Source organism: Mytilus trossulus, chromosome 1, assembly GCF_036588685.1.
Source record: "Mytilus trossulus isolate FHL-02 chromosome 1, PNRI_Mtr1.1.1.hap1, whole genome shotgun sequence".
Lineage (NCBI taxonomy): Eukaryota > Metazoa > Mollusca > Bivalvia > Mytilida > Mytilidae > Mytilus > Mytilus trossulus.
In genome coordinates this window covers 57,477,685-57,621,863 of record NC_086373.1, presented here as the reverse complement: position 1 = coordinate 57,621,863, position 144,179 = coordinate 57,477,685, and the positions used below count along the sequence as shown (strand labels likewise).

At 31.7% G+C, this 144,179-nt stretch overlaps 3 protein-coding genes across 3 annotated transcripts; 1 reads left to right on the top strand and 2 right to left on the bottom strand.

Moving 5' to 3' along the window:
• The first annotated feature begins 75,508 nt into the window (after window positions 1–75,508).
• Window positions 75,509–110,102, top strand: LOC134728051 (importin-9-like). Its single transcript, XM_063592453.1, has 25 exons — window positions 75,509–75,664; window positions 83,757–83,905; window positions 87,872–88,073; window positions 88,760–88,848; window positions 89,565–89,651; window positions 90,064–90,183; window positions 90,874–90,974; window positions 91,125–91,183; window positions 91,810–91,961; window positions 92,445–92,543; window positions 93,800–93,906; window positions 94,714–94,853; window positions 95,040–95,118; window positions 95,970–96,198; window positions 96,791–96,869; window positions 97,621–97,766; window positions 98,461–98,589; window positions 99,436–99,508; window positions 101,637–101,839; window positions 102,331–102,497; window positions 105,835–105,968; window positions 106,702–106,829; window positions 107,196–107,304; window positions 109,228–109,298; window positions 109,861–110,102. Exons 1-25 carry the CDS (start codon window positions 75,535–75,537, stop codon window positions 109,975–109,977), a joined length of 3,099 nt encoding a protein of 1,032 aa, XP_063448523.1. The 5' UTR covers window positions 75,509–75,534; the 3' UTR covers window positions 109,978–110,102.
• A 2,937-nt stretch (window positions 110,103–113,039) lies between these two features.
• On the bottom strand, window positions 113,040–130,442 carry LOC134728041 (doublesex- and mab-3-related transcription factor dmd-10-like). The gene is made up of 7 exons (XM_063592443.1): window positions 130,346–130,442; window positions 125,938–126,188; window positions 120,888–121,067; window positions 120,151–120,239; window positions 116,890–116,926; window positions 116,418–116,467; window positions 113,040–114,935 (listed from the first exon to the last, which is right to left on the bottom strand). The coding sequence occupies exons 2-7, from the start codon at window positions 126,185–126,187 to the stop codon at window positions 114,792–114,794; spliced, it is 750 nt and encodes a 249-aa protein (XP_063448513.1). The 5' UTR covers window position 126,188; window positions 130,346–130,442; the 3' UTR covers window positions 113,040–114,791.
• Window positions 130,443–134,723: 4,281 nt separating this feature from the next.
• On the bottom strand, window positions 134,724–139,044 carry LOC134681044 (CD209 antigen-like protein C). Its single transcript, XM_063540471.1, has 5 exons — window positions 139,020–139,044; window positions 138,212–138,349; window positions 136,863–136,948; window positions 136,307–136,388; window positions 134,724–135,008 (listed from the first exon to the last, which is right to left on the bottom strand). The coding sequence occupies exons 1-5, from the start codon at window positions 139,042–139,044 to the stop codon at window positions 134,794–134,796; spliced, it is 546 nt and encodes a 181-aa protein (XP_063396541.1). The 3' UTR covers window positions 134,724–134,793.
• Window positions 139,045–144,179: the final 5,135 nt, after the last annotated feature.

The following is a 144,179-nucleotide window of genomic DNA, read 5'->3' as shown; positions in this document are numbered from 1 at the left end:
GAACAACACGAATGTACGGATCACATAAAGTTTAACTTAGGGCGAAGAAATGAGTATGCGAGTTAAGTTGCACCATGTATCTATCTTTTATTCTTTTATAAAAATCATATGGTCGCTAATAATCGATTCTCTACAAATAAAGAATAATTTTACATAAGTAAAAATACATAAATTATAAAAAGATGTACATGTTTAAGTATTCACATTAAACTAAACAAACAATAAAAACCATTTCATTCATGTATCATAATTTCTCTCGTAAGTTAAATTACGTTTAAGATAATAATTAAAAGTTACGCATATTTCTAATAAATAGTATACAATGTTTTCTCTCTTTAAATAAGTTTTAATATAATAAAAAGATAGTATACATAAAAAGTTTCTTACCAACTTTAATCTGTCTAATAAAACAATGTGCATCCGTATGTTATCAAAATAAAGTCTAGACGACAAAGCGCACGTCAAAGGCGTAACGTCATAAAACAGAAACGGGAAAATGTGTTGTTCAAAAGAGCGCAACGTTACATTAGCGCTTTCATAAATAAATAGTAAAACCTGTGTTTCTTATTCTTCCAAGAATAAATGAATATGTTAGTTGAACATTTAATAAATAATAAACTTATATTCAAAATTTGAATATTTCAAATCTTACACTCCCCACAATGAAATTACCAAATAATTTCTTAAAACAGTTAGAAAATATAATACAATTTTGTCACCAATAAAAAATAGTTCTATTTAGAACACTCGAGTTAGCATAGTTTATTTGTGTCTCAAATCTGTGACTGACTAGTTTTGACCACACAGCTACGGATATGACCATGACGGCTCCTTGTGATCTCGACTATTCTACCCGTTATCCTCTCTGTATATCATCAGCAACTAAAACAATATCGTCTCTTTCAACATCTTGTTGTTCCCTCTGCCATTTGCTTCTTTGCTGCGGCTTTCTTTCCCCTGGACCTCCTTTTGTTTCCTCCTTTCTTGCTTTTTTGGATGGAGACCTTGCCCTTTTCTTTCCCCTTCTTGGGTTCTTGGAACGAGCACGTTTTGCTGCCTTTCCCGGGGAGGCAAATGCTGACCTGCTCCTGCTCCTTCTTTTGGACATGGACTTGGATGAACGATGAGTTGGGCTTGGAATCCGTCTTGCTGGGTGATACAAGACTGACTCCTTCATTTTCATAGCCTCTGTATCATCTGTAGACAAGCAATTCTTGTCTTCTCGTGCTCTATCATCATTTATAACATTTGACGCATGCATATCTTCAATAGGACCACGAATAGCCCATCCGAGGCGTGAGCGAATTGCATATGGTTGGTTTTCGTTACCGGACCTTACTTCTAGCGGAATGTGAGCGTTAGGTGAATCTGTACCTATTAACAACATGACCTCGGTTAAATCAGTAGAGGGTATCTGTATATCGGCTAAATACGGCAATTTTCTTATATCTACATTTTCTGCGGCAGATCGAGCTGAAATTGGAAGCTTCTTTACTGACCAGACCTTTTTTAACGACACCTTATCATTTCCGTCAATAGCTTTTACTTAACTTTGAATATAATTGTTTTGCATGTTCCACGTTCTCATATGAAATTAAATTCTTCTCCAATTCTTTGTACAATTTAGTAAGCTGCGCTAAATTCGTACTACGAGTCCGTTTTACATCACTGAAGTCCAGACAGTCTTCTTTCCGTCTATCGGTAGCCATTTTTTAACAAATAGTCAAATTCGGCACAATTTTAGAATTTCCTCCAGAACTTGATAATTGTCTCCAGAGTTGAGAATTGTACGGATCACATAAAGTTTAACTTAGGGCGAAGAAATGAGTATGCGAGTTAAGTTGCACCATGTATCTATCTTTTATTCTTTTATAAAAATCATATGGTCGCTAATAATCGATTCTCTACAAATAAAGAATAATTTTACATAAGTAAAAATACATAAATTATAAAAAGATGTACATGTTTAAGTATTCACATTAAACTAAACAAACAATAAAAACCATTTCATTCATGTATCATAATTTCTCTCGTAAGTTAAATTACGTTTAAAATAATAATTAAAAGTTACGCATATTTCTAATAAATAGTATACAATGTTTTCTCTCTTTAAATAAGTTTTAATATAATAAAAAGATAGTATACATAAAAAGTTTCTTACCAACTTTAATCTGTCTAATAAAACAATGTGCATCCGTATGTTATCAAAATAAAGTCTAGACGACAAAGCGCACGTCAAAGGCGTAACGTCATAAAACAGAAACGGGAAAATGTGTTGTTCAAAAGAGCGCAACGTTACATTAGCGCTTTCATAAATAAATAGTAAAACCTGTGTTTCTTATTCTTCCAAGAATACATGAATATGTTAGTTAAACATTTAATAAATAATAAACTTATATTTAAAATTTGAATATTTCAAATATTACAACGAATTCTTCTCTTGTGCTCACAGAGTAATTAAAGACTACTTCACTAGTGACACTTGTTGTGCTGCTCATGATATATTGCCCTAAATCAAAATGACATTTAAATTGCCGATATTTGTTAAAAATTTTCTATTTATTCTACCAGGTAGGTGGGATCCGTTTTTTCTCAAAACTTCAATTATCTTAAAGTTTAGTTAACAAATGCTCGTCAATAGCATACCCTTTCAAGTCTTACAACACAGGAACTTTCCATTTAAGGGCATATGATACAGTAGAACTTGAAGACAATAATGTTTTCAAAACTGTTCGTGTTGTTTTCTCGACGTTGTTAATCAGAACGTTGTAATTTTGCGATGTTTCGAATGATTACTTTTTGCGATATCGCTTTAGAAGAAGTCACATATTTGGAAAATCCACTGACGTCATTATCCGATTGCACAAATTTGAAAAAACATACCTACTAAGAAAATCGACCATATCACGAATTATGTAATATTTATTCAAGAATTGAATGCTTCTCTTTGTGCATTTTTTGGTTGATAAAGCGTTGACTGAAGTTCATTTTGTATGAAGCATAGGCGCGTTTCATTCTAAAAATGCGTGCACGATCAACACTTTTACAACCCTATATAAGTTACAAAAAGAAGGATTTAATCAAATAAACACGATTACATTTTTTGCTAGGACCATGAAAACACGATATCTATCATTTTTTTCTAAACGAATTAGAATGAAACATTTATGCAATGTAATTATTCATTCAATATTGAAGCCAGCAGTAATCACTTGAAATTTGGAAAAAAATCAAACACACATTCAAAGTTTGGTATGTGTTTTATTTCATTTAGGAAAACGTTCATGCGCTAAGCTTATCCCGTATGTACAACTTAAGAGAGAAAAATTGAAGGAAAGGCACACCGGAATCATAGATATCTGACAGACTAGTGAAGTATTCACAAGTTGTAACCCTGCCGCCGAGCAATAAAAAATCTTTTCGTAAAATATTTGTTGGACCAGCGGACGGACAAATAATGGTGCTTCAACCACTTAAGATTTGAGGTATACTATACAGACAGTCAATAATTATATGTACCGTAATAAATAAAATACATTGGAGACAAGCTAAGGCAACTTATCTATTGATACAGACTCATGCAATGGTATGCTCTAATATCGACTGCTGTACTTCCTATGAAATGTTATACACCTCCGCAATGCTCTATAGATATATTTAGAAGATAAAATTTCTCTAAACAGCTCTAAATATTCACTTTAATTCACTTGTGCAAAGCAGTTTCTAAGCTGACCATAGTTAATTTGGGAATAGTTTCAGGAATATAACGTAAACATAAGACAAATAACAAATACAAATATAAATAGTCTGAATTACAAATATAATGTATTTATTACGTATGAAAGTGCTATTGTGAAATGTCAAGAATTAGACGCAAAGACTCTGTATGAGCACTCAAAAACGAAATCATGAGATTGATGTTGCATTAATCTTAATATGCAATTATATACAGATATGGGCAATTTCTTTAAATTGAGAATTACATCGATACCATTAAACTAGTCTTCTGAAACCTATTTTTAAACTCTGCTTAACTGTTTTAAAAATCAATAATATATGTTAGCGTTGCAATTAAATATCTTAATCATATTTATATTCAATCAATATCGTTATGAATAAATTCCGTGAATTTTTTTTGAACTGTAAACAAACATTTTTGCATAAAGTTCAACAATATATTTTTATTGATAGTTAGTGTCAAAATTATTCGTTACAATTAAAAGAATAACTTGAAGTGCTATATTTTTACCTGCCTGTGTCGTCCTCCTTCCGATATACAACCTCATTGTGTTAATACAATTACATAATTCGTTAGACAACTGAACAGTTCGATATGTTTATGTACCGACATTATTGTAATAAAAGAGGGACGAAAGATACCAGAGGACAGTCAAACTCATAAATCGAAAATAAACTGACAACGACATGGCTAAAATGAAAAGGACAAACAGACAAACAATAGTGCACATGACACAACATAGAAAACTAAAGAATAAACAACACGAACCCCACCAAATTCTAGGGGTGATCGCAGGTGCTCTGGAAGGGTAAGCAGAAAAATTAGTTTAAATTGCATTAAAATAATAAATTTCATTCATAACTCTTACATGAACATTATAGAGCTCAATCCAGAAAATGATTCATTGCACATCGAAGTAATTTGTTGGTCAGCCAATTCTCTGCAAAAAAAAAGGCATAATTATGAACAATGGATTAAATTTCTTTTTTTTTTGGTCAATTTTGAATGGTGATGGGGTTTTTTCTACTCTGCGTCACTACCAACATAAATAGAAATAGAAAAATAAATCAAGAAAGAAATAAGGAAAAAAATATAAATAAAAAAATTTAAAAAATAATAATGATAATCATACTAATTAATTGATTAATAAATTAAAAAAAAATAGAAAATAAAAAATTTTAAGTTCCGTGCGTCAGAAGAGATTTTTTATAGATTAACTTGATCAGGGCTCTCGGTCATAAAACTTTACTCAGTACTCCGAGTACAAAATAAGTGCTCGAAACACAAAATCCAGTATTTAGATTGGTTGATTCTTGAGTCTGAGTACAAAAATCGTGCTCGAAAGTTTTATGACCGCAAGGCCAGGTATCAAAACATAAATATTCAAAATCCAGTACATGTGTATACTTTTATAATTTGAGGAGTAATATCATCAAAAGTGATTAAAAGTAATTAATCAAATTTCTTTAAGTCAACATACATTGTAACTTAGAGAGTTTTAATCAAATGAATTCATCCTCATAAGCAAAGAATTTTGAAATTGTTATAAATCACGCGAAAAACCAATGGTTACTAAATGATAAAACCCCCGGCAAAATGTCCAACTTGCATTGAAAAAAATCTATATACATTGGTCGGAAAATATTCCAAACCAAGTCCCATTGCAATATTTCATTTGTCACAAAAGCATGGTCCAATTGCAAAATTTGACTTTCCTTTGCGTGATACATTTTGTGATAGTACTGACATTTACCTTAAAAGAGCTCAAATCAATTAAGAAGCTGTTGACCATTTTCGTAGATATATAGTAAAAAAAGTAATATAAGTTTTTGCATGGATATGCAAATTTTGAGGATAAGACAGAAAATACTACTTAAAACATACACAAGCAAATCTTTTTTTTCATATACATCGATTTCAAAAACTAAAAAAAAAACTTTTAATTATCTTAAAATAAATACATTTTTACCATTATTTATCTTTAAAAAAGAGAAACATAAGTCAACAATGTTTATAGATATAGGAAGATTTAGTCTGCGTGCCAAAAAGACAACTCTCCATAGATTTCCCTATTTGTCAAAGTAGTTTTTTACATGAAAAACTCTACTGAAAAACCTAGGATAAAAGGGATGATTTTTCTTTCACTATTGTTAATTTTCATTTTTGGACGGTGATGTTATTTTGGGATCATCTGACTGTGTTAATATATCCCATCTTGTTCGTTATATCTGTGTTTTTATTGATGTTTTTGATTTAAAGTACCGCAATCTATATATTACAGGTATGTCAGTAGTTTCGTTTCTTCAAACCTTCACTAAACTCTTCCATAGGTACAAAGATATGATTTGAAAGCGGGACTTTACCTGCAATTTTATTTTTAAGTGGAACAGCAACCTTATTGTTACGGTGATGTTGTTTACCTAGTCCGGATTTTTAGATACGATCCGGGGAAACTTATCAATTCTTTACATAAACTTTTTCTAAATGGTTACCAATTCAACATTGTGATCGATCTTTGAATATTGTTTCTCTTGGTGTAAATATTGATTTTGTTATCAGTAAATTAATACTATAACAGATATCATTGGTATGTTCATATGTACATTCACAGCACTACAATTTGTTGATACCTATATATTGGCATTGACAAGGTCATGTTTTATCTGACGGCGAATTACGCCTATGCGTTAAATCAATTGGGTTTTGGGATGTACTGATTAATATTTTAGTCTTAGATACGTATATTTCATTCTTGGTCATTGGCTTTAAGTTACGTGTCAGTAACTGCGAGTGCTCTCAGATCTGTGATTTGTTTCACGGAATATATAAATAACCTGCCACGTCTGGTCAGGGTTTTTATTAGTTGTTTTTCTTTTTTGTATCGATCTTATAAGTAACGCCTTATTTTAACTAATTTTTATAGTTTATTCTTATGATGGACTTTTACATTACTGTCATAGGTAATACAGAAGGACGTCAGATTCACCTAACATAATAAACATTCTTAATGTGTCTGTCTCAATTTAGTAGTCTTAAGTTCAGTCGTTGTTGTTGGTTGATGTCTGTCATGTTGTTTGTTTCGTAAATTTGGTTTTTTTTAATAAAAAAATGTAGTTAAAATGTCAGATTTCCTAATTAAATCGATACATATTTTTCATGTCGGGACTATATACTGCTTACTATACGATATTCTAATTTTTGATGGCTTTATAAATGCCTATAATTGCTGAAGTCCACTTCATTCGAACTTTGATGGATAGTTTTTTAATTAGAAAGCATACCACCTCCCTTTATTCTATATAGTTCTATCTGAAAAACTTCGTTTTTTAGACAAAACGCGCGTCTGGCCCAAATACAAAATTTCAATCACGGTATATATGATGTGTTTATTTACAACCACTGGGTCGGTGTCACTGCTCAGTTGTCAACTTCTGTGTTATATTCATTAAATTTATAGAATGCACTAGTAAGCTGTCCGAAAGTGGAAATTTTTCATTATTCTGCCATAATGAGACTTTACTGTCAGTTTTATTGCAATAACTCGAGTTGACTGTTAGCGATCATAAATTCTTTGTCGTATGAAATTTAAATATATACTTACAAATACTCTAAATTGCTCATTCCAGTAAAAGTGTTATCATCTATAAAACTAATAGTATTGCCTGATAATGATCTGTAATATAAAAAAAAAGTAAAATCACAAAAATACTGAACTTAGAGGAAAATCAATTCGGAAAGTCCATAATCACATGGCAAATTCAAATAACAAAACGACTCAAAAACGAATGGACAAGAACTGTCATATATTGAATATAAATATAATATATTAAATATATTAAAATGAGAATCTACTGCTGTTTATAGAAAAGAAGATGTGGTATGATTGCCAATGAGACAACACTCCTCAAGAGACCAAATGACACAGAAATAAACTAATCACCGTACGGCCATCAACGATGAGCAAAGCCAATGATGCATAGTCAGTTTGAATTGTTTATTTTAGACCGTACAAAACCTATTAGAAAGATGGTGTATACTCAATTTTATATCTACAATAAGATTGATGCTCGTCTTTTTGGATAGTAAAAAAAAACCTGCACATTAGAAGATTTCTCTGAATATAATGTTCCTATCCTGCTTTAAAATAACAAAAATACTAAATCAAGTCTCTTAAAAGTATAGTTAACATAGGAATCACCAAATAAAGCGAAGGGGTAGTATAACTACCAATTGAAATATGCATTTTGGAAATCCAAATTTTATCAAAAAATTGAAAAAAAGATTTTGTATATTTTTCTTAATGCGAAATGTTGAGTTCATAACGATTCAGATGTCTGAAATCTTCGTTTAACATGTTTAGTACAAAAATAATCTAAATACACCCTGTTTTGTTCTTCATTTGATAGAAAAGATTCAATTTTACATTCTCTTTAATTGAATTTCTTAATATTTTACTCAGTCTATGGAAGAAGCGTATCGATAAAAACTTTTCTTATATCAATGAGCGATATTGTCTAATATCAATTGTAAATATGCAGACATTCCATGCGGAAAATGTTGTTTTCGGCAACGAAAGATTAAGAAAATACTAACTTTAAAACTTATTGTTTAAATATAAACAACAATTGAGTCTAAATATTCATTCAGAAGTTAGTTAGAAGCTAAAGTTTATGTCCGTGTAAAATTTGAAGTGCTGTGTTTTTCTTATATACATAAATAAACAATGCGATACTTTTAAAATATCAATGCGTAACTTTTAAATATCATAGCGGTGTTTTTGTAATATCGATATTAGTAATTATTAGTATTAATATTTGACTGCATATTTTCACAATTTACCTATTATGTCTGTTTTGTTCATGCATCGTTGTAAATATGACAGAATTTGATGATACTATCATACACGTGACAGGTTTAGCGCAATTTAACCAGGTTCAATCCACCATTTTCAAAATTTGAAAATGCCAGTACCGATGGGGTTTAATAAACAATGTCGTAATCAAATAGCTTAGTATCAAAACCATTGTTCACATTATATAACATTTAGCAAATTTATAACGCACCGAAATAATATATATCAGATATGCTCGCAACGCATGCATGGAAGACTTTCTTTATTGAAAACAATGAAACTATCTTTTGACAATGATGAATCATACTGTCCTCGTTCAGATTGATTCGACAAAATTTGGCCTGTACATTTTTGAATCTCCTTTTTTTATACAAATTAGACTGTTGGTTTCCCTGTTTGAGTGGTTTAACACTAGTATTTTTTTGGTTCCTATATAGCGTGGTGTTCGCTGAGAGTCAAGGCTCCGTGTTTAAGGCTCTTTAATGGTTTACTTAAAACAAACTATTACTTTGATGGAAAGTTCTCTCATTCGAACTTATGCACCATCTTCTTAATATATCTATAAATCTTATATCAGATTAACCCCTTATAGATAACTGCTTTCCTGTCCTTCAAAACGTTATTTGGTACTGAATCTTTTGTTAAGTGCAATATGAACAAACACACTTCTAAAGCTTTAAAGGTAACGACAGTTATGGTGGTACAAGAACGATTACGTCAATAAAAATACTAAATAAACAGCACTGAACGATCTAAATGTATAAATATAGAAAAAATATATACACATTTCTAACGTCAACAGACATTTACATATTATTCATTTGTTTTCTAAACATTTTTTTTGGTATCATTGAAGAAATGAATTTATAACAAGCGATACGGATTGTTATTTATACGATCGATTACTAGTCAAAAACGCAAGTCAAATCTATGTGGTAACAAGGCAACGGAATGCCCTCACGGTCATCGCGATGTAAAAGAGCGTCCAGGCGGCGAGTTGATTATGTTCATAGTGATATCGATTTACCAACGAGGAAAGTCTTTGATATAAAAAAAGAACTGTTTTCCTTCTCAATATTTTTTCTATGTTAATAATAAATACATTTTCTGTTTGACAAGACTTTTGATTTTCGTTGTATCTGAATTTGTTCAACTTATAGTGTGAGGCTACTCAGTTGGTATCTTCAAAGTTCGGGACATCAGCATTTGTACATTTTAATTTGTTTGGAATATTTATTTTACCATTTGAATATTATACAATTACTGTCTTTTGGTGAGGTAAATATGCGGTTTTATTGACTTTTGAAAAAATGATATTCACTGAGGCCGACGGCCGAAGTGAATATCAGTTTTTCAAAAGTCAATTAAACCCCATATTTACCGAAACAAAAGACAGTAATTGTTTTATTCCATATTCCGAGAGAAGAAAATGTATTTAATGTCAATTATATAACAAAACAAATTGTACATGAAACATTTTGCCATAACGTTGCATGTAAAAGCGCGTGACGTTTAGCGCGGTGAATAACACTTTCTCAGGTGAATATGCTTTTTTTTTATTCAAAATCCAATCCATATAGAAAAACCTACTAAAATAATACCAATATGGAATAATTATTGTTATTATGCGCCACCTCCGATAGTAGAGGGGCATTATGTTTTCTGGTCAGTGCCTCCGTTCGTCCGTTCGTCCGTTCGTTCGTCCCGCTCCAGGTTAAAGTTTTTGGTCGAGGTAGTTTTTGATGAAGCTGAAGTCAAATCAACTTGAAACTTAGTACACTTGTTGCTTATGATATAATCTTTCTAATTTTACAGCCAAATTAGACTGTTGACCCCAATTTCACGGTCCACTGAACATAGAAAATGAAAGTGGGAGTTTCAGGTTAAAGTTTTTCATGAAGTTGAAGACCTAACAACTTGAAACTTAGTACACATGTTCCATATGGTATGATCTTTCTAATTTAATGCCAAATTAGATTTTCTACCCAATTTCACGGTCCATTGAACATGGAAAATGATAGTGCGAGTGGAGCATCCGTGTACTTAGGACACATTCTTGTTTGGAGCTGTATTGGATTGGACTGTTTGAAAGAATGTTTTTTTTTAAGTAATGATATGTATGGTCCGCAACGAAGTTGTCGGTGCCATATAGCTTTACCCTTGTTCGAAATTCCGTAATTCCGAAAATCCAAAAATCCGTAATTTCGAAATTCCGTCATTGTAAAATTCCGTAATTTCGAAATACCGTCATTCCGTAACAAACCATTATACGGAGGTTTTTTTTAAACGCCTTCATATATTGGGCTGATTTTTGTTGTGTGAGTTACCCATGATGAGTTACAGATCAAGTTTAAGTTTTGTTCTGCTTGGCTAATTTTTGCCGAAATTACGGGCTATGCACTTTGATAAATTGTTGAAAATCTCGGTTATACAGACTTTTTTTCTAAATGCTTTCAGATATTGGACTTGGTTTTTTTTGTATGTGAGCTAACTATGATGATTTGCAGATGAAATTTTAAATTGTTTTGCTTCGCTAATTTTGGCCAAAATTAAGGGTTAACAACTTCGACAATTGTTGAAAATCACAGTTATACTGACTCTTTTTCTATGCGACTCTAGATTTTGAGCTGAATTTTGACATGTGAGACTACCATCATATATGTGTCCACATTTGTTATTGAAATTGCAAATTTTTCAACATTTAAAGACGGGACAATTCGTGTTGCTTTGACATATCTAGTTTTTGTCTGTTTCGATATTACCCATGTGGATAGGCTATAGCAGTGTGACCTCAAGGGCAGATCCAGCCGTTTTCAAAAGGGGTTCCAAACCTATGATAAGGGGTAGGGTCCAACCATATGTTCCAATTCAAATGCATTGATCGGCCACTGGACCTATATTAGAATCTAATACGTTGGTAGTCTATTTACACCCGCATTTAAATTCCACCATTGCATCATCACTTCAAACAGAATTAGTCGGTTAAACCATGTGATTGAAAACAATAGACTGAACAGGTTGTTAACACTTTCAAATATCAATAGGGTCAAGCAACATTTTTAAAATGATAAGATCGTGAAAGCGTTAATTTTTTTACAGATACGAAATTTTAGTGATATTGATTCTCAAACATTAAGCCGGTCATGAACTAAGTTTGTGAATTATGTTTGCGGTTCTTTTGACATGCATTGTGGCGTGCGATCGTATTAAGTTTATATTAGAAAACTATAGTAGTTATATTAGAAAAGTATCGCATTCATAAATTTTTGATATTAAAAAAATATCGCTATGATATAAGACAAACATCGCATTGATATTTTAAAATATAGCAGTATCTTTGACTTATAGGCGATTTAGGCTTATCCAACAATTGAATTCATCTCAATTGCATTCCACATAATTTGCTACATGACATTAATTGAATATGTACATTTACAAATGATAAATCGTGCATTTATGTCTCATTTATTCAACAATTCAATTTTGTCGTTTAAATACACCTTGTTTGGTATAACTTAAAATATTTCATGGAAATTATACAGCAGACGTATGTCTTGTTAAATGTCAGTCTGTTTTAAGAAAAGAATCATTACTTTATACCGAGAAATCTTTGTTTCTTCATAAAAATGTAAACATTCGTCTGAGATCTCCCACAATGCAACTCGTTGATTTAAGTCAGAACATTTGACGTTACAATGAGAAAATTGATTTTAGCTTCAATATTGTTTATATCAATTAAAAACCGCAATCTGATAAAAATAAATTGTTTTTCAAACACGTAATATGAACAATTATTACAGACGATAGAAATATGATGAAGTCAGTAAGAATTAAGATTTCTATTTTCTCACTGTCATTTTTTCATTTGTATTAAGTAGCGCTCTAGCAGGGTCTATATTATAGGTTGTATATTTTCTGGTTTATACAATATTAAAATGACAGGCAAGACACAGGTTTCCGGAAAGTCATTTACGATCTTTTATGTCTTGTTTGTCTTCAATTCATATGTATGTCCGTCAACTTACTATAGTCAATTTAACCATAATAAAGTTTCATTGTTCTTAATGGACAAACGAAGAGTACCAACATAACTATGCAATCTAATCTCGACGAAAGATATTAAAATTATAATCTTGATAAAAAAAGGTGATTTATTTATACTGCTTAATGTGTAGTAGAAAATATTGCATGCATCATAAGAATACAAATATAGGTTGTAAGAAATTAAAATGGCTGACAAAAACTACTTGAACTTACAACTCTAATAAGGATGGTAATCCATCCAGAGGCGCATGTGCTATAGAAGTGATCATGTGTGTATTCATTTCTCTACAAAATAGGTCACATACTAATTAATAAGTTATTTAAAAGAGTAGATCATAATATCTCAATAGTGGCCGCATATGCATATACGCACGAAGAGGATTAAGTAAGTAAGTATAATATCTCATGTGAATTGTATATTTAATAAAAAGTGAGGCCCGATGATTAAAATTTAAATAAATTACAAATACTGTAAACATTTCTTTTGTACTGATCAGTAATGAAGAGGGACCTATATATTGATTGTACATCGGCTAGTAGAGTCGATATTCAACAGCTTGCGATCAAACATTGCCTTGGTACTGAGTAACAGCATGGAAATAATATTCTTTACAATGTATTCTTTAATGTAACGCAACCATGACATAGTAGACTTTTTGAAATATTTGTTTCTTAGAACAAAGAAGATGGATTCACTTGTCTTGATAACAATGTGTCCTCTTATTTGCATTTATGATTATCTATTTTATTAATGGACGAAAACGCAGCAAATGCTTCTAGTGATACAGGAACTTCTTATTCTTTCTTAGCTTTTGTAGAAATATAACTATCAATATATATAGTTTTTTCTTATTCTCGGAAAACTGGTTATTTTTTTTTTTACATTTTAATATAACACTTTTTCACTGAAAAAACCCTATCACAGGCGAAACATAGGTTTCCGCGGAATAATTTACGACTCTTTATAATTTGATGTTTTCTTTAGTTGTTAAGTCGCTTAATATAAAGAGAGCAAATATTACTTGCTTGATAAAAATATGAATAAAGATGTAAAAATGAAATAGGTGAAATAATCTCATAAACATAAGGAACTAAAAATTCTTTGAATAATGTTATGTTCGAAGTAATTAACCTGGTTTTCCCCTCAGATATTTTGGATTTTCAAATGGAGTAATAAGTTATCTTTCTAGATGAACAATAATATCTTATTTGAACTGTATAAAAAACAGAAAGGTAATATAATAATTTAAAATAATATTGCAAATGTTGCATGTTTTATAAGCACATGAATAGAATCAGTCAATTTGTTCGATATATTGGGTACAGTTAGGACGCATTAAGAATCGACAGCTATTTCACCAGGAGAAGATAATTCAAATCGTTATAAAATAAAAAAATTAAAAAAATATCCACGATTATTTTTTGTAATAGTAAAATAAATAGTTCGAATTGGTATAACACAACATCACATACTCGTTCTTCACTAAAATCAATACATATTTTTACAAAGTATAAATTTGTCAGTCCTATAATAAAATTAACGGTACCAATTTTCTTGCACCAGATGCGCATTTCGACAATACATGTCTCTTCAGTGATGCTCGTGACCAAAATAGTAAAATCCAAAGCTTATATAAAAGATGAAGAGCTATAATGGATATCCTGTATAAAACAATTAATAATGGGTGATGTCAAGTCTCTGTAATTTAATATATGATACAATAAGCAATCTACAATAAAGGATGTACTTATGTGAGGTTTTGGAATAAGTGTCAAATTTCCGGACTCCTTGGTGTTTTCCATACGATACAAGGTAAAATAGTTTGCCCCATCACACCTGTTTATCTTTTAACATAAGACTCATAAAAGGTGATTTGACAAAATTTAAGCAGATTCTTGATTTTTTTTCTTTTGATTTGAGACACAAATAATACCAATGCAAATATAAGGTAACAGTGCGAGTCAGTTCCCGCCATATTTTATAAATCAAATATCTAATAATTTTCCAGCTTAAAGTAGCAATTTTGAATTCTTGATTTATTTAATTTTACCTTAGATCACCTAAGTACATTCTTAAGATGTTAGTCTTATTTCTTCTATACCGTACCCAACTTATAAGAGGGAGGGGTCTGTGCATACATTTTTTAATATCTTAAAAAAATTATACCTATCTTTTTAAATAGAGACAACAAATTCTGCCTATCTGCAATAATGAAACTTATCATTTTTTATTCAATATCGCGAAGTGTATATCAAACGAAATAGAATGCTATCTCGTTATGAAATCTGTATTTATACTTACAAAGTTTTTAAATTTGTCCGTCCTATAAAACTGATATCCTGTATAGAACTAATATTATTGTCTGACAAGTCTCTGTAAAATAATATATGATATAATGAGAAGTCCTCATTACGATTAATCTGTTCGGCCAAGTTTTTTAGACCTTACAAAATCTACTAGAAAGATGGACGGATGATTACTTAATTTTGTTTCTTCCCTTAAGTGAACCTCGTGTTTTAGGGGTAGTGAAATAAAGCTGCCAATTTGAAATTGTTTTTCTAAAAAAATGTTTCATTACCTTGCTTTCGATTTAAACAAATATATAAAGTCCTGTCAATAATATAACAAACATAGGAATCACCGAATAAAATGAAATAACATTTAACGTAAAAATGCATCACCAACTCAAACATGCAATTTAGAAATCCCTTTTTTTATTGAAGTGATCCTGTTTCTTTTCATTCCGCTACAAAAATAAAGTTACATACTAAGTGATAGTATATTAATTAAGGAGAAATATATAATGTAAACTGAATATCAAATAAAAATTGCGGCCCGATGATTTAAAATTTGTATTAAATAAATAATGTTTTATCTTTTAATTTGTAATTATCATCATTCTTGTGGGAACTATATATTGATTGTATACCGCTTGAAAGAAAAGATATTTACCAGCTTGCGATTAAACATATGAAGATGCCATTGAAAAATGTTACTGCATAGGAAGAAGCTATTCTGTGATTGATTCTTTTTGGTAAGTTACTGTTATGTTTTCAAAAGTTTTTTTGTCGCAACCATAATCTGGTTGACTATTTCAAATATCTATATTTGTAAAGGGTAAATGCAGCGAATGTTTCTTATAAAACAGATACCTATAACCATTAAGCAGCTCTAAAAGAAATATTAATGAAGTAAAAATATTCAAATCAACATATAATCGTCTCGTATTTCACTTGTAAATTGATTTAGTCTTTTCACATTCAGCATACCATGTTTGCGATGAAAGAATGCACTTACAGGTAAGATCAATTTAGCATATTTTTTTTTATCAAAATATAGAATAAAACTATCAAGAAAATAATAATGATTTCTATTAAAAAAAATAAATTTGTATGTTGCTGCTACTTAAAGGGAAAATTCGCGATTTTTTACTTATGGTTTAAATATGTTCATTATGACATAATATATATATTCACAAAGTTTTATCGCTATATGTGCAGTAATAAAGGAGAAATTCAATATTTAATGAAAAAATATTAACTACTTCCTGTAGGTCGTGACGTTTTCTCCTGGTTTTTGCATGCCGGGATTTAAAATACAATCATTAAAAGTCTTGGTTTTTAATCATATTTTAACGTTATCGTAAGCGCGCCGATGACTTATGCTTTATCTAAATAACCATCCGATAATAAGAAGATAAAACGCAGACGTTCAATTGTACATATCCATGAGATAAATTTTCTATGTTAAACGTATATATTCGAATTATTTTTGTAGACAACACTAAAAGTTATAAATTTATTTTTAATTAATATATTTTCGGACTGATAAGGTGAACAAAGTAAAGAACAATAATCTGTAAAGACAATATGTTGGTGTACTCTTATTGACCTTTTACTATCTCTGCTATGACTTGGTTGATACGATGTGTGTATTCACGGTTCTGTGGCAATACTCGTAGATGGCTTGTTGAAAGGTAAATTGTTATTTGCACTTCGGTATTTAACCACGCCTCTCGGGCACACCTTACAAGGTGTGACTGTCTATTCGGATCAGTGAATTATAAGACAAGGGAGCATTCAATACACATATTTAAAATATATATTCAAGTTGGTGACAAATAAAAATTGATCGCCGTGGAATTATTTAATTATGTTTGGTGTTATTATTTATTTGAATTCAAATAAGTTAATTTACTAAGAAATACACAATTTTCGGTTAAAGACGGGAAACTTAAATCATATGTTCGATTGAAATGATTTACACCTTTTGTCCTTGATTGATGTCTAATAAAAAGGAGAACTTAGAAATTATAAATAGCTTTACCAAAGTATTTTTATTTGTCTTTATTAGGCAAATAAATGAATGAGAACACTTAGATTTAGACTTTTTAAAAGCCACGTATAAATTAATAACTGGAACTCACTGAAGATAACTCTACCGAAGCGGATATAATATGAACGAATAAAGAAAAAATATTTTTCTACTTGGGAAGTTTTAAAAAATTGACAGCAAATTTAAGGTCTTCTTGGAATGGAATCGAAAAATTACGAATAGATATTCTTTATCAAGTGTGAAAAACGTCAACCAAATTTAATCATAATCGGGGACGTCCTTATTAAAATAATATTTGTCTCACAACGTATAATACTTAATAACTATTTGACCAAAGATGTTTAAAAACAAAAGACAACGAATTTAATGTCATCTTTCCCTATTTTTGAATGTAATTATAAGTCTGTTCAACTGGCAAGAATACCCCTAAAGCGGACAAATATCTGACAAGCAGTTTATTCTTTAAATTTGCTGTCATTGAATATCAAGAAAGAAAATAAATCCCGAAAATGATTTGAAACTTTAATACTCAATAGCTTTCCTAGAAAATATTCACATCCCTCGGGGATTATTAGTGTACGTCCAGTTGCATATGTCGGAACAATTGTGGTGATGACGAATTTCTTTCTTTATTCGAGAACAATCTAATTGATATATAAATCTGTGATTTTACTATGTTCATAACTTCGATGAACCAAAGCAAGTTATAGATCGACCTGTATTTAAATCAAATTGGTCCTCTTCTTCTTCTTCTTTTGGTATACAATAGTCTATCGAATTGAATGATTACATACTGTTGGTATACGTGGACTAGTCTATTTACAAAACTTTTACCCCAATTTGCACAAAATGTTTGACAACGAGTAAATATAACATTTTCCCAGAGACATATAATACAATTATGACTTGCCCAAATTAACCCTTGGAAAAAATACGTATATTTGTATATCTTCAATTTTTTTTTTTTTTTTTTTTTTTGTATCATTTTTTCTTTATAAATAATATTCTTTACACCAGAATTTTTTTTTATAAACAAGCGTATGAGTTAAGTAATGACTAGTATAATTATATCACTTTCGGACACGCAAGACAGAGATGTATATTATACATGCATCTGATAGTTCAAAATGGAAAGTTATAAGTTATCGGCCGTGTACACTGATCAATACCTACAGAAGTGAAACGATGCATGAACTTGCAAGCCCGACAGGAAATCGCTTGAATACCTGGACGTGTCACCTTACACCCCTCACAATACCTTTGGGAGTATTACCTTAACCCATGCGGGTGATCAGTGGAGCGAAGATCCTAATTTATTTGAATAAAGTATATTACTTTAAAGAATTATGAACGAATTAGATTTTCAAAAACAATGTTCACGGAACACTTATTTATGATTTGAACTTTGACTTTTTAACTAATTCCAATATTAACAGTTTAAATATAACAGACTATATGGTTATTAAAAAAATAAGAACATTTTCCGTATCAAGTTAGTTAGTCAGATAAAACAACCGTACGATTGACAAGATATCGACACGTAATTAGGACTACATCGGTTACTGTAGTTTTGTTTCTTTGTGGTTTATAGACATATCGTGATTTTTATTTGGACAAGATAACAAAATGGCGGAAGGCAGAGAACTGATACTCAAAATTTAAAATCGATGGTGATCTCTTATCTAGCGGAATAAAACTTTAATATTTATAAATTTGAGCATTTTTATACAGAATGGACATAATATCAATTTTTGATTTTTTTGCGAAGTTTCCCTTTAAGGACATACGATACAGTTACAGGGGAAGTTATGAGGTCGATAACGATAAATGTTATTTTCGACACGACACACTGTGACATGTTTAGTAAAAATTCATATTTCGACAGATTTTTTCATTCAAAATAATTAAACTTAAAAGCGAGTTCATTTACTCCTTTTTTTTTAAATACAATTCGGTTTTATTACGTAACTATGTAGATTATTACCAATTTTCATGAAAAAGTCAATAATGATTTTCTTTTAGATTTGATAAATATAAAGCAAAAAATGACACTTTTTTCTACATTCATGAAAATTTGATAAATTGAAGTTATTTCTTTAAAAAAACATAAATTTTTAGGATACTTATAAAAAAAAAAATTACAAATAATTTAACAAAAAAAGTAGTTTGTGTCTATCTTATAAATCAAAAAGGTTATGCCTTTCTATCGGAAGCAAAAATACGTCCACAACTCCGAATTTGGTGCAAATATCTGAAATATCGACCTCCTTTTAATCAAAAAGTAACACATGAAGGTATATTTATTACATTCTCAATTTGATCAGGTAAAAAAAAACCTGTTTGCAAATCTGCATCAAAACTTCATTATGGGATCGAAACTGTATCGTACTTCCTTTAAGGGGTAAACATAACATGTTTGATCAGAATATAAACATAGATTTTAAGAAATGAATTGACCGCAAAGGTAAAAAAATAAACAATCTATACTCACAATCTTAATAAGGATGATAATCCCTCCAGCGATCCTTTTTCTACAGAAGTGAGCATGTTTCCTTTGAGTTGTCTACAGCATTGTACAACATAAAATTAAAAAAAAACCATAGAATGGGCTGTATATGGCTGCCTATCCAGGTAGATATGATATCCCATAGATTGTGATAAAACGTATTAGAGTTTCTCTAATAGAGAGTAACAGTTTAAGAAGAACCTTTTTTAACAATAAATTCTTTATGGTAAATTAACATCATCATTTCAAATGTGTTTACGGACACAATCTTTTATAGTTGACTTTTTGAGATATTTGTTAATTAGAACACAAGAGATATTTATATGTCTTGAGCATAGTTTTTCCTCTTTTTGCATTTTAAGGGACACTAGCTTTCAAATTTCTGTTTACCGAATTGACTCAAATTCTCACATATACAATGTAAAATATTTAGCCAATATATAAAACTAGAGCCCCTAAAGAGCCTGTGTCGCTCACCTTGGTCTATGTGAATATTAAACATAGGACTAAGATGGATTCATGACAAAACTGTAAATTTGATGATGGTGATGTGTTTGTAGATCTATCTTTACTGAACGTTATTGCTGCTTACAATTATCTCTATCTAAAATGAACTTGGCCGAGTAGTTACAGTGGAAAATGTTAGTAAAAATTGACTAAAAAGGGCATAACTTCTTAGGGGGTCAACTGATCATTTTTGACATCTTGACTTATTTTTAGTCCTTACTTTGCTGTACATTATTGCTGTTTACAGTTTATCTTCATCTATAATAATATTTAAGATAATAACAAACTAGAGGCTCTAAAGAGCCTGTGTCGCTCACCTTGGTCTATGTGAATATTAAACAAAGGAAGCAGATGGATTCATGACAAAATAATGTTTTGGTGATGGTGGTACATCTTACTTTACTGAACATTCTTGCTGCTTAAAATTATCACTATCTATAATGAACTTGGCCCAATAGTTTCTGTTGAAAATGTTACCGGTAGTAAAAATTTACAAATTTTATGAAAAAAGTTAAAAATTGACTATAAAGGACAATTACTCCTTAGGGGGTCAATTGACCATTTTGATTATGTTGACTTATTTGTAAATCTTACTTTGCTGAACATTATTGCTGTTTACAGTTTATCTCTATCTATAATAATATTCAAGATAATAACCGAAAACAGCAAAATTTCCTTAAAATTACCAATCCAGGGGCAGCAACCCAACAACGGGTTCTCTGATTCATCTGAAAATTTCAGGGCAGATAGATCTTGACCTGACAAACAGTTTTACTCCCTATCAGACTTGCTCCAAATGCTTTGGTTTTTGAGTTATAAGCCAAAAACTGTGTTTTACCCCTATGTTCTATTTTTAGCCATGGCGGCCATCTTGGTTGGTTTGGTGGGTCACACCACACATTTTTTAAACTAAATACCCCAGAGATGATTGTGGCCAAGTTTGGTGTTATCTAGCCTAGCAGTTTCAGAGGAGAAGATTTTTGTAAAAGATATATAAAATTAAGGAAAACTGGTTAAAAACTGACTTAAAAGGGCAATAACTCTTAAAGGGGTCGACTGACAATTTTGGCCACGTTAACTTATTTGTAAATCTTACTTTGCTGAACATTATTGTTGTTTACAGTTTATCTCTACCTATAATAATATTCAAGATAATAACTGAAAACAGCAAAATTTCCATAAAATTACCAATTCAGGGGCAGCAACCCAACAACGGGTTCATCTGAAAATGTCAGGGCAGATAGATCTTCACCTGATAAACAGTTTTTACTCCCTGTCAGATTTGCTCTAAATGCTTTGGTTTGAGAGTTATCAGCCAAAAACTGTGTTTTACCATTATGTTCTATTTTTAGCCATGGCGGCCATCTTGGTTGGTTTGGCAGGTCACACCACACATTTTTTAAACAAGATACCCCAGAGATGATTGTGGCCAAGTTTGGTGTAATTTGGCCCAACAGTTTCAGAGGAGAAGATTTTTGTAAAAGATATATAAAATTAAGGAAAAATGGTTAAAAACTTACTTTAAAGGGCAATAACTCTTAAAGGGGTCGACTAACAATTTTGGCCACGTTAACTTATTTGTAAATCTTACTTTGCTGAACATTATTGCTGTTTACAGTTTATCTCTAACTATAATAATATTCAAGATAATAATCAAAAACAGCAAAATTTCCCCTAAAATTACCAATTCAGGGGCAGCAACCTAACAACGGATTGTCCGATTCATCTGAAAATTTAAGGGCAGATAGATCTTGACCTGATAAACAGTTTTACTCCCTGTCAGATTTGCTCTAAATGCTTTGGTTTTTGAGTTATGAGCCAAAAACTGCATTTTATCCCCATGTTCTATTTTTAGCCATGGCGGCCATCTTGGTTGGTTTGGTCGGTCAAGCTACACATTTTTTTAACTAGATACACCAAACATGATTGTGGCCAAGTTTGGATTTATTTGGCCCAGCAGTTTCAGAGGAGAAGATTTTCGTAAAAGATATATAAAATTTACAAAAAATGGTTAAAAATTTACTTTAAAGGGCAATAACTCCTAAAGGGGTCAACTGGCCATTTTGGTCATGTTGACTTATTTGTAAATCTTACTTTGCTGAACATTATTGCAGTTGACCGTTTATCTCTATCTATAATAATATTCAAGATAATAATCAAAAACAGCAAAATTTTCCCTAAAATTACCAATTCAGGGGCAGCAACCTAACAACGGATTGTCCGATTCATCTGAAAATTTCAGGGCAGATAGATCTTGACCTGATAAACAATATTACCCCATGTCAGATTTGCTCTTAATGCTTCGGTTTTTGAGTTATAAGCCAAAAACTGCATTTTACCCCTATGTTCTATTTTTAGCCATGGTGGCCATCTTGGTTGGTTTGATCGGTCAAGCCACACATTTTTTTAACTAGATACACCAAACATGATTGTGGCCAAGTTTGGTTTAATTTGGCCCAGCAGTTTCAGAGGAGAAGATTTTCGTAAAAGATATATAAAATTTACAAAAAATGGTTAAAAATTTACTTTAAAGGGCAATAACTCCTAAAGGGGTCAACTGACCATTTTGGTCATGTTGACTTATTTGTAAATCTTACTTTGCTGAACATTATTGCAGTTGACAGTTTATCTCTATCTATAATAATATTCAAGATAATAATCAAAAACAGCAAAATTTTCCCTAAAATTACCAATTCAGGGGCAGCAACCTAACAACGGATTGTCCGATTCATTTGAAAATTTCAGAGCAGATAGATCTTGACCTGATAAACAATTTTACACCGTCAAATTTGCTCTAAATGCTTCGGTTTTTGAGTTATAAGCCAAAAACTGCATTTTACCCCTATGTTCTATTTTTAGCCATTGCGGCCATCTTGGTTGGTTTGGCAGCTCACGCCACACATTTTTTAAACTAGATACCCCAGAGATGATTGTGGCCAAGTTTGGTGTAATTTGGCCTAGTAGTTTCAGAGGAGAAGATTTTTGTAAAAGTTAACGACGACGGACGACGACGGACGACGGACGACGACGACGGACGCCGGACGCCAAGTGATGAGAAAAGCTCACTTGGCCCTTCGGGCCAGGTGAGCTAAAAATGGCAAAATTTCTAAAAATTACCAATTCAGGGGCCTAACAACAGATTGTCCGATTCATCTGAAAATTTTAGGGCAGATAGATCTTGACCTGATAAACAATTTTACTTGATGTCAGATTTGCTCTTATTGCTTTGGTTTTTTGAGATATAAGCCAAAAACTGCATTTTACCCCATTGTTCTATTTTTAGCCATGGCGGACATCTTGGTTGGTTGGTCGGGTCACCGGACACTTTTTTTTAAATTAGATACCCCAATGATGATTGTGGCCAGGTTTGGTTTAATTTGGCCCAGTAGTTTCAGAGGAGAAGATTTTTGTAAAAGTTAACGACGACGACGACGGACGACGACGACGGACGACGACGACAGACGACGACGGACGACGGACGCCAAGTGATGAGGAAACCTCACTTGGTGCCATCTATTTAACTATCAATTTGACCTTCGAATACCCCCGATGGACATATAAGCGATAAAAACATAAATATAGATATAAATAGATTAGATAGGGAAATCGGGCACATGGATTTTTCTTAGCCTATTTAATTTCATATTACCAATTAAAAATATGTTATAAATAACGCATATTTTAAGGTTTTTCTTGTCGTAGAACACCCAGAAGGGTGTGCATTATCTGACTTATACTGTCACAAAAATATTTTTTTCTATTGAGATTTGAAGACTTATTTTCCTATTTTACCAAACACATTAAAGTGGGATATTCCTTTCTGGGGTGTTCAGATTAAAAACGCCCTACGGCTCATTTAGAATGTGATATAAACGTTAGAAATTATTTCCAGACACAATGAAAATATTACTGTAACTTTAAAACTGCTGGGTGGAGATATATTTCCCCGAGGGTATCACCATCCCAGTAGTCAGCACTTCTGTGTTGACTTCAGTTATTGATATGAAAATAATTATAAATTAACTGTTACCAAAACTTCAGTTTTTGAAATACTAAGGCTTTTATAGCTCAGGAATATATTACCTTAGCTGTATTTGGCAAAACTTCGGAAATTTCAGTCTTCGATGCTCTTCAACTTCGTTCTATGTGGTCTTTTTAACATTGTTTGATTCGAGCGTCACTGATGAGTCTTTTGTAGACGAAACGCGCGTCTGACGTATATATCAAATTTTAATCATGGTATCTTTATTTGACATGTTTCAATAGTAGTGCATAATAAATTTTAATTCTAGGATATACATTTTTCAAAATTCCATAGTTAAAGTGGTACATTTTAAACCATAAAAGGATTTTCTATGGGAAAATGCATTGTCGATATTTACAGATATGCAATTTATAAAGTGTTAAACTTGTATTTCGATAGTATAAATGTTTTTCAGCTTTGCAATTGTCTTTTGTAGCTAAATTTTTAATTGGGGTAATATCATAGAACTTTGTTATTGCTTAAATTGTCGCTAACCTTTTCTTTGGTAATTATATTCATTATTTCATTTGTCAATTAAATAGACAGTTATACTTATAGTGCGGGTCATTCATTTTCCATATAAATGCAATCCTTAAATTTAGGGATGTAACAATGACAAATGGTATATTATTTTTTCATAAGTTGATAATTGCTGTAATGAATTTGATAAGCCATTATGCCAAGAAGAAAAGGGAGGAGTATGCTGCAAACCCGCGCGGCACGTAGACAGGAAAATCCTGTATAACCATCTAAAAACAGAAGGCGTCGCCCAAGAAAATTGAACCTTTTTTACAAAATGAAGCGAACCAAATTCCTCAACAACAGTTATTGCCACCACAATAGGCGTCATTGCGAGCCAGCCGCTATGTCAACACATAAAAACCTTATTGTCACCACAACAACGCGATACCAACAAGTGAATATATGAGCTACTGCTCACTAATGATATCCCTACCCGCTAAAAGTATAAAATAAACAGGAAGATATTAAGTGATTAATCTGAAAACGCATCACATCGTATAACTGACTTTTATAAAACTGCAAAAAATTTCAGAAATTCTTGAAATATTGTTCTTGAGAAAAATGTGACGAAAATTTGCAACTTAGCTATTATGTGTAAAATGATACAAGTGTTTGGTAATCAGGAAGTGGTTGAGAGATGAATCCGAAAACGTCACACATTATAGCTGATATATAAACACTGAAACTAACTGAAACAATTTCAGAAATCTTTATGATGTTATTCCGGAGAATCATGCGATACAAATATTCATTGGATGGACGTGCGGACTAAGGAACTGACGGAGGTTTTTACGGACAGGCAGAGGTAAAATAGTATACTCCCACTTTTTTTAAGTGGGGATTTAAGTGCTCTTTCGTTTTGAAATCTATAAATATTTTTAAAACTTCTTTTTTTTCTGTCTGATAACATGAATATCCACTATTAAACAAGTATTAGTCTCTGTAAAATGATATTATATAACAAAAAAAATAATCAACCTACGATTCCAACATTACTATTTCAAATGAAACAATTTGTAGAGTAAAACTATCCTCTGAACAATATTGTTGCTGGTTTTTGTATACTAACAATTGCATTAAGAGTACCCTGTTTCGTGTTTCGCTTACTCAGTGTTTTGTCAAATTCCCGTATCCCGCTTACACTATGTACGTAAGCAATTCTCATTTTTTTGTAATTTTCCGTGTGCCGCCAGACTTCATTTCCCGTTTTCACGACACAATAATTTGACTTTCATGTGCCACGCTTACAATCCCACGTGACGCTAGACACCAATGAGGCCCACTCTATTGCTCCTGCTGATAATATATATATCGTACATCTATCTACACTTTCGGTCCTTATAAATCCTTGTCGTCAAATATTCGGCTTTGTGCGGTCCTGATGGTAAAACCACAAAAGCGCTTCGGACACATAAAATTTTAAACGTGTTGCGTAATTTTTTTTTTATAGAAGACACAATAAGTTATTTTGTATCTGTAGTGTTGGTTTGTTTTTGTATTTTGAGATGACCCCTTGTTTTTGTCACCTGTAATTGTAAGTCTAAAGTGTAATCCTAGGTATAGACCTAGTTTCCGCAAATGTCTATTATGATTAACTTGTTTCTTTTTGGCCGTACAACATTTAAAAGAGGGATGGGTGGTGATACTTAATTTGATATCTTAAAAATTATTCACGTCTTTAAGGAAATTTGAAATAAATTATGCTTGTCCAAAGTTTTTTTTAGAAAAAGTATTTAACCTGTTCCAAATAGAGGAAATAAACAAAGTAAATAAAGATATTAAGCCTTGTAATCATCAAATAAACTGAAAGTGTTGATTTCTCCAACAAATTTAAGTATGCAACTAAATAATTCAAATTGTATGTACTGTTTTGTAAACTTTTCCTAATAGGGGTTCGTTACATACCGATACATTGTATCTATAGGTGTTCAAGTAAACTTTCTGACCGTGTAAATTATTCTGCAATTATGAAAATTAACTGTCGTTTTTATTTCGATATCGCAAGTGTATATGATGCAATATTAAATTCATTCTCGTTAAGAAATCTGTATAATTCTATACTTACAAAATCCTTAAATTGGTCAGTCCAGTAAAACTTATATCCTCTAAAGTACTTATTCCATTGACTGACAAGTCTCTGGAATATAATATAGGACACAATTAAAAATCTATTACGATTTACCGGTTTGTCTAATTTCTGTAAGAAGGTACAAAAATCTACTAGAAATATAGAACGGTGTATGATTCTGTATGTTTAATTCAATTGATGCTCGTTTTTTTTGAATTTTTGAATAGTGAAATAATTAGTAATCAAGGTTCCAGGATAATAATTTAGTACGTTAGATGCGAGTTTCGTCAACCTAAGACTCATCAGTGACGCTCATATCAAAATAAATATCCCAATCTTAATTTCAAATTTGTCTTACACAAAAACTTGATTACCTTGTTTTCAATTAAAACAAATATATGAAGTCTCTTAAGAGTATATCAAACATAGGAATTACTAAATGAAATAATTTGTAGCATTGTATCACCAATTTAAACATGTTATTAATAAATCCATTATTTTATTCGAAGTTTATAATCATTTTCTACGAAATAATTACGTTTCATACTCAGTGATTACTTATTGAATGAAGAGAACTATTATATCTTATATAATATAAACATCAAATAAGGAGTGAGGCCTCCCGATGAGCAAAAAAAAATAATTTTACAAATAATGTAAAATTTTCATTTGTATTTATCAGAATTCTAGCAGGACCTATATGATTGCATATCGCCTGGTAGAAATGATATTCAACAGCTTGTAAATATATATATAAAATGTCTTTTGAAGATAGAAACTGCATAGGAAGAAGCTATGTTATGATTGATTCTTTATGGTAAGCTTAAGTTATGTTTGCAAAAGTTTTATTGACGAAATCATCATCTGGTTGACTTATTGAGAAGCTTGTGTCATACTCCGCAATGGATAGATCAATTTGACGTGACAAAATTTTTAACATCATTTTGTGATTTATGATATGAGCAATCGCGATTATTTTTCGCTTTTCCTTTGTGTAAAGGATAAACGCCGCAATTTCTTCTAGTAAAACAGGAACCTCTTGCTTTTCCGTAATTCTCAAAGAAATATACGAATGTCTTTCACACAAAGTCGTCTCATATTTCACTTATTAATTGATTAAGTCTTTTTACATTCTGCCAAAAAACGTTGCACTGAAAGAATGCACTCACTGATGAGACAAAGGGTTTTACAGAATCATTCACCATCTTTCATAAAAAAAAACTTGAAACGTTTGTTTGTTTTGTTATATTTCTGGCTGTCAATGAACAGTATTTGATTGACCTATTGAAATCTTTAAATTGTTCTTACCGTTATTCGAAATAAAACAAACAAAATGAGAATAATGATTTCTATTTTTGCATGAGGCACCATAAGGTGCACGTGAAAAAATAGTTTCGTGTGTATAAAACCAATTTTTTTAAGTGAAGCCATAATGATTTCGGTAAAAAAAAAACGAGATTTTTAGGATTTTTGTAAGAAATGCAAATGTCGATATAATCTAATAAATAAAATAGGCAATCTATACTAACAAATTTATTAAGGATGAAAATCCATTCCATGATCCATTTTCCACAGAAGCGATCATGTTTCCACCGAGATCTCTACAACAACATATTTAGCAATATATACTTGGTATAGACATTAACTGTTAATAGGAGAGAGAGAGAGAGAGAGAGAGAGAGAGAGAGAGAGAGAGAGAGAGAGAGGGAAAGAGGGAAAGAGAGAGAGAGAATACATGTGCAATAATACATAATTTTACAATTTCCTTCAGGACATGTCGTATGATGTTGTAATTTTAAGTTAAAACCCAAATTGTGTTATAGTTCCTGATATGCTAGATTATTTTGCATTGCTAATGATCGCATTGTGATGCAGTTTCTTCTCTTGTGGCTCATCCCCGTTAACAATTTCCTGTATTGAGACATATTGTTCGTATCCCACTGAACAGAGGTGGTTGATTACGAGAATGACTTTGTCTTTGATGGCATATTTTGCAATAACTAACGAAATTGATAATTTCCGTTGGCAAACACACTAAATAGCTCGAATTGATATCAAGCAATAAATCTATCAATATAAGAAAAAAGTCTGTAAATGTGTAAGTCCGATAAAAGTTCTTTACTCTTTAGAAGTATTATTTATGCTTTCTAAGTTTCAGCATTAGAATGTATAATGAAATAGGCAATCGACAATTAAGCTGTTCGACTTTTTTATTCAAACCGAATAAAATAGTTAAAATGGTAAGTCACGTACTATGTAATTTAGGTATAAAGAAGTAGACTTTATACAAACTATGTGCGAATGAACGAGGGTTTTAGAACCCTATAATTAAAAATTCTTGATCTGTTGGTTTGAAATGTTTCATTTTAAAATAGTTTTAATACAACCTGGTTTTTCATTAGATTTAAAATTCTTTTTCTTTTTCATTTAATTGCTTATATCATACTAGCTATTGTCCGACCATTTGACGTAACAACGAGAACATTGAAGTATTACTTTTATATCATTTTAAAAAAGCATTCTGATAAAATTCAATCATTTCCTTTTTCTAAATCAGGTGTTGGGAACGAATAAAACATGAGATACATGGCCCGACAAAAAAAATCAATAAATTATATATAAGGGACTTACAAGATTTGTAAGGATGATAATCCATTCAGAGACCTATTTTCTATAGAAGTGATCCTGTTTGTTTTCATCTTTCTACAAAATAAGTAACATACTTATTGATTAGTTATTTAAAAAGGTTAATCATAAAACCTTATGCAGAATGGAATGTATAAACTATATATATACTGAATAAAAGTGAGGCCCGATGATTTAAATTTGAATAATACAAATAATGTAAACTGTTCATTTGTTCATCAGCATTCAAGCGGGATATATACATATTGTATATAATGAAAATAGAATTAAAAGCTTGGAGTAAAGACAATATGATAACTCTTAATCAAACAAAATGATTAATTTGTATTTTTGTCAGATTGTTCGAATCAGTGGGATTCAATTCGAAAGGCTTGGCAAATCAGAAACTCTTTCACCTGGTAAGAGATAATCCAATTATTATTATTGCTATTTATTTCTATTTTAAACTCTCCGTGATTGTTTTTTTTTTTTTTTTTTTATAATATTGAAATTTTATAGCTCCTGTTGATATACCGTGATAACAGCATGATATTTACATGTTTAAATATTTTTTTTCAAAGTATAAATTTGTCAGTCCTATCATATGGATATCCTCTATAAAATAGTTTGTAGTGGTTGACTTTAATATGATATATAATAAAATAAGCGATCTGCAATTTATATGTTTGATTTGTTTCTTCTACACAATTTATAAGAGGGGTCGGCCTGTGCATACTTAATGTTATATCTCAAAAAAGTTATGCCTATCTTTTTTGATAGTGACAATAAATTATGTCTATCTGCAATAATGACACATGAACGTCATTTATATTCAATAACTCGATTGTGCACCAAGAGATAAATATAAAAAAAAAAGGCAACAGTAGTGTACCGCTGTTCGAAATTGATATATCGATTGAGAAAAAACAAATCCGGGTTACAAACTGAAACTGAGGGAAACACATCAAATATAGGAGAAGAACATCAACCAAAACAGAAACACTAAAATGCAACACACACAGAAACAAACTATAATATAATAATGACCATTTACCTGAATTTGTACAGGAAATTTTAAGAAAAAATGGTGGTTTGAACCTTGTTTTATGGCTAACCAAACCTCCCGCTTTTCTTGCAAAGTTCAATATAACATGAACATGACAAATATATGGAAGAAAATACAGGACAGAGAAACACACAAATAAACAAAACAATAGAACATTACGACACGCTTATAGTTATTAAAGAAACCAGGCCTTTAATTTAATATGTTAGACGTGTGTTTCGTCACATAAGACTCATCAGTGACGCTCAGGTCGAAAAGCAAAGAAAGCCAAACAAAGATGAAAGCATTAATGACCAAAATTCGAATAATTAATAATTTGGCAAACAAATAATTTATAAAAATGACTTTATGATTCATATATGCATGTTTACATCGAATTGATGACTAACTACAGAATAAAAACGAATACGTAAAACAACCTAAATCAGCACATGAAAACAGCACAGCCGAAAAACGTTTAATATGTAAGCCGAATTAATCGACGCACAAAAGTGACGTCACATTTGCATTGCTTAATATTTCAGGAATAAAATAGAGTTCAAGATTAGGTTTAAAATACTGATATTACAATACTTATTAATATAAAATTGTGGTAGTAATTAGATAATTAGTTGTATAATTTAATTAGCTATGTCGGTATTTCTTCTAAAGAAAACTGTTTACCAAACACATCGTGTAAGTTTAGTTGACCCAAACTAAAATATTATTAATGAACTTGGTGATTCATTATCTTTACCCTAACACACGTATAGAACAGAAAAAAATAAGATTTACAACTACAAACGATAAGAAATTTGACAATATCCGATGAAAATAACAAATATGACATAAAAACTAAATACATGAATTTTGGATATCAAAATACCGTGACACGTCTTATAGAAATGCGAATTCACACTCAACAAAACTTAAAAGATGAAAATTCTTTCTCATTACAAAATCTGTATATATACTTACAAATCCCTTAAATTTGTCAGTCCAGTAAAACTGATATCCTCTATAGAACTTATACCATTGTCTGACAAGTCTCTATAATATAGTATATGTTATGATGAGAAACTTGTTCAACGATTAAACTGTTCGACTTTCAGACCGTTCAAAATCTACAAAGATGGACCGATGCATACTTAATTTTGTATCTGGAATAAGGTTAATGCTCGCCTTTTTAGATAGTAAAATACATTTTCCAATCTTAATTCAAAATTTTTCTTTCAAAAAAATTTATTACCTTGCTTTCAATTAAAACAAATATATAATGTCTCTTAAGAATTTACCAAACACAGGAATCACCGAATAAAATGAAGGTGTAGCATTGTATCACCATTTCAAACATGTTATTTAGAAATCTAGTTTTATAGAAGTGATTCTCTTTTTACTAATTTCTCGACAAAAATATAAAACATAATAAGTGATAAGATACTAATGAGTGGAAGCATTATATATCTTATATTAACTGAATATCAAAAAAATAACATAGCCAAACTATGTAAATTTGAATTAAACAAATAATGTAAATTTTTCCTTTGTATTTATCAGCTTTCTAGCAGTACATATAAATATATTGTATGTCGCCTGGTAGAAATTATATTCAACAGCCTGCGAATAAACGTATGAAAATGTCTTTGATAGAAAGTGATTACATAGGTAAAAGCTATGTTACCATTGATTAATGTTATGTTTTCATTAGTTAATAGAAGCAATCATCACCTGGTTGACTATTTCAGAAATCTGTTTCATAGATCACAAAGGGTAGATCCATTTGACTTGACCACATTTTTTGTCATCTTTTTGTTATTTATGATATAAGCAATTGCTATTATTTTCGCTTTTCCTTTGTGTAAAGAATAATCGCAGCAATGCTTCTAGACGCGCGGTTCGTCTACATAAGACTCATCAGTGACACGCAGATCAAAAATGTTATAAAGCCAAACAAGTACAAAGTTGAAGAGCATTGAGGACCCGAAATTCCAAAAATGTTGTGCCAAATACGGCTATGGTAATCTAAACCTGGGATAAGAAAATCCTTAGTTTTTTGAAAAATTCAAAGTTTTGTAAAAGGATATTCATAAAAATTACCATATAATTGATATTCATGTCAACACCGAAGTGCTGACTACTGTGCTGATAAAAACCTCGAGGACGAAACGTCCATAACACTTTTGATACAAAGTGTGCACTCACAAGCAACACAAAGGGTTCTACAGAATCATTCCCCTTCTTTTATATCATTTTTAACTTTCTTTTTTCAGTTATATTTCTGGTTGTCAATCTAACAGTATTTGATTGGTCCATTGGTATATTTGAAATTTTCATACTGTTATTTGGAATGTAACTTTCAAGATAAGAATAATGATTTCAAAATAAAAATGTTATTTTGTATGATGCTGCTGCTTAAAGTAGAACATATTATTTGCTTCATCAGAAAATAAATATATGTTGTAAGAAGTGAAATGACAGCAAAGATTTTCTTATGTACAATAAACAATATATACTCACAAATTAGTTAAGGACGATAGCCTACTCATCCATCCATTTTCTAAAGAAGTGATCATATTTCCATGGAGTTCTCTACAACATTGTACAACATGAAATTGACAACTCTTTATATTGTTTTTAACATAAACCAAATAGTGATTTGTTGTAGCTTAATATGAAGAGGTAAAATATTGCATGCTTGATTAGAGTATGAATTAAGGGTGTAGAAATTAAATGGTCGAAATGAGACCATAGATATTGGGAACTGACAATGCTTTAAGAATAATAATCCATCCAAAAAATCGTTTTCCAAATAGCATGAATAATTGTCCTTTTCGGACATCTATATAAATGAATTTGCGTAGGAATTCACATATCTGCAACCTTATATCTTATATGAACTGCATATTAAATAAAAATTGAAAACCTTGAAGTAAGGGCATGCTGAAATTAGAGGGTTAAAACGAAGAATATCAAACCTAAGATTCAACAAATTAACTCAAGGCATAAATTCTTCCAGTAATTGAAGTTTGCAATTTGATAATCCAAATTATATCAACTATTTCAAAGGTGTATTACCACCAAATCATATTATGTCACATCCGGTTGCATACGAAAAAGAGGTCGAAAAAAATGTTCTCTTCAATTTGAAAGTTTTAGGATATTTATCCTTAATTTCATTGCAGTAAAAAAGATCTCTGTCATAGACATTTTAGGTCTTTCAATGCATCAATATTTATTTATTTGGCGTTTCTATAGAATATTTTTGAAAACTTGAGGTTACATAGCTACTACAGCTTGTAGCAGGAAAAAAGGGGTGAACATTTGATCGTCAACTTCCAGTAATGGTTATTTTTTTATAAGCAATGAAACAATGTGTGCAATTTTTTTGTATAGTACTGGACTGGATGAAACATTACTTTTGCCAATTATTTTTGTATTTGAAAGAAAGACAAATTCTGCAAAAATTTTTGAAAAGTGCAAATTAAACAAGACTAATATGGGAAATCAATGGTGGTATGCATTACAACCAAATTTCCGTTTACCTTTCTTAACTGAGGTTTATCTCATACCGATTCATTTGTTTTATAGAATGCACTAGTAAACTGTTTGAATAGACACACTCATCATAGATACCAGGATTGATTTTTTTACGCCAGACGAGCGTTTCGTCTACCAAACTCATCAGTGACGCTCGAATCAAAAAATGTTAAAAAGGCCAAATAAAGTTAAAAGTTGAAGAGCATTGAGGACCAAAAATTCCTTAAAGTTTTTCACAATACAGCTTAGGTAATATATTCCCGAGGTAGAAAAGCCTAAGTATTTCAAAAAGTCAAAGTGGACATAATCCTGCATTAATTGTCATATTTAATAACTAGCGATATAAAATTCTCTCTCGTTATGAATCTGTATACTACTTACAAAATCTTAAGATTTGTCAGCCCAGTAAAACTTCTTTCATCTATAGAACTTATATTATTTCCTTTCAATCCTCTGTAATATAAAACTTTATAAAATGAGACATTTACAATTAAAATGTATAACTTGTTTCATTTAGACCGTACATAATGTAATACAAAAGCCTGTCGGTGCATACCTTATTTCTGTATATTCTATACAGGTAATACGAGTTTTTTTTTATGGTAAAAACAATCTTCCCATCTACGATTATTCTGCCAAAAACGTGATTACCATTGCTTAATTTTTAATCAAATAAATAAAGTCTCTTGAAAACATATCAAAAACTGGAATCACGGAATAAAATGAAAGTATTTTGTACCACCAATTCAGACATGCAATTTAGAAGTTCAAATTTTAACAAATATTTAAATATCAAATGTCCGTTTAGTTTTCTAAATGAATACCGTTTAGTTCATAACGTTACATAAAACTATAAGAAGGCACTAGTAAACTGTCAAACAGTGGCCATTTTTCATTATAATGCAATAATGATACTTTATATTCATTTGATCTGTTTTCAACAATTTTTTTTTTAATTTTCCTCATCTCAATTTTTTTCAAAACACATGATTATTGTTGAATAATCATCAAAATACCGTGTACCACACTTATGAATGTATGCAATATACATTTTGTCCAAGACAACGGACATATGTGATTTATTCAATAAATATTGAAGATTAATTTATCCTTATATTGAAATTAGATAACTCAGGTTGAAAACAAGCAGTACCTAATATTCACTTGTTATGAAACCTATAAATATATCTATGAAATTCTACCATATAAGAAAAGAATAGAATAACAAAAGTACTTCTCTCTCATATGCCAGTCGTTTAAAATCAAAATCATTATAATGGCTACATTGTGAGAGAGAGAGAAATAGCCTCACTAGGTAAACTTGTTAAAAATTGAGTACAGCAGTCAAGGTAATGTTATAATCCTATTTTTTTTAAATAAACAACTATGTCAACAAAGAAAACAAAATTGCTATAAAATGGAGAATTGTATATAATATCAGAAAAAGATTGTTCGGCTGTAAAAGAGGGACAGCCTCATTTATTTACATATTCGATCTTGCATTCTACATGTTTTAATTCGAGTTCGGTAATGAATTCTATGTTGACAAGCGTACCAAATTATGAGCCGGATATCTTTGTTGTTTTTTTCTAATAAGACTACCAATTTGAAAATGCCTATAGATAAATAAGATCAGCCCTTTTAAGGTAGATAATAAGTAAATGTTTTTTTAGACAGAATTTTCTTACAATTTGCCAAAATGAAGATTTTACTATGCTTTTTTCAAAAATATAATAAAAAAATATGGTTCACCGTGCCTTTTTTCAAGCTATGAATCGTTGAAAATTGCCTAAATTTGGTTAGTTTGTTTATGAAAAAATACATAAGAGTGCATAAAAAAAATTCGATGAGATAGAATTTTGAAATAAATTGGGAGAAGATAGCTTTCATAATATCTTTTAAGAAAATAAAAAGAAAACATGGTGTCACCGAACTTGTTTTCTTGCCACAAGTAAAAATAAAATATTTTCCTATTAGCCTAGTATAAATTTTGTACTAAAAGAGTTATCTCCCCTTAAATGTCTCATTTAAAAAGAAATGATTTTAAAAACTAAAAAGGTTGATATTTGTTAAAATATTTTTGATAATACAATAAATTAACAAGTTTCCTTTATATAGTAAACAGTCTAACCATTAAATTGCAAATCTATTTCCAAATTTGCTGATTTGGGCAAATAACTAGACCGATTTTGTACTGTGCTTGTACAATCCAAGATGGCGGTATACCATCAATCTACCTTAACAGATTTTGACATATGATTAGTGTTTATACTAGAAATCCATAAAAAGAATAACTGTAATTCAAACAGTACTCGTTTCAGAGGAAAATATATATACTGTAAACCATAAAATTCAGAATGAAAATGGGGAATGTGTCAAAAAGAAAACAACCCGATCAAAACGCAGAAAAAAGTCGTAGGCCACCAACGGGTCTTCAACACAGCGAGAATATACATCACCAAGAGACATAAATGTGTACTAGTTCAATCATTATGGACGTCACAGTAAATATATATAACCAAAATTTAAAAAAAAACATACATGACTAACAAAGGTCATTGGCTCCTAACTTATGACAGGCGCAAAAATGTGTCGGGGTTTAATATGTTTTGTGAGATCTCAATCCTCCCCTATACCTCTAGCCAATGATAAACAAACTCAGCAATACGCAAAGTACAAATTAGTTCGAATAAAGTCCGAGTCGGTTGTCAGAATAGGTATCAATCATCATGGGTTTATAAATAATAATTGTAAAATAACAAAGGAGTAGGGGCTTTAATGGCCTAAAATGGCCCCAGATTTACAAGATAATAAAAATTCTAACAGAGCAGATTTTTCTCCATAAATTATTAGAATATGAGTAAATGATTTAAAAAAAATGTTTTTATTTCACTAAAAAAGGTTCAATGACGTCGCAATGGTAGGTGCAAATGACGTCATAATTGGGAAAATAAGCAAAAATACTGAAAATTTGATGGTTTTTCTAAATTTTGACCACCGCACCATGCTTGCACCAATAAGAAATTTTAACATTTTGACAAGTTTATACATATCAAACTTCTGATAAAAAATCTTTTTGGTGCAAGCTTGGTGCGATAGTTTATTTTATATTTTTCATAGCCAAGCGGAGCAAAAAAAAAGCTGAAATTTGCCGTCCAAATTGGACCTTTTCATCTGACAAAGTTTAGTTTAGACATTCTTATGCCCATAGAAACTTTTTTTTTGTTTATGAATGTAAAGTGTATTCCTATTTATATTTCCGTAAGTTTATCTAGTTAAATTTCTTAAAAAAAATCCGATAGCAATGAACTTCATGTGTAAGGGAGTCAATAACAACTTTGAGGACAATTTTTTTAATTATGAAATTTTAGATAGACCTTCAATATAACAAAATCTGTACATTTCTGATGTTTTTGCTAATTATGAATTCAAAATTTGTTGTTTGAATGGGTCAATCTTCTCTCTCTGGTATAAGGGTCAGATCCATGATTTATGTAACGAAAAGGGGGGGGGGGGGGGGGGGGGTGGTATTTTACTTAAATTTCCATAATTGGCGAGAAACACAAGATTTATTTCGAAAATGAAACTACCTATATTTCAATTGGACGTGTCTTTGTGGGTAATGTGCATAGAGAACAAGTTCTATAAAATTGTATAAATGGATAATTGACCTTTCCATGCATAGAAACAAGAGTCTGAAGTCTGTAAGCATACTACATGTCTGTTACCTTTTTAAAGGTTATGTTTTGAATAGTTTTATAATCATACGTAAAAATGAAGTGTAAATTTTAAAATGTGACCCGGCTTTGTTGTTAAGTCCCATTTGTGGGCATTATGTTTTCTGGTCTATGCGTCTGTTCGTCCGTGCATATTTCAGTCTGTTCGTCCGATTGTCCTTGTGTCTCGCTTCAGGTTTAAGTGTTTGGTCCAGGTAGTTGAATCTGACATCAGACTCAGATTTTTTTTGAAGTAAATTTTACTGTGTGTATTGTGTGTTTGATTTTTTTTTCTACTTTGCCTAGAGGTAAAGGGAGAGGGGGTTTGAGATCGCAAAAATAACATGTTTAAATCTGCCGATTTTTTGGGCCTGTCCTAACCTTGGATTTCCTGGCCATTGTTAGTCTTGCGATTTGGGCATCCATGTACTAAAGACACATTCTTGTTTTCAATAATTTTGACGAATATATAAGGAATGTTGTCATGATGATCAAAGACCAAGTCATACAACGCTAAGATTAGTGAAGGCGAAAAGTAAACTAGTCAAATTGACAAAAACTACAATAAAACAAATAATATATATATATATATAATGAACGTAGAAAAAAATCTAAGAATACAGATTTATTTGATATAGTAGCATGTTCCAGTTTTGTAATTCTATAGAATGATACGGTTATAAGTCTGGACGACTGGAATAGATAATGAAAATAAGATGAATTTCTAAAAGTTAACCCTAACGATCCTTTACATAAGTCTAGAGGGGGTGGGGTTGGGAGGGGGTGTACTTCAATACTTAATTGATAGGGGGTGCCGCTGTTTTGTCACCTTACCCAGTTTTACATTTTTAAAATATAGACCTTTTCATAAATTGCGTAGGAAAAAAAGTTATATCATATATATCTGATAGTTTTGTTAATTTTTCACTTATTCAAGTTTAAAAAGGTGTAAATAGAAGTGCCCCCCTTCAACCCCAACCCCTTCCGGAAACATAACTACTGTCATGGAAATACACTGACTTTTGAAAACACCCTTTAATGCATGTGTCTGTATCTATTTATTTAAGATAATCAATATTAAGATTTCTTAGCGCTAAATGTGTCTTGTCTTCATATTATTCTTCTTGTCGCTGATAAGTGAGACCCCACCCAGCATCAGATGCACAATCTGTATATATTAGCAATACCCGGTGTTTTGTTTTGTTTGTTGGTGTTTCAATATTGCTTTCCCCCTTAATATTTACCTTGGAGTTTGTTTCTTTTTACAATTTACATCTTAAATTGCCTTTCTGTTTCAATATATTTAAAATTAAATCTTGTAAATAGAAAACAAATCGCGGTTGCCATGGGCACAGATATGTTGCTAGGGAGAAACAACCGTGAATTTGGTAAAAATGTGCAATTAATTATGTTATATTTAAATAGTGTACAAGTGTAAAGTTCACTACATGCTAAACAGGTTCAATTTCAAATATAGATATATTAAAGCTGTATAATAATCATATTTAATGAGTTTAACTCCGCCATTTTAGTGGTTGCTAGGCAACAGAATAAACGAGATAAACATAAAATTCGATTATTTTCAGAAGGTCTATGGTATAGACTTACAGAATGACAAATTAAATGGAATTTGGGGGTGGGGCCAAAAATGGCCCTTATAGCCCCTAGTCCTTTCATGGAAAAACTTAATAAAACAAATCAATTAATTTTTGTTGCTTAACATATAGATGCGAATGATATATGTTGGACAAACATGAACAGTAAAAATAAGTCTACTTGTTAAGTATAGTAGGAGTCTATTATAACCTCTTATAAAAAAGTAAAGTAACTGTAGGTGCATTATTATAGAAAAGTCCCTAGAACTGTTCTCCTTGCAATAATTAAAACAATTACAGACACGAACACTTAATCCTGGCTTCTTGGTGCACGGTACATACTAGATACATATAAAGCTTAAAAAGATTACAACATAAATTTCATAACATAAATAAATAGATATAGCTTGTCTTCTTTTATTGTAAATTAAAGATTTCTTCGTATCAAATGGCAAATATTGTATAAATTTCCCTTTTTTAATGAACCTTTTTGTCTCCAGTTTTTACGTCATACGAACGTTCTTTTTGTGTTTCAGTCAAACGATTCATAAACATAATAGTAACAATATTCCAATATAGTTCCCGTTACCACGTTTGATTTTCTTCGACTGTCCATTGATTGATGACTACCTAAAGTCTTGTGGCAAATAAATTCATACATATTCCAAGACTTTCAACAAAGACTTTGTTCAACTAATAAAGTCGCAAGATGTTCAAGGCTCTCTAAACGTGAAAGGAGGACAATCCGAAGCTACATCCAGGGTTCTCTGGTCTCATGAAATCAACAAATGGATTAATTGATTGATAAAGATGATGTCCTGTCACTAAATAGCCTACATTTTAGAATTTCAGTCAGTGCTTGCATCTCATATACACAATTGGACATGAGATTAATGAAATTACCAACACTGGAAGATTGTCTTGCTGTATTGATAATTTTTCTCGATATCAACACTGATCGACGACTTTAAACTGAATCCATGAACAAAAGGTACAGTTTCGTCCTTTCTCATTGTCAAATTGTCAAACTCTCATGGATGTTCACACTAAAAGGTATGCAATAATATGTAGTGTGGTATATTAACAAAATATATTTCAACCGAGTTTTGAGGAAAAATAAGTCACGGTGACACTGCACAAACTTCAAGGTCAGTATCACAAATTTATATTATACTTTGTTCCTGTATCTCACCTCATTGCGACAAATGTCGTCGTCTTACATCTTTAGGAAGCAGAATATGCTTACTAGATCTTGACTAATGACATTTATATCCTATACCCGATTGCAACATATTTTGAATGCGCGAAGATTTGCATTGCAGATAGTGCATGAATAGCAGGACAAAATTACCCTGTTAATGCAATAGGTCTAAATCCTGCAAATGTCAACCTTTTTATGATCGTCAGGAAAGAGAAATTGAGGTATCATAAGAAAATATTCGAAATAATCTGTTTACAAATTACTATACTCACAAACGGTCTAATGCTAACAATCCAGTAAAAATACCGCCTTTTATAGAAGTCAGGCTATTATTACCGATGTATCTGCAAAAGGAAATGATATATTAGTACACGTTCTCTGATACCATAAGAATGTTTTAAATTATTGCAAATTTTTGTTCTCCCCTTAACGTGATTTGAACTTAGCTACTTCAAACTGCCTGGCATTATGCACACGCTATAGACCACTTGAGCACCATATAACTTTCGGTGGCCGGTTTTACTATTCCACGTCAGTGTTTATCTAGAGTCGTTTCATAGTACATGATATACAAGGCATGAAGATGGACTTTTACAAATCAGCTGAATTATCTATCGTAGAGGATCTTACAAATAAACTCATCATAGATACCAGGATTAAATCAATGTGGGATCCAGTCACATAAATAATAAGGCCTTTCTTCTTTTCCGTGGAAAGACCTTTCGGTTTTGTTCTGATTATTTTTGTTCTTTTGGGGGTTTTTTCTTCCGCCAAATTTATTCTCGCTCTGTATTTTTGTTTCAAAAGATGTCGCTTAGTTTTTTGTATATAATATCATACAGTCTATTAGCTTTTGAAACTGTGTAAAAGAAAGTGAAAAATTTATTTTTGCAAAAAGCTCATAATAGCCTCAAGATGTTTTATTTTGACCGGAGCTATTTCGGACCTCCAGATGAGAATTATTCTTCGTTATCACGGGTAGTAAGGTCGTCATATCGAGGAGCGTTTAGTACAGTGATTTTGTCATAGTTTGGATAAGTTTGACATGGTTAATTTATGTTGCTTCCCTAAACTTATGCCTCAGTTCTATTCACACGAGCAGGTAAAAAGCAAATAAGATGCTTGAATCTGTATTGGAGGTCAAACGATCTATATTGGAATTGTTGTTTCACGAAATTAACGCAGAATAAGCAAGATATCGGAATTGCTATGGTTTGGTTAAGCGATTGACATGGTTCGGTTAAGAGTCTAGAAATTCGTCATGGTTTTGGTCAAGATTGTCATGGTTTAGATCGAAATAAATATATATGTGTTTCACTTTAATACTAAAATTTTGTTTGATAGCGCCTGTTATTGAACGAAGTTGCACTATATATTAACTGCCTGAGAAGAAAAAAGCCTGTTTAACCAAATTTAGTGGGTGTAATCGTCAAAGCGTAAACTAAACATGTCATGTTACTCACTTTTTGTAAGTTTTCTACAATATAAATTTAAAAGTCAACTAGCTTTCGATATAATTTTACAAAAAAAAAAAGACAAAGCGTTGCTTCTGTTTCACATATAATCTTTTCTCCATATGTTCATGCTTGAATCTGCCGAGGATATCATGAACGGCATCCCTAGTCAAATAGCTAAAGACTTCTACTCAAAAGTGGCAGCCAGTCAAAAAGTAATTCTTGTTTTTCATTTTCCTTTCTAGAAAACTATACATTTGTTGGTTTTTCTTTATTTTAAATTTTGAACCAGTATGTTGAAGAAAAGGAGGTAGGGGGTTATAGGTCCATGATGCAGTGACCCAACTACAAAACTAATCAAAAGATATTAAGAGGACATCATAAGTCTTCAACCATTTACGAAACCGAATAGTTACGCGTGACTTATTGGTTTTAAAACTATATTAGATCAAATTACAATAAAAGTAGTTTCAAAGTTCGAATTTAAAATATGTAAGATTACAACTCCAATTTTGGATTTAAGCCGATATAATGTTCTAGTTTATCAAATATTATTACGAATCAATAAAAATCTTTGTAATACTGTATAAACATGATAAATGCATCGTGTATAGTATCATTAAATTATTTCAAATATTTTTCTTCTTATGTAATATAGTTTCTATACTATCTGAAAAAAGACTCCTGCTATCTAGTTTTGAGTATGAGGTGGTATATCATTAAATGTGAAAAAGGATTGAAATTCAAAGAAAAACGTGTTACATTGTCTGCTACATGTACATTTAACCTGTGTACGACCTTAATTTTGACCTGGCTAGACAAGAAATCATCGTTTGTAATAGGACAGAACGCATTATTAAATGGACAAAGATGAAACAGATGGTTAGTCTGTTGATATATAATATCACAAGTACACTTCATTGAACTTCTTAGAACATTCAATGCTATTTTTATGCTATCTATATTTGCCGTTTATCATTTTTGCTTATTTGATTTTCAATTTACTAGGTAATATCAAATATAAGATGACGTGGGAAATACATAAATTAGACAGCAAACCAACAACACAAACATGAATTCTTTAACAATAGGATGAACTAAATAGGCCAAACTCTATATCTGCCTGTTTCTATAAAATGGGTAAATAAATAGAACAGAGACAACCAGAGATCTGAAACCATCAAACTATTCTCAGTATAGCATAAAACTGTAAGGTATGGCATAGGACAACTTGTCGCGTCACTAGGTTCTGGACTTTTTTGGTGAGTCGCAACTTCGGAATTCAGTAAATATGTTTTTGAAATTAAATATGTAAAACCCTTCCTTTCACAATAGTTAGCACTTATGAATGCTTGTTTGCTGTCTGTGTTGTAAGCTTATATTTCAATGATTTCGTAGTTTATAACTTCTTTTCAATTTGTGTAACTAAATATGTTTAGCTTAAAAACAACGCAGCCAAATTCATAATTGTTTTTTTTATTTGTTATTTATTTACACGATAAGGCTCGAAATTTAACACAAATGCATTGAATTGGACTCATGCAATTTTTTTTAGAGGCAATTGCATTTATTGCTCCTTTAAACGGGTCATTTGAAGCTGTTGGTGATACTGATTTAATTGAATAAACAGTGGTTTTACTCAATAAAGATGATGACAAATTAGATGAAAACAATAATGACGATCAACAGGGTTTGCCAAAACAACTTAAGTTTAGTGCGACATCTCTTCTTAAATTGTTCAAAGACGATGTCTTACACGCCACATGAGAACACACGGGGATCAACTGTTTTATTCTCATTGTCCAGTGAAATTCTCGGATAGATGGGCTTTTCCCGTTTGAATGGTTTTACACTAGTAATTTTGGGGCCCTTTATAGCTTGTTGTTCGGTGTGAGCCAAGGCTCCGTGTTGAAGGCCGTACTTTAACCTATAATGGTTTAATTTTTGAATTGTTATTTGGATGGAGAGTTGTCTCATTGGCACTCACACCACATCTTCCTATATCTATTTGACCGAAAAATAAAGGACGACATTCAAACCCTTTAATGTGCGATGTTTGCGGCAAAAAATGGACTTAAAGAATCGGCCTAAGTCGTCATTTAAGAGACCATGCTGGTACACGACTAGAGTGTGATATTTGCCACCAACGATTTAACGATAACGTACATTTTGAAGGTCATCGCAACAGTAAACATTTAAACTACAAACCGTTTAAATGTACCGTATGCAGCAAGGCTTTCGCTTATAGACAATCAATGGCAAGACATGTTAAATAATGTCAAGGGAATAAGTTCTACAACTGTATGGAATGTAATGCTGTTTTTAACAGCAAGCGTTCACTAGACCAGCACCATAGTGGGAAACACTGGCAGAAAGAGTATGTAAATCTAGAAAGTCCTTCCGTTGGGTTCGATCATTCACCGGACAAAGTAAAATATGTAAAACAAAATAATTTATTAAATAATCAGTATTTAATACATTTGAAAGTTGATTTTTGATTCATTTCTAGCATTCATAAAGTTGAAATGATATATTGTCTAATTTTCAAGATAATGACATTTTTAGATATCATAACATGTTCTTTTATGAGGATGGACTTTTTCTTCATCTTTCCTATGGAACTGACGAATTCCTTGAGCACCATGTGCAAATCCATCATATGGGTTCACGATTGCACTTTTAGGTTAAGCAGTAGATCTTCGGGGTTGGTCAAACATTGCATGGCTTCTGAAATAAATAAACGTAGTAATGTTAATTTGTCCTTTTGGAATCATGTTTATAATATGACTGCTGCAATAAAAGATTTAAAAATTAAGAAACAAATAATGAAAAATAGGATCCTCTCAATATTGCAATATATAAAATGAAACTACAGTGTTAAATATATATCGTTATTTATTGCTAGACATAATTCAAAGATGCACGTACATTATATGCAGATAAAGACACCATGTTCTGTCACAAATTATTATCAATTGATGCATATCACAAGATGTGATTTATCGCATTATTTTACTCACAATGACCGACATAATGGCTGTCCCTTATGGTATAGGATCACCTCGCCCTTCGGGAGCGAGCGAGCAGCTTAGAGAAACCACAATTCATGAGTTTGTGATGCTACTGACTATTTCAGGAGTTATGCTTTCTTGATATCATTAACATATTAAAGATTGGTAATATTATGAATATAAGAACAGGAGTTTCTAATTCATTTTTTTTTTTATCATTAACAGATGGGATGTCATGTCCCGTCACGATGACAAATAGCTGCTAACATCTACATCATTTGATCTCAGGTGGATAGTTATCGCATTGGCAATCATATTGCATCTACTTATAACATATTACTACATTGTATGTGCGTTTTTATATCCTTTGATGTTTCAAATGGGACGATTTTTGTTAATTTTGATAGTAATTCTTCATTATACACGACAAGAATTACATAACTGAACCATGTCGAACATGAACTTAACCATGACACGAATGAACCAAACCATGACACAGATATTTCAGTAATTTTGAATTTATTGCAAAAGTAGGTATTTTTCAGAATAATTGACCTCAGTGTTATATCACGAAGATATATGTGATGTAACAGACTGTAAGAAAATAACTTTTTTTATGCACGATAAACCAATACGCAAGTTTTAAATTTTGACATACGCAAGCTTTTTTCTGTGTTAAATCATTAACCATATGATACAACTTATGATGTACTAACATATTTACTTATACAAAGGTACTTACCAGCTTTAATTGATGATCAGAAGTTCCATTTACAAAATATCCCAATGTTTACATTTTTGCAATGATTGTCATCAAAAAGACTTAACACCGTCATGTCAAACTTATCCAAACTATGACAAAATCACTGTACTAAACGCTCATCGATATGACGACCTTACTACCCGTGGTTATGCATTAGATATATGTGATATGCATTTTTAAATGGTAACCAATAAGTGTTAGAGACTTAGGATCTTTTGATTTGAGGTCCTTTTCCAAAAAAATGAAAATTAAGTCAAGATCAGATGGCAAGGTCATATTCTCAATTCAGGTTTTGGCTTATTTTAACATTATTTCCATAATCTTTCTTAGATATCGCAGCATACTTTAACAAAATTGTAAGTTTTGACATGTCATATCACACACATTTTGGTTGAATAGGTACGCTAACATTAAATAAGAGTTTTCACCTTTTTTATATTCAAATTACGCGTAAGGTGATATAACGCGTAAGATGATATATATGACGAGACGATCTTTGACATAACCTTTGTTCATCAACTTTCTGTTCAAACACTGGTGACATTTTATAAAGTTATACAAGCTATTGAATACCGAATGAGTTGGGAAATGTATATCATACATGCAGGTACAGTTGGTATATTACTTCTAATGTTTGGAAAATGTATAATTGATTTCAGCTTCCCAATTGTGAACTTTCCATTTCTATGTATCAACATTCCAGCACACCTGCATACGGATTATGTATCTTCCGGTTGATACGATATATCAGTGCTTGTATTTCCTATCATGATTTTCTTAATAGAGTGTTGCTGCTCACACAAAAGCTTTATAAACAAAAGTTCCAAGAGGGGAAGTTGAAATCATTCCTTTATAAAGTTTAAAGACGCCATAATGAGATGGGTGACCTTTATTGAATATCTGTTTCACAGATGACAGCAGATGGTGGACAGAATGTTATGAAAGATTTAGTTATTTCACACCGCTTACTTTTATCACATGAAAACCTACAAAAAAATGTTGTTAATAATTATTCCGCTTAATATTCATATTCCATTCTACAAGAACAAATAATGCACTATCGTTTTAGGCATTATGCCGCACTTGGGTACATGTTATCACTGATGCCGGATTCTAAGTCCCAAAATATCCTTATATTGTGTTCTAATGAAAAAAAAATTGTTTTGTATAAAACTATAGCACTTATTTAGCAAAAATAACAATGATAAGCTAAATACAGTCAGTTTTTGATACAATTTTGTACTAACCATATGTATTTAGTGGTTTGCAGAATACTGAAACCTTGTACACAAATTATGTACACATAACATATAAAAGGTATAAGAATTGAAAAATCGGGATATTAAAATTATTGTTCTTGTTTAAGCTAAACTTGAAAATTTCGCATTCTTTATTAGCATCTAAACATATTTTGTAAGTAATGAAATGACTGAAATGATCTCATATAAAAATATAAATACTTGGTACTTACAATAATCGTAAGGACGATAATCCATCCAGAGATCCAGTTTCTATAGATGTGATTTTGTTTTGTCTCAGATCTCTATAAAAGAATTTGCAAACTGATTTTTTTACTTTCATCCATGTTCTACTGTATATCTTGATAACCACCAAAAGTTCAAACTGACGATATCATCGATACATGTATACTGAGTTCTATGATTGTTCTGTATTTTCCATTGATCAAATATCTTCTTATGTTTACAACAACAAAAAATACAACATAGAGGTAAATTCTGAGAAAGAAAGGTAATAATAGATTCAAATCAGGATTTTGATATGATTTATTTTATGGTTTTGTTGCTTAATTATAATTTGAAAAAAGGGCATGCATATATGATTATTATTTAAAACAAGGCTGTAAGAAATAAAATGACCGAAATTATATCAATATTCGGTACTCACAAAAATTGTAAAGATGATAATCCTTCCATAGATCCGTTTTCTACAGAAGTGATTTCGTTCCCGAGCAGCCTTCTACAAATGAAGTTGAGAACTAGTTTACTATAGTCGTTACAACAGTTTTATATGAACTGCATAATGAATAGAAAAAGGAATTAAGGCAATTGGGTTACTAAAATTAATATTAATTACTGCAGACTGTAAGTAATGTTAACCGGAAGAAAAACAAAGTCCATTTATAAGTAAAATCCAGATAAAGAGGTACAAAATTTGAACAAAATGTCCTTTTAGATATTTTACCAGATATTTTACCAGAATTTGGAAAAGCATATGTAACGAATTGTATTAAATTATTTGGACACTAAGAAGACGAATTATGAACACACTTTAGGTATTCTAAGTATCCTTAAATCCTTTCAATCTATAAATTTGCTCTAAGTAAGAAAGATACATGTAAATTGATACTACAAGTTACGTTAGGCAAACAGAATTAATTCATCATATTAATTTTAGTAACCCAATTGCCTTAATTGCTTTTAATCATAAACAAGCTTTTATCCAAGTTTGGTAAACAAATCCAGCATAGTTTAAGAACGTTATTAAAATTTTAAAATCTTTAACCTCAGAGTGAATGTTTTGTTTCCTGACAGAAAAACTAAGTAAAATACGGAAAAAATGGAATTTTATTTTAACAAAATTACTTCTTGATACTATCTTATGATCATTACTAAGGGTCTGTCCAAGTGTGGTAAAAATCCAGGATAGTTTTAGAAATTAATTAAAATTTCAAAAACTTTAACCATTTTTTTAAATTGTTAATACTTGTGGACGCCGCCGACGACGAAATGTAGGATCGCTATGTCTAGCTTTTTCGACTTAAGTCGAAGGCTCAACAAAATTGAAGAATAAATACTAGTATAATCGAATTAGATTGTAACTATGCTTTATTTTATTACCTCTCACTTCAAAACTTGACTGGTTTGCTGCAGCAGTTTCTTTAATTTCTAACCAGTTGAATAATTTGGTTTGAAATAAGAAATTGCAAGGTGGAGAACAACACTTACAGTCAAGCCACAGTAAAGTGAACGAAATGACTGAAATAATATAATATTCGGTACTTACAAATTTTGTAAGGATGATAATCCATCTACTGATACATTTTCCACTGACGTTATTCTGTTTTCACTCAGATCTCTACAAATGAAAGTGCGAAATGTTTGATTATAGTCGGAAAAACTGTATATTTTACATAAGCTGCATGACAAAAAAACAGCTTTAAGTAAATGCTTGCAGTTATCTGAGTCAAATAAAATGATGCATTGTTTTATTGATTAACGTATCTTGCAGTTGCAAGTTCTTATAATCAACTAATTACAAACAGAGAATAATATATCTGCTTTCAATGTCCGTGTAGTATGGTGTACAAAAATGCACCATTAACCAAAAGACTTAGTAAACGAATTTTTATCAGTGTTGAATATACCTAATGTAACATCAATTTATTGTGTGGGTTTCTGTCTGTACGCATTTTCAACTTAACGCAAGAATATTATTACCACAACATCATAACGAGTATTAGAATCAAAATCATTTCCAAAGAAATATTTAACTTAAAATTACATCAATTAACTACAATGAAGATAAGGTATATAAACAAGTTAATATGTTTTAAAGAAGACAGCCATGTCGTAATTGAGACACTAGTTACATTGTAACAATGGCTAATGCATTTAATTTTATATACAATGTAGTAGAAGTCATTATAAAAAAAAACATATAGAATTGATCAGTATTCTATTTGGCAATGAAATTTTAAAAAATAGTTAACTTTCTTTATTGAAAAAGGTACAACCAAATACATTATGTTGTTCTGCAACTTAATATGTTGTGATACTCGTGTACCGTTTATCTCTTTTAACCTTAAAAAAAACACAGTACTTAGAGAAAATTTAAAAAAAAAAGTTATTTTCATAATTATTTTCGTCTAGCTGTAAGAAACAATTATTTTGCTTGGAAATTTGCATTTTCCGAACGCCTTTGTGATTTCATAAAAAGTTTGTTCGATGTTTGTATTTTTACACAGTTAAACTGATTGGATATTTATGAGAAAGTTTCTAATTATTTTTATTGATGCATTTGTTCGTGCATAATTCTTTTGAACTACTGCACTGAAGATGAAAAGAAGATCTTTCGCCATCTTAGATATATATATATACACGCACATTGACTTCGTATATATAAAATATATCGCAACCATAAAATGAGCATTATATAGCTGAGTTTTCGCTACAAAAGCGTTTACGATTACAATTAATAACAATTTATTTAAACATTGGTTGTATTAAACTATAATCATTAACAGCGAAAACACTGTTGAATGTCGGTGAATCATTATAAAGATACTAAGAATAACTTAGGTGCGAAATTATTCGTCCTCTTTTTCCAAGTAATTAAATACAATTCATCGTTGAAAACTGTTCTCTGACCTGTGTTTATTTTGCATCCTTATCAATTTTGTGTTGTTTTTTTAATATATAAGTAATACAAAGCATGAAATGAAAAGCGCCAAATATACCATACAATACAACAGATGACATTGTTTATCCTTTTGACGACCATGCCACATATCCTGATATTCGTGTAAGTTGTGATTCAATACAAACCAGAATTCGTAGAAACTTTTTATTCAAGTTTTGGTCATTCGACACTGCCTTTTTATTGCAATTGAAAACCAACAAGATTATCGCCAATACTTAACCAGCTTGATGTTTATTCTCCAGTCTACAAATCGACATTACGCACTTTTTCCTGAGGCATAAAGCTACATATACACAAGATACATCTTCACTGATACTAGATTCTAAGTCCCAAACAAATCCTTATACTGTGTCCTCATGGGAAAAAAATAACAGTGTTTTGTTTTAGACTGCAGCATGTCGTTGTGCAAATATAAAAGTGATTAGCTAAACAAAGGCACCATGGTATTACTTTTCAAACATGTTTAGAGTTATGCAGAATACTGAAAACTGTTACACAAATTATGTACGCATAACATGAAATACCGGTTTTAGGATTGATAATGTGAATTAGAAATACTTTTATTTTGCTGCATATTAAATTGAAAATTTTGCATGCCTTCACAGGAGCTAAACAAAATGTGTTAGAAATGAAATGACCGAAATAATCTCATGAATAAAAAATATATACTGTGGGTTCATTAATATCCGTTTGATATCAATTTTCGAGGATTTGTGGTACATTGAAAACACGAATTAAATGTTAAATGCTTTACAATTTTTCTTAAAGTACGAATGCAGACTTTGCCGAAACCACGAAAAATTAAATATCCCCGAATATGCAAGTTTTCCTCAATCCATGAAAATTTATTCACACGAAAATAAATGAATCCACAATATTGGATACTCACAGAACTTGTAAAGATGATAATCCATCCAGAGATCCAACTTCTATAGAAGTGATTTTGTTTTCGCTCAGAATTCTATAAATAAAGTTTAGAACTTGTTGACTATAGTCGGTACAACTAGTATATTATATATGAGGCGCATAATGGAAAAAAGGAAGGTAATGCAAGTGGTTTACTGAAGAAAAAATTATGAATTTATTTTTGTTGCTTAACGTACCTTGTAGTTGGAAGTCCTACGTGCTTTAAAGAAACACTCGAACAGAGAGCAATATATTAGCTTGACGGGTTGGTGTACAAGATTCTACAAAAGTGCACCAGGAACTCTGAGACTAACAGGATGATTTTTTATGAATAGTCTAAATATTTATTTAAACATCAATTTATAGTTTGTATTATTGATTGGCTGTGTAATAAGCAAGTCGATGCCCCTAGTTTCAAGTTTTCTCAAGTTCAATATTATTATCTATAACTCAAAACAGGTATTTAAAGAAAATAGTTGCCAATGAATAAATAGCTTTAAAATGAAACAATTGATTACAGTGACCATAATGTATATACATGAGTTGATATGTTTAAAGGAAACCAGCCACATCGAAATTTAGATATTAATTAACAAATGTAATTGCATATTATAAAATGTTGTAAAAGTCGTAATTCAACTACTCATAGAATTGAACAGTACAGTATTTGGATATATTTATTCGAATAACTTCCTTTCATTTTAAAAAAAAAAGTACAATCAAGTAAATCGAAAATAATACAAATGTATCGATTTTCATTTATTTATCTTACTTGGAGAAAATGTATAGATTACAAGAATTTAAGGATACTAAGAATAAATCAAGTGTAACTATTATTATACCATCTGGTATAACTTATACATCCTGTTTTTACAGTTAATCTTACAATAATTTTTACAATTTCAATCAAAAATAACTATAATCCAACCAGATTTAAAGTATGCTTTATTTTATCACCTCTAACTTTCAAAACTTGACTGGTTTTCTACAGCAATTTCATAAAATTTTTAACCAGTTAAACAATTTGGTTTGATAAAAGAAGTTGCAATTTGGTCAGAATTTTGAATAAACTTCAATAGATTGAAAGCAACACTTACAATCAAGTCACAGTAAAGTTATATATCATTAGAACGAAGATATAAGAAATTAAATGAGCGAAATGGTGTAAATATTCGGTACTTACAACTTTTCCAAGGATGATAATCCTACCAAAGATCCATTTTCCACTGAAGTGATTATGTTCCTACTCAGATCTCTACAAATGAATATGCGAACTGGCTGACAATAAATTTATATTACATTAAATGCAGAATGAAAAGACAGAAAAAGCTTGAAGTAAATGCAAGTGGTTATCTGAATCAAAAGAAATGATGAATTGTTTTGTTGCCTAACTATCTTGCTGTTGTACGTTTTAAGGTAGATGCATGGTATACCGCCATCTTGGATTGTACAATCACAATACAAAATCGGTCTAGTTATTTGCCTTAATCTGCAAATTTGGAGACAGATTTGCAGTTCAATGGTTCGACTATTTTTCTATATAAAGAAAACTTGTTAATTAATTGTATAATACACAACATTATAACAAATATTTCTTTTTTTGGTTTAAAAATCATTTTTTTTCAAATAAGCCATTTAAGGGGACATAACTCTTTCAGTACAAAATTTATACTGGGCTAATAGGAAATTTTTAATTTTTACTTGTAGCAGGAAAACAAGTTCAGTGACACCATGTTTTCTTTTTATTTTCTTAAAAAATATTATAAAAACTATCATCCCACAATTTATTTCAAAATTCTATCTCATAGAATTTTTTTAATGCACACTAATGTGTTTTTTCATGAACAAACTAACCAAATTTGGCCATTTTCAACGACTCATAGCTTGAAAAATAGGACGGTGACCCATACTTTTTATTAAATTTTAAAAAAAAAGCATAGTAAAATCTCTATTTTTGCATATTATAAGAAAATTCTGTCTCAAAATATAAATTCTTATGATCTACATTAACAAATCAAAAAATCATTTGAACAGACAACAATAATAAATCAGCTTACAAGGTTGGTTTAGTATGGTCTGTCTACAAAAGTTCACTATTAACAAAGAGACTGGTTGTGCGAATTCGTATAAGTGTTGGAAATACCTATTTAAACATCAATCTACTGTGTTGGTTTCTGTCGGTATGCAGTTTCATGTAACCTCCAGAATATTATTATCACAACACCATAACGGGTATTGGAATGAAAAGTATTGCCAAAGAAATATTGTACTTAAAATTACAACAATTATAATAATGTATATAAACATGTAAATATGTTTTCAGGTGGACATCAATAACGAACTTGAAACACTAGTTAACAGTTGCTAATGCATTTAATTTAATATACAATGGTATGAAGTACAACCATATACATTATGTTGTTAAGCACCTTCATATGTTTTGGTACAAATGTACCAATTATCTCCTTTTTTCCCAAACTACACAGTACTTAGAGAAAACATATTGAAGGACAGTTATTTTAATAACTATTTTAGTCCAGATGTAGGAAATCATTATTTTGATTGGAAATTTTTATTTTCCGAACGCCTTTGCGATATATTATCATTGATACCAGATTATAAGTCATAAACATATCTTATACTGTGTTTTTATGGAAAAACTTAACAGTTTTTTGTTTAAGACTATAGCACGTCGTTATGCAAATGTTACAGTGATTGACTAAACATAGGTTATATGCTGTTACTTTCGAAACATGCTTAGAGGTATGCAGAATACTAAAAACTATTGAACATTTTGTACGCATACAATGGTATAGATGGTTTAGGATTGATAATGTGGATCAGAAAAACTATGGTTTTGTTAAATGTAGAATTGAAAATAGTGCATGCTTTAACAGGATCTAAACTAAACGTGTAGGAAATTAAATAACCGAAATAATCTCATACATGAAAAATATATATTTAATACTCACAACCGTCGTAAGGATGATAATCCATTCAGAGATCCATTTATTACAGAAGTAATCATGTTTCTACTTATAAATCTGCAAAAATAATTTACAAACGGAGTAATTAACCAGCAATCAAGACAACACTATATCAAAATAGCCAGGCTCAGAAATACAAACTGAAGATACACTTGATTCAGGTATACTTCGTACCATAAAATTCTATATCTTATAAAAATCAAATGTATTTTTATGATGACCAACAAAGAAGTAAATCGCTATAATTGAAAGTAATAGTACATGCAAATCTGGATTTAGATATTATGGCTTTTGGTTGTGTTATTTAATTACTGTGACTAACATTTGAGTGTTGCTTTACACTTGCTACAGTTTTATTTAAAATTCTGACCAAATTTCAATTTGTTTTTCTAAACCAAACTGTTCAACTGGTCAGAAACTTTAATAAACTGCTTGAATAAACAAAAGGTGCAAGATAATCACATATGGAATACTTATAATCCTTTTAGACTTAAAATACTTTTTATCAGTGATTAAAAAAAATACTTAAAGAATTGAAATTGTCATTCGAAAAGTAGTGATTTTTTAATTGCTTTATTTCTTCTAAACTGGTGTTTATCTAAGCATGATACAAAGCCTTTTTTTAAATTAATCACTGATATAATTATACTGAAATATACTTCAGGCTTGAATATGAACCCTGAAAAGTTGCAAGGGAGATAAGATCCATGTTTCGAAAGATCAATAATTTTATATCATCTGGTAAGGAAACCTATTAACAACGTATTTTAATTTTAAATATTGTTGACTGGATATAACATGTTTCAAATCAAACTGATGAATGCTTATGAATATGGAAGACGTTTAAAGACACAAATGTTTGAGTTCTAAGTATGGAGATTTTTATAACTTCCTTTCATATTCGCATGACAATAATATACAAAAATTGATACAAGTTCTCACAATGATTTTCGTTATATCAATGAAAAGTAACAATAGTCGAAAAGGATTGTAAGTATGCTTAATTTTATGAACTTTTACTTTCTCAACTTAACTAGTTTTCTACAGCAAAATATAGAGTCAAGCCACAGTTAAAAAGATCCATTTTCCATTGAAGTGATTCTGTTTCAACTAGTTGATTATTCTCAATACAACTGTATAGTTTACCTTAACTGCAAAATAAAAAGAAAGAGAAAAGCTTGAAGGAAGTACACCACTAATTCATGGTCCCATTGGTTTCTAAGTTAAATTCCTCAATTTCAAGCAGGCACATCTCTTTTATTTAAAGTTCAAATAAAGTGGCAATCATTGCATGTCAAAGCAACACTGTATTGTGTCTTGTACAGAAAAAAATAAACACCTTTAATGGCATGTAAGAAAGAACTGGTTCCCGGAACTTCGGATGTACCAAAACAGGTACTTCAGATCTGACAAACTGACAAAACGTATCCTCTTTTTAAATTTTTATGCATTTTTTTAAATATTCAAAATTAAAAGTCCAAAAGTGTTCTACAATGATCAACCGTCATTCAGCTTTCATTTGACACCAAAAATATCTAATTATTCTACATATTTTGATAGTAACACTTATGCGAAGGAACTATTTTGTTTTAAATATGTACTACTTTCTGGTATGTGCTTTCTGGCCGGGCCAGAATTAGGAGTGTTACACCTGAAGAAGTAATCTGAATCAAAGTAAATATGAAATTATTATGAGTTGCTTAATGTACCTTGCAGTTGTTAGTTCTACATAGCATATGAACAGATAATAATAGATCAGCTTGAAGGGTTAGTGTATAAGAGTCTACAAAGAAGCACCATGAACCAAAAGACTCTCTGGACTACTTTGTTTCAATGTTGAAAGTACCTATTCAAACACCAATTAATTGTTTGGGTTTTTGTCCGTATACAGTTTTTAAGACTCCTCAAATTTCAAATTATTATCACAACATTCAAATGGGTATTTAGACGAAAAGAACATCCAAAGAAATATTTTTTCTTAAAAACAACAATTCACTGCAGAAAACATAATGTTTATACACGAATATATATGTTTTAAGGAAGGCAGCCATATCGAAATTGAGATATCAGTATACAATTAATATTGCTAATGCAAGAAGAATATATAATATTGAAGAAGTCGTTATCAAAAATTATAGAAATGATAAATATTGTTCAGCTCCTAAAAATATTTTGATACAAATGTTTCGTATTATCTCTCATCGCCCGAAAAACTGCAGTATTCTTATAGACAATTTTAAGGAAATTAATTTTGATAATAACATTAACGGTACCAATTTTATCGTCTCTTCAGTGTTGCTCGTTGCCAAAATATTTGAAATCCAAAGCTTATATAAAAGATGAGGAGCTATAATCCAAAAAGTCCAAAAAGTATACTAAGCTGTTTAATGCAGACGATAGAACCAATTTTTTTTTTGGAAATTTACATTTTCGTAATCCATTGTGATTTTATGAAGTTTATTCGGTTGTCTGAACTTTTAATTATACCTTATAATAACTACAGAATCCAAAATCAATCTATAAACTAAAAGTCAACACAGACTAATATATCATATCGACGCCAAGGATAAACTATGTTATCCTGATTTAGAAGTAAACTTCTCGCAATTTGATTGGCTGATATTGTCCTAATAAATTTCAGTTCATTTTTCATTACGTCAATTGGAATTATCATCCTCTTACCATTGACTGTATAAAAAAATAATTTTAAATTGCTTTATAGTCTAAGTAATATTTTTCATTTTTCACAGTTTTAGGTTAAATATCAAAATATATTTGGTTGATATTCTCCTAATAATTGAATATGAATATAATAATATGTAATATATCAAAATCAAGATAAATTATTTACACAGTGTGCAATTGTCCTAATGCGGAATTTATCGGGTCAATAAAATTCATATCAGGTTTGGATTCGCCTAATTCGATATGAATTTAATTGACCCGATAAATTCTCTTATTAGCACAATTGCACACTGTGTAACTAATAATATGCCTATAAATTCGCCAAATAACAACGTTTTCCTAGAACTGTAGATTTATGATTTGTGGTATACAATTTTTTGTCGATTGTGTCAGTGGACCAGATAAAAGCATCAAATCAGAAGATATGACATGATTGCATATGAGACAATGATGTGATAAAGACAAAGTGTGCAGCAAAATAATAATTTTACAGTTGAAATATCTAGATATATTTAAGGAATGTTCTAGAATTTTTATTCATGCAATTGTTTGTGAATAATTCGTTTGAACTAAAGAAATAAATGATGAGAAGAAGCTCATAGCAAAATTAATTGAATGTCAGTTAAACAATATAAGGATACTAAGAATTGCTCAGGTGTAATCGGCATTCGTCTTCTTTTTGCTAAATTAATTAATTACGATTTTATAACAAATCCTTATTTGGTAAACTACTTACAGGTCCGTTGTATTCATAGGAATTCCATCGGGTATAGCTTTTAAATTCTTGTTTCCACAGTAAATCCTTAACGGGATTGGACAACTACAAAGATCACATACTGCAGCTTGGATATTATGCACCGAACTAATTACGATACCAACAGTTGTGAGAAAAAAGATGATGTTCATGTTGTCCAGATTTGTACTACAAATATAAACAAATACAAACAGTACAAAGTAATCAGAAACATCAGGTGCAGATCTGCTAGTCGAGTGACGTTAAAAATAAAGTTCCATTTATAATACCCCCTATATAATGCACTAACCTTACATACAGCTTACTCATATACCAGTCGAAAGCATATCATATGCACTATTGTTTTGTTTGGTCGTCAAATATTCGAAGGTTGCAATTTCTTTTGAATCACAATGAAAGATAATTTTTGCATATTCTGTCTTGTAGATAATACAACATAAATTTGAATTATTAAAAACGTTTAGAACAAAAACTGTGGACTTTTATCAAACTCATTGTAAAATATTAAGGACGCATTGCAATGTATATTTCCCTTTAATAGAAGTTCAAGTGAACATAATAAAAACGAGTCAAAACACATTGTCAATCACTATACTGCATCGTATTTAGTGTTACGGATGTTTTTGACACCATTAAATTGTAATGTGCGAATCCTTAAGTGTCATTTTCACTGTATCCGTGATGAATTTCTTATGAAGAATGATAAATAAACATACGACAAAATCATGATTTTTGTATAAAATAAGAAAAAATATGCAATATGTACTGTTTTTATAAATTCACAATAAAGGTATTTGATGCGAACGGGTTCCAATCGCGCCTACAATCATCCAGGTTTAAAATTGATACACAAATGGATAAATATTAAAGATAGTTACTAACACAGCGTGCAAGAAATTTGAAAATGGCAGTTAAGTTTCACATGCCTGCAAATGTACCTTTTTAACATTGATTAATAATGTTATATAACTTAAAACAGGTTTTGTTGTACAGCTTGTTAATATTGAATCAAATTCCACTACGTTGTCTGTGTAATGCGATTCATGTTTACTGTCGAATAATGATACTAGACTTTCATTTTCAATGTAGAGCGATTCATTATTATTGTATATGCGATGCATTTTCACAGAAAGATATTAATCAATTTTCCTCATATAGTCGTAATTTAGCCGAGTCTTTAACAAAAATTATGAAGTAAGACGGATTGATTATATATGTGTTCCGGATCATATGAGTATTTGGACCATATGCGTATACTCATATGGTCCGACCATACGCGTATGGTCCGACCGTACGCGTATGGTCGGACCATATGAGTATAATACTCGTTTGGTTATGAACGGGTCGGACCATACGAGTATTTGGACCATATAGGTATATTTTTTTTTAAATTACATTATAAAAGTTTCAATAACATAAAAACTATATAAAAAAAAAATGATGGTAACTTGACAATGTATTATTTTTATAATACAAATACTACGTAAAAACTAAATATTGATGACATAGTTAGTTTTCATCGTTAATTACATTCTTACATGAAGGCTTGGGTGACATTACGGTATCATAGTTTTTTTGCATTTGCAAATCTTGTTTGTGCACGATCCTTTTCATTTGTACCTTTTGTTTGCGAGTGCAAACCTAGCCTTTTTGTAGCTCTGCGTACGGTGACACCGAGGTCTTGGGTCATTCCGATATGTCTACGGTGGTTGTTTTTTTAAAGAAGCTCTACATCTCAAATATCGTAACATGTCTGCAATACATTATATTCACTTAAATAAACTATGTTACTTTCCAGTAACTTCTTAATTTTGTAATGTTGTTCAGTTCATTAAGAAATTTTATGAATTTATTTTTTTATGTCGAAATATTGCCATTCACTCGTAATAACAAATCGGTATTGACCATCGGTAATGACCATAAGTATAAAATGTGTTTATTATAGTTTGGACAAGTAAGTAAAATTAACTAGGAGAAACTTCTAATTTTAATTTAGCTTATCTTTTTATTATAATATAATAATAAATTTACCTATATGATAGCGTCTTTTTGATGAACGGTCATACCATATGAAGAGTTTAGTATTAAAAGTAAACTGTAACAGAGTGTTAATTACCCCGACCATACGCGTACGGTCGTACCATTTGCGTATGGTCGGACCATATGAGTATATACCCATATGGTCATGACCATACGCGTATGGTCATGACGATACGCGTATGGTCCAAATACTCATATGGTCCGGAACACATGCATACTTAGTCAGTGAAAGTCGGAGATAATATATCAATAAATTCCGTAAAAATTGTCAATTCTATTTTCTCTGATTATTTGTTCATACCTAAATCTACATGTAGGACTAAATGTATCCTTTCCCATGACCACAGAGTATAAGCACCGAGCAATTGATTCCGGACGTTAATCGCTGCATTGCGTAGCAATATTGCTAATATTTTCACCAAAGACTATTTTACATACTGAATATTAAATGCTTATGAAAACAAAGTGTTTAGTTCCTGGCAACCTTTTTTTATATTATATGAACATGTACACCCTGTGACTGTTTTAAATAGACTGGTTTGTGAATTATTTGTAAAGATCAAGAAACAAACACGCTGTGTAACTTTTAAACTGATTAAATACAAATAGTAAATAGTTGGTTGGATATTACACTAAATGCGACCGTTTATTTTGTGATTTGTTGTTTAAAATGCATAATGCGTATGAGAAACCCGTTGTTTTAATTGTATTTGCAAACATTTACTTGTAAAACTGACCTCAGAATTTTGGCGATGTACGATTTATTCTTTTTGTACTTTGTTTTCTTACTTTAGTTCCGTTCGTTGTACATTCTTGTACTGTTTGGTGTGCAAAAGCCTATCAATATGGTAGAAATATGTATGAAACGTCGTTAAAAATTTTCAAAGCTTTTTAAAGGGTTTACCGTATATTTTAAAGGAATGTTCACCATACAAATACGTTAAATTCATGGATGCTCTGGTCGGATTTTCAAATCTATGACACACGAGTAGCAAACTAACCAAACATATTTGAATATATATGCATGATATGAACGTGTATCACCTTAAGGCAATGTAACGTTTATATCACCCTGACCTTCGGGTGAGCTTGACCATTGACCTTCAAGATCAAAATTCTGGATTTCTAAGAAAAAAGATTGCATTATTGCGCTCCCGATGAGTGGGCTTCTCTGGCTCCAGTAAGTTCCGTTTCACGTCTAACTACTACACGATTCAGGTCATTTTAATTTTCAATATGAAATGTTAGAAATGTTAAATAGTTTTATAAGTTGCAAATGCTTACTAAAAAAGATAGGCATTCCCATAGAAACAGCTAATTATGTTCTAGATGTTATGCTTACAAACAGCACAAAGTTATAACGAAAACAGCCACAAAACGAACGTACAGTACACAATTCAGTGGTTTTCGTTTGTTTATGCGTTACATAATTGTTTTCGATCATTCTTGTACTTAAATTATGCCGTTAGTTTTCTCGTTTGAATTGTTTCACATTGTCATTTCGGGGCCCTTTATAGCTCACTATGCGGTATGGGCTTTGTTCATTGTTGAAGACCATACGGTGACCTTTAGTTGTTAATTTCTGTGTCATTTTTGGTATATTGTGGAAAGTTGTCTCATTGACAATCATACCACATCTTCTTTTATATATATAACAACTCACAATGTCCGGAATCAAGTGACAACATATTCAAGTTAGCATCTACGACCTGTTTGCATTGTAAAGATCATCAATATTAAAGCCTTATTAAGACTATTTTCAGTTGTTGCATGTCGAATTATCATATAAAACAATAATGAAAAGTCATCGCATCTTTAAAAATTCCACATCAGAAATGATTGTACTAACAGTGATAATTTATCGCATCTATAGTTCAAATGAATCGCATCCAGTCCACAATATTATGGATTAAGCTGCTTTGATTACACTTTTTTGGACTTTAATCCTGCTATTATACATTAGAAAGTTATATTCTGATGAAATTGTGTTAAAACATACATTGAAATCAATTATTTCGTATGTTCAAAGAGAAAGAAAAACGAAGTTTTTCCCATCATCCTTTATTCTACAATAGACATACTCGCATACGACAGTGAAAATGAACAAACAGGATTCGCACTTTATATACACTGATTACTGGAATCCTGCTTTTGGCTCATAACACAGACAATGAAAAATAATTACTACTTTTAAAAGATAGATTTAATGCTGCTATATGTTAAAAATACTATATGTTGTAAATAGTTATCAAATGTACCAGGATTAAAATTTAGTACGCCAGACGTGCGTTTTGTCTACATAAGACTCATCAGTGACGCTCATATCAAAATATTTATTAAGCCAAACAAGTACAAAGTTGAAGAGCATTGAGGATCCAAAATTCCAAAAAGTTGTGCCAAATACGGCAAAGGTAATCTATGCCTGGGATAAGAAAATCCTTAGTTTTTAGAAAAATTCTAAGTTTTGTAAGCAGGAAATTTAAAAGAATGACCACATTATTGATATTCATGTCAACACCGAAATGTTGACTACTGGGCTGGTCATACCCTCGGGGACGAAACGTCCACCAGCAGTGGCATCGACCCAGTGGTGTAAATAGTTATCAAAGGTTATAAAAACAAAATTCAAAAATTCAAAAATGTCTGAAGGAAATAAAACGTTCTGCAGTTTTTCGGATGATGAGAGATAATACGATACATTAGGTTGTTACATATTTGAATAGCGCTTCGCTTAACCTCCATAATTTCAGTACAAACTCATCAGAATAGTAATTTGGTATGCCAGATGAGTCTTTCGTTTATATTACATGCATAATTATCAGTGGAGCTCAAATCAAAGCTTTAGTAAGGACTAATCAAAATTGAAGTTGAAATGCATTAAAACCAGAATTATAAAATGTTGTGGCACATACATTACACATGTGCCACATGTGGAGCGGGATCTGGTAACCCTTCCGGAGCACCTGAGATCACCCCTATTTTTTTTATATTTTTTTTTTTTTTTGGGGGGGGGGGGGTCGTGTTGCTTATTCTTTAGTTTTCTATGTTGTGTCATTTGTACTATTGTTTGTCTGTTTGTCTTAATCATTTTTAGCCATCAGTTTATTTTCGATTTATGAGTTTGACTTTCCCTTTGGTATCTTTAGTCCCTCTTTTACAAGTCTAAAAAGTAAAATCACAAAAATACTGAACTCAAAGAAAAATCAAATCGGAAAGTCCCCAATCACATGACAAAATGACAAAACACATCAAAACTGTCATATTCCTGACTTGGTACAGGCATTTTCAAATGTAGAAACGGTGGTTTAAACCTGGCTTTATAGCGCTAAACCTCTCACTTTGTACGACAGTCTCATCAAATTCCGTTACATTTACAATTGGCTCTTCTATTTTAAACAATCTATAGTGATATATATGACTGACACTTTTTTTCAAAACATTATTTGTAACAGCAAAGACAGTTATTTACTTGTTTGAAGGACACTTCTGCTCACAACATAATATGGTGAAGTTGAGACAGTTTTCGAATGCCATATTTATCTCCTATAGTGTCATTTTGTTCGTCTAGGTTTGTAAACAAAAACACGTTCGCCAGTCAGTTTGCTTTTGCGCGAAAATATTGATTACATGTTTATTTAGGAATAAACTATATCGAAAATTAAATTAGTTTTATTGGACTTTTAGCAAGAATAAGAGTTATGACAAACTTCTTAATTACTTTTATCAATAGAATATTTGTACACTTAAAGTAATATATATGGCAGGCGTTAATTAAGAAAAAATTCACACACCTAATTAATTGGGCATTAAAAAAATCAGAATGTGATTATATATGTTCAAACTCTTTAAGGTCATTTTTTAGAAGCAATACTTACAACGACCACTGCCCTTTCCTTGATCTTGATATATATATCACTAACGGAAAGCTGAATACTAAAATTTATGATAAAAGGGATGATTTTGCATTTCCTATCGTTAATTATCCGTTTTTAGATGGTGACGTGCCCTTGTCACCATCTTACGGTGTTTATATATCTCAACTTGTACGATTCGCTGGTGTATGTAACAATGTTTTAGATTTTAACGAGAGAAATTTATGTATTACGGAAAAATTATTACACCAGGGTTTTCGATATCACAAACTAGTCAAAACATTTACTAAATTTTATCATCGGTATAAAGACATCATTCGTAAATATAGCTAAACATGCAGACTTCTTATACGTTCAGGTATTTCACATCCAATTTTTTATGGAAATATTCTTTATAAAGCACAAAGGTGTCAGTATTCACCTCAGAAACTTACAAAACCTTTGAATAGACTTATTAAGAAGGGATATAATTACGATACTGTTGTCAAGTCATTAAAGATTGCATATTTTGGCGTTAATATTGAGTCACTGATAAGGTCTTTGCGTCGGAACTAAACACATTTATTCTAAAAACAGTTGTTGGCATGACACGGGTTATGTTCTTCTCATATATGTTATGATGGTATGATACTAAACCCCTAACAGGAAGGATTGTGCCTGATGTTCATATGATGAAATCATAATCTTTCAGTCAGTTTAATTGAAGTCTGGAGCTGGCATGTCAGTTAACTGCTAGTAGTCTGTTGTTATTTATGTATTATTGTCATTTTGTTTATTTTCTTTGGTTACATCTTCTGACATCAGACTCGGACTTCACTTGAACTGAATGTGCGTATTGTTATGCGTTTACTTTTCTACATATGTTAGAGGTATAGGGGGAGGGTTGAGATCTCACAAACATGTTTAACCCCGCCGCATTTTTGCGCCTGTCCCAAGTCAGGAGCCTCTGGCCTTTGTTAGTCTTGTATTATTTTAATTTTAGTTTCTTGTGTACAATTTGGAAATTAGTATGGCGTTCATTATCACTGAACTAGTATATATTTGTTTTATAGGGGCCAGCTGAAGGACGCCTCTGGGTGCGGGAATTTCTCGCTACATTGAAGACCTGTTGGTGACCTTCTGCTGTTGTTTTTTTTATTTGGTCGGGTTGTTGTCTCTTTGACACATTCCCCATTTCCATTCTCAATTTTATAGTCTATATAATATATACATATAGGAAGATGTGGTATGAGTGCCAATGAGGCAACTCTTCATCCAAGTCACAATTTATAAAAATAAACCGTTATAGTTCAAGGTAAGGTCTTCAACACAGAGCTTAGGCTCATACCAAACAGCATGCTATAAAGGGCCCCAAAAATTACTAGTGTAAAACCATCCAAACGGGAAAACCAGCGGTCTAATCTATATAAAAAACGAGAATAGAGAAACACGTATGAACCACATTAACAGACGACAACCACTGAACATCAGATTCCTAACTTATGACAATTGCAAATGATTGCAAATGATTGCAGCGGGATTAAAAGTTTTAATGATCCCTTTCTCCCTTTTCTGAAACAGTAGTATAACATCACAACATAAAAAGTCACACTATAAAATATTAATTTGAATGACTTCACTCAATCAAAAAACAAAGTTACACAAATTAAATGCCTGACTATACATCGCATATAACTGTAAACGAGTTGTCAATAAACTTAACAGAGTATCATTGTAATGTTATCACCATCAATGAACAATCAGAAATCACTTCAGCATGTATCAAAAGACAGCAATGGACGAGGCGCCTGACCTAAGACAGGCCAATTAACACATTATAATGTGTCATTACAATAAAGTAAAAATGACTGTGACAGCCATACATGTATGCTCCTCTATGATAAGAATTGAGTCTTATCTTTTAAAGAGCTTAGCTTAAATGCATTCAAAATCCAACTTCTTTAGAAGGTTACCCCTTCAGAAATATTTGATACTGCTTTTAGCATTTGGTTCAAAACTACATTTTACAAAGTGATCCTTGAAAGAGTAAATAACAAAGGGGTATTAAAATAAGTCCAATTAAAACAGATAACACTACAGAAATTGCATTAAAAACGCGATAAAAAAGACTCTCATTAATGATATACCGCTATATTGAAATCTAAAGATTGAACAACACAAATCTTTTGCAGGTACCCTAAAAAGTACTGACATTCAAGGGTACATACGTCTTATACATCGAAAAGAACATGAACTGCCAAAATTATTATCTGAGATGCAAACTGTCTAATTCAGGTTTTGCACTTTATTATTTTCAAAAGTCAACAAAACTTATCAAAATAAAATAAAACATTGATATCGTATTAATATTGTTTTGTTGTTTTCTTAACTATTTTTGTCGTTCAGGGAATTCATTGGAAGATAGAGATTTTTAAGAGTATCTATTAATTTAAAAATGTATTCACGTAAAAAAGGATAATACTTAGGTCTGCATGTTAAAAAAACGTATGTAACCTTTATATTTCTTTCAAATATAGTTTATTCGAATTGCTTTCTCATAAAAACATATCTCAGATTTAATTTTATCAACATAAACATAGTATATGTTTGTGCACATCTAATTTAATGAACACACATTCACCATTAATACAGATTAGACATTCAGGCATTTTGGGATCGTTTCAGATAACGTTTGACATTTCATCTTGAACTATAAACAACTTTAAAAACAAGTGGAAGCTTAAGCTAGCTAAAATAAAAGGTTTAATGCCACTACAGGTACACGTATCGTCTACGATGGTATCACCAGCACAGTATTCAGCACTTCGGTGTTGACATAAATATCTAATATATGGTCATTTTTATTAATTTGCCGTTTGCAAAAGTATGAATTATTCAAAATACGAAGGTGTTTCTTATCGCAGGCATAGATTACCATAGTAGTATTTGTACAACTTTTTGGAATTGTGGGTCTTCAATGCTCTTCAACTTTGTACTCGTTATGCTTTCTAACTATTTTGATCTTAGCGTCACTGATGAGTCTTATGTAGACGAAAATCGCGTCTGACTTATTAGATTATAAGCCTGGTACCTTTGATCACTATTAACCAGTATTATACTTGAAACGATTTACACCAGTGTGTCGATACCACTGCTGGTTGTACGTTTCGTTCACGATGGTATCACCAGCCCAGTATTCAGAACTTCGGTGTTGACATGAATATCAATTATATGGTCAATTTTATTAATTTACTGTTTGAAAAAGTATGAATTATTCGAAATACCAAGGTTTTTCTTATCGCAGACATAAATAACCGTAGCCGTTTTTGGTACAACTTTTTGGAATTTTGAGTCCTTAATGCTCATCAGCTTTGTTCTTGTTTGGATTTCTAACTATTTTGATCTGAGCGTCACTGACGAGTCTTATATAGACGAAATGTGCGTCTGACGTATTAGATTATAAGCCTGGAACCATTGATCACTATTAACCTGTCTTTTTCATGAAAATGTTTGTACCAAGTTTAGAATATTACAGTTGTTTTTCCATAGCTCCGTTGGTTGAAATCGTGATTTTTCTATGGAGCTCGGTATTTCTGTTATATTGCAGGTAACTAAATGTTTGTGGTATATTCAATTTTCTGATTCATTTTGTTATAAATATTATCAGGTTTTTTTTGTTCAATACAGTAAACTTTCATTTGTTTTTATGAAGTAGTTAAATCCGATTTTAAGCTACGAAATTTGGACGTGAATTAACTGGAAGTAGAATGTTTTTCTTTTTGATTTGTTCCAAAGTTACGACTAAGTGTAAGGGTTAATTAAGTAAAACTAGAAGCTAAACTCGAGAAAAAATCACTTGCACTGTTAAATCAATTCAATCTTAATAGTTTGTAACCCGTATTAGTTTTCTCTAAATCGATTTATGACTTTTAGACTGCGGTATACTACTGTTGCCTTTATTTAATAGAACCACCATAACAAGACAAAATGTTCCATATTTTGTTTCAATGTTTTCATTTTAAACTTGAATAATGCCTAAAATCCAACTAGATTGACAAATTACATGATAATCATTTGTGAAGTTCAGACTTTAAAACGAGCATTCACTAGCAAACACTTTTAGTTCTTTATCTGAAATAATTATATTTATCTGAACAGCTCTAATATGACTGAACAATAAAGTTTTAAGTCATTTCAGTCTTTCAGCAATTTTTCGAACTTATTTATTGCGTTAGAATTAGTAATATTCAGACCATGTTAAAGCTATTCAAAAGTTATTATTTCCCTTTATACATAAACATCAAAATGAATTCCCTGAAAAGCACTATATTTACCGCAAGAGATAAGTCTTAAATTGATTCATTTATGTATAATTGTTAAGACATTTCAGATCATTTTAATATAATAAAAAAAAACGTTTAAATCACTGTTATTACGGAATTAATCCATTTTAAATTCGTATGTTTTATCGGCATTCATACAAAAACCATTATTTTGCACACTTTCTATTATTCAAACTCCTAATTTCAGCAATAAACACTTGAGATCTTTAACATTAATTGAAAGAGGTTTTACTGCTTATTTTATGAAAAGATTTTGAGGATAACACTTATCAAATCGTTTTTGCAATATATTCTTTGAATTTCGTTATTTTTAATTTCCATTTGCTTTCTCTTCTGTACCACACCATAGTCTACGTAGTAAGAAAAGGGAAGACTTGAAAAAAGCACAAAGAAAAAATAAATGTTCCAAATGCTATTGTTTCTAATCGTAGCAATGGCCAGACATTTTGTGTGCGTTTTTTCTTGTTCGTATTTGGTCAAACGTGCCTAAGGAGTAATGATGCTTTGTTAATTATGAACAAAACAAATTAAAATTGTAATTAAAATATCTTAGGGTTATCTACTAAAATAACCTTTTATAAAGCAAAGTGAACGGTTAAAGTATTTTCTTACCTTCTGAAGTCCGAAGACCTAACGTGAATGGAGTATAAGAAAAATCAGTGTATACAGTGAGCAACTGGTGCTGGACAGAAAAAAAGACGAACCATTTTAAATTTTTCAACTCACGAGTTTTAAATAAATATTCATGGACTCGACAGCTGTAAAATCGAGACATTTTTTTTCTAAATTGCTTACTTTGCATTGTTTTATAGATATAGATTTTTAGTCTAAACTATAAATGTATTTGAGTTCGGTATTATTTTTATTTCACTTTCCACTTTGTTTTTCTGTGTCAATTACCTCTCATCGTAGTGATAACAACCGAAGTTGGTTTGAAATGAATCCAACAAAATGAACATTTAAAAAAATATATTAAATTTTAAAGATGCAATTGATATAAATATAAGTTCTTAGTAAACGACTCAAGGTCAACTATCATTATATTATATTTCAAAAAGTAATTAGAAATGCCAAACATTGGAGTACGTAAAGGGACTAACATTACAGTGTTAAAGTATCATAAAAACTGTACATTTACAATCATGGTGTAGAACAGATCACAGTGCACTGTTACATAAGAGTTAGTAAGAGGACAGAGTGGGTCGTCTTATTAACAATTAGAAAATTTGCACAACATCAGTGAAGTAGTAAAGATAGACCTATTATAAACTGTTGTCACATATTGATGAACCTTTATTTGACAGCATGTTAAATTTTTTTATTTATGAAATTTGAATTTTGATTAATGTTCAAAGTTTTTAACCTTGCAACCTAACAACCTCTACAACGTAATATAATTTTATTTTTGTTTTTATAGAAAAAAAAAATGTTTGAACTGATAACCACATTGACCAAAGGTTATTTGAAAGCTGTTTATAAGTGTTGTTTTCTTTCAGTTTACAAATATTTTATTTGAATAAAAAGTACATTTTTGTTCGCTTTGGAGATTCAGTATATCGTCAAGTTATCGGAATTCCAATGGGGACTAACTGTGCACCAATTATTGCTGACCTGTTTTTGTATTGTTATGAGTTACAATGTATGACTAAAATCAGCAAAGACCCATCGAAACAACTTTCAATACAAATATTCAACAATACTTTTAGATATTTGGATGTATATTGGCTCTGAATAATGAAGAATTCAGTATGTATACTAAAGAAATGTATCCTGTTGAAATAACTTTAAATAAAGCTAATACGAACAATGGCCACTGCCCTTTCATCGATCTTGATATCTATATCATTTAAGGGAAACTTCATACAAAAATTTATAATAAAAAAGATGATTTTTCATTTCCTATCGTTAATTATCCATTTTTAGATGGTGACGTTCCCTTGTCACCATCTTCTGGTGTTTATATATCTCAACTTGTACGATTCGCTCGTGTATGTAACAACGTATAAGATTTTAGCGAGAGAAATTTATGTATTACTCAAACATTATTACACCAGGATTTTCGTTATAAAAACTAGTGAAAACATTTTTTAAATTGTATCATCGGTGCAAGGACATCATTCGTAAATATAACTCAACATGGAAACATCTTATACGTTCAGGTATTGCACATCCAATCTTTTATGGTAATATTCTTTACAAAGCACAAACATGTCAGTATTCACCTCAAACGCTAACAAAACCTTTAAACAGACTTATTAAGAAGGGATATAGTTACGATACTGTTGTCAGATCATTAAAGATTGCATATTTTGGCTTTAATATTGATTCACTTATAGAATCTTTGCATCGGAATTAAACATATTTTATTCTAAAACCAGTTGTTATGTTCTTCTCGTATATTTTATGATGGTATAATACTAAACCCCTAACGGAAAGAATTGAGCTTGATATTCATATGATGAAGACATAATCTTTCAATCAGTTTAATTAAGGTCTTGAGCTGGCATGTCAGTAACTGCTAGTAGTCCTTAAGACAAGTTAATTTATGTATAATTGTCATTATGTTTTGTTTCTTTTGTTACCGTTTCTGACATCCACCAGACTCGGACCTCTCTTATACTGAGTTTTACTATGCGTATTGTTGTGCGTTTGTTTTTCTACACACGGCTAGTGGTATAGGGGGAGGGTTGAGATTTTTAAAAAAACACTAGAACACACCCGTGATACCGCGGGTTCGTGACTGAATTAAAGTATATAACTATGCGTAAGCCTTATTTTAGAATTAGTATTGTCATCTGAGAAAAAAAGTCATGCCAATTATTAGATACACAGTTTTCTCTGCTTTTAAAGCTTTCTTTTTAAACCCGTCGAACTGGAACTGATCAATTATTGGTAATATTAATTATTTGGAAAACAAAAGGTCCTGGAATGGAGTATTTTTTAATCAACAGCATTGTCCTATATTAGTTATAAATAAAGTTGAATTATTTGATTCGCTGTTTTACGTAACTGTACCTATACGCCTTATTTTTAGTCCAAATTTTTAGTATTCGTATTGTTATCTTAGAAATTCTTACTGATTAAAATACTAAAATAGGTAACAATTTGACAATTTAGTAGTGTTAACCCTGTGATTATGACCCGTGTATAGCATATTAATCCTGAATACACCGTTTGGTGGTGCGCCTGTCAGATGCTGAACGTACAGATAAGGTAATAGGTAACAGGTGAATGTACTATTGGTATCGATATCGGACTCGACCCGGAACTTCTTAATTATTGGCAATATTAATTACGTGGAAAACAAAATGGCCTGGAGTGGTGTAATTTTTAATCTACACCTTTGTACTATATTAGTTATATATAAAGTTGAATTCTTTGATTCGTCGTTTTTACGTGATGACGGCTGACAAATTGGACCTCGTAATTTTAGTATTATAGATGTTTAACCCCGTCGCATTTTTGCGCCTATCCCAAGTCAGGATCATCTGGCCTTTGTTAGTCTTGTTTGATTTTTTATTTTAGTTTCTTGTGTATACTTCGGAGTTAAGGGCATACGATACAGTTACAGGGAACGTAATGGCGTTGCTAACGTAATTTGTTATTTTCGTGACGTCAAACAGTGAGATATCGGGAAAAGATGCATTTTCCGACTGATTTTTATCATTCAAACTGATTTGATTTGAAAACGAGTTCATAGACCCCTATTTTTCAAAACGGCATTTTGTTTCATTTTGAAGGGAGATTATGTGACCCAAATTTTATAAAACTGTAAATAGAGGATTTTTTTCAATTTTGATAAACATGCAGTAAAAAATGACGTTTTTTCCTCAATTCATGAACATTTGATAAACATGAGTTATTTCTGAATAAAAAAATTGCATATTTTTTCGATTATTTATAAAATACAGAAATTACCGATTATTTGACAAAAAACAATTTGTGTTTATCTTTTATAACAAAAAAGTTATGTCTTTCTTTCGAAAAAGAAATTACGTTCACAAATCTGAATTTTGAGCAAATATACAAAATTTCGACCTCATTTTACTCAAAAAGTAGCACATGAAGGTATATTTTTAATTACATATTTGATTTAATCAGGTAAAAAATAGCCTATATGCAAATTTTCATGAACTTGTAAATACAGGATCAAAACTGTATCGTATGCCCTTAAGTATGACGTTCATTATCACTGAACTAGTAACATATTTGTTTAGGGCCAGCTGAAGGACTCCTCTGGGTGCTGGAGTTTTCTCGCTGCACTGAAGACCCATTGGTGGCCTTCGGCTGTTGTCTGCTCTGTGATCAGGTTGTTGTCTCTTTGACATATTTCCCATTTCTTAATTTCACTCCATAAAAATAATTATAATCCTACACATAGAGTTAATTCTATATAACTCACAAAAGCACATGAAAAATGGGACTACCATCGTTCAACGCAGGACCACTAGATTTTCAAAAATCACAAGTTCAAGGTTATAGTACCCTTTACTGGTCAAGGTAAAATTTCTTTATGACCTTAGCATTGACCTCAAATTAACAGACTTAAAATACTAACAACTTAATTTTTTAGGCAGTTAATAGTATAGGTTGGTATATGTTACCATTTGAAAGGTATAATAGACAAATATAAAAAAAAAAAAAAAGGAGGTGGTATGATTGCCAATGAGACAACTATCCACAAAAGACCAAAATGACACAAACATTAACAGTTATAGGTCACCGTACGGTCTTCAACAATGAGCAAAGCCCATACCGCATATACGGTCAGCTATAAAAGGCCCCGATAAGACAATTCAAAACAATTCAAACGAGTAAACTAACGGCCTTAAGCTGGGTTCACACATTCACGATTTTTACTGCCGTCCTTGACAGGACCATTCCCGATTAAAATTTGTCAAAAGTCTGATCAAGATCCTGTGAATCGTGGATGGAAATTCGATTTGTATCTTTCGCCAGGTAAAATTCGACCGAGTCTGTCACGACTGCGTCCCGATTCTACCGAATGTAATCCGACAGAGATCAGATAGTGACAAGACAGTGAACCGACGCTGACGGAAGTTGTCCGTTCGAAAACTGTCGGCATAATCGGGATGATCAGGTACTGTCGGAAAGTAATCCTATCACGGTCCGCTCTATCGCATTGCAAACGGCTTTGTCTGGTCTCAGTCGTATTGTATTCTGTTATTGTCGGGACATCTCCAGATCATTCCCGTTCCACAGGACACCGTCCCGAATACACAGAACATTGTTAGGAATTTGATCCGATACAGCAGAATCTGTCACGACATAGGCACGATTGTAATCCGACTAGACAAAATCGGCTGAGTTTCCCCGAATGTTACGGGACGCACCTAACTGTCGGGGTGCTTTGCCGAACTATTCGGACCCTTCCCGACCAGTAGGAATCTGTTACGAACTAAAACGACTGCGTTCAGACAATAATAGGACATTCCAGATAATTGAGGATACTAATCCGACTTTTTCACTTTTCGTGTCGTATCGCTGTCTGATCTCAAACGGGAGCAATAATCGGCAATGTGTGAACCCCGCATTATCTATGTAAAAAAATGAACGAAAAACAAATGTGTAACACATAAACAAACGACAACCAAAACTGTACCATTTTAAACGAATGGTCCTATGGTTTTGTTTTCTTTGTTTAAAACGTAGAGCTCTTCGAGAAAAACATTTTCTACGCTGTGTGTATCATGTTAATGCAGCTGTCTCTTATAGTTTTCTTAACATTCTAGCTTAAATCTAAACAAGAAAGCTTTTTTGCACTATTTGACCTTACGTGCAAATGACAGATCTCACAAACTTAAAATTATTTTTAAGAGTCCAATGTCTCAACGATTACCTGTTCCAGGAATATAATTTTTCAAACATTGTGTATGATATTTTAACGGAATTAACTCTCTTATAAAGGTTCAAAACAAAAATAATTGTTTATGTTTATCAACATTGCCATCTGTCCCTGCACATGTTGCCATTTTAAGACTGATTCTATTTGTAGCAATTTTCAAGATACATGCATATGCAAATAAAATGAATTGTTTCAAGAGGATGTCACTCTAAACTGTAACAATAGAAATATGATAGTAAATGAATTAGGCAATATAAACAACGTAAGAAGGGATCACAGGAACATCAATGTCCATAGACGTAAATTTCGCCATGATAGCTAACGGGGACAATAAATCATCTTTTATCATCTTTTGTGTATAAACTTTCTCAAAACGTGTCTTATATTTATGGAAATATCTTACAAATTTGCCAGAAATATGCATTCAAATTATTAAAAATATTAATAAAATGATGTACAGAAATATGTATAAAATTGATAAAGTATCTTTACAAAAGATACTCATTATCAATATAACGTTGTTAGATCAAATGTAATGACTGTTTAACCATACGTTTGATTGATGTCAGAAGTCACATCTGGTTATATAAAAAAATATTAAACTTTATCAACTTTATCAATGTTATAGCTTCGATAAAATAAAACAAAATATCAATATTTTACTGCGATTTAAGAAAAATAGTTACCTTGAAGAAGAGTTTTTCAAAGAGTCAATGAGTTTACATGTATCGTTATTCATTTATTTTCGTCTGACTTCGGACTTTGTTTGTTTTCTTAATTTTTTTTATTCCAGCGTCACTGATGAGTCTTTTGTAGACATGGTACACGGAACGCGCGTCCGGCGCAAAATACAAAATTACAATCCTGGTATCTATGATGAGTTTATTGACATATGAATTTATCTGTTGGTCCCAACTGTGACTCACCTTACTCTATTCAGCCGGTGCCAGTTTACCAAGAGCTCGACCATTTCAAGTAATTTTTTGAATGAATATATGCCGGTATTTGCATTTGTCATTGCGGGATGATATTTAAACATGTAAGATTTCACATAAGAAAGCAAGTATTTTATCGTTTAGACATCAAGCGTTCGTCTAAATAATTGGACATTGACAAAGTCTTTTCAAATCCTTTCCCACACAAGATGGACATAATAGTCTGATAACCCCCCTTTCTGATAGTATTTTATATGTTGCTGATAATTCATAGATTTTTCATTACTGCAGAGAGTCAGTGAACTAAAAATAAAATATCAAATACTAACGGTACCACGATTTCCCGAGAACTACGAGAACAACATAATATCCCGAAAACAAGATTATGTATCCCGAGAACAAGATTTTTAATTGTGTTATAGGTGTTTTTATTGTGTTTTTACTACTTTTTACAATAATAAAGAATACTAATATGAGATAATACTCGTTTTTATTCAATAAAAATGCAATTTTAGGTCAAAAATTCGATTTCTATGTCTTGTATGCAAAATCACAATATGGCGGACATTCTTAAGGTAGACAACTTAAGAAAATCAAAGTATTAGAAGATCTTAGAAGAACTGACAGAAAAGAAAAGTATCAAATGTACTGAAATATATGCATATGTCTCTGATATATTAAACTATATTAACTAGGCTAAATATAAATATAACTCAAATATAACTCATATCGCATCAGATATCATATACAAAATCTACCAGCTTCTTGTTGGACATGAGAAAATATGTGTGTCTTTAATCAATATGTAAAGCTGAACGACCATGTAAAGTATGACGTCAAGCTTGTTATTGTAAAATAATATCATAAATATATAATTTGATATCTTTCAGTTACTTTCCTGTCGCTAACTGTGTTAATAAAATAAATTATTTTGGTTTTATCCAAAATGATTCTTACGGGTGACAATCTTCCCGTAACTGTCAGGTTATACATCTCACTGAGCCTCTCTCACTTTGTCCTTTAAATATAAAGCTGATAATAAATCTGCCCTCAAAATATATTTCAATGTGTTGTGATACACTTGTGATTTAGAAAATACGCATATCTTTTATTCGAAAATGATAAAATCAAAAATACGAAAACAATTATCCGCCAAACTTAACTTTACTTAAATTTAGCAAAATGGCGGGAGCAGACCGAAATCTGTCATTGAAAGAAGCATTAGTTGAAAGTTTGGGTTCTGTGTTGTCTCCTGACCATGATCTTAGAGTTTCTGGGGAAGAACAAGTTAAAGCCCTTGAAGTTACCGAAGGTTCATTCAATTTTTTCTATAAAATAATTTTAGGGTAGAATAAAAACGCTGACAGGCAACAGGTTTTATATCACATGTATGTTGTATGTATAAGTTTCCATTCTGAGAAACGTATACACGATCTGCTATCGGTTATGGTGTAAAGGAGCCAATAATTTATACAAATGCAGTGCATTATATAAACATACCAACACTCTGAGTCATCTGAATCGCACTGTCTGGGTGGTCTCATGGTAGGTACATGTACGGTACGCACAGAGAGTTAGTAATCGTGAACTCTAATCAATTTCGGAGTGTAGCAATGTCACACCAGGAATCACGGATTATACTCCCAATTTCCTCCAAAAGATTCTCTCCCAACACCTTGTGGCTGTTGATTGGTTTATTGCCCATCAGATGTACTGAAAATTATAGTCTGAGATTACTCTGACGTCCAACGGCTGTTTTGCCAGACAAGTTGGGGCCCTAGGACGTCAGAGCTCGTCCCATATCAAAAAGCGGATATTTGCCCACCCAAAATAGATGGGCTGCTTCGTCGCTTCTGGTGCCAACAAATGGCCTTGGAATTATATAAATCAGGTACCAATTTGTTCATTTTTAAAGGCAGTGCTTTAAGGCCTGACTTTTAAGTCATGAGGTTCATCTTTTCATACGCAATCTATGCAGGGGGTCTTTTGGCCAGAAATAGATCCGGAAATGTTCGATTTTCTCCTGTTCTTTTTATGGTATCATTGGTATGATATGGTTTTTGTTTCTTTCATTTACATTGGGGACTAAAGAAACGATCAGTGTGTATTGTTCGTTTTATAGAACTTGTTATTAATGTGTATTTTGCATTATAAGCAGTCAACCTGACTACAAACTATCATTATGTGTATTCCGTGTGGAAAGAGGTCGGGTCAATTTCGAGTGTTATCTGACATCTACAGATTTTTTAATTAGTTCAGACGTTGATATAACAATGAAAAGTCGACTGAACATGATTAATATTGCATCTTCTATAATTCAGAGCGGAATTCGGTTTATGAACTAGAAACCGTAAAGCGTTTTCAATTTCTGTATTATGTATGTTGTCTACGTATTATCCTGGTTCCCGGTACTACGTTCCGGGTATTAGCTATTTGATATATGTGATGTGTAACATTCCGATCGGGTACCAGCCAATCTAAGTGTGTATGTGTACATGATTTCCCGCCAAAATGGCCGACTTACAGCTATGGAAAATAGTCCATAAACGTTCCGTATAATGATATGCAAATTCATAATACATCGTAACTTTTTTTTCTTTATATAATAAATATAACAAAATGAATTCCACAAAATTGAAAATAGCATTATTTTACGAGGAATTCTCATATTTTTTTCACTTCCGGGCGCAGTAATACGTATGTTTTGAAGAAGCTCGAAGAATTTGACAAAGTGAATCGAGAAGGAAACGGATAGATATATGTCCTTGCTATCAGGTAAAACAATTTAAATGTACAGAACAAACACATTTACTTCACACAAATAGTACAGGCTTAAGCATTTTATTGTTATACACGAGTGTAGTCTAGTGTTTAAACAACGGCCGTGACCTACAAGGTACGGGTCATACTGGGTCAAGACTAAATATGTAAACATATCCACGTGCTATTATATAGCCTATAGGTAGAAAGCATCGTAATGCAATATCTACACTTTTTTCCTCCTTTATACATCGTTTAACCAGATATATTTCTCTTTCAAATACACTTAAACACGGGTTGTATGTACGTATTTTTTCTAGTGTTTTCTTGTCCGTATATTTAAAGTTCATTTGTTGATGTTTATATATTTTTGAACGACTGAACACAGGAGTGAATGAATGCAACATTACATATACTGAAGACTTGGGCTGTACAATGATAGTGTACGTATATCATACTGATAATTATTCTAGCAGTAACTAATTATGTTACTTTAGGATGTAATGACAGGAATTCATGAGTTATAAAGGCTTTCTGAAAAAATATCAATGACAATGTAAACAGGAACAATCATTGACACGAATGATGCTCTCTTCTATGTTATAGTTATTTAGGTATGTGTGTTGCACAAGTTTAAAAAAAACTTAAGTTATAAACTTTTTTTCAGGGCACAACCCACTTTAAAGAGACTTGTCTTACTGCCATACCCATCCAATTTTCATGCACCATTTGCAAGCAAGAGACTGAAAATGGTTTCCAAAATTAAAAATCAGGACGGTGTCCAATTAAACCAAAAGAACTAAACTGGATGAATATTGTAGGAGAAATTTAAAGGAAAGTTTTGATTTGTGAAATTGGTCCTGAAAAGTCATTCATCCTAGCCTGCAGAAAGGAACTATATCTGTCCACCACCAACTGACGAGCTAATGTTGAGCTTCACATATGGAATTACTCAAATACCATCAATGTCTGTTTTCAGTACAGATTTCACAAGTTATGACACAGCTGTGCTTTTTTTTATACCTGTTAAAGAGTTGTATACTAAATTTTTATTTTTTTATCAATAAATATATATTGTGTCATTTAAGAACTTGTATTTTGCCAAAAGATGCATACTATTGAATGAAAGTGGTGCAGTTCAGTTTGCTTTGGTATATAGAATTGAATTACAACTGTTCATGTTTTTGGAATGCATATAAAAATAAGGTGATGTGGTACAATGTACATGATATTTAGAGAGTTTATCAAGCAAAAGTGAATAAGAAATAGGTATAAGCAGTTACAGGTACTACTGTACAATCTCAAACAATGAGAAAAACTCATACTGTAAAGAGAATTTCATATTTACAAGTAAATTTTGTTTTTGCGTTGAATAATTTTCTTCTATTGTTTTAATTGCAAATATGGGAAGTGGTTAAAATGCTAATGAGACAGCTGTTATGGCCACAGAGCATTAATTGAACACTTCTTTTTCATTCATACCGGTAGATTTTGCCTGGAGTAAGAAACATATCTGCCAACTTTTCAAAATGCACATGGGGGTTTTATGTGAAAGATGGTTCATATAGGTCATAAAAAAAACCTTCAAGGGGGCCTTCAAATGGAAGCAGGACAAGTCGCCCCACTTTTAAAAAAACGGTAATATTTAGATTAATATATATATATGATTAAAAATAAAAACTCGCACCACCTAAATGAAAACTAATCTACACAGAATACAAACAAACCGAAAATTTATTTAATTACTATTATTGATATACTGAAATTATAATTCTAAAAAAAAAATGTATTGTTGAAGAATAATTCAGTTTTGAAGCTTAGTTATTTGCATAACAATAGATTTGAAGCTGAGTTATTTGCATAACAATTGAAAAGAAACCTGTTAATTGTATCATAATGCAATATAATTTAACTTGTATTCAACGGGATAACATCTTTTTCCATAAGTGGGGCGAGTTGGCATTACTAAATTCATCCTGGTTAATAATATATTTATCTAGATTTCACCGATTTCCATTAGGTGGGACCAGTTGGCAGGAGTAATATTAACGGAATTTAACTTAAATACAACGGGATTACATCTTTTTACATAAGTAGGGCGAGTTGGCATTACTAAATTCTTCCTGGTTAATAATATATTTATCTAGATATTATCTTTTTCTATTAGGTGGGGCGAGTTGGCAGGAGTAATATTAACGGGATTGAACACATTTCACAAGTGGGGCAATTAGTTAATCCAGGTTTGGGCGGGTTTTTTTTTAAAGTGGGGCGGGCTAGTGAAAAAGTGGGGCGATTTGTCATGGATTCCCTTCAAATATATTCTAATGTGGTTTTTGGCTTCTTGGTGCATTAACAAGCTCAAAGCCATTGTTGAATTAATTGTTTTCTTAAAAAATAGTCGACAAAATTGCTCTTACAAAATTTCCATTTGGGAGCCTCGAGCTCGATGGGGGAAATACTCTGCAAATACTGACAGTTGGCAGGTATGGTCATCAAAAAAGTTGACATGTTACTATGTACATTTACCATTATGTTACTTGATGTTCTTGCTATACACACAGTACAGAGACAAGTCAATCTATGTGAACTATTTTTTATGGGAGTCATAGAATATGCGTATACAATCAATAATTAAAAATAGTCTATTTATATTGAAAAGGAAAAGTTCTTATATGTCTAAAGAAGAGGGACGAAAAACACCAAAGGGACAGTCAAACTCATAAATTTAAAGCATACTGACAAGGCCATGGCTAAAAATGCATTTCATGGCGAGGCACAGATAATATACTGTAAACAGTAGACTATAGATATAGGTGAACTAGGTACAAAAGAACTCTAAATCTTAAATTCTACAAACCACCTCTGTCATGTCTGTTCTTTGGAAGATAATGATATAACTGGACTAGAAATACACACAACCTGTAATTAACCGCCTTTACAGCGCTTTCGCGCTTTGATTCATATATCTCTTCATTTATGTACATGTATGCTTCACCTACCTGCCACCCTTTATTTTTCCGTATTTGAACAGTTTTCACAGTGTCAGTGACCCATCGATTCAGACATTTTTACTTTTCTTTTCACACGGACATCAAGATTATCACGTGACCACGAGAAAAAAGTGATGATTTATGCAAATGACCATAATCGAACACCTCGTTCATTTACGATGCATGTAATCTAAATGTCTGAGAGCTTCAGATTGGGTGGGCAAATATCCACTTATTGATATGGGACAAGCTCTGACGTCTTACGCCTCCAGCTTGTCTGGCAAAACAGCCGTTGGATGTCTGAGTAATCTCGGACTATGAAAATTAATGATGCATGACAACATAATCGGATTAGCCAGATTTATTACCTTTGTACATTTAATCATTCTTGATTGCACCTGTGTGCTTTAAAACATGGTATTAAAATTTCCTTTCTTTGACAGATAAAAATGTGACATTTTCATTCAAAATAAGATAATTATTCTTGTATGTATTTGCCCCATGTCATTGTCATTTGAAATAAATCCTACAAACGTTTTTTTACGCAGTATGTCTCTTTTTGTAAATAATATAATTTAACGATGAACTTAAACAAGGTCAAAATCAAGTATAGTTTTTGTTATTAAACTTCAATGCAATTGAAAGAATTAACAACAACATTCTGCTTTTAAATCTTTAATTTGTTTCAAGCAATTATTTAATCGAAACATGAAAATGGCATAGACTTATTAGCATAATGAATAGTGAATATTTTCTTTTTTACTTGTATACAAAACTTTGAGACATGTAATTTTCTTTAAACTGCCCACATTTATTCAGCGTAAGTCTCCATTTATTTTTACACAAGTATAACTCTTTTGTAAATTAAATTAAATGAGGTAAAAATCAAATATAGTTTTTTTTTTAATAAAATCATTTTTAAATGTACAGTGTAATTGATTGAACATGTTGAAAGAATTAACAATAACATTTTGCTTTTAAATCTTTTAATTGTTTCAAGTAATCAGAAATATAACCTGACCTGATTATCAATAGACAGGAAACACAATTGTTTAATTTCATAAGAAATCTCACATACCTTGACTGCAGTGCCGGCATATATCAGAAGGATTAGGGCAATTAATTACCTGGTGTGACACCAGACTGGGAGAAATATTGCCAATACAATAAACAAAAGGTAGCCAAATTACACGGAAGTCGGAGGGAATACTCCCAAATTTCTCTGAGAATTTAGGGAAGGATGTGGGAGTTTCCTGGTGTTTGGAGTTTGGCAAGGCTTTCGCGAAAATTTGTACTGTATATATAGTAGTGTTGTCAAATCGTACACTTTTGCCTAACCGGTTACTCGGATAATCGTTCGACCGATTAACCGGTTAACCGGTAGTTTGAGTTGGTGCTGGAAAGCCTTATCAATAGTACCCTACACATGTGGTATGAGTGTCAATTTGACAACCTTTCATCCAAGTCATAAATTTACGCTTTTATATAAATTGAAGTTTGTCCTCTTTGTTATAAGGCTTGTGTGTGAGGATTCTTGTCGAAGTTTGACTTTTAATAATCAACTACACCGTATCAACTATAGCGTTTGTACCAACTTCAGATTGAAAATAGAAAAACCTTCTTGATCTCGTAGAATTGAATATGTATGAAACTGATTATTCTTTTCTTTTCACTTGTTGACTCCGAAAATAATGTGGAGTGTATCAATTAAAATGATTAATTATAAAAAAGAAGATGATTGCCAATGAGACAATTCTCCACAAAGAGATTGAAATGACACAGAAATTCATAACTATAGGTCACCGTTTCTTTACTTTGTTCGCATGTTACTCGTACTATCACGTATACATTGAGTACATTCACATTGGTTTGCATTATACAATTTTTTAGTTAGCATTTCGTTTAAAGTAAGACTAAGCCTTGCGAGAAGGATGTTGTACATTCAGGTGTAGGTTTACACACTATTAGATCAGTAGCGAAGTAATGAAGCAAATCGTAAAACTTAATTGCATTACTGATTTAGACTTTCGAGTTACTGTTAAAAAAACAAATATACTAATTATGTTTCTTTAAGATCCTGCCCCGAGCTGAGAGACAAGTTCTAATTAATTAATTAATTTTATTTTTATGTGTATAGGATTAACAGTAGCAATCAATTTACTGGACAATTGATCTGTCAAATTAATTACCAAGACGACAATCAGTATTAAATAAAACCTAACTATTTAATGATTTCAATACAATTTTATATAAAATCTGTCAAAATTGAAAAAAGTCCGGTTAACCAGTTAACGATTTTGGTATTCGGTCGTTCGACCGATTAACCGGTTAACCTGTTAACCGTTGACAACACTAATATATAGTGTGTTCGCTTTGAGTTTGAGTGCATGCCTTTGTAGGTTCAAACCTGTAAAACTAAAGACCTAATTATTGATACTTCCTGCTTACTAGCTAAGCACATGGCATTCAGGAATAAGAGCAGTAAACTGGTTGGTTCATTATGACATAATGTGTCTGGGTGAGGACTTTGAGAACTGGCAAGTTATAAAATCCACCTCAGTGTGTCGGTCTAGTTCAAAGCATGGTAGATACATGTATTCATATTTCATTTAGATATGTGCTCTTCCTGAATATTAATAATAATGTGTAGCTCAGTGTAACAGTGACTCAACCATCACTGTTAGCAGCCATCCATCAAGCAAACTTTGAAGTATCGTGTGGAATAGACGTATTTACACTTGTATACAAATTTGGCTGCCATTATGCCAAACATACAAGTTCCTGAAAATTTAAATTCACAATTTAAAAAAATTTGACATCGCAATTTAAGTTTTTGTTGCTTGATGTCAGAATTTGAAGGTTATTCAGAGCAGAAATAAGATCAATCGGAGACAAAGTTCAGCTAAAGACCAAAAGTGTAAATAGGTTTATTGGCTATGTTCAACTTCAAATGGACATTCAATTCTTAAATCATGTAAATCTTGAGAAGGGTAGGGCATGAACACATAACGTCTTTGACTTTGCAATATTGAAACTGATTCATATTGATGAGTGTCACACAGGTGGGGGCAACCAATTGATTAGTATGCACTGTCAGAATTTTGGGGTGTCCAAATAAATTATTTACACAAGTCAGTCATGTCAGTTTATTATTTCATCCCAAAATTTACACAATTCTTATTGTCTACATCGAGCTGATTTATAGACGAAACCATGAAAGAAATGTTTATAAATTCAAGCAGGTCTTTTTAATTTACTTATAAATGCAGAATCCTATATATTTATGTTGTAATTTATTAAGTCAATCACAGGGTTTCGGTATTTGTTTGAAAACTACTTACCCGTGGGAAAGTTATCTACAATTTTACTTTCCTGTATCAGTTTTCACTTTCCCACTCTTATATTTTTTAAAGTCTGAAAAAAAAAAGCTTGGTACAAAATGTATATGAACAATTATAACACATACAACAGGTTGGATTACATTACCATGATAACAAATTATGTCTAATAATTTCCTTCTCTATGACGAATCAAGATGCATGGTGTAATTTTATATATATATAATGTAAATGTTGTTGTGCCATAGCTTTGGAAATTTATGTTATTAAATGTTTTGACAAATAATTTTTATTTAAAGATGCAAACATTTTACAGAATTTGGTGTTCACCTTGCTGAGCTCACAGTTGATCCTCATGGACCTATGGCTATTCGACAGCTGGCATCAGTCTTACTGAAACAATATGTAGAAGCACACTGGTGTCAACATGCTGAAAAGTTTAGATCCCCTGAGGCTATAGAAAGTGTGAGTATTTTTCAAGATTAGTTTATAGTTTGTGAATATTTGCTATTTTTTGAAAGAAACTTGTAGACCTAAGTCTTGATCTGCAATTTCCATGTTTTCTATATGAACTGGACTCTTGACTTCCTAGAGCCCCATCCAGTCATTTGAGCAGTCTCAGATTGAGGAGAGAAGAATCCATACTTGCTAGTCATCTTCTTCAATATCTGCTCTTCCTGTGTGAGAGCAATTTTGGCCTCTTCAGATCAGATAAATTTTAGTTTATATTTTTAGGCAGTTAAGCTGCCTTATGCGAGCACCCTGGATTTGTGTGCTACCCAATACATGCTGAAATACGTGCCCTTGCTATTATCTAGCTGTGTATTATGTTATTTATAACTTATTGGACATTTTTTTCATACTTTTCATTCTGGATTACAAAAAATATGACTAAAAAAACCTTAAATGATCATCGATTTTCCCAAAAGGTTTGGAAGTTGCACATAGGAAGTAGAGCACATTAGGAATCATTGTGTATTTTATTATCCCCTGAGCTTTTGGCTAAGATGTCAAAGAACAAATGTATGAAATATTTTATCGCCGAAAATCTCTAAAGACAAGTAGTTTTTATTTCCCAAATTGCAAAAGTCGTAGGAATATTGTTTGTCATCAATACGTAGTCAACTACGTCACTAGTCTATTAAAATAAGTTCGACTGATCACGATGTTGGCGGCAATTTTGAATTAGAATACTAGATTTCGTATCTTTTCAATTTGGACGCATGGGTTCAAATTAGCGGTGGTCCGAGGTCTGCGACCATCCATTTTTGCAGTCAGACTTTCTACTTAGTTACTAGCTACGCCCGACATGCCCGACTGACCTTGAAAGAAAATAAAATAATAACTTTCCAAAATTTTTACCAAAGTTTTCTAATAAACGATCTCAAACTTATTTTCATCATACATGTAACTATCCATGCCAGCGATGTTCAATTTGTTCAACCGCTAGATTTCTACAGAAAATCGCCGACAAATAATGTGTAAATCCAAGTAAAATCGTATCTCACTCCATCGTAAAAAACAACATTGAAAATAAAATGGCTGCCGGGGAAGTCAATTACAATATCGGATCCGAATTATATCGAAATTACGACTTTATACGATGAAGCGGATAAGGGTAATCCCGGGTTTGGCTATCATTTAAAAAAAAATCCAGACAGGTGACAAAATACATCTATGCATGGTAATATAAACATAAACATTAGATTTGATTAAATATAAACACTAGAATTGAAAACCAAAAGATATATGTAAAAGAAAGAAAAAGCAGAAAACATTTTGTACACAAATTTTAATGTCAAAATCCCATACAATGTGACAGCTGGGAACAGTTTATCTAACAATATATATGTTCCTGGTAACAGTATAAATTTTCTTTATCATTGATAAATGTTGGTAATGCATGTTAGATGCTTTTAAAGATAAACATATTACTGCAATTTCAAGGGGTATTTTTTTCTTCTCAATTTTGATGGGTCAGTTAAAATAGCCATATGTGGAAGTTTCTTATATAAAAAAAAAGATGTGGTATGATTGCCAATGAGACAACTGTCCACAAGAGACCAAAATGACACAGACATTAACAACTATAGGTTATCGTACTGCCTTCAACAATGAGCAAAGCCCATACCATTACCACATAGTCAGCTATAAAAGGCCCCGATAAGACAATTTTTTGTGAAACAATTCAAACGTGAAAACTAATAGCCTTATTTATATAAAAAAACAACAACTATGAAACAAATATGTAACATATAAACAAACGACAACCACTGAATAACAGGCTCCTGACTTGGGACAGGCACAAATAGTGCAACTATATAAATCACCCCACGTCCTCTTGTTTTAGAACTTGGAAACAGTCGAGATCCCCACCTCTAAACCATATTTATTCATGTATGGGACAACATATAATTAATCAAATGAAATATAGGGGGAGTCCCTGGGGATCACCCCATCCCTCTTGTTTGATAACTTGGTAACGGTCGAGATCCCTATCCCTGAACCATATATCTTCATGTAGTGGACAATATAACAAATCAAATGAAATATGTAGAGGGAGTCCCTGGGGATCACCCCACCCCTCCTATTTGAGAACTTAGAAACGGTCGAGATCCCCACCCCTAAACCATAAATATATTTATGTATGGGACAATATAACAAATCAAATGAAATATGTAGAGGGAGTCCCTGGGGATCACCCCACCCCTCCTATTTGAGAACTTGGAAATGGTCGAGATCCCCACCCCTAAACCATATATATTTATGTATGGGACAATATAACAAATCGTATGAAATATAGGCCACTATCCCTTCCGGTTAGAGAATTTTGAAACAGTTGAGATCACCAATCTTAAACCATATATATTCTTGTATGGGACAATATTACAAGTCAAAGGAATAATGTGGGGGTCCCTAGGGTCACTGTTCATCCTCCTGTTTGAGAACTTTAAAACATTCGAGATCCTCAACCCTAAACCATATTTATTCATGTATGGGACAATATAACTATTCAAATGAAATATAGGGGGTTCCCTCACCCCTCCTGTTTGAGAACTTGGTAACGGTCAAGATCCCCACCACCTAAACCATATATATTCATGTATGGGACAATATAACAAATCATATGAAATAAAGATGGAGTTCGTGGGACCAGTCTACCCCTTCCTGTTTGAGAATTTATAATGGTCGAAATCCACAATCTTAAACCATATATATCTATGTATGGGATAATATAACAATTCAAATAAATTATAAGGGGGTCCCTATGGTCACTGTACACCCTCCTGTTTGAGAACTTGGAAAAATTCGAGATCCTCACCCCTTAACCATATATACTCATGTATGGGACTATATAACAAATCAAATGAAATATAGGGGAAGTCCCTATGGTCACCATACCCCTCCTGTTTAAGAACTTGGAAACAGTTGGGATCCCCACCTCTAAATAAAATGAAATATAGGGAGAGTCCCTGCAGTCACCCCACTTTTAAATTAAACCATATATATTCATGTATGAAAACTGATCAAATGAAATATAGGGAGAGTCCTTAGGGTCACCCTACCCGCTCCTGTTTGATAACTTAGTGTACTGTTGAACACAAACTCAGATTTCTTTCCAGGGAAGCAAGTCTATTCATACTTTTACAAGCTTGTACTAAAGTCAATTTGAACTTCTAACAGTCAACCAGTACTAACGTTAACGAACTGCAATCATTGCAAACTGGCTTGTACCACTGCAGACTCATGACCATGAAAAAATTATACTTGATATATGTGTTGCTTTTAAAAACTTTGACAAAATATGAATTATTTGCCTCAATGATTAACTCATCAAATGAACATGAATGTACAATATATGATTGTTTAATAATTGTTCTTTTTAAAAAATCTTTAAAAACAAATTGAAGCAACAATATTTGTCTTATTATATAAACTTCTGCCAAGTTTGCCTCTGCTTTTTTTTACTTAACTGCCTACAGCGCCTTTGGTGCTTTGATTTTTATATACGGGTTGAAATCTCAAAAAATATGTTTGACCCCACCTGCATTTTTGCGCCTGTCCCAAGTCAGGAGCCTCTGGCATTTTTTAGTCTTGTATGATTTTTAATTTTAGTTTCTTGTGTATATTTCGGAATTAAGTATGACATCCGTTATCACGGAACTAGTATACATTTTTGTATAGGGGCCAGCTAAGCAAGCAGTGGCATTTCAAAACTTCTCCGATTAGTTTTCATTGTTGAAAGACAATCTTATTAGTAAGGTCTAGATCTTCATTTAATGTTTCAAATCTTTATCCTACATGGTTAGTTGTAATCATACATCATCTTATTTGTATAATATACTCATGAAACCTGATTTCATACTCATTACCATGATTACAGACTGATAATTATGTGTTGGGCGTGATAAATTATATTTTATATAACAGGCCAAAGTACAGATCAGAAGAATATTACCACTTGGATTGAAAGAAAGTATCAGTAAGGTTCGAACTAGTTGTGCTTATGCCATATCTGCAATAGCCCACTGGGACTGGCCTGAAGCTTGGCCTGAATTGTTCCAGATACTGATGGAAGCCTTGACCAGTGGTCAGCCTACCTCTGTACACGGAGCTATGAGAGTTTTAGCAGGTAGGTTCAAAATGAAAACAAGGGATGTTTGCTGCTACATGTATATAACTCAAATGAAATTTATCAATTTAAACAAGGTCTAATGAACATTGAACATACATTTTGACAAGTTTTTAGAGACATATAAAAATGTTTAATTTAAACTTGTCATACATCTCACAAGATGTTACAGACATCAAACACTGAAAACCAATTATTTTTCATGTGCTATTTATTTTCGTTACTCATGAGTAGAAAGATATCATGAATATTGCAAACTTGGATCTTCCATTATCTGAATACCTGGAATACATCAGGTAAATTTCAAAATCAAAAGATTAAATATCCTCAAAGTGGTCTAGAATAGCCTAAAAATAAAATAGGTGGTTTGTACAAAATCAAACAACATCCACTGAACATCAGGTTCCTGACTTAGGACAGGTGCAGACAAATGCAGTGGGTTTAAAGGTTTTAATAGGTACCAACCTTCACCCTTACCTGAAACAATAGTGAAACATCACAACATATAAAGATGTATAACTTATATATTTCAGACATCACACAAAATATTACAGACCTTAAAATTGCATTAAACATGTATAATGAAATAGTTTCATAGTTATCAATATATGTAACAATCCGATACTAACCGACATATTTCAATTAAGATGGTACAGACATGCACCCTTGTAATTTATACATTTCAGAATTCACCCAAGATGTAACTGACATACAGATGGGTCAAGTGGCTCCTGTAATTTTACCAGAAATGTACAAAATATTTATGGCTGCTGACGTAAGTTCAATTTAGTAGCCCTTGTACAGAATTCAGTTGTTGCTAGCTATCACTTCTGTAGTCTTGCATCTTTATTGTATTGTATTCTGGCAAATAGAGAAAAAATCTTAATTTTGAGTGTACCAAAATTTAAGGCTTATAGACTTGAGGTAAAAACAGAAATAAAGAAAAAATGATTGCAAGTTGAATGATGTCCATCTTGTTCATATATATTTAAACTGATTGTTATATCTAGATTTGTACATGCTTTCATTCTCTAAAAAGTATAGAGTGCTCAGTTGTTTTAACACCTGAAGTTGGTAAACACCAGAAATAGGTTTAATGCATTGAAATTTGGCAAAGAATACTGAACAAAATTTCACCTAAGTTTAAGTAAATGAAAACGATATAGATGATTTTAATCAGGAAAAAGTAAAAACACAAAAATACCGAACTCCGAGGAAAATTCAAAAGGGAAAATCAAAAATCAAAAGGCCAAATCAAAAGTCCAAACACATCAAACGAATGGATAACAACTGTCATATTCCTGACTTGGTACAGGCATTTTCTAATGTAGAAAATGGTGGATTGAACCTGGTTTTATAGCTAGCTAAACCTCTCACTTGTATGACAGTCGCATCAAATTCCATTACATTGTCAACGATGTACGAAAATAGTTTTACATTGTATTTGACTTCTCTTTATTTACTTTAAAAGCATATTCCTATACTTTGAAGGCTTTTAGTATTAGGACAAGAGGAAGGGCAGTAACTATATTTAACACATGTGCTGCTATGATTGCTAATATGGCTGAAATTCAAAAGGTAAGAAATTAATAGGGTGGATAAAGCCCTGAAATAGCCCATTTTCTAGGTTTGACTGGAATCCATACTATAAAGATCTCATTCTAGACTGGGCAATAAATCAAACAATATTTTTACATAATTTTAAAACCAAAACCTAATTCTGCAGAGATTATGGAAACATGAGTTCATAATTAAAACAACTGTACTATTGGAGTACACAAACTTTGAGATAGATTCGCCATTTATGTGTAAAACTGTTTATTTTATTTGTATAAAGAAAAATAAGTGATTAATGCATTGTCCAAAATGTTTGTCTAGTCTAAAATACTCATGATAAAGCTGATACATTTTAACAAGTCCATGCAATGTTAAATGTCGAACAGATGTAGTTTTCCCAATCTAAACAGAAATGTATACATGGATGTTTCAGGGTATAGCCAAGCAGCTGCTGTTCCCACTAATTCCACAGTTTACACAGGCATTTATACAGACTCTTCAAGTACCAGATGGTTTTACCTCAGACAGTGGATTAAAAATGGAAATAGTTAAGGTTGGAAGATTTTTTTTATTATCAAGATTTCAAACAACTTAAATTATTTCTAAAAAGGTATGGACGGAGTTCTTTCAGTATCTTAAATTAATTCAATAATTAGCAATATTTTATGATCAAGTCAATATTCATAATGTAATCTTGTTCGCTAACCAGGCGCAAAGGACCCCTTGTGAGCTTTTACTATCACTTGGCATCCATTGGCCAAATACCTTCAAACTTAAACAGGAATTCCTATGGGTATCTAGATATAAATTGTATCTGAAGCTTTGATCCATCAACAAACATGATAGTACTGTTTGGAAATAGAACAAATGTAGTTTTTGGCTAACATCTTAAAAAAACGTTAATTATTCCTGTTCCTGTACAATTATAGATAAGATAAATTTTAAACAACAACAATGTTCCAACAAAATAAGACCTACAAAAAAGTCAACAAATCTTTTCTCCAACTTATCAATTTTAAATGCTTCAAAATAAGAGAAATATTTATTTTATTTGTGCATTTGTTCATTGACCATGTTGACAGATACAAATAGACAATTTATGATGATATAGAAATTCATCTGTACACCTGAAAATAATAAAAGACCAGCAAGAATTGTCAATAACAACCAAGCAAAACAATATTGTTAGTGTGCTCACATGTACATATAGTTCTGTTACATAAAATATATTTTCTACTTGTAGGCCATAACTCAGTTAGTAAAAAGTCATCCAAAGTTTATGGCACCATATTTGAATGATATTTTACCACCTATATGGTTGATTTTCACACAGAGTGCTGAGTTGTATCCTTTATTCAGTTTGTTATATGATGAAAACTATGAAAATTATATATATGTATTGGCAAGTATGAGTTTATATTGCTCTCACACACATAACATATATGTTATATTTATGATTATAGATAATATAAAAATTCCTTAACATTTCATCAGCTATGTACGAACAGTTGTCAACAATATGGAAGATGCTAATGATCCTGTTGATTCAGATGGTTGGTAATTTATACAAAGTGTAGCTATGATAATACTAAAGATAATTGTGTATAAACTTCATATCAAGTTGGTTCGATTGTATTTCTTATCGACGTTGAGCTCTATCATGTTGGGTTATGGACAGCATTGAACATACCATGTAGAATGAAGTTATTCCTGCTTCCACAAAGCTCAACAACATGATGTCACTTTGTTAATTCAATTGTTGTAAAGGCTATTTTATATATTTTATATAATGTATGATACCTACCATTTTTTACCAATTTAGACATACTCTAAGGGGCCTCAGTTGTTGATTAGCCTACTACTAGTGCAATCAAGGTCATGAGTTCAAACTCTGCTCGTGCAGGTCAACTTCACTCCAATCTTAATTGACTAGGATTGTCAGTTTTCTACCGAAGATATGTGGTTTTCTCCAGGAACTCCAGCTTCTTCCACCAATAAAAACTGATCGACACAAAATAGCACAACAGTGTTGATAGGAGAATTAAACACCTATCAATCAATTATAAAACTCTTTAATTGCCACCTCATTCTTATACATGCATTTTCTATCAGCTTTTGAATTGCAGCTAGTTTTAGTTATGATTATAGTAGACATTGTATTTAATTGCATTTTTTTCAGGAGAAGCTTTGGGATTTGAAAATCTGGTTTACAGTGTGTTTGAATTTGTACAAGTTTTAATAGACACTTCAAAGTTCCGTAATACTGTGAAGAAGTCTGTCAATGATATACTATACTATGTTATCATTTATATGCAGATGACAGATGATCAGGTAGGTAAAGGGACTCAGTAGAAAAGAAGATGTAGTATATTTATTAGTAAATCAGCAAAACAACAAAGTAAAAACATGAACAGAAATCTACAAATAAACATGGTCTTCAAATTAACGATTGTGGAGTGTCTAGACAAGATAAAAATAAGAAAATGTGGTTTGATTGCCAATTCAGTATCAGTAAATGGTGTGTATATTAAATTAAAAAAATTATCAACAATGACAAATTGCTCATTAAAGAAGCATTCTCACATTGCCCAATAAGTGGGCAAATATAAAACAAAATCAACTGACAAGGAAAAGCAGAAATATTCACAACTCGTGCCAACTCATGAATTAAGGATACAATTTTCCTTCTTTTTCAATTTTTTTTTCTCTCTCAGCAATGAAAATTTCTTAAAGGCCCCAAATGGTTTATAAAATATATTACCTTGAAGATATTTATGTGATTTAATTTTTGATTATTATTTTTTTTATTGTTAGGTCAGATTGTGGTCCAATAATCCAGATCAGTTTGTAGAAGATGAAGATGATGAATCTTTTTCATATTCTGTTAGAATCTCTTCACAAGATTTACTGCTGGTGAGTTGTCTCCAATGTCTTATTTTGTACAGCAGAATCTCAACTGCTTGTAATAAATTTCTTGTGTTTATATTGTACATTAGAAACTCCCCACAAGATTAACTTGGTGAGTTGTCTCCTTGTCTATTTTGTACATCAGAATCTCCCCACAAGATTTACTGCTGGTGAGTTGTTTCCCATATCTATATTGTACATCAAAATCTCAACTGCTTGTAAGAAATCTCTCATGTTTATATTGTACATCAGAATCCCCACAAGATTTACACTGCCGGTAAGATGTCTCCCATGTCTATTTAGTACATCTGAATCTTTCCACAAGATTTACTGCTGGTGAGTTGTTTCCCATATCTATATTGTACATCAAAATCTCAACTGCTTGTAAGAAATCTCTCATGTTTATATTGTACGTCAGAATCTCCACAAGATTTACACTGCCGGTAAGATGTCTCCCATGTCTATTTAGTACATCTGAATCTTTCCACAAGATTTACTGCTGGTGAGTTGTTTCCCATATCTATATTGTACATTAAAATCTCAACTGCTTGTAAGAAATCTCTCATGTTTATATTGTACGTCAGAATCTCCACAAGATTTACACTGCCGGTAAGATGTCTCCCATGTCTATTTAGTACATCTGAATCTTTCCACAAGATTTACTGCTGGTGAGTTGTCTCCTATATCTATATTGTACATCAAAATCTCAACTGCTTGTATTTAAGAAATCTCTCATGTTTATATCGTACATCAGAATACAAGATTTACACTGCCGGTAAAATGTCTCCCATGTCTATTTTGTACAGCAGAATCTCCGCACAAGATTTAATGCTGGTGAGTTGTCTCCTTGTCTATTTTGTACATCAGAATCTCCTCACAAGATTTACTTGGTGAGTTGTCTCCCATGTCTATTTTGTACATCAGAATCTCACCAAAAGATTTACTGCTGGTGACTTGTCTCCTTGTCTAGTTTGTACAGCAGAATCTCCTCACAAGATTCACTGCTGGTGAGTTGTCTCCCATATCACATTTTGTACATCAGAATCTCACCAAAAGATTTACTGCTGGTGACTTGTCTCCTTGTCTAGTTTGAACAGCAGAATCTCCTCACAAGATTTACTGCTGGTGACTTGTCTCCTTGTCTAGTTTGTACAGCAGAATCTCCCATGTTTATAATGCACATATTCTTTCTTATTTTAAGACATTCAATTCATGTTTTCTTTGGTTAAGTTATGATAAATGTATTTTTTTGTATATTTCAGTCATTAGCCAGCGAGTTCCAGGCAGAAAGTGCTCCAGCTTTATGTGCAGCAGTAACCAAACATTTACAAGAATCAGAACAACAGAAGAATTCAGGCAATGAAAACTGGTAATGAGGCTAAATGATATATGTATCTATAAGGGAAGATTGATCATTGTTGTTTGACATTCAATAGCTAATTATAAGCTAATAATCTGGTTAATCTCTTTAAAACTTTCTCAGACATACAAACCTTAAATGCAAGACATTGGCATTCTGTGACTTTAAATATACAACAATGGTTTGTTTTATGTTGAAGAAACACAAGTTGTATATTTTTATTTAGGAAGAACAATTCCTTTTTCTGTCATTTATTTCTTTGTTTTAGGTTGGATATTTACAATTTGTATATGTTTGCTGTGGAAAAAGCGATGACTTGTTACTGTAAATTCAGAAATTATTGTGTGCATTTATCATTGTGATTTTGTCATTTTAGACTAAAATATGATTCTATTTTTTGCAATATTGAGAAAAATCCTGTTTAATTCATATAATATATTTCAAAATAAGAGTTTAAATTATTACGAGTATATTACCAATGTTATTTCAACTGATCGGGCAGAGCTTATGTTTTAATTTGCATAAGGACAGTCTATTTGAAGATGTGTGTGAAAAGGATGATTGCCGTTTTTATTATAACTGATTTCTAATCACCTATCAGTGTCATCAAAGGAATATACAAAAGAATGACTGGACACTTCATTGATGAGTTTATTCTTAAACACCTATCTATAGATGGACTGGTTTATTATGAGCGAACTGGTTAAACTCTAACCAGTCAAGTGAAATAAATTGAGTAATAACACTGTGGCATTTTTCACAATAATAAAAACATGTCAATAATTTCTGAATTTACAGTATAGATTTCTGTTTCAGGTGGAAGATCCATGAGTCATGTATGCTAGCTATGGGTAGTGTGATGAATTTGGTTGTCGAGTATGTTCAGACTGGGAAAGTACAGTTTGATGTCATGGGATTTTTACAAACTGTTGTTTTAAATGATATGAATTACTCAGGTAAATAAATAATCTCTCATTTTTATAATTTTTGAATTGATAGCGTCAGATGGATTTCTTCTTTCAGTTAATTTTTTTGTTTGTTTGATTCTTGTATGAAACACGAAATTCATCTTTTGACTTTTTCATAGATTTACAATATATGTGTAACAAAATACCTTTATTCATTCATTGTTTTATTTGCAGCGTCTCCATTCCTAGTAGGTAGATGTTTATGGGCTGCCAGTAGATATGTAGAAGCCATGACACCTGATTTATTACAGAGGTAACAGCAGTGTAGAAATTTAAAAACTTCCCATATAGAATATAGTAATCATGGAGAATTTATTATCATTTATTTCAATGAAATTGAAAATCCAACTTTTTTATCATATTTTTTTTGTGTTTATTGAAATAGAAAGAAATAATATGTTATGTTCAATGGGAGTATTTTTAACTTTATGAAGTTTATGACAATGATATTTTTATTCAGATGCTTATATTTTTACAAACTTCTATATATACCAAGCTTTAAAAGGGAAAAAAATGGCTGTTTTATTTAGGGCTATTCCAGAAAAAAATGTATGGGGGGGTTGGAAGGCAGTTTTTGTCACCACCCGCCACCCAGACAATTGTAATTGAGAATTATAGTGCATTATAATGTGAAAAGTTGCTCTGATACCCATCACCCATGTATTATTTATACAATGTGCCTTCCAACCCCCCCCCCCCCCCATACATTTTTTTCTGGAATAGCCCTTACTAGAAGAAGAAAAAACGATAGATTATAAAAATATCAAAGTTTGCTGAAAATTTTATTTCTAAATTACTCAAATTTAATAACCAGGATGCCAACCATACAAAAACTGTTTTGAGTTCTTATTTTTTGAAGATTGTCTCTTGTATATTTCAAAATCTTGAAAAAAAAGAAGATACATTGAAAAACTTATTAGACTCTCCTTAAGCTAGCAAAAAACCTTGTCTTGCACTCATAATCTTGAATTATTATATTGCATTTTACTTCTATGTACTAACAGACTATTGAATATTATTGAAATTTTTATATGAAAAAAGATTATTTGTAGGATTTAAAAGTTTTTTTAAAACTACCTTATACATTTGATATTTACATTACAGATTTTTACAGTCTACAATAGGTGGTCTCCACCCTACCCAGCCAGCAGTTGTTAGAGTATCTGCCATAAGATCTGTATATAGTTACTGTATTCACTTTAAATCTCTGAAGAATCCACAAGTACTTACACCATTCCTGCCAAACATAATGGATGGACTATTGTCTGTAGCTACACAGTTTTCATCAGATGTGCTGTCTTTGTGTCTAGAATCTATAGCCACAGTGTTATCAGTAAGTTTATATAAATAATATAATTAAATGTGGGCAAACCAGGAGTAAACCAATTAAATGTGGGCAATCCAGGAGTAAACCAATTAAATGTGATCAGACCAGGAGTAAACCAAAAGATAGCATTCGGCCTTTGTCAGAACTAAGTTTTTGTATCTAATTATTTAATGTACATTTGTTTACCTATGTCATAAATCTGAAATTGAAGTTCAAATCAATGTGGTGTTTGTAAATTAATTTATCAAGAAAAACAAGAATTTGTCACTCCATTGATTAGACAATTACAATTCACCAGTTATTTTGTAAATTGTAATTGTTTTATGATTTCATCAGCTTATGTGGCCATACATCATAGGAATGGAAGGTGTCATCCATTAATGAAGATTGGTGTTACAAACAAATATTAAAACATATGAAAAAATTATAAGTGAAGAATATCAAAATTGGCCTGCCCCACCTTTAATAGTAAAGGGTATTGTGCTTTTCTTCTGTTCTTTCATGTATGATGGGCATGGTGTTCTTAAGACACGGTATTGTTTCATTGGTTTTTTTAAAATGTCTTTTGCTCTATTGATTCTATTATTGTATATTTCAGGTAGACAAAGCATTCACAGCAACTGTTGAGAATAAAATTACACCACTTACATTAGCAGTTTATTTAAAATATTCTTGTGGTAATGTATTTATAAAAGCTTAATTTTTTTCTCTCTTTTCCTGACATTCTTTTATTTTAAATGACCTCACTGACCTGATGGTAGCCTGAAGGAGTTCATGTGTCAGATTCACACCTTGGTCAAATCAAAGACTTGAAAAATTCTATTTTTTGCTGTTTCTCCACAAAGCACAACGTATTTAAAAAAAAGAGCAATGACTGGTTGACTCAGAGTGAAGGAACAGTGTGTCTTCCTATAGACTTTTACTTTGTGAACAAGAGCACCACAAGTTCCTCTCTGTATATGTCTAGTACAAAGCAAGTTGAAGTACATGTCCTTGTCCTTAATATGCATGAGGTGTTTGCCACTGGATGTTAAACAACAATTCGTCATTACATCATCATCATCATCCTTACACATTTTTGCCCATAAATGGTATGTGTATGGTTGTTGTCCACTTCACTTCTTGAAAGCTGATAACAAACAAAGTAAAAACTGTGGCCTGAAGATCAGTCGTTAAAAGTTCAGACTGCGGGTGCCTGTTTACAACTTGTTACTTTATATCTTTTGTCTTTATTCCAATAAGATTAGTTTTCTTGAACACTTCTAGAAGATTTTAAAATAAAAATGTTTGGGACCAATAGATTAATGGTCAAGTCGCATGCCTCAGTATATGTACATACCCTAAGTTAATACTCACAAATAGTCTCAGAGTTAGATAACTCATAAAATAATATTATGTAGCTTACACTATTAAATGTTTTATCAATAGATCCTGTTATTGGTGGTATAGTACAAGATATATTTAGAGAACTATCAGAAAATGAAAACTGTCGACAGTCACTAGAAGATCGATTATTACCTACACTGACAAGCATACTTCATTCTCCAGATAAAGTTCCTCTTGGAATGCCATCGGTATGTACTTGTAGCACACAACCACACATCTTAACAACAAATGATGAGGGCTATTCCATTAAAATGTATGTGGGAGGGTATGAAGGGACTTTGAAAATATTCGTACAACCAAGAACCATTTTTTAGGTAATTTTGCTTAATGGTAATAGACACATTCAGAAAAAAACCAATGACCCACCAACAATAATTAAACTTCCCTTCATAACCTCCCACATACATATTAATAGAATAGCCCTTTAATAGCTGTTTCTAACATTGAACTGGGCAATAATTTGTATTTTATTGAGAACTTTCTTCTCCAGGAGTATAAAATACAAGTTGTGATAAACGATAAAACAATGAACTACTCACATAAGACATGAAGTGCTATTCTTGAAGAAGTTAAAATAATATAGATATTAAATGTTTTCAAGCTTTATTGAAGATAAATTAAAACTAGACTCTTAACATTTCTGATGTATTCATACTTCATTCGTGAGAAAGATATTTCAAGTTATAATATTCTTATGTTGTACAATAATTTAAAAGACACAAAATGACTTTATATGTGATTTATAGACATCATTAGAGTTGTTATATATGTGATTTTTAGACATCATTAGAGTGGTTATATATGTGATTTTAAGACATCATTAGAGTGGTTATATATGTGATTTTTAGACATCATTAGAGTTGTTATATATGTGATTTTTAGACATCATTAGAGTTGTTAGAAGTCCTAGTCAGATCCAGTAATGGACCATTATCCAATGGTATGGTGACTAAAGGTTTTCCTGCTGTTGTACATGCCACACTCAATACTGATGACAATGCCACAATGCAGGTAATATTTTGAATATCTTGGAAGTCAGATCCTTCTGTAAGACTTAAAATATTTTCTTTAGTTAAATGTCTAAATACCGGTACTCTTTTAATTTCTTAACTTGATGTCTGTGCCAATTTCATTAGAAATATCCAAAAATCAACTATTTCATACATAGGTTCAGAGTTGTAAATGAGAAATTGATTGATAGGGCACTAAATGTTAGCCTACAGCATTTTCCTTCTGTTTTCATACCCCCACATCAGAAAAGTTGAGGTATACTGTTTTACCCCTGTCTGTCAATCCATCAATCTGTCAGTCTGTTCGTCCTATGAATATTTTTTGTGTGATGGGTTTTCAGATTCATCACTCATCAACTTCCTGCTTACCAAACAATTGTATCATTTTACACATAATAACCAAGTTGAAAATTTTGTTCACATTTTACTCAGGAAATACAGTACAAGGATGTCTGAAATTTGGTTTAAGGCTTTATATAAAACAGATTTACCGTGTGATGTGTTTTCAGATTCATCACTCGACAACTTCCTGTTTAACGAAATATTTGTACTGGGTATCTTAGTGAGCAGTAGCTCACAGTTTTACTTGTTTGTTTTTTGGTCTACTATTTCCGTTCATCCTATTGTGTTTATTTGAACCTTGAGTGGGGACCTAAAATTTGGCATCAAGCTTTATGTGAGCAATCCATAATCATCGTCTTCTTTTTTACAGATTTTTATTTATACTTGCACATAAGGGCCATGTATGTAATTTTTGTCACATTTTTCTTGGGTACCATTTTAATTTGCCAGTTTCTTCTTTTATTGAACTATGTACAGTTTATAATGGATCTTGTTATTTCTACAGAATGGAGGAGAATGTTTACGAGCCTTTGCGTCTGTTGGTTTGGAACAAGTCATGGTTTGGCATGATGAACAAGGTAGGCAAGAACAAGTAAATATTTTTTATTTTTATTTTAGGTCAAATATACTGTTGATTCATTAATATTGGTTTGATACTTATTTTTGTGCATTTGGTTGGTACTTGTATTGGGAACCAAAAAATTTTATATGTTCAAGGAATTACAAATCTATAAAAAGAATGTATGCAAATTTTGCCAAAGCCACAAAATTCAATATTCACGGAAATGCTCATCCTCATCAATCCACAAAAGTAAATGAATCCACAGTATATCAAAAAGGAGTAGGGGCAGTTTTGGCCCAAGAAAATGAAATGTTTGATAACTATTTCAAATTGGCACATCTATAATACTAAAATTACGAGGTCAAATTTGTCAGCCTTCATCGGGTAAAAACGACAAATCAAAGAATTCAACCTTATATATAACTAATATAGGGCAATGGTGTAGATTAAAAATTACACCACTCCAGACCCTTTTGTTTTCCACATAATTAATATTGCCAATAATTTATTTAACAAGTTTCGGGTCGAGTCCGATACCGATACCAATAGTATATTCACCTGACTGTTACCTATTACCTTATCTGTACGTTCCGCATTTGACAGGCGCACCACCAAAAGATGTATTAGGCAAACGAGTCATAATCACAGGGTTGACACTCCTAAATTCAATCATTGTCAAATTGTTCCCTATTGTAGTATTTTAACCAGTAAGACTTTCTAAGATAACAATACGAATACTAAAAATCTGGACTTAAAATAAAGCGTATATACATAGGTACAGTTTTCATTTTCAAGAATTCAACTTTATTTACAATGCTGTTGATTAAAAAATACTCCATTCCAGGACCTTTTGTTATCCAAATAATTAATAAATACCAATAATTCACAAGTTCCAGGTCGACGGGTTCAAACAGAAATATCTTGAAAGCAGAGAAAACTTTGTATCTTATAATCGGTATGACTTTATCAGATGATAATACCAATACTAAAATAAGGCTTACGCATTGTTATTTACTTTAATTCAGTCACGGACCCGCGATATCACGGGTGTGTTCTAGTAATGTTTAGAAATGCACAGGGTCAAGAAGTACAAATGAAAAACATAAAGATTTTTTTCTGATGACGTCACAATTACGTCATAATATGTACTGTTTTCACAAAAACCATGAAAAATACAGAATTTATGCAGTTTTCTGACTTTATTTCCGTTGTGGAAACATCCTGCGCAGCCGAGAAACAACAAAATTATTTAACAAAAGCTTTATTATAACTATTGGCATTATCTCATCAAATATAAAGTTGTTTCTTGGGTGCGCACATACTTTTTCAGTCTAAAATATACTTAAAATTTGATGAAAAAGCAAGGACAATCACGAAATTTAACAAAATATGCAAATTAGGTTATGATATGTTGCCATGGTAACTTGTTTGATGTCAATTTTTTTGTGTTTTTGTTTGTACCTTATACTTTAGACAAGTTTTCAGTAATTTAAGAATATGTATGATAACTTTAAAATTTGCAGTAATTTTTGGGCCAAATAAGGGTCTTATTGCCCCTATTCCTTTAATCATGAGTTGTTACAAATTGACTGGAAACAAATATTCTTCAGATGTTCACAGAACCAAAGTCTCAGGACTTGGGACAGGCACATACATAAGCAAGATCCCAACCCTCCCCTAATCTAGGAAAGTGGTGTAACAGTACCACATAGAACTGACTATAAAAATCGGTTCAAAAAGGTTGTACTCATCAGATGGATATAAATAGAAATACATCTTAAAAAACAGTGGACTTAACAGGGTACTTGTACATCCGAACAACAAAAAGACACTTAGTACAGATCTGTGAGTTCTCACAGTTATTGACAGCTAGTTCAAAGCCGATGACAACTGATAAAAAAAATCATGCATTTAAGATGCTTGCTAATATCCTATCAGTATCTTTGTCTTGTAATTTTAAAAAGTCTTTCTGAAATCAACTGATTTTTTATAAGTGATGTATCAACTGAGAAAACATTTTAGCCACATTAGCAAAATAAAACATTATTTTAATTGCAACTCCTTGTTAATAATAAGTTTATACAAGTTAGATATTGTTATTTCTCTGTTACATCATATTCTATTTCTCATGTATACATTTTCAGGTCACAATGGATTGTACTATATTATTCAAGTCATATCCAAATTGTTAGACCCTAAGACGTCTGAACACACAGCATCATTTGTTGGTCGATTAGTATCGGTTGTGATTGGTAAAGTTGGTAGTCAGCTTGGAGAGAATTTAGATCTTATGTTGAGAGCTGTCCTGAGTAAGATGCAACAAGCAGAAACACTTACTGTCATACAGGTACTATTATTGTAAATAAAATTATCATTGTTTTGTTTTTAAGGTAAAGATTGTATTCATGCAATGAAATATGTGTCTGGCTGTATAGTTATCAGTTTTCCAGTTTTTTTATAATACCAATAACTGATAAGTTCCAGGTCGACGGGTTCAAACAGAAAGATGTTGAATCTTATAATCAGCATGACTTTATCAGATGACAATACCAATACTAAAATAAGGCTTACGCATAGTTATATTCTTTAATTCAGTCACAGACCCGCTATATCACAGGTATGTTCTATCATATTTAAATTGGACGTTATGTTTGAGATTAAGGACACTTAATTTTAAAAAATTTAATGGCATACATATACTCAAGTTACAAAATGATGTGTTTGTGTAAACTAGACTTTTGAAGAAAGTTGCATACATTAATTTTTGTTCATAAATCTATTATCTATTAAGTTATGCTTTCAGTTTATAAAGATTTACAGTTATAATGTATATTTTAGAGTTTAGTAATAGTCTTTGCACAGCTGATCAACACACAGATAGAAGCTGTTTTAGAATTTTTAACAAGTGTACCAGATCCAATGGGGAAACCAGCTTTACAGTTTGTATTGCGGGAATGGTGTTCAAGACAACATCTCTTCTTTGGTTCTTATGAAAAAAAAGTATGGTAAGTTTCAAAGACACTTAAAAGCTTCAAACATGTCCTTGAAATATTTCAGATCAAAACTTAAATTTCTAAAAATCCTTGATATTATCTATAAGTCATGAAACTGAAATCAAATTGAATTAAAAAAAATGGGTTGGAAGATATTTTTTGTAGGAGATTTAACAGTTTTTATACGACCGCAAATTTTGAAAAAAATTTCGTCGTATTTTGCTATCACGTTGGCGTCGTCGTCCGAATACTTTTAGTTTTCGCACTCTAACTTTAGTAAAAGTGAATATAAATCTATAAAATTTTATCACAAGGTTTATGACCACACAAGGAAGGTTGGTATTGATTTTGGGATTTTTGGTCCCAACATTTTAGGAATTAGGGGCCAAAAAGGGCCCAAATAAGCATTTTCTTGGTTTTCGCACTATAACTTTAGTTTAAGTTAATAGAAATCTATGAAATTTTGACACAAAGTTTATGACCACAAAAGAAAGGTTGGGATTGATTTTGGGAGTTTTGGTTTCAACAGTGTAGGAATTAGGGGCCAAAAAAGGGCCCAAATAAGCATTATTCTTGGTTTTCGCACAATAACTTTAGTTTAAGTAAATAGAAAATAATGAAATTTAAACACAATGTTTATGACCACAAAAGGAAGGTTGGTATTGATTTTGGGAGTTTAGGTCCCAACAGTTTAGGAATTAGGGGCCAAAAAGGGACCCAAATAAACATTTTCTTGGTTTTCGCACCATAACTTTAGTATAAGTAAATAGAAATCTATGAAATTTAAACACAAGGTTTATGACCATAAAAGGAAGGTTGGTAATGATTTTGAGAGTTTTGGTCCCAACAGTTTAGGAATAAGGGGCCCAAAAGGTCCAAAATTAAACTTTGTTTGATTTCATCAAAATTGAATAATTGGGGTTCTTTGATATGCCGAATCTAACTGTGTATGTAGATTTTTAACTTTTGGTCCCGTTTTCAAATTGGTTTTCGCACCATAACTTTAATATAAGTAAATAGAAATCTATGAAATTTGACCATAAAAGGAAGGTTGGTAATGATTTTGAGAGTTTTGGTCCCAACAGTTTAGGAATAAGGGGCCCAAAAGGTCCAAAATTAAACTTTGTTTGATTTCATCAAAATTGAATAATTGGGGTTCTTTGATATGCCGAATCTAACTGTGTATGTAGATTTTTAACTTTTGGTCCCGTTTTCAAATTGGTCTACATTAAGGTCCAAAGGGTCCAAAATTAAACTTCGTTTGATTTTGACAAAAAATTAATCGGTTGGGTTCTTTGATATGCTGAATCTAAAAATGTACTTAGATTCTTGATTATCGGCCCAGTTCTCAAGTTGGTCCAAATCGGTGTCCAAAATTAAACTTTGTTTGATTTCATCAAAAATTGAATAAATGGGGTTCTTTGATATGCCAAATCTAACTGTGTATGTAGATTCCTCATTTTTGGTCTTGTTTTCAAATTAGTCTACATTAAAGTCCGAAGGGTCCAAAATTAAACTTAGTTTGATTTTAACAAAAATTGAAATCTTGGGGTTCTTTGATATGCTGAATCCAAACATGTACTTAGATTTTTAATTATGGGCCCAGTTTTCAAGTTGGTCCAAATCAGGATCTAAAATTATTATATTAAGTTTTGTGCAATAGCAAGTCTTTTCAATTGCACAGTATTGCGCAATGGCAAGAAATATCTTATTGTGAAATAGCAATTTTGTTTTTAATTAGAGTTATCTTTCTTTGTCCAGAATAGTAAGCAAGAAATATCTAATTGTAAGAAATTTTTTTATTTGGAGTTATCTTTCTTTGTCCAGAATCAACTTAAATCTTTATTATATATACAATATACAATGTATATTCACTTTTTACTACCAACTGATAAATTAAAATAATCTTTACCATTCAGTGATAACAAGCAGTTTTTTTACATCTTAATATTTTATGATGTATTTAAATGAGTAGTAATTGTTGCAAACTCCATTAGAAATTTTAATTGAGATTAGTTTTGGAATAAGGGAAAGGGGGATGTGATTAAAAAAAATGGGTTCAATTTTCTCATTTGAAATTTCATAAATAAAATGAAAATTTCTTCAAACATTTTTTTGAGAGGAATAATATTCAACAGCATAGTGAATTGCTCTAAGAGAAAACAAACATTTTAATTTCATTAGAACACATTCATTCTGTGTCAGAAACCTATGCTGTGTCAACTATTTAATCACAATCCAAATTTAGAGCTGAATCCAGCTTGAATGTTATGTCCATACTTGCCCCAACCGTTCAGGGTTCAACCTCTGCGGTCGTATAAAGCTACGCCCTGCGGAGCATCTGGTTCAAATTTTAAAAAAAAAGGAATAATTCAGTGGAAATCCATATGTTGTTTATTGTGTATGTTAAATAATTTGAAGTTGGGTATACAGCGTGTAAGGAAAATATATACTTGTCAATTGAAATTGTTTATCTGATATCAAAGTCATCAAACACAATTTAATAGAATATAAGTGCTTCACATTTATTTTGATGCCCCACCTACGATAGTAGAGGGGCATTATGTTTTCTGGTCTGTGTGTCCATTTGTCCGTCCGTCTGTCCCGCCTCAGGTTAAAGTTTTTGGTCAAGGTAGTTTTTGATGAAGTTGAAGTCCAATCGACTTCAAACTTAGTACACATGTTGCCTATGATATGATCTTTCTAATTTTAATGCCAAATTAGAGGTTTTACCCCAATTTCAGTCCACTGAACATAGAAAATGATAATGCGAGTGGGGCATTTGTGTACTGAGGACACATTCTTGTTTTTCTTACTTTGAATTGTTATAAAGCATTAAGTACAATTATAAAAGAATCATGAACATTAGTGCAGTAAAATGTTATAGGATTGTGAATGGAGATAAATTATTTGATTTCGGGAAATGTTGCATATGAAAAGTAATGCCAACAAAATTCAAAATATGAGGTTTATTTTTTGCTAAACCTATCCAGTTCATTGTTTTTCAAAATATAAAAAGCATCACAAAATGTATGAAGTTACAGTAATTGTTGATGAAGATTTCTGTATGCTTTGCTAAACCTAATTTATTTTGGAGTACATACCTGTGAATTCATTTATTTCTGTGGGTACCAATTTTTGTGGATGTTCCTGGATATTTAATTTCATGGTTATGTTGAGGTTCGCATAGAAGCCTATATAAAAATTTGTCATTCGTTGAACATTTAATTTCCTAATATCCTGGTTTACCTGTACCCATGAAATCTATGAAAATTGGTATCCATTGAATAATAATCAATCCACAGTATTTAAAATGTATTTAAGATGACTCCTTTCTATTTGTTTTCAGTGCAATAGCTTTAAGTAAGCTGTTACTTCATACAATTCAAAGTAACGATAAAAGGCTGCAGGATATTACAGTGCAAGGCGATCAGATTGAACCAGAAACTAATGAAATTAGAACTAGATCAAAAACTAAACATAGTAAGTCGAGGCTAAATCTAAATTGAGACATAGGAAGTTATTTCTTAATAAGTATTTGTAAATTAGGAAAATATAAAATTGAGAATGGAAATGGGGAATGTGACAACGAGACAACAACCCGACCATAGAAAAAACAACAGTAGAAGGACACCAACAGGTCTTCAATTATACTATGTAGTTTTGCCTCCAATTGTATTTAAAATCTTCTGTTATGATATACATGTACATATTTATGATATACCTATAAGCTGTATTGCTTTTGGTTTGAAATAAACTATTAAACAATGTAGCGAGAAATTCCTGCATTGGAGGCGTCCATCAGCTGGCCCCTAAACAAATATATACTAGTTCAGTGATAATGAACGCCATATGTTTACTGTTCTATCAGAAGTAAATGTGTGTACTTATTATTGGGATTTTATAAGAAAGGACACAAATGCAAGATTAATTATTGGGATTTCAGAAAATTCTGCATACAGTTATACATGTATGTATTCTGATTGTATACAGTTATTCATGTATGCATTCTGATTGTATGCATTCAATATCAGAATGCAAATTCTTATTGCAATACTCACTCAGTCAAATTACATTGATATAAACATCATAATTCTCTGATCTTTCAGTAATCATGCAATTTTAAAAACTTATTGAAAATGATTGAATGAGATATTTATAGACCACTTGAAATTTAAGCCATACATATATAAATATTTAATTGTTTATTTTGTAGCTCCTACACAATGGACAACAGTACCTGTTTTAGTGAAGATTTATAAACTTTTAATTAATGAATTATCAAACCAAATAGAAGAAAACATGGCTAAACAGAAAGACGACAGCCTAAGTCAGGAAGATGAGGTATGTTTAGTATGAAGTATTGTGATGTTTTTAACTATGATGGGTGAACCACTTAGTATTAACCTTGTCAGTCCTTTCTTAGCATCTTTCCATTCATCCCATTTTCATTGCATAGTTCAAGTGAGGGCATGCATGGCATCATTTTCAATTGGCTACAGGTTGCAATTGTGTTTTATGATCTAAACATGGATTTACCATTTCCTGAAAATATGAGGTTTTACTGCAGGTTAAGAGAAAAAGAGGGCTGACCATATTTCTATACTCCCCTCAGATTGACAACAAAGTGAAAAAAAGGGAACTAATTTAAAAATCATTGGTATGAAGTCTTCTAATTTTGCGATGTTTTTATCATGTTATTTGTTGTAGGATGAAGGCTGGGGAGATGAAGAAGAAAATGACAATGATAATGAAGTAGCTTTGTCTGGACAGTCACTATCTTCTCTTATTGATCAGATGTCAGAAGATTATATTAATGGTAAATTTTATTTTCTTATGAAAATTCCATTTCTACAATAAAAATTAAAGAACCTTAGTCAGCACGCTCACATACCCCATGTCCCAACATTGTCATTGGAGAAATTAAATAAATGTAAGAAAAAAAAATTGTATAAGAAAAATTAATTTCCTGCCAAAATGCACATCTAAAAAGTATGTCCTTATTATCTACAAAATTTCATGAAATTCTGTTGTGTGGTTTCAGAGGAGTTGAGATGACAAACTGTTGCAGAAGTACATTGAATCAAATAAGTTCAAAGGGGTGTAACTCTTAGAAAACAAATTGAATCGCAATTTCCCGTCAATATGCACAACTACATAGTATGTCCTTATTATCTGAAAAGGTTTCGTGAAATTCTGTTGTGTGGTTTGAGAGGAGTTGCAATGACAAACTGTTGCAGTAGTACATTGAAGCAAATAAGTTCAAAGGGGCGTAACTCCTAGAAAAAAAATTGAATTGCAATTTCCCGTCGATATGCACAACTAAATAGTATGTCCTTATTATCTGAAAAGGTTTTGTGAAATTCTGTTGTGTGGTTTGAGAGGAGTTGCGATGACAATCTGTTGCAGTAGTACATTAAAGCAAATAAGTTCAAAGGGGCATAACTCCTAGAAACCAAAAAAATTGAATTGCAATTTCCCGTCAATATGCACAACTACATAGTATGTCCTTATTATCTGAAACGGTTTCGTGAAATTCTGTTGTGTGGTTTTAGAGGAGTTGCGATGACAAACTGTTGCAGTAGTACATTATAGTAAATAAGTTCAAAGGGGCGTAACTCCTAGAAAAAAAATTGAATCGCAATTTCCCGTCGATATGCACAACTACATAGTATGTCCTTATTATCTGAAAAGGTTTCATGAAATTCTGTTGTGTGGTTTGAGAGGAGTTGCGATGACAAACTGTTGCAGTAGTACATTAAAGTAAATAAGTTCAAAGGGGCGTAACTCCTAGAAAAAAAATTGAATCGCAATTTCCCGTCGATAGGCACAACAACATAGCATGTCCTTATTATCTGAAAAGGTTTCGTGAAATTCTGTTGTGTGGTTTTAGAGGAGTTGTGATGACAAACTTTTGTAGTAGTACATTATAGTAAATAAGTTGAAAGGGGCGCAACTCCTAGAAAAAAAATTGAATCGCAATTTCCCGTCGATATACACAACAACATAGTATGTCTATATTATCTGAAAAGGTTTTGTGAAATTCTGTTGTGTGGTTTAAGAGGAGTTGCGATGACAAACTTTTGCAGTAGTACATTATAGTAAATAAGTTTAAAGGGGCGTAACTCCTAGAAAAAAATTGAATCGCAATTTCCGGTCGATATGCACAACTACATAGTATGTCCTTATTATCTGAAAAGGTTTCGTGAAATTCTGTTGTGTGGTTTGAGAGGAGTTGCGATGACAAGAAACAGGACTGACGGATGGACGGACGGACGGGTCAAAAACATTATACCCTCCGCAATTCGTTGCGTGGGGTATAAAAATAGTCGGGAAGTAATGGACTCAGTTTTCAACATTACCTTTACATTTTACACATACAATTTTCGGCTCTTTAATTAATGGTGTAAATTGAAAGCAATTTTACCTCTTAACTGCTCAACAAATTTAATTATTCCCTGCTCTGAAGTTTGTCCCACTGTCCTTTTGTCCAGCAAAAGGTTCCTTCAACATCTGACCAGTTCGATAGTATTGCAGCAGGCAAAATAATTTTGTGTATATATGTCTATAAAAATATGAGAAGATTTCGTATAATTGTCAATTAGAATTATTCACAAGAGTCCTAATGATGTAGATTTAAGCAACTATAGGTCACATGCCTCCTCCAATGCCATTTCAACTTGCCAACTCTAAGTTTCAAATTGTTCCATTTTATTTTATACAGAAATGTTTTTTATCGTAGGTTTAGATGATGTGGAAGAGGAAGAAGACCCAGATTATAAAAAGGATCCAATTTATCAGATAGACTTGCAGGTAAATTTTCCTTACGAAAAAGTAGATGTGGTATAATTGCTAATTGAATAACTCTCTACAAGAGACCAAATGACACGGAAATTAACAACTACAGGTCACTGTACAGCCTTCAGCAATGAGCAAAGCCCATATTACATTGTCAGTTATATAAGGCCCCAAAAAGACAAATGTAAAACAATTCAAAGGAGGAAACTAATGGCCTAATATATGTACAAAAAATGAAGAAGAAAAACAAATCTGTAACACATCAACAAACGACAACCACTGGATTACAGGCTCCTGAATTAGGACAGACACATACATTCAGACTATTTAAAGGGCACAATTTATCAGATATACTTTCAGGAAAAGTTTATAAGACAATTGTCATAGACTAACAAAGAATAAAACTACTGTGTTCCTTATAATTTTTGGATTGACTACTTTGACTACTTTGAGTTGCAGGGCCAAGAGAAGTTAAAAATTGTGAGAAACTCCAGATTTTTTGTTGAATTGGCGTTCTTCATACTGCCATACATGTTCTCTTAAGACTATAATATGAGAACTTTTTGTTTATTTACAGGCTTATCTTACAGAATTTATACAGTCTTTATCACAACAGCCATGTTATGCTATGTTTTGTGCCCATCACAATGAAGCAGAGAAGTGTGTTTTACGGACCATAAATATACCAGTGTAGTGCATATTTTTAACTTTTAAATTTTAACAATTTTCCAGGAATGCAAGGCTTCAAAGTCGGTGATCTGTGCAATTTTAACAATGTCTAAAATTATATCTAATAAATTATCTACATGATCAACTGAATGAATAGTATGTATTATATGTAAAGTTTTTGATTGTTGTACATAAAAAATGTACCATATAGTGGGTTATTTTGACAGGGTGTAAATTTGCTTATTTTTGCAGATAGAACAAAATTGCCAAAATGAATTCCGACCAATTTAAAAGTGCACATGCCAAGGTATTGAGAAAAGTTTTGAATCCACAAAAATAATAATCGCCAAAATATTTGGTACACCTTATTCAATGAAAATCGCAAAATTTTATGCCTTTGAAAATAACCCTCTATATGGTATCAGGAATAATAGATACTGTACAGTGCATTGGACACCACCAACCACAAATATATAGACAACACAGGGTCATGCTTGCCCAACTATGTACAGACACAAAAAGGGATCAGTGTTTGTCTGTATAATTCTTCCTTTTTGTCAATAAAGATCATATGATGTAAAACTAACACACAAAATGAACAACCTGCATAGTACCGCTACATTCAGGATCACCAAGATTGTCAGACAACTATTTATAGCAGTTATTGTTAAGAGAATATGCAAAAAAAAAGTTCAATTTCTGAATTAAAAAAAAATTAAACAATATGCATCAAACATGAAAAATCTTCCATCTTTTAACAATAGAGTAGTATAGACACTTTATATATCTAGAAATTATAGAAAAGAAAATCTTAATGCCAACCTTAAACATTCATCTGGTTTTGACCTCTATGGTTCAGTGGAAACATTTTTTTTAGGTTTTCGTCTTTCTCAGATACTATAAGCCTCTATAATTGGTGTATGGATTAATTATAAGGTGTACATGTCTGTCTTACAGGGTTCATCAGACTTTGACCTCATGTTCATGGCTTATTAGTCAATTGTATGTGGTATTGTAAAAGACTATTTAAATCAAATCAAAATTTGTCATGGAAGAAAGCTCTATGATTTATGGAATAAATTATATTGAAAAAAAGCAATATGGGGACCCTTCCCCTTAATCCTTAAATCTGGAAAGCCATATAAGGGTTTTTGTCAAAACCTGCACCTTTTGTCACAGAAAGCTTGACATAGGGATAGTGATGGACATCTGTGGTGGTGTCTTAAAGTCTTAATACTTTGGAAGACCTGGATGCTTCAGTCCGTCACATGTATATTGTCCTTGACCTCTTTTTCATGGTTCAGTGACAACTTGAAAAAAAGTTTAGATTTTTTGTAATGTTTATTTCACTATTATTATGAGTAACAGGACAACTATTTTTGGTACAGGAGTACCTTGTAAGGTTCTCATGCCTGTCAGACAGGTTTCACTTGACATCAACCTCATTTCATGGATTAGTGAACATGGTAGTCAAGTCCAAATATCAAATACTTGTAATAACCAATGGGTCTAGTATATTTGGTGTATGGAAGGATTGTAAGGTGTACATGTCCAACTGGCAGGTGTCATCTGACCTTGACCTCATTTTCATTGTTCAGTGGTTATAGCTAAGATATTGAATTTTGTTGTTTTTCGTGTAATGTATGCAACCGGTATACTATATTTGGTGTATGGAATGATTGTAAGGTGAAAATGTCAAACTGGCAGATGTCATCTGACCTTGACCTCATTTGCATGAATGAGTGGTCTAAGTTAAGTTGTTGAGTCTTGGGTCTTTTTTGTAATACTATACGCAACAGGTCAACTATATTTGGAATAAGGAAATATTTTATGATGTACATGTCAGTCTCAGGTTTTATTGACCTTGACCTCATTTTCAGTTCATTGCTCAGATTTAGTTTTTGTGTTTTGGTCTGTTTTTCTTAAATTATAAGCAATAGGTCGACTATATTTGTAGTATGGAAGGATGGTAAGCGGTTTATGTCTGTCTGGCAGGTATCATAGTTAAGTTTGTGTCTTAGATACTGTGCAAAAAGGGTCAACTATATTTAAAGAATGTAAGATGTACAAGTCTGACTGGAAGGCCTAGGTCCATCTGACCTTGGCCTCATTTACATGATTCATTGATCAATGTAAAGTTTCCTAGTTAAGTTTGTTTCTCAAATGTGTGAAAGGTCAGTTATATTTCAAGCATATTTGGTGTATGGAATGATTGAAGGTGTATATGTATTTTAAAGGAGTAGGGCTGATTTTGGCCTCAAATTTCAGGTTCATCTGACACGATTTTGACCACTTTTTGAACATTTGTCTATTTCATTAGAATCTATTAGTTTAAGTGAAAGATTTGAACTGATTTAGTCATTAAAAACAATCTGATTCAAGCTCAAATATGAAAAATCAACCAAATATGCCTAAAAATGTCACTTTTCAGATGTTTTTTGTCAAAAATTAAAGTGGTCGCATCCGTGTTCATCCTCAACCTTCATATATGTTATGTATTATAAAATACAACTTCCATTTCAATATTAAGGATGAATAAGAATGTGTCCACTTTTGCGGTTTAAAATTTAACTAAAATGCTAGAATTGTGAAGAATTCAGTCATTTAGAATGACTTTAAGGGGCCAGTACCCGATATATGTTCATTGTATAGTCAAAAATAGCCCATATTTATGTAGCAGAAGCACTCTTCTGTTCAATAAATAACTAAAAGTTTACATTTTATCAATTTTGTAAAACTGCTATATTTTGAGGCCAAAAAGGGCTCTTACTGGACCTACTCCTTTGGTTTATCTGATGATCTCATTTTCTTTTTAAGTTTATGAAAAAGTTGTAGTTAAGCTTTATATTTAGGACTGTCAACGTCATAATATCAATGGTTAATGAAGAAGTTGAGACATTTCAGCATGTGCACTCTTAGTTTTGAATAGTATACGTATAATTCTGAATGTAAATAATGATTGCTGTGATCTTGTAGGAAACTTACCCTTAACTGAAACCAAAATGGTATGTTAAACACTAAATCAGAAGACAAAAGGTTCACTTTTATTTTTTCAAAACAAACAATAAAAAAACAAATTTCATTCAACAAAATCAATACTCAATATTAAAATCCATTCCTTGGATTAGATAAAATCAAATTGTTACATAATTTATTTATGCTAATATATATTTGATCTAATCATGCATGCGAACAATTCAAATCATTATTAAAAACGTGCAATTTCTGTGCTTGTAAAGATATATCCATCATGCATATATATTATACACCTATTAAATCATAAAAATCTATTTGAAATTATATTTCATATAAAGTCATAAAGTATATATGTGCAATATAAAAACAAAATCACTTTCAGTTTGTTTTTCTTTTCTAACATGTAATTTTGATTTCCATATATATTTGCTTTCTTTTTTTCTATTCTTTTAACAAACCATCATCTGATCATGCTAATATTTAATTGATCTAAACATGCATGCAAACAATTTATATCATTAAAACTTTCAATAGATTACAATTTCTTTGTTTTTAAAAATATATCCAGCATGCATATATATTATACACCTAACCATAAAAATCTGAAATTATATTTCATATAAAGTCATTAAGTAATACATGTGCTTAAAACACTCACTTTTTAAAGAAAGTTTGTTTTTTATAATTTATTTCAATTACCCTTTTCACTACAATAATATCTATTTCATATATTAATGCCAGTTAATTGTTTATCTTTTTCTAATATGAAATTTTGATTTCCATATTATATATTTTTTTTCTTTTAGCAAACCAACATTTGCATAAATTAATTTCTAAAAACATGATATAATGTCTTGATTTTCATTAACAAAAAGGGGGGTATTAAGATTAATCACTTTTAGATATAACCTGAGCTAACAAAGCTCTCAAAATGATATATCACACAGTTGAACTAAATTTTCCATAAATTTTCAGTAACACAGCTTAAAAATTAAGAAAATTATACCTCCCTCATCTTGTATCCATCTCATTATACAAATTATTAACATGGACACTAGAGCACACATATTCCAACCTTATTAATGGACATGCCACCCCCTGGTGATATACAAACACCTTTAATATGAATGTTTATAATCAAAAGTACTAAAGCAGACAAAACATTAAATCTATACATAATATATTGGAATATGAAATTTGTGACCTGTACCTTGTAGACAAAAATTCCAACTTGTTTGCAAAACATTTCCTGGTCACAGGCACCAAAAATTTGTCCTCCTGATTTATTTAAAACTATATTTGTCACCTTGATCTTGCAGTCTGACATTCTTGTGTTATTCAAGACACTCTCTGGTGCTTGGCAAAAATAATTTCAAAGTATAAATAATATCTTTCAAGGCATCAAAAGTTTTATATGACAGACATAAAAATTTGTGATTTGAATATTGGTTTGTAAAAAGTAACATTTTTAAAACTTGCAGACAGTTACCTAACATTTTTCCCTAAATTTTAACATACATCTTTTTGGATAGGTAAATGTGTCATATTACTTTTTATAAAAATGAGGGTGTCTGTTTTAAATTTCTACTATTGGCACATGTATTATTTTTTGGTTAATTGGTCTTGAGAATTATTCTGAGTAATGAAATATGCAAGACTATATAATCAAATAAATTTAGTACATTTAAATTGTTACTTTATATTTGTCAAATATCCTGCCTAAATTCCCTGTAAGTTCTTGATTTTGAATTTCTTACCAGTTAAATTAAACCATGCATGACTAAAGATGCAATTTTGAGATTTTGGTATAACTGCTAATCTGACAATGAAGAGTAAAAAAACTTCTTTCTTGTGTTGCCACTACTACAGACTCAAGTTTCCATCTTGTTGACTAGCTGGAGTTCCATACTGTACAGTTGAATGAAGTATATCATGGTGTGGTCCATGCATATATCCTGGGGTGGAATTGTACGGCATACTTGGGGTGGCTGGTTGAACGTAATTTACCTACAATAAATGGTCAACTGTACATGTCTTATGTATAAATAAATGAAAACAATGTATAACTAAAGCAGACCAAGAAAGATCATGTCAAATGTGATTATAGAGAGGAATTTCTGTGAATCAAAAGTATACTAAAACTGCTTTATGTTTGAAACCTCTCACTACTTCCAATTAAGTCTTACTGGTGACTGATGCACATGCACTGGTGTCAATTAGCAGGTGCAGATCCACCCATTTTTAAAAGGGGGTTCCAACCATATGTCTCGAGTCAAAAGTATTGGTCTTTTAAAAAAACAGGGTTTCAGCATGTATACCTTTTTCAAGATAACTGATTTGACCTTTAAATATTTGTTTTGAGAATTCAGTATTGGGCATTTTTTGGGGGGGATATTTTGGATTTACACCATAGTATTAGTCCAGTCAATCTTGCATAAATTTGACCCTAACCCAAAAGTAATTGCAACAGAAGTTTTTTAAGTTTTAATCTTTAGCATTATATATACCCCAAATATATACAGAAAAAGTCCCATAAAATCTAACTTGAGGAAGACTAAAAAAAAAATCACCATTTAAAATTCTATGGAGATTTGCATTGAAAAGGGAGATAACTATTGCGAAAAAGGCAGAAATATCAATAAAAAATTATATAAAATTATAATTTTACCGCTTCTATTCATCAGAATATATTGATTTTTGATTTTTGAGCAGTCTTTAAAGTATAACAAACAACTTTAAAGGTGGTTTTCATATATTTTATCAAGCTAAAATCTAGATTTCGTAATTCATTAGTTGACCATTTATTGAACTTTTCAACATGTCAAGGTAAAGAATCTCAATTTTGATAAAAACAATTAAGCCTGTATTCTTCTTTTTGCGGTTTAAAGTTTCTTTACATTAGTAAAGTGCTGAAAAAATATAATATACAAACATGAACAATACCAAATTTTCACATTTTTTTTTCAAATTGTTACAAAGCTTCAAATTTGTAATTTCTTTAATGAAAAATGCACAAAAAAATAAAACTACCCATAACATTTGGGTTTTGTACATTTCATGAGCAGAAAATTATATAATTTAGTCAAAAACAAACTTATAACCTCATCAAAGTATCATACTTTACATAAATTTCAAGAAAAACAACCAAAAACTAACCCAAAAAAGACTAATTTTTGCCAGAGTTATCTCCCCTTCCAATGTTAATTTCCATAGGAAAATAAAAATGCTGATTTTGAGTTTTCCATGAGTTTGATTTTATGAGACTTTTTTCTGTGTATATAAAGGCCATAATGCTATAGATTAGAACTAAAACATTTTCTGTTGCAAAAGTTTGAGGTTAAATCTTTGACTGGACTATACCTGGACTTCGGAATTGAAAATTTTTTTTTTGGGATAGTGGAAGGAATGCTTTAATTTTAGGGAATTCAAGATGAAAACCACAACTATCCCCCCTATAACTTCTATTCACAAAATTTATGTTTTACACACCTGTGGTTTGTATCCAAGATTACTGCTATAATTAGTTGAACTGGTATTACCTGAAAGAATAAAAAATTTTAAACTTTCAATTTCTTCTATTAATTATTTTTGTTTGTGAAAATAAACTATTTTATTTGTAAAATAAATTAAAACTTGAGTAAATATCAAGACATCCTTGAAACTATAAAAGCTTGCAGGCCCAAAGCCAGGCTGTTTTAAGGGGGTTTGGTACAATCATACTCAACTTCAAAAGTTACAATTCAACATAACATCATTACTTCTAATTTGTTTTCAAGGGTGAGTTTGTATGAACCCCTTATACCCCCTCGTTGTGGTGAGTTTTGATATGTATACATGTTAAAAATTATTTGTTTTCAATGGTGAGTTAGTATGAACCCCTCAAACCCCCTCGTTAGGGTGTGGTTTGATACGTATACATGTTAGAATAAAGCAAACAATATCATTAATCATACTACGTTACCTCCTCCACATGCAGTACTGTTTTGTTGGTTCAGCAACTGTTAAAAAAAATAAAACTCATTTTTCACAAAGGTAACAAGCTTAGAGGAGTTTTTTTTATCCAAACAAGCATAAACAGTGCAATGTTTTAAAACCTTCTGTTAATAAAGAAAATCAAAAGTAAAAAGTTTAATCTAACCTACCAATCCTATTCTTTTGTGGAAGGATCTGTAATATGTTGAGTTATTCTTTTCTATACATTTTCCTACTTTTTTTCTTATTTTACTTTGGACAAGTAAACTGCAGCTTTTAGTGGTTCAAGAATAATTTTCACTAGTCTCAACATAGATGCCAACCCCTTTTGACACAATCAGTAACAAACTATCAAATTTTCCGTATTTTTGAAAAGTTTTCAGTAATCACTCATAAACATGCATTTCCCAATAAAAACAAGTGAAACTGCGAGCTACTGCTCACTGATGATACCCCTGCCGCAAGTGGATAATATTAATAGTGTAAAAATATGCAAGTGTTCGGTTAACAGGAAGTTGTCGAGTGATGAATCTGAAAACGCATCACACGGTATAGCTGACTTATATAAATCCTGAAACCAAATTTCAGAAATCCTTGTATTGTAGTTCCTGAGAAAAATGTGACGAAAATTTTCAACTTGGCTATCATGTGTAAAATCATACAAGTGTTTGGTAAACAGGAAGTTGTCAAGTGATCAATCAGAAAACGTATCACACGGTATAGCTGACTTAGATAAACCCTGAAACCAAATTTCAGAAATTCTTGTATTGTAGTTCCTGAAAAAAATGTGACGAAAATTTTCAACTTGGCTATCATGTGTAAAATCATACAAGTGTTTGGTAAACAGAAAGTTGTCGAGTGATCGATCTGAAAACGCATCACACGGTATAGCTGACTAAGATAAACCTTGAAACCAAATTTCAGAAATCCTTGTATTGTAGTTCCTGAGAAAAATGTGACGAAAACATGTGTAAAATCATACAAATGTTCGGAAAACAGGAAGTTGTCAAGTGATCGATCTGAAAAAGCATCACACGGTATAGCTGACTTAGATAAACCCTGAAACCAAATTTCAGAAATCCTTGTATTGTAGTTCCTGAGAAAAAATGTGACAAAAATTTTCAACTTGGCTATCAGGTGTAAAATCATACAAGTGTTCGGTAAACAGGAAGTTGTCGAGTGATTGATCTGAAAACGCATCACACGGTATAGCTGACTAAGATCAACCTTGAAACCAAATTTCAGAAATCCTTGTATTGTAGTTCCTGAAAAAAATGTGACGAAAATTTTCAACTTGGCTATCATGTGTAAAATCATACAAGTGTTCGGTAAACAGGAAGTTGTCAAGTGATCGATCTGAAAACGCATCACACGGTATAGCTGACTTAGATAAACCCTGAAACCAAATTTCAGAAATCTTTGTATTGTAGTTCCTGAGAAAAATGTGACGAAAATTTTCAACTTGGCTATCACGTGTAAAATCATACAAGTGTTCGGTAAACAGGAAGTTGTCAAGTGATGAATCTGAAAACGCATCACACGGTATGGCTGACATATATATAAATGTTGATACCAAATTACAGAAAGGGTGGATGTGTAGTTGCTGAGAAAAATGTGACAAAAGTGTCATGGGACGGACTGACTGACGGACGGACGGACTGACGGAAGGACTGACGGACGGACTGACAGACAGAGGTAAAACAGTATACCCCCCCTTTTTTAAAGCGGGGGTATAATAATTACTGACGAGTGGTTGCAAAGTATTGTGCACTAAAATTTGTCATTAAACATGTTGTCTGTAGTATGTATTCCATTCATTAATTGTTCAGATGTACTAGACTTGTACATTTTCTTTTTGTCAAGAAGAAGTAGAGTAATGGGGAAAGCTACTTCATAAATGCAAGTTTGCCTCTTCCGAAGTCAGTTAGTTACCCAACAATAGGTTAATAACTCCCAAGAAACCGGAAGCATTATATTGATGTTTTCCAAATACCGGACCAGGACGGAAAAGTTATGATAAAAATCCACGTTTTACAAAATTGAACGGCGATGATTGGGAATCTGTAACTATTCGACATTGACTGTAATAGTGTTTTTTAAGCAAAATCGGAAAAACTACGGAAAAATCCTAATGGTTGGCATCTATGTCTCAAGCAATCAGACCAATTAATGGTGAAACCTGCCCTGCATGGATACATGATAAGAGTTATAATAATCATGCATATATTAATTCTATAAAATCTTTAAACAACAAGAACGTGTCCAAAGTACACGGATGCCCCACTCACACTTTAATTTTTTATTTTCAGTTGACCTGAAATTGGGGTAAAAAATTTGGCATTTAAATTATAAAGATCAAATCATAATGAACATGTGTACTAAGTTTCAAGTTAATTGGTCTTTAACATCATCAAAAGTTACCAAAAACTTTAACCTGAAACTTGCACTTACTATTATTTTCTATATTCAATGGACAGTGAAATTGGGGTCAAAAATATAATTTGACAGTTAAATTTGAAAGATCATATCATGGGGAATATGTGAACAAAGTTTCAAGATGATTTGATATTAACTTCCTCAAAAACTACCTTGACCAAAAACTACCCCAAATAAACTGTTTGAAACACAGAAATATACATTGCCTGTGTTACCAAATTATCAACTTTATTTTTGTTAACTTAATCACCCATACAAAAATAAATTAGTCAGACTAATTCTTTTTTTCATGACTATTGTCATAGGTTAAGTCAACAACAGATTGATGCTTTTATTTGACTCTATGTCTGGTCTGAAGTAAAAAAGAAGTTGTGGTATGATTGCTAAGGGCTATTCCAGAAAAAAATGTATGGAGGGGTTGGAAGGCAGTTTTTGTCAGCACCTGCCACCCAAACAATTGTAATTGAGAATTATAGTGCCTTATACTGTGAAAATTTTCTCTGATAACCATCAACCATGTATTATTAATACAATGTGCCTTCCAACATCCCCCCGCCCCCCCCCCCCCCCTACATTTTTTTATGGAATAGCCCTAATGAGAAAACTCTCCACACAAGACCAAATGACACACAAATTAAGAACTATAGGTAAAAGTCACATAAAGTTTGGTTCCATTCAGCATTCTAGTGTTACAGAAGCAGATAGACAGCAAGCCAGTCAAAAATCTGGACAGCCTTTACACAAAATAAATTTATGAACTTGAAGAAATAAATGTACTTTCACACATTATTAAGACATTGGAATAAAAACTTACCCAATTAAGTGATGGTGGGTATGGTCGTGGATAGGGTGTAACAGTTGGTGGATAAAATCCACAGTGGCTACACATAGAAGTCTGAGAATCTGAAAAATATAATGGTTTTATGTTATGGAAAAATTAATCAAAATAAACAAACTTATAAAATATTGAGCATTTATGTAAACCTGGTATATATACAACAATTCTGAGCTATGATGATCAGACAAACCTAGTCTAGCTATGAACATGTATTCTAGAAAAAGTTTTAACAAAAAGCTATATTAATTTAAACTTATTGTAGTGACAAGACAATTTAGAAACTGACATCCGAATTGTATGACAATTATTAACTTCTAAATTAATTATCTAATAATATATAATAGGTTTTCTTGTTTGGTTCTTGTTCATTCACTATATTTTAGTACTATTTGCTGTAGTGTACAATGTATGTTCTGGAGAGAACCTGTTTATTCATATTAAAAATTGAGAATGGAAATGCGGAATGTGTCAAAGCGACAACAACCCGACCATAGAAAAAACATCAGCCAAAGGCAACCAATGGGTCTTCAATGTAGCAAGAAATTCCCACACCTAGAGGCATGGAAGATTATCTCATTACAAGATTACTCTTTTCAACTACATTCATTTTAAAGCTATCTATTTTAAAAGGGTATCTAATCTTATGGTAAAGACCTGGTATTAAGGAATAGATAAACTTTTCTTTGAACACAACTGTTTTCTATCAGACATACTTATTATTCTACACTCTGTGCACCAGCAACCTCTGTATGGACAACTATCCTTGTGTCCTCGCACTAGATTTTTAACACCATGGATTTGACATCTACGGCAATATACAGCTCTTCTGTCAGATATTGGATTCTGCTGTTGATTGCTGCTTTCATCAATTATTAAATGATTTTCTTCTGAATCTACAAATAGATACTTCTGTTTTAGTACTTCAAATTTGTAATATATATATTTTGTGAAGGAAAATCAACAGTTTGACTACACCAGTTTTATGAATTTTAAAGGCTTTTTGCAGGGAATATCTAGAATTGGTCATTTTAAACTAATAACTTTGTCCCTGGTCATTGACAGCTTAAGGTAAGGTTTGCGTACACAGGGAGATAACTCGAATTCAAATAATTGAAAAAAAGGAGGGACCCGCCATTTTGAATTGCTTTGATTAACCAATGTTTGATAACTACAATATTATCGAAAATAAAACAACACCTACCTCAAAATCGTCGTTTTGATGTAATTTTATCAAAATTTGAATCATACAAGTAACGTTATAACCGTCAGTTTGTTAGTTTTCATTTATATGACGTCACGCTTAGCCATAACGTCTTTGTGCAAAAACAATTCATGAAGTTTCGCGGAGTTTTATTTTATTTCATAAATGTACATGTTTATGCCCCCGCCGTAGCAAAGGGGGCATTGAGTTATATCCTTGTCTGCTTGTACGTTGATCCGAATGTACGTATTATAGTGTAAGTCCGTTTTTACAAATTTGGTTTCCATTCTCTAACTTTAGTCTTCCTCAACCAACTGATATATAAAACTTATGCACAATGTTGTTGCCACAAAACCACAGAATAGATTTGAATTCTGTTGTCGTCACTTTTACAGTTCTAGATTTATAAATGGTCTAACAAAAAATACCTTTCTCCATTCTCCCGTCCCCTTTCTCTTGTCTCCCGCCATAAAACCTTAAAAAAACCTAATGCATGGGAAGCTGATTTCAATATCTTGTGTTGTTATGGCTTGTCTCCGTCTTGTCCTTTCACAAGATAGAAGTGTTGTTTATTCTGATTCAAGAACCCTGGTAACTTTTTCACTGACTGCTAAGCTGTCTTTTTATTGAATTTGTAAGTCTGATGCACGCCGTTTCCGATTTTTTTGCAGTATGAATACAAATTATAGAAACGCAGGCTTGAATGAAAAACGGCACATTTTTGTGACAATTTTTAGTAATTTAGTTTTTAAATTTACATAATGCGTCATGTGTTTTACTTATAGAGGATTCATATATAACTTCTCAGATATTTCTATTGCATGATTTTAACGAATGACAGAATGTTGAACTTGGTCTTTTACGCAAATACGCACACAACCCACACAATTACATCATTCGAAATGTATTTTATTTTTAGCAATCACTTTTACAACTGACGGACTGTTCTAATAATATTTGTTTATGGATGCATTAAGACACAACTATTGTATTGTGTCGTCCTGAACATGCCTGAAGTATTTGCCACTGGATATTTTACAAACTCTAATAAAAAAAAATTCTATGCATATCAGTCAACTTTGAATCAATTAATCTAAAAACATGGATGGTAATATGTGTCTCTACACATGCACGACCTCACTATAAAATCCGGGAAAATGTTAGTTTTTAGTTTTTCTCCGTACATAAGAGATCTTAATGAAGTAGTGACGACGCTCGGAGTTATTTTATGAGGTCGTTTTCTGAATTTTTTGTTTCCGTTCTTTAGTTTGCTTTTACCAAATGATATTAAATTTATACGGAATCCTTTATAATGTTTCATGTTTATGTAAGAGGGGGCATCATCAGTATCCCATGGACACATTATCCATTTATTCCAAGCTCTAACTTTTCATCCAACTGCTGCATACAAATTATTTACCAAACATGGTGCAATGAAGCAATTTTCATTTCTTTTGATGGCGATTTGAATGCTTTTCTTAGATTTAAAATTTACATTTTGAATATAAAAAAGATGTGCATGATTGCCAATGAGACATTAACAACTCATATGATAGGTCACCGTATGGCCTTCAACAATGAGCAAAGCCCATACCACATAGTCAGCTATAAATGGCCCCGAAAAGACAATGTAAAACAATTCAAACGAGAAAACTAACAGAAGCACGGAAAGAATATAAGTGTTTCCTTCAAAATCAGAGTCTTGTACATGTATTGATGCACTTGTATGACCAGAGTTAAACACCTCCCCTTCCGACTGATAGTTGTGGGCATAAAAAGTAAGAGACCACATCAAAAGTTTAATGTAGGATAAAAAAAATAATTAATTCACATAGTTGGTTCAACCCCCACCCCCCTCCCCCCTCATAAATTAATTTGGGAAAATTGTTTAACCGATATGGGTATATGTAAAATCGATGTCAAATTAATAAAACTTGCAGCAACTTTTATCCCCCACCCCAAACTATTTGAAATAAGTTGTTCATCCTACATTGCTCTTTTGATGTCATCCCTAAGTTAATCACTGTTTTCTCTCATTGATTATGGTCAATCCCAAAGTGTTACAAGACAAAATGATTCTTTATAAAAAGATGTTATTAAAGATGACTTTGCTCTTTGCAGAGCAACAAAAAATATTTTGTGTTTTACAGAAATGACAAGATTATACACATATAACGGCCATTTCCGTAAAAACGAGTTCGGGGACATACCAATTTTATTAGCTCATTATAATGCAAATAGTAAATTCCTTAAGTTCACAGTTTTTCAGAAAAAGGGTGGACCCTGAAAAGGGATATTTTTGGCTTTTTGTTGCCATGGCAACGGAATTTTTTAAATCCGAAAATACAAAAAACTTGTTTTTAAGAATTTTTTTATAATATTTTTAATTAAAATTTATTATTAATGAATGGACCACACTTATTTATGCATGTTATATTTAGTTTTATTTTTGAATAGTCACTTGCATACATTATTATTTCAGAAGAATTCAAATAAAATTTCCCTAAAAATCGTAAAAAATCGGAATTTTAAGCTTTTCACCAGAAAAATCGGGACGGGCGATGTTAAATTTTTTTTCATTAAATGATTGGGTATTCCTCCTTGAACAAAATCATGTATCGTATTGATATAATATCACTAAGAAAAAAATCCAGGTTTCATACAAACCTTACCTTAATACAATTAAAGTTTTGAAGAAACTCAATCCCTGTTAATTTTCTCTCAATTTATTTAGAGTTATCTCCACTTGGAAATTATGAAATAGAAATCACTTATAAACTTCTTTAACTGGAAACTTCTGTTGAAAAGTCAAACATTATTTATCACGCATTAAAGTTACTAGGAGGTGATCCTTTCAGTAATGGTGGATTTGTTGATGGTGTTGTAGGCAAAAACAACTTGCAATATCAAACTCCTTACCATCCTTAAAGGGGCACTAGCTACGAGAAGTATGAAAAATCTAAAATATTTAAATTTGTTGCTCAATAATTAATGAAAAAAACAATCATTCTTATACAGGTAATAACCATGATAAACATTTATTTTTCAGCTATAATGTGAAATAAAATAGACTTAGAAAATCCAACAGCATAAGTTTGCTTAATCTATTTATTTCTATATTTATGTTTACATCGCTTATATTGTCATCGAATGACTTTAGAGGTCAACTCAATAGTTAATTAGACAGCGTCTAAACTAAAATACACACGAAACGAACCTTCATATATTCATGCCCCTGCCCTGTTAATTGTATATTTTAGACTTTTAATAGTTTGGATAAATGTTTTACATTGTCATAAATCAAATATTATGAACATGAATTTGACAGCTAGTGCCCCTTTAACTAATTAAGGAAATTTGATATAGTAATATATCCCTCATTCAATCAAGTTTCCCACTACTGTGGATTCATTATAATTTGTTGGATACCAATTTTGCTGGGTTTTGTGGATAGACCAATTCAAATGTTCATCAGACAAAAAAATTCTATAGGCTTTGTATACAGAGATTGACGAATCCATGAAATCAGATATCCAAGAATATGCAAGTTTTCCTTAATCCACAAAAACTGATACCCACAAAAACAAATGAATCCCCCAGTATAAACAACACACATAGACTATTCCATGTATTACACTATTCATAAATTGGTTGATATTTACATGTAATAAAAAATACAACAGCAATGAAGTTTTGTGTGTCCACATTTAGGATTGGTACATGCGTTTTCACCAGTACATTCATCTTCATAAAAGAGGTTTTTTTCTTCAGCCAAATTAATAAATAAATTATTGGTTTACCAAAGAGAACTTTTAAGTTCCATTAAAAATAACTCAACAGAGACCAAAAGCTATTCAAGGAAAGCCTTTTTGAGTTTTTCCCTCTGGGAAACTAACTGCTTTTCCTCATAGCTGTCATGATGTAGCACAATCTTAATAATTATCTGACATTTTTAGGACTTCTTAAAAATTTGAGTTTGTATATATTGGTACATGTATCACATCATCTTCGTCAGCATAGTCCGAAGACAATTAGTTTCCAGAAAATAACTTTAGTTTAAGTAAATGGATCTCTATGAAATCTTAACAAAAGGTTTAAAACCACAAAAGGTAGGTTGGGATTGATTTTGAGGGTTATGGTCAATACAGTTTAGGAACAAGGGGCCCAAAAGGAGTAAAATAAGTATTTTTATAGTTTCCAGACAATAACTTGTGTGTTAGTGTATGGATCTTTCTGAAATTGTACCACAAGGTTCCATGCTAAAAAAGGAACTTAGTTTGATTTTAACAAACAACTAATTCTTGGGATTATTTGATATGCTGAATCAATCCATGTATTTAGATTTTGGATATATATTATAGGTAAATTAACATTTTAAGTTCATAAGACCACATTCATTCAGTGTCAGATACCTATGCCTTGTCAAAAATTTAATCACAATCCAAATTCAGAGATGTATTAAGCTTGAATGTTGTGTCAATACTGGCCCGGATTGTTCAGTGTTCTAACTCTGCTGTCATATCAAGCTGTGCCTTACAGAGCATTTTATTTTAGAATGTTACCTGAGATTTCTCCACTTCCTTTCCTATTTGCTTGTTCTGTTTCAATTTTTTTTACATTTTCCATTTCCAGTCGTCTTTTCTGAGCAGTAACTATCTTGTTTTTCTGGCGTTTAATACTAACAACCTGACATCGCTGACATTGACAGTCACGGAAAAAACATCCAAGCTTGTGACCTTTGAATCTAACATGGACACCGTGAGCAAGACATTTTTGACATTCTCTTTGTCTTTGTTTAGAGTCTGGAGGCATACTGGAAAGTAAAACAAAGGATGGTTTACCAGTAATATAAATTGAAGGGTTTTGGTAATGAAAATGATGGCTTTGCAAGAACTAAAAATAAATATTCTTAATCAAGATAGGATAAATATTAATATTTAAATTGTGTCCTATAAAATGCATGATTAATTTAAGTTTGCAAAAGTGAAAAGCAGGTTTCCTCTGCTTTGCCTTGCCTCCAAATAAGGCAGGTTAGCAAGGTGTCGTGAATTTAACAGTTTCTGTCTGAGAAAAATCCTTCAAAAGTTCTGGGCCACCACCAAAAATCAAATGGCCATCCTCTTAATACAAGCTCCCTTACAGCAGGGCTATTTATATTCAAAATACTCTTTTAATTCTTAAAATTCTTGCTGTCTTATTAAATGCTCCAATGACAGTTGAAATTCTGGCTAGTGTAAAAAGTGTAATTTCTTGAAGAAGGACTATCCCTATAAAATAGAATGCATCCATAACAGTTAAAGCTTTAATTTAAAATGCAATTTTTTAACCACAATCTTAATTGACTAGGATTGTCAGTTTTCCTAAGGAAGGTTAGTGGTTCTCTCTGGGCAGTTCCAAACAATCAATCACAGTAAGATCCACTACAATCAAGAATGGTACAAGTAATAATCCTGGGGCGGGTCCACGTAAGGGCATAATTGGCGTACACCCCCCTCCCCTTTTGCCCCCAAAAAATTTATCTTCATTAGCTTATATTGTATTGAATATGGCAATTTATCATGTTCATTAATTAAACACACACTCTGATTTCTTTTTATACTGATTCCTCCATGCGATGGGTGACTGGGACACCTTTTTAAACAACCAAAACGGTAAAGTAAACTGTAAACCCGCTGCAATTGTTTTATTTTTCATTGGCATGCCCATTTCATATACAGTTACCTTCTAACTGAAATTAAACTTTCTACCAAAGATTTGATATCCACATGTTTTAAAATCAATACATAATTTGAATGATCCAAAGGCAGACTATTTTTTCACAAATTTGTCTATTATGAAGGCTGTTATAATACTTCATAATTTGATACTAAATTGTTGAAATCTAGCTAGGAGCTTCCGACCTTCCCCAGGGCAACTGGAATTATGCCTCCCATTCTTAAAATCCTGGCCTATGACTATTTGTAAAAATGTAAAGTAACACCTTAATTTATACCCTAGAATTTGGAATTTCTTGTTATTGGTCTACTGCTTGTTGGACCCCCCCCCCCCCCCTCTCATTTTAATGTACCATAGACCATAATTAAAAGAAAAAATTCAGCATCAACCCTGCTACTTTAACTTTTAAATATATACATGCTCCGAGTCAGGAACCGGCTGTTACTTTAGTGCATGTCACAATTATTTTATTTTTTTAGCCAAAAAAAGGTCCAATTTTTTTTTTGTAATTGTATTCAAAGATCCTTTGGTGAGCAAGCACACATAACAAACACCAAAGTAAATGGGGAAAATTTTTACTGACCTTTTCTGTTAACATAATGGTAGGTAGCATTCTTTCTGTTATTATTTTGATTAAAGATTAATACTGTATACACAAATCTATGTCAGTATAAACTATGAACTTGGCCATTCATAATATTGTGAATGTAGATCTAAGTAAGGTTTTAATTCCATATAACAGTAACTGATTTTAAAAGCATTCAGCAGCCACTTGTCTGTTCTAATTGTACTATTTTCAGTAACTATAACCTTGACCTTGTAATTATTGGTTTTAAAATCAACCCACTGCTAGTAGTATGGGATCATACATGTATTTCCAAGTAAGGTTTCAATGTTAATTTGTCATATATCTAATATTTGATACTGAAACCACTTTCTGCACAAATTGCTGACCATACTCAGTAACCTTGACCTTGACATATAACAAGCTGACCTGAAAATTAATAGGGATTTTCTCGATTTTTTGGCCATAAGAAAAAACAAAAAAAATAATCTTTAGACCCGGTATTTTAATAGCACGAATCGAAGAACACACACTGTGGATCTAGGAACTGTTGTCTGTAATTCAAACAATTGTTTAATAAGGAAGCAATGGCTATTTTAAAAATGGTACAAAAAAAATCCAGTTCTTTCCTGTTACCAAAGTGAACCAATTTCAAAAAGTTTCTAATGGGAATAAGAAATAAGTTTAAGACACTATTTGTGGTTTACTAGTATATCCTGCAATAGTTTATCAAATGCCAATTATTGATTTTAGCATTTGCAATACAAAAGGTTTAGAAATATACTTAAATATAGTCAGATATGTCCGTAACATGAATTAATCTTGAGTAACAGGACAACAGTAACAGGACAGAGTTGGTAACAGAAAGGATTTTTCTGCTTTATTTTAAAGTTTAAGAAAAATACATCATTTTAGATTGGTCACAATTGGAAGATAACAGCAAACAATGTCATTTATCCTTTGAAACTGTATTTGCAAGATGAAAAATCTGCCTAGGTAATGAAAAATTCTATCAGGTAACATGACAGAACGTAACAGAAAGGATTTACGCGATAGTTTTTGTCCTTTTTATCACATTAAATGTAAGTGTATTTCCTGTGACATATAACATTTAAAAAGATGATATAAAAACACACCTAATGTTGTGGTGCACACATAAAATTATTCTCAGAAAGTGTAAGAAAAGGCTATAACAGGATAGAACACCATAAAGTATTTTTCTATAAATTCGTACCTTGGATGGGCTTGAATTTTCAAACCTGGCCGTCTTTCCATCTATTTCTTTGTACTAATGCATTCAGGAAATGATGCTCTTCAAAATACATAATGGGAAAATAACTCTTGGTCTTGTAAACGTTTCCACAGGTTAAAAAAACCTAGTGGTAACAGGAGGGAAATCACCCCTGGGGACAATTTTTTTTTGTCTTAAAATTTGCAAAATTTCATTACATGCTCTAGTTATAATATAAAAAGACAAATTAGGGGCAAGTTTATTATATAATATATCATATATGTGAGAATCGGACGCCTGTTGAATTAATTTGGATATTATTTGAATGATTTAGTTTTCAAAAAAACACAGGGGACAACATGATTTTAGGGGGGGTTGAACATTTAAATTACAATATTTAATTGGAAGAAAAACAAGAATGAGTGTTTAATTGGCAGGAGATGGTGCATTATATAATTTTGTTTATACTGAAACTTAAAATTTTCAAAAAAGATGGTTGAATAAAAAAATAATTGCTGGTGAAGTGGGGGACATGGAAAGTAGACTTTTTCAGATATTGTCTCATATAGTATTTGATTTAGCCTCCTGAATCTTTTTTCTAAACTAGTCTAGGTCTATTTCTTGAACATGTACTTTGACCATAACCTTTGACATTGTCACCTCAATATCAACAGGTCTTACTCTCAGTATATGTGACCACAAGTGTTCAAATTCTAGATTTACTGTGCAATTTTTTTTATCTTGTATTAAGAGGAAATATAATATGCAAATGATAACATAACAGACAACTTTTGGTAAGCAACTTTGTTGATTGATTTGTCATTGAAATGGAGTCCTCTAGCAACTTTGAAAAGATGTTTACTACAAAAGTTTTTAGGATTGACCCAAACAAAATAATTTAAGAAACAGTTATAATTCATCAGGGAAAATAATTTACTCCATGAAGTTATTTTTTTTTAATTTGATAGTCTTCAATATTATTTGACTTGACTCACTGTTTGAATGATTGGTTGGCTAATTTACAGTGGCATATATTTCGTGGAAAATTGAATACTACATGCTACATTCTGAACTGAAAAGCCAGGTTTCATGGATTCAGGCCATAGGCGGATCCAGAGGGGCCCTAGGGCCCCCCTCTCTTTAGGAGGAGTTCTGGATCCGCCACTGCAGACCCATGCCATGGATAGAAAAAACCTTGGGACGCTGTTCCTCTCCTTGCCCATGTCATGTATTCTTTTTGAGCTAGAATTTTATCGATGGGTCGCCTAATTTTTGTACATCCCGCCTATATTCTACATGCATGTCTATTTCCAGAAATTAATTCCTGTCTAGCAAATAAGATCCTTTTACTTTTAGTTGCACACATTCTTGACAGTACTGTCACTCATTGAACACACAATGTTCTTTGCAATGTTCTTCAAAAATTGATCATAGTGTACAATGTTAAAAAAATACCTACATTGAATGACAAAAATTACAACTTCTTTCTTTCTCTTTATGGCGGAATTTTGACGTTACTTTCAGCCAAAACGAGGTTCGATAACCACGTGTGTATAACGACGTCAGGTTAAAGGTTGTATTCTTTAGACGTCAATCAGGGGTGACGTGGGGTTTTCATTTCCATAGTCCTTATATTTTAATATCCATATTAATATTTTTTTTAATTATAATCAGGATATTTGTCCAATACTTTGTATGAGGGCATATAAAATTGTTGGTGACCCACTCACCTCTCCCCCCAATCTAATTAAAAACCGATCTCTCATCGCTCCCGTTTTCTAATATGTCGCGTGGTATTGGATATACGGAGATGTGCCAAAAATATGGGTCATAGTTTTGCAATATTTTATATATACAAATGACCATCCTTTTTAATGACATTCTTTATAAAAATGCATTTACGTTTGATAACTGTAATATTGATTTGGGGTATGATCTACATATCATATATAAATATGCTATTGAGAATGTCAATTCATACATAAAAAATTAAAGGTAGCTGGTATATTTATGAATTATAAGTGACAGTGATATTGTTGGCTTTTATCAAAACTATACCTCTACCCTTTTTTATTGGGAAAATATGCGTCATTTTCATCAAATTGGGAAATTTAAAACTAACCATGAATTTGACTGAAACTTCAATTTACAGAGCCATTTTCAAGAGTAAAACCCTGCTTTAAAAAATTAAGACCTTATTTTGTCAGTGATGATTCTTAAATGGACCCTCAAATCTGCAAATATAGTAATTTTAGGCATGAAAAATGTTTATATAACTATAGGTACTGAATTTCAGTGAATGTTATATTAAAATGGGTACGTTTGTTGAGGCAAAAATGGCACACCCCTACCAAAACATTATCGAAGTTACCCCCCGTGAACTGAACATGCATGTAGATTTCTTAATAGTAACGGAATATCTCATTCTTATATTACGGGGATGTTGTTTTAGAAAGCCAATGAATTTAGACATATTTGTAAACTAAATGATCCTTTGAATAATCTTAAGCTTTAAATATATAAATATATATATATATATATATATATTTATATAACTCGTCTAAACATCAACCCAACAATGTTAGATCTGTAAATTTGCTTTCGCAAATTTTTGGTTCTTCCCTCGCCGGGATTCGAACCCATGCTACTGTGATATCGTGAGCTTTCGCAAATTTTTGGTTCTTCCCTCGCCGGGATTCGAACCCATGCTACTGTGATATCGTGACACGATATCACAGTAGCATATCCCGACGAGGGAAGAACCAAAAATTTGCGAAAGCAAATCTTACAGATCTAACATTGTTGGGTTGATGTTTAGACGAGTTGTATATACATTATGTACACAGCCATGTATCACCATCATTGATGGCGATCCGATGGATACATCTGTTGTAGGGTTGTCACTGACTCAGGCGTACTTATGAATATTTAAGAATTGAATGCTTCTTTTTGTAAATTTATTGGGTGGTAAAAGCGTTGACCGAAGTACATTTTGTATGAAGCGCGGAAGCGCTTCATTCTAAAAATGTACGCACGGTCAACGCTTTTACAACCCTATAAAGTTTCAAAAAGAAGTATTCAATACTTATAATTACATTTGTTTAGCTAAAATCATGAAAACACGATTTTTATCCAGTTTTATTTAATTCACCTGTGCACTTTTTTGTGGCACCTCGTGTCATCATGCATGATAAATGTTATTGTCTGATGCAATTGTTTACGGAATAACATGTTAGCCAATCAGAATAACGTATTATAATGAAACTTACATCTAATGTAATTATATATATATACAACTCGTCTAAACATCAACCCAACAATGTTAGATCTGTAAATTTGCTTTCGCAAATATATATATATATATAAAGAAGATGTGGTATGATTTCCAATGAACAACTCCCCATAAGAGACCAACATGATACAGAAATTAAAATCTATAGGTCACTGTACGGCCTCCAAAAATGAGCAAAACCCGTACCGCATAGTCAGCTATAAAATGCATCGAAATGACAATGTAAAACAATTCAAACGAGAAAACTAACGGCCTTACTTTTGTAATAAAAAGCCTGGTTATCAAATTAACACAGTAGTTAAAAATCTTTAAATATTGTTCAATAGGACTTCTTACATTATTTTGGGTTTTGAAAACTTAAAACATTACTAACTATATGTTGCTATATATGTACAGTTATAATATCTTATGATTCTACATTCTGTATAGATAATGTTGAATAATATTTAGATATTACACAAGGTCATGATTTCTTGGACCATTATGACGTTTTTCCCCACTAAATCAATTGGATGTGTACTAATTGATACTTTAGTCTTGGAAGACGATTGATTTATTAGTTATTGACATTGACTAGCTTTCAGCGATTGTATTTACTCTTTTTTCGGTACTCTGCGTCTTTTGTTTTAGTGCCTCTTATCGACCTTTTGAGTTGTAAATTGCAACCGAATTTTACTGTTTGTGATATGTTGTGCTGACTGTAACACCGCTGTCCCAGTTTAAAGTGTTCAGGAATGGCTAAGCGCGTTCAAACAAGTTTAGCCCTGCAACATTCTGCATATGCCTTCCTAAAGTCAGGAGCATAGAGTACAGTGATTATCGATGGTTTATGTCTGTCATACATGAACTTGTTTTTTTTTTTCGAAATTGTTTTGTTATAAATGAGGCCGTTATTTTTCTCGCTGATTTGTTTAACATTTTCCATGTCGGTCTTTTAATAGCTGACTATACAATATGATTTTTCCCTTCATTTTTCGAAGGTTATACGATGGCCTATAATTTCTTACTAACACCTCATGCTAACTTTGTTAAAGATAGTACAGTGGTCTCTAATTATAAATTTGAGAATGGAAATTGGATGTGTCAAAGAGACAACAACCCGCCCAAAGAGCAGAAAGCAACCGATGGCCACCAATAGGTCTTCAACACAGCGTGAAAATCCTACACCAGGAGGCGGGCTTCAGCTGGCCAATAAACAAAACTAGAGGCTCTAAAGAGCCTGTGTCGCTCACCTTGGTTTATGTGAATATAAAACAAAAGACACAGATGGATTCATGACGAAAATAGGTTTTGGTGATGGTGATGTGTTTGTAGATCTCACTTTACTGAACATTCTTGCTGCTTACAATTATCTCTATATATAATAAACTTGGCCCAGTAGTTACAGTGTCAGTGGAAAAAATTAGTAACAAATTTTATGAAAATTGTTAAAAGTTGACTACAACGGGCAATAACTCCTTAGAGGGTCAATTGACCATTTTGGTCATGTTGACTAATTTTTAGGTCTTACTATGCTGTACATTATTGCTGTTTACAGTTTATCCCTATCTATAATAATGTTCAAGATAATTACCAAAACGGCAAAATTTCATTAAAATTACCATTTCAGGGACAGCAAGCTAACAACAGATTGTCCGAATCATCTGAAATTTAAAGGGCAGATAAATTCTTGACCTGATAAACAATTTTACTCTATGTCAGATTTGCTCTAAATGCTTTGGTTTTTGAGATATAAGCCAAAAACTGCATTTTACCCCTATGTTTTATTTTTAGCCATGGCGACCATCTTGGTTAGTGGCCGGGTCATCGGACACATTTTTTTAACTAGATACCTGAATGATGATTGTAGCCAAGTTTGGTTTAATTTGGCCCAGTAGTTTCGGAGCAGAAGATTTAACTAAAATTTACGAAAAATGGTTAAAACTTGACTATAAAGGGCAAAAACTCCTTAAGGGGTCAACTGACCATTTTGGTCATGTTGACTTATTTGTAAATCTTACTTTGCTGAACATTATTGCTGTTTGTTTGTTTTGAGATGACTGCTGTAACCATATTTTGACTATTTTACTAATAATGTCTGTACTGTTCACGCATCGTTGTAAATATAGCGGAATTTGATGCGACTGTCATATAAGTTAGAGGTTTAGCGCTATCATGTAAAACCAGGTTCTACTCACCATTTTCTACATTTGAAAAGGAATATGAAAGTTGTTGTCCTTTCGTTTTGGTGTGTTTTATCATTTGATTTCGCCATTTGATTAGGGACTTTCGTTTTGAATTTTCCTTGAAGTTCAGTTTGTTGGTGATTTTACTTTTTCCAGTACCCTGTACAGCCTTCGGCTTCGTCTTAGGGTTATATCCTTGTTATTGCCAGCGACCCTTGTAGTTGACAGTTGCATCATTTAAATCACATATCAAGTATAAATTTGATTTGATTTAATTTGAATCACATCTCATCTCATTTATTTATTTATGATGCTTTCCTAAACATTTAAATTTTATGATTAGAACATAAATATATATAATTGACTAATACATCGACTTCATATTTATTCACATAATAAAAAAGTAGATTAAATATTTTATGCCATTGTTAACTTCAAAGGGCAAACTATTTAGAGTATTTTTTCACAGACATATTGTGGTATTGCGTGTTCGTTGCAAGGACAATCGTTCCATCCGTCAGCTCTCATGTATGCACAGTCTTCGTTACCACCAGAATTGTTAGGTTCACCACCTCTCCAGCGAGTGTAGGGTAAATTTTTACCATAATTAGAACTTATCCATCGTCCTTCATGCCAATAGTCAGTTGCATCGATCCATGCACCGTCTGCAATATATTTCAATAATCTGTCAAAATATTATGATACCCTTCGAGTCGTGCACTATTGTCTCTCACCCTGGCTACTATTTCCGCATAGTCAATGTTAAACACAACATTATTATATAAATATAGTATTATGTTTTACCACTATCACACATATACTCTGTTACAAGTTATTACAATTGAGGCTAACAGGTTTTTTCTAATTTTTATGACATTATGTAGGCATTTTCAAGTCACTGAATTGCACATACATGTAACTATACAATCGTAACTACTCGGCCATTCTCGCTATGCAGTACAATTTATTTCTTCGTGCAACCAGAAAGGCCGAGTAGTTCCGATTTTTAACTATACATTGACAACTTTGTGAAAATAGCTGGCTGACGCGTTGTTTTGTTTATGAGCTCATAGACATAATTTTGTCATGTGACCGTGACGTCATCAGCGTTTTTTCATGGTTAACTCCGATTTAAAATGGAATTTAGAATTAAATTACAAGAAACGACTGTAATATTTTTGTCTGCCTATTCTAAAGGAGTAGGTTCAGTAGGACCCCTTTTTTGGCCACAACATATAGCAGTTTTACAAAATTGTGATAATGTAATCATGATGTAATCATGAGGCTTTTTATTGGAAATTAGAATGATTCTGCTACATAAATATGGGCTGTTTTTGACAATACAATGCACATATATCGGGTACTAGCATCATACAGTCATGCTAAATTACTGAAATCTACACAAAATTAGCATTTTAGTTAAATTTTAGACGGTTTCTGTCTAACATTCGTGTTCATTCATAATATTGAAATGCAAGTTGTTTTTGACGATAATACATAATATATACAAAGGCTGAGGAGGAACACGGATGCGGCCACTTTCATTTTTGACAAAAAACATCTGAAAACTTTGAAATGGACACTTAAGTGTTTAAAAAGTATCTAAAACATTTCGTCAGATGAACTTTAAAATTGAGGCCAAAATCGGTCCTTACCGGACCTTCTCCTTTGCTGTTGAAATAAGCAGTTATTGGCCAAAGATAAAAAAAAAATCCATTTTGTTTTCTTAGTTCCAGATGAAATCCGAATCTCAATATGTGCATATAGTTCTGTACCTTTTCAATGTACGTATGGTCAGTTATGACAATTCCATTAAATGCAGTTAGTAAATAAAATGATAATTTGGATCACATATATTTTTTTTCTGCATCCTACGTCGTATGGGTTATTGGGTCATCTCGTGCTGTGCAGATTAAATGGCATATACCGACTTGCTTGGTCAATAACTATAACTTAAAGTTACCTATTAAATTACTCTGGATCCACATATCTTCATATCTGTTATCAACTACAGCTAAATAACTACTTGCCCGTGAACATGCATTCTAAAATTAAAATTCATCATTATGTAACTATATACATGTTTAACATCTTACAAAATATGTTAATTTAACATGAATAAACACTGTAGAATAAATAAAAAAACACCGATATTTTTACATGTAATTCCACTCTACTGAAATCGACCATCGAAAGGTTATGTCAAGACGTTGTCAATACTCGTGACAGCTAGATATGTGTCAGTGTAAAGAAGCCAGATCTAAAGAAAACTACCTATAGTGTCATTTCGACTTTTACCAATAAATAAAGGGATGGAAGAACTTAACCTATTTCATGGACCACATAAGGGCTCCTATTATTCATCGGTATCACACTATCCTAATCTAGTGTTTAAATTATGACATCAAAAGCAAAATAAAAAGTTTTGTGAGGGAAAGGCTACTTTTACTTTTATGTTCTAAACTGAAATGAACGAATTGTTGGGCTGACGCCTTAATATCTCTTACTTCTATATTTACCTTAGCGTCGTGCCATGTTAACTTCTGTGTTGCAAACAAGTAGCAATGACCATTGTATAGTTTCCAATTATAAGGACACTGCGGTGCTATAAAAAATATACATACGTTATGTTAGATGTATAGATAGTTAAGAGCAGAGGAAGACATTTTGAAGTAAAACATCTTTTTAGGTAAAGTTCAATTCTAAATAATATAAACATGAGTTCATAACGAATCCTCTTTTGCAATGTTTGCATGATCTTTTAAAATACAAAACATCTAAAGCTTTAAATCAAATATATTATTGTAAAAAAAGTAAAAGTTCAATAAACATACCAGCAACTCTTTTCACAAAAAAATATCTTACGAATAAAATTGATCGTAAGCTATACTGAAATATATATGACTTATATTTTTACTCTTAACATGTTTGTGAAGAGAGCCACGGACTTATAATTTGGTACGCATGACCACGCCAGACGCTCGTGTCGTTTACATAGACGCATCAGTGGCGCTTGTATCAAAGCAGTTGGAAACCCAAATCAAATTCAACTTAAATTGAAGAGTATCAAAAACCGAAAAAAAACTCCAGTTATTCGACATTTTATATACAGTAATTGCACAGAAAAATAGCAATGTGTAAGACAAGAAAAAACATTCCAAGGACTAAATATTGATATCAACATGTGTTGGATGTTTTTGGTAAACATATTATTTTCATTTTTTTTTCGAATTCAAGGAACCTCATATTGTCTTCCTTTTTTTATAATTTAGACATCAAATATTGGCTGCATGTTTCCTTCTCCTTTGGATCCCCCCAGAATTTTAATTCACTACAAGGGAAAACTGATATATAACTGAATATTATGAAGTCATGTAAACTACTTGTTTCTGCATAGACAGTAGATCACTCACTCTTGACTATGGCATGTTGAATATGCAAATAGGCATTAGGGGCTTTCAAAATTACAGAATATCATAATCTAAAATATCTCCAAGGATATTATAAACTGTTTATATATATATATTTGAATATAGATCCATAGACACATCTTGTAAGCATTTTACTGTCAGTATTTATTGATTATCTTTGATCATCTCACCTCGATTGATTTTCTCGCTTGAGCCGGTAAGGCGAAATTGAGAAGAGCAGTCGAGTTGATATGACAAATGATAATCTGTTTATTGCTATTTACCTATGACGACGTTGTCAATTTCATTAGCAACGCTACGAGCATCCTTAGTTTCTAGCGATAGTTTTCCATCTCAAGCGAGTAGCATGATATAACAAATTGTATCACAAATAAAAAGATCAAAGGAAAATGCATAAAACAGCGATAATAAATTTTACAGAAGTATAACTTTATTACCTGTTTGACATCTCAATCCGGTATATCCACCAACACATGAACAGGTGAACCTGTTCACACCATCTGTGCAGTGTCCATGGGAGCCACAAGGATTTGATGCACATTCATTGATAGCAACGCTACGAGCATCCTTAGTTTCTAGCGATAGTTTTCCATCTCAAGCGAGTAGCAAATATATTATTGTAAAAAAAGTAAAAGTTCAATAAACATACCAGCAACTCTTTTCACAAAAAAATATCTTAACGGCCAACACTTGAAATTAGAAGAATAAGAACAAGGCTTATATTTTTCTTCAAAATTATACACCACCAAGTAGCAATATACCCTACGAACTTGTTAATACCATCAGACAATCGAACAAGACAATACACTCATAGTCACTCATTCAGGCACATACAGGCAAAAAAAGACTCATATAAATTTTCATTCTATCCTAGGACAATCGTCCAATGGAACCTTTTACCAGTTACTGCTGTCCAATGCACCACAGTTGAAACATTCAGAGAACAGATTCCTATATCTGTTCTCAACCAATACTACACCATGTAATGTAACACCTTGTAAATAGTTTTATCTTATATGTACAGTGAAAACCAAAAACAAGTTATTATTTCTTTATCAAATTTTTGTTGTTGATGTAAATATAAAATTGTAAATTTTACCCACGCATGCACGGCACATAGTCATCAATATTATGATGGAGTGCGGAAACTAAAAGAAGAAGATCTATTTAATCAAAATAAATCATATTGCATAAAGAAATACACAGTATATAAATGAATATTAGATTAAAGGCGTTCGCTCTCACCCCATATGGAATTTACTGACCCCATATAGACCGTATAGCACACTATGTTACTAATAATATCATTAAAAAATATACCATTTTCCCTCAAATTGTAGAATTATAGACCACATAAAGATGACGACATTTTAAACGTTTCTTTATGAAATAACCAACTTCGTCAATGCCATTACGTTAGGAAGAAAAGGTGATGAATAAATTTGTTTTATTCTGATCGGTTGTTTTATTCGTAGAAATCTTCTACGATGTTAGGAATCCCTATGAATAAGATGACATCAATACATTAATACTTTTTTTTCGCAGTTTGACCCAGCATATCCTGGTAAACATGAACATTTGTATCCATTGACTTGGTCTTTATATGTCCCTCCATGCTGGCAGGGTTTTGATGCACACTCATTAATGACCTCATTAATATCTATCATGAAAAAATATTAAATTTCATTAGTGAAACTGATGCTATAATATCCCACATTGCAGGAATAAAGATCATCTAAAGTGACTCTTTTGAAAAAAAATGTGATGATTAACTTGGTCGATGTCATCACGTTAGAGAGAAACACATAATGATTTTTTGTATTATTAAAATCAGTCCTATAGCTATTTGTAGAAATCACGTAAGATGTTTAGACTACTTTATGGGTAAGCTCAAACATAAATAGATTATTACCCGTTTGACAATAAGATCCAGTATATCCTGGTAAACATGAACATTTGTATCCATTGACTTGGTCGTTACATGTCCCTTCAACCTGGCATGGTTTGGCTGCACACTCGTTAATATCTATCATGAAAAATATAAGTTGCATGAATTGGTGAGATGGAGAAAACATAGAGGTTTACATGGAAACATTTTTTAAAGGGTTATATTTGATTGCCTGTTTTTTGTGTAATTACTGTGCGACTCATTTACTGTTGAAATGAATTTGCCTTATATCGATGCTTCTTTTTTTTCATTTGATTCCTTATGGAAATAACGACACCGATAGATACATACCTATTTCACAGTTTGATCAAGTATATCCTGGTAAACATGAACATTTGTATCCATTTACTTGGTCTTTACATGTCCCTCCATTCTTGCATGGTTTGGCTACACACTCATTAATATCTGCCATGAAAATATATAATTTCATAAATAAATTGACGGCATTACCTCAATTTGTAGGATTAAAGATCATTTAAAGAGGACGACTTTTTCTGTTTCTTTTCTGTAATAATTAACTTGCATTGGTGGATGTCATCAGGTTAGAGACAAACATATAATCACCTTAGATGTTTGACTACCTTATGGGTAAGATAAAACAAAAATAGATTATAATATGTTTCGCAGTTTAATTCAGAATATCCTGGTAAACATGAACATTTGTATCCGTTTACTTGGTCTTTACATGTTCCTTCACTTTGACATGGTTTGGCTACTCAGTCATCAATATTTGCCGATAAAGTTTATAATTTTATAATTTAGTAAAAAATGTTGCCTATGCCATGTAGTCTTCTTTGTATAGATGTATTTCTCCTGTACCATGTCAGGATCATGATAGTTGTTGTCCGTTCGTTTGATGTGTTTGAGCCTTTGATTTTGCCATTTGATTACGGACTTTCCGTTTTGAATTTTCCTCGGAATTCAGTATTTTTGTGATTTTACTTTTTTCTATTTTAAATACCTTATGAATATGTTGATACGGAAAAATTAATATTTTGGTAGATCATTTTCAAAATAACAATTTTGATACTGCCGGATCAGTGTCGAACCTTCCTCTATTTACTCGATTATATTCAATTTCATTCATTCAATAAAACAAGTCTTACTAAGTAATTATTGGACCATTCTTCCATGTATAGGGAAAATTAAATGAGCTTGTGAATCTGTGTGAAGAAAAATATATCTTTGGATGTTAGTAACTCCGAATTTGCATTTGAAAATAAACTATTTTGTCAAATATTTTACAGGATTCCTAACTTACTGATCTGATTTTTTTTACCTGATTCTTATAATCGATGCATACCTCTAACTTTGCATTTCTTTTCCATCTTTTCTATTATTGAAGCCAACTTTGACAACTCTTTTCTTAAACCTGGTAAAAATACGTAATTGATAAACATAATTTTATGGGGAAAAAACTAAGACAAGGGTGTCTATGAGTACCAGGATGGGATTCTACGTTTCTGTTTTCTTTAATTTTCTAGGTTATTTTGATATTTTTGCCCATATTTAGCACCCTATCAATGCCATAGATCTCTATTCTTTATTTATTTGGTTGAATTTTCTATACCTTTGGCTTATTATTCTCTTGTCAGTAAACCCCATCCGACCCCTCGTCTATCGGAATAGAAAATCCTAACACAAATTATAAAATTAGAAATTAATTTTCATTTGTTGAAATGCTGTGTACAAATAAAATGCTTTTTCCTCAGTTGATCATGTAATACAATGTTACGTGTAAACATGACCAGCATTGTTGATCAGCGAGGTGAATGTGTCCAAGAAGTTAGATAAGGTTTATTGTGTGGTCATTAAATATGATTATCACATATTTTGAATGGATATGTACGCTTTGCATGGCCAATAATAGCCGGAATTCAGGGATGGTTATCAGCCCTCGGGGCTGATCGATATCAGCCCTAGAAATCTATATCAAGCCCCTAAGTTTAACTCCCGGTAACCTGTCAATCAAAACTATTTGTAAACAAGTTGTCATCCGAAGCAGCTAGACGATCATGAGAGGTTTCTCTCAGATCAAATGACGATGCATGTAAATTTATATGAAAAATGAGAACACAATGAAACGAAATATTGATAGTTACGAATCAGCTGTAGTAGTAAAAAATGTACAAATCAACAGTAGAAATCACAAGTTTTCGTAAAATTTTGACGTCATAAAGAATTTATAATATATCATGTATATGGAAAAGTGAGTGTTGTAAACAGTATGACATCGAAAGTTTAAGCGGAACATATTTCCAAATCATATTAGCGATATTGTGTATTTTTCCTTAGCATCAATTCGAAATTTAACACTATAATATGTATTGTTAATTATTTGCTAAACTTTTCACAAAACTTTATTTACTCACTGTCAGTGATACATTTTTTTAAATTTTACTCGTCAAATGTTTTTTTGAATATTTGTTGAAAATATCAATCATAATTTGGTATAATGTTAATTTTTTCTCTTGCTTGAAAGTATGTGATAAATAGATTATAACATGTCATTTTCCATATGGTCCGTGGTATCCGCCCGCGAGCAATATTAGGCCCTCTGGCTTGATATGGGAGTCAAGGGGCTGATACGACTTTGTCCAGGGCCGTATGGAAAATGCCATGTAATAGTCTATAAAATTTATACAATAGCTTGTATCAATGCCTTTTGAAACAAATTCATATTATATATTATAAGTTGTATGTTAAAAGACAAATGTATCTACTAGCTAGTTGATAATATTGTCTGTATTGAATCAAGTTAAAACAATTGTCTGATCGGTTGTCAGGTTTTAAATTTAAATATTAAGTGGAAGGGCAGACTTGATTTTTTTAGTGGTTAAAGACTATAAACCCTAGTTATCACACACAATTATTTTTTTTCGGAGATATGCATTTTCATCATCCAACTTGAAAGACTGTCGTCAAGTACTTCAGTATTCAAACACATCTACCCTGTTTTTGTGATTCATTAGATAGGTATTTCACTTGCCCCATGTAAATCATCTTTTAGTACTGTGATTTTTTTTGTTATAAGTTCAACATGTAGCTTTGATATATAAAAATGATAGAATCTGAAGCGAGAAGATGTATCAAATAGTCTTGCTTTGTACGATTTCAAGACAAAATATTTATCTCAAACACGCCCTTACATAAAAAATGGACTCGATTTTCTCTTTTCGATACAATTATTACCCATTTTTTAAATTTGTTTTCTTGAGTCACATAATAGAAGTACAGACACAAAATTTATCGAATTTATAGATTGATATGTTCACCGTCTGTGGAATTTTTTTTTTTAAATAATCAGAGGTTATGCATTTTCTACATCCAACTTGATAGATACCCATGTCGTCGACTTGATATCTAATTGATCTGCTTAATTAGTAGTTATAGATAAATTGAAAACTTATTGCAATGGTGTTTTAAAAATAGAACACTATGTAATTGAGAAGAAAATTGTCATTTTTTTTCTTTCTTTTAACTTTTAAAAATTTTGTTACTACAGTAAACAATACAGTTAGCATTTATTGCCTTCTCTAACAAAGATCTCCGAATCTTTTGTTCGATTTCAATCTGGTTTCCGCCTGGGTGTCAGAATAGGTAAAATATTATGAAATGTTACCTGTAACAGTTGCACAGCTACCACATTTGTTACCAATAAAAGGGAACCCATTTCCACTCTGCTGTATAATTGTTTTACAATTGCACACATCAAACAGAATGACCACTATGATGATAGCTTTTATAGTCATGTCGAATAACAACAAGTAGTAGATGTATACTGAGAATTTTTTATTTTATACTATATGAACAGGAAGTTTTTGATATATTTCCTTTACTATACTACCATATACTGTTAGTTTTGTCGTCAGTTTAAAGATATGAAGCTTAAACATAATCAGCTTACAAAAAATGGAAGGAACACCAAACATATTCAAGGAACATTATGGTTATCACACGGATGTAGTATTTCTCTTGTTGTTCCTTTTACTCAAGTCTTTACAACACTACTAATAAAAAACTGATTTGTATAACACAAGCTCCTTTCTTTATCACACTTCAGAAATGTTACATTCTGTGGTTTTATAAAAAAATATCGTTAAAAAGTTAATAGTAAATTTGTAATTAAAGGCGCACTTTTAAAAAGTAAAAGTCCTTAATCAAATTGCAAAATCAAAAGCTACGAGTCAGATTAAGAGTTTATTGTAGTGACTTGATGAACATATTGCTTGTGCTTATTATGTGTATACTAGTGCTTTGTTAAAATAGTAACTTTAATGAGTTCAAGATCGTAATATAGTGCATTTTGGTATGTTTAGTGCTTTTGTTTCAGTTGTGACTTTTATAACTGCATGTTTATGTTGTGACTTTTATAAATGCATGTTTATGTATTCTAGTGCTTTATGATATAGGTTATATGTGTGAGTGTGAATATAAGTGTTTAAATATTGGGAGAA

What these genes read in the sequence shown, in the direction of transcription:
- LOC134728041 (XM_063592443.1), bottom strand. Translation starts at nt 126,187, where the DNA reads ATGCCTCCAGACTCTAAACAAAGACAAAGAGAATGTCAAAAATGTCTT. An exon ending in CACAGAGTGTAGAATAATAA is followed by an intron (nt 120,240 to 120,887) that starts GTATGTCTGATA and finishes TATATTTTTCAG; the next exon opens with ATTCTCAGACTTCTATGTGT. An exon ending in ATCTTGGATACAAACCACAG is followed by an intron (nt 114,936 to 116,417) that starts GTGTGTAAAACA and finishes CATTTATTGTAG; the next exon opens with GTAAATTACGTTCAACCAGC.
- LOC134681044 (XM_063540471.1), bottom strand. Translation starts at nt 139,044, where the DNA reads ATGGGGTCAGTAAATTCCATATGGG. An exon ending in GTCAGTAAATTCCATATGGG is followed by an intron (nt 138,350 to 139,019) that starts GTGAGAGCGAAC and finishes AACTATCGCTAG; the next exon opens with AAACTAAGGATGCTCGTAGC. An exon ending in GATCCAGAGTAATTTAATAG is followed by an intron (nt 135,009 to 136,306) that starts GTAACTTTAAGT and finishes AATATATTGCAG; the next exon opens with ACGGTGCATGGATCGATGCA.
- LOC134728051 (XM_063592453.1), top strand. Translation starts at nt 75,535, where the DNA reads ATGGCGGGAGCAGACCGAAATCTGTCATTGAAAGAAGCATTAGTTGAA. An exon ending in TGATCCTGTTGATTCAGATG is followed by an intron (nt 91,184 to 91,809) that starts GTTGGTAATTTA and finishes CATTTTTTTCAG; the next exon opens with GAGAAGCTTTGGGATTTGAA. An exon ending in AATTCAGGCAATGAAAACTG is followed by an intron (nt 93,907 to 94,713) that starts GTAATGAGGCTA and finishes TTTCTGTTTCAG; the next exon opens with GTGGAAGATCCATGAGTCAT.